This window comes from Pezoporus occidentalis, unplaced genomic scaffold, assembly GCF_034315485.1.
Source record: "Pezoporus occidentalis ecotype Australia unplaced genomic scaffold, CSIRO_AGI_Poc_V1 ctg127, whole genome shotgun sequence".
NCBI lineage: Eukaryota > Metazoa > Chordata > Aves > Psittaciformes > Psittacidae > Pezoporus > Pezoporus occidentalis.
This window is the reverse complement of record NW_026913071.1, coordinates 812052-943846: the sequence shown is the minus strand read 5'-3', so window position 1 is coordinate 943846 and position 131795 is coordinate 812052. Positions and strand designations below refer to the sequence as shown.

The 131795-nt window shown below is 40.7% G+C and overlaps 1 long non-coding RNA gene across 1 annotated transcript; it reads left to right on the top strand.

Annotated features, from left to right (window-relative positions):
• The first annotated feature begins 20638 nt into the window (after window positions 1–20638).
• Window positions 20639–84958, top strand: LOC134158176 (uncharacterized). The gene is made up of 3 exons (XR_009962628.1): window positions 20639–20710; window positions 84507–84617; window positions 84827–84958. It is a non-coding gene; the product is annotated as an uncharacterized LOC134158176 (long non-coding RNA).
• Window positions 84959–131795: the final 46837 nt, after the last annotated feature.

Sequence of the window (131795 nt, the reverse complement as noted above, 5' to 3'; positions counted from 1 at the left end):
GGAAATCAGATAATGTCTCTAATGCCATGCATGGATTCAGTGACACCTATGAGCCTATTCTTTTGCTCCTAATTTACATGTCACTTCTGATGCTGTCCTGTATTTTCATTAGCAAGTGATGGTAGTTTGAGGAAAGCTGCATCTGTACAAGCACTAAGGGGAATTTTTTTTCTCTCCTTAAAGCACCATTCACAGTCAGAATGGAAGAACTATGGAGTGGAATAATCACTATTAGTAGTGAACACAATTCCAGTAACATCTGTTCTGAGTCTCATCTGTTCAGTGTCTTCATTAGTGACCTGGGCAATGGAAGAGAGTTTGCTCTTTACATTTGTAGATAGCAAGATCTGGAAGAGCCAGGTTGTTGTAATCCCAGTGGTAATGATACATTTTGGAGAGAAGGCAAAAAGAAGACTAACCAGGGAAGCACAAGGTACCACAACAGAGAATTAAAACTAAATGCACAGGCACGGAAGAGGAAATAAACTGGCTGTGTAGCAATTCTTTGGAGAGAACTCCAATTTACTGGCAGATTACAAGCAGGGCATGAATCAAAAGTGGCATTCTGTTATGAAAAGGACAGACGTCATGCAAAGTGATGCCTTTTGCTTGCACATAATGACAAATACGGCAAAACTTAACAGTCCGTTCGGATTGATAAGGTGTCAGCTGGCATAAAATGTTCCTTTTGAGGAGCTCTGAAGGATGCTAAGGGCAAGATGCAAGGGGGGAAAAGAAGCTTTTTCTTTCACCTTGTGGAGAAGAATCTGTGTTATTCCCTGGATGTGGGACTCCTCAGGTTGGATAACAGCAGTGAATTTAGTTGCATTGAAAAGAGTCAGGTTAGATACTGTAAAATCTTCTTCTGAAAGTAAAGAGAAGCTCTGAGGTAGATGGCCTGGGCAGGGCTGTTGATATTTCCCTTGTTCTGGGTATTGGGTCCCTGTCCCTGCTGGTTGTGCCATGTTGAACAGGACGGATGTGAAGTGAAGCTTTGCTTTGCAGGTCTAGTCACCTTTTTAAGGCCAGGTTGGATGGAGCTTTGAGCAAGCTGGGCTAGTGGAAGGTGTCTGCTTATGGCAGAGTGTTGGAGGTGGATGAGCTTTAGGGTCCCTTCCAAACCAAACTGTTCTATGATTCTATGAAAATAGAAATGGGTTTGCGCAGAGACAGCTTGGTCAGGCTGCTTTCACTGGTGGTCTGGCTGGCTCTTTATCCCTCAGTCCCAAGATAAGGAGCAGCTCTCATATAGGTTATACCTCTTATTCCTATGATTGTTCAGGAATAAAATATAAGGGCTTTTTTAAGGTTGTTCTGTAGACATATTTGCTTAGTGTCTCTGATAGTCAAAAAGCACATGGACTGCCAGCAGTGACCAGGAAAGGAATAGAGAAGAAACCAGGTAACATCATGGCTCTGCGCTGAGTCTGGAGTGGGGTGTGATCATTTTCAGAGAGATGCGTAGGAGCATCCTCCCTCTGCCAGTAGTAAAACCCCTGCTGACTGGAAAATGGGTAAGGAATCCTGCCCCTGGCATTGTCACCTTTCAGACTGTTCCTGTCAGATTACAATAACAAATTACAAATTAACCCTGTAATCTGTTAGCAGATTGCAGTTTAGCTCTGGCCCTGGGTTGGAAATGCTGAAAGCCAAGGGGTATTTCCTGAGTTTTGGGTTTACCTCTGCCTTGACTATTGCCTTATCTCAGGAGTTCAGGCTCCAGCAATTGTATCTACCCAAAGAAAACATTTAAATGCCACAGAATTTCTTTGGAAATTCTTTGGAATTTCCAGGATTCCCCCCAAAATGCTTAGCTAGCTTCTTTAAGTGAACTCTGTACTGTGTGATGGCTGCTGTGTAATTGGTACTCAAGATGGCTTGTTAAGAGCTAGTAGGAGTGTGTCTATAAAACCAGTAATCTCACCTTTGATTTGTTGTCCTCCTTCAGATGAGGCTAAGGAAGGGCTGATGGATCAGGTTTGTTCCCCAGTTAAACATTTTGCATGTCTGTGGAAAGTTTTACAGGCTCACCTTGTGGCTGTGTTAATATAGATGTTCTCTAAATCGAGATGAAGCCTAATTTTAGCAGTAGTGCTAGACATCTGGTTGAATCAGCCTTCCTCTTGTCTCTGCAGGATGGAGAAGGCCAATTAAACTGCTAATTATCAGAAAGCTGTAAAAGCCCCTTTTCAGTGTTGATATTTCCCCTCCATTAAACTTAATTATGATAAATCAGCACCTTCAAATCTCTCCCGTTGTCTCTTTGGCTCACTGGCCATTTATAGCCTCCAGTCTCCCCGGTTCCTTCTTTTTGTGTGCTACAGGCTTAGAGCTTCATCATCCTTGTGACCATTCCTGTTCCCAGGTGCTTCTGATTGTCCTTAGCAGCAGCTCTTTTGTTGGGTGACTCAGCTTTCTCATTCAGAGCCCCCCAGAATATAAAAATAAGCTCCTTTAAAATCCAGACATGGTGATTAAAATTGATGATTTTTGTTTTCTTTTGGAAAATCCTGTTTGCTTATAATCAATGTGATAAAAAGCAGGTATGTTTCTTCCTGTACTTCCTTCTTTTGGCAAGGCATTTGCGAAAGAATTAAATCTGAAGAAGGACTTTGCATTGAAGTAGTGGCTTTGGTCAGTTTGGGGGCTTTGAAAGTGGAGGCAGAACAAACTTCTTCTCAAGAGTTTTCCATGAAAACATTCACCAAAGGAATTGGATTTGGAATGTTTGTGATGTTTCATTCAGCTGTCATTGAAATGTCTCCTCGTGTTCTTGGAGCGTAGCTTGATTAGTCCAGTAATACTTGTTTTCCTGAATAAATGCTAGTTGTCATTCTTATAATGGTCAGCCTGACTCAATGCGATTGATGCTATACTGCAGAATAACATCTTCTATTGCAAAGAAATGGTGTTTCGAGGAAACCATACTACAGGGCACATTCCGTGAAAGATATTTTTTTACATCTCCAAAAGATACCATGACATGAAATAAAGCCAATGTTTCCTGGTTTTAGGAGATGAGGAAGTTTAGACATGTCTTATGTTTACACTTTCACAGTACTTAGATATAATGTGCATTGATTCTTGTGCTATGTTTTAGAACTCTGTTCTCCCTTCAAAACTGCAGATTCTGTCCTTTTTAGTCCAAAATGTTTCTTTTTGTCCCAGAGTCTTGGAGAACTGGTTTAGAGAGGAGAATTCTATCCCTTTACCAGCTGTAACCATTAATTCAAGTTGTAGTTTAAGTAAGACTGAAATAAAGAAGTGTAGAAATACTAGAAGCTGATGGCTCTGGGTATACTCAAGAGAGTTAGCAGAGCAAACCAGGGCAGGAGGTTGTGTGTGTGTTTTTGTCTTTTAATTGGTTTATATGAAGTTATCCCTTTGCTGATGCAGAAGGCAGTAAAAATGAAAAGTGTTGGAACCAGTGACACATGTAGTTAATTTTCTAAACTAAGTAAATTAAATACAAATTGGCTATTAGTAATTCAAAGCAAACTGCTAGATAACAATTTGAAACAGCTTGTCTATCATTTTCCACCATTAAAAGATTAGTCTAGGCAAGGCAGTCTGAGGCTCCCTGATCTCTTATTAAAGCCTCACTTTTTCATTTAATAAAGAAGCAGATCTAAATGATGCAGCAGGCTTGAGACATTGCTGTTGTAACAGCCCACGTGTCATGCCGTGCTGCAGACTGGACTTAATCTAGAAGGTGGGTTTGGGGTAGGAAGGTTCAGGTATGTGGGATAGCATGGTCACTTCCTTGGGGGTTGGAACTAGATGATGTTAAGGTCCTTTCCAACCCTACCTGTTCACAGAATCCCAGAATCCCAAGGGTTGGAAGGGACCTCAAAGGATCATCTAGTCCAACCCCCCTGCAGGAGCAGGGTAACCTAGAGTACATCACACAGGAACTTGTCCAGGCGGGCCTTGAATATCTCCAATGTAGGAGACTCCACAAACCCCCTGGGCAACCTGTTCCAGTGCTCTGTCACTCTCACAGTAAAGAAGTTTTTCCTGATGTTCACATGGAACCTCCTATGCTCCAGTTTACACCCATTGCCCCTTGTCCTATCACTGGACATCACTGACAAAAACCTAGCTCCATCATCCTGAAACTTACCCTTTACATATTTGTAAACATTGTTGAGGTCACCCCTCAGTCTCCTCTTCTCCAAGCTCAAGAGTCCCAGCTCCCTCAGCCTCTCCTCATAAGGGAGATGTTCCATTCCCTTAATCATCTTTGCAGCTCTGCGCTGGACTCTTTCAAGCAATTCCCTGTCTTTCTTGAACTGAGGGGTCCAGAACTGGACACAATAATCCAGATGCGGCCTCACCAGGGCAGAGTAGAGGGGGAGGAGGACCTCTCTCGACCTACTAACCACAACCTTTCTAATGCACCCTAGGATGCCATTGGCCTTCTTGGCCACAAGGGCACATTGCTGGCTCATGGTCATCCTCCTGTCCACCAGGACCCCCAGGTCCCTTTCCCCTTCACTACTGCCCAGCAGGTCAGCCCCCAACCTGTACTGGTACATGGGGTTGTTCTTCCCCAGATGCAAGACTCTACACTTGCCCTTGTTGAATTTCATCAAGTTTCTCCCTGCCCAACTCTCCAGCCTGTCCAGGTCTCGCTGAATGGCAACACAGCCCTCTGGTGTGTCAGCCACTCCTCCCAGTTTAGTATCATCAGCAAACTTGCTGAGGGTACATTCAGTTCCCTCATCCAGGTCATTGATGAAAATATTAAACAGCACTGGTCCCAGCACCAACCCCTGAGGGACTCCACTAGTCACAGACCTCCAGCTAGATTCTGCCCCATTGACCACAGCTCTCTGCCTTCTTCCTTCCAACCAGTTCTTGATCCACCTCACTACCTGATCATCAAGCCCACACTTCCTTAGCTTATCTATGAGGATGCTGTGGGAGACAGTTTCAAATGCCTTACTGAAATCAAGGAAAACCACATCTACCACTCTACCATCATCCAGCCACCTAGTTACTTGCTCACAGAAGGCTATAAGGTTGGTCAAACATGACTTCCCCTTGGTAAAACCATGTTGGCTGCTCTTAATGACCCACTCATCCTTGATATGTCTAGATATGTCTGTTCTATGATTACTGTCAGTCGTGTGAAGAGGAGAAGAGATGGAGATCTTAAACCACAGCAGTTTGTTAGAAAGTCCTGCAGTGCCCAGGAGGTAATAGCATGATGCCCTGTGGTACACATGGAGCATGGCTGGAGGATGGACTGACACCTCTGTACTTCCACTGGTATTAACCTGCACAGTGCTATGCACTAATGTCCCACCAATCCCCATCATCTTGGTGCTGGGCATCTCTTCCCAATCCCTGCCCCTGAGCAGGACAAGCGGCACATGTTCAGCTACTGCACAGCAGAGATGGACCATGTTCCATGCACAGAGGGCTGATAACCTGCACAGGTCCTGGCCACCCAGCAGCAGCGCAGCAGGTATGGATAACTGACTGGGGAGACACAGTGAGACTCCTGGTCCCAGGGCTCAGGGTGATTTTCTTCCGTAATACAAAAAATTCAGTTCTCCCTGTTATTGCTATGTGACTACCGTGTAAGCCACATAAGGGTTTTCTGTTTAAATTGCCTAAGAAAACACTCTTTCCCCCACTGTTCTCCTGCTTTTGCATTCCGACTGCGCTTCGTGAAGAATTGCCTCTCAGATCTATCAGAGCTGCAGTAAAAGGAAATGAAAACAGATTTTCCAAAGGAGATAATGTAGTTGTCACTTATGTCCATAGGTAGAAAACCCTGGATGGCTGGAAAACAGGGGAATAAGGGCTTTGGTCCTAGAATTTTTAACTTTTTTTTCTTTAGAGGGTTTTTATAGTTTTGGTAATAGACAACCACGGATGAGCACAGCTCCATCTTCAGTGTGTCCAGCAGATGGTGGTGGAGTTTCACCTACAGCTGCGATTCCAGCTGAGGGCCCGGACACCACCGTTTCCATACCTCAGCCCTCAGGCTGTCCCTTAGAAACAAAACATCATTTCCTCAGCAGCCAGACGCGATATGTGCTTAACATGGAAAGTACTTCGTTCTGAGCTGATTTTTTCTGTTGCTGTGATTGATTTTTATAGTTGCAGGGTTCAGGCTGTGTTTGGCACCTCACACAAACACAAAGACCACCTTTAATGCCTGTGGCCACGGAGTGGTGCTTACCATGCTTCAAGAGAAAATTTGCATTAGAAGAGAGGCTCTTCACCTCTTCCTCCCTCTGCAGCCTTTGGTCCTGATGAGCGTTTTAAAGAGACAAAGCAAATCCAAGTCCAGACCTAAGCATGCTGCAAGTTTTGAATTGTCCCAGATGTGAGGGTTGCAGACCCATATCAGACCCCCCCCCACCTCTCCCACCCCATGCAAACCGATGCCCCTCCACAGCTGTGGAAGGCAGAGAACTGGATCTTCTGCAAGGTAGGTGGAAAAAAGAGTCTGTGCCATTGGGGTGCTTTGGAGAGCCTGGCAGTGCTGTCAGCTGAGCTTACCCCTCTTTAGATGTAAACCTTCCTCTGATGCTGGAGAGCAGTTCCAAGACTTTGGCTGAATATGGCTACAAGGTGAAGCATTAATTAATTTAGTTTTAGAATATTCTGCAGGCTTTTCCTTGTGAAGATAACCTTGAACCCAAGTGTCCCAGGTGAGCAGCCTAATTCATCGACACAGCGGTTCTTAAACAAAAAACTCCTCAAGCACCCACCAGTGCAAATCAGGTTTGAACCTGCCTTATAGAAAATCTGAGGAGTCCCCTGACTTTAAGAAATCCTTCAGGGTAGGGAGGGCAGTGCAGTTCACTCTGCTGCACAACGCGTAATTGTGGGGTCTGGACAGGGAGATAGCAAGTGCCCTGCTGAGCACCTCTGTCCCTGTAACCAGTGGGCTCTGTGGATCCCAGGAGATGTGGCTCATGTGCAATTCTTAACAGTGTTGATGGTGACAAATCTTGTCCTTTCCCTTCCCTGCTCGGTTCCTCCCCGATGCCTGTGTTCCCTGTTCCCAGGCAGCTGCTTTGAGGCTTTGCTGAATGAAATTCTGCAGCTTCTTCCTCTTCCATGTCCTCTTCTTCTGGACTATTTTTGAGGCTGATTGAAGTCCCAGTCCCCTGTCTGCAAAGCACCACTGGCCGTCAGCATGGCAGGGGGAGCCAAGCTGGTGACATGAACACATGATGGAGAAAGGTTTAAAGGAGGGCATGAATACCTTACACGAGTATTTCTGAGTCTCTTAACCATAAGGCTCTAAGTTTCTGTGGCAATTCAAGCAATTTCCAGCCAGCAAGGTGTGGGGAATGAATCCTTTGGTCCATTCACTCCTCCTGGGTGATGCGCAGGGCAGAACTCACAGCGAGGTCTGGGTCTGAGAGAAAAAAGCAATTGCCTTAGGGGGGGTTTAAAAGTGAGGAGGAGCATGGTTCTGGCTGCCAACCCAGAAATCATAAATCCAAAGGTGTGCTTTGCACTGGAAGGGGCTGCATTTACCTCCCTGTGCCCGTCCTCTGCAGCCTGGCCTGCTGGCTGTTCTAGTAGCAATGACACCGTTATTATTCTGTCACTAAACTGGGATCAGAATTTGGTTCCTTTAGTCAAAATGACAAGGAATCAATTCTTCAGACTTAAACACTGCTTGTGAGAGAAGTGGTCATTGTGACACAAGTAAAACTATAGGGATTTCTTCCACATCTGAAATATTAGCCTGGAGGGGATTTATAGATACTAACGCAGCCACTGGAGGGCAGACGTGAAACTCACATCTGCCTTGTATCACTAATTTTCTCCTGAAAATTTCACTTCAGGCTTATCTTTTGCAGCAAGCATTTCCCTTTTGCTTTACTACATTCCTTTTCTTCTCACTCCATTATTCCCAAATCCTGCATCTTTTCAAGCATGTAGGTTGGCAGCTTCCTCTGCTCACTTGCCAGTCATAGAATCATAGAATCATCTAGGATGGAAAAGACCTTTAAAATCATCAAGTCCAACCATTACTTCAGGACTGCTAAGACCACCACTAAATCATATCACTGAGGCCTTCATCTACTGATGCTACTGGCAACACCAGCTTGTGCAAATGGCTGTTCTTCTTGCCTGCTCAGTCTGTGCACCGAGTCTCCCTGCTGCCACTGCTAGAGGTGATTGTTCTGTAGCACAACAGGGCATTGAGCGTGATGGTAAACTTGGATATTCAGGATGAAAAGCATTTTACAACTCCTTCTTCTTCATTTACATTACAACTCCTTCATTTTACAACTTCTTCTCAGGGTGCTGGATGTGTCCCAGCAGCGAAAAGAAGGATGCAGACACTATGCACGCTGTGGTGAAGATCAGCTGCCGCATGCTTGAGCCTAGCAGGGGGTGCTGAATGGTGGCAGAGCTACCGTCAGCAGAGAAGGCTGGCTGGTGAGATCAGTAACCAACAGCAGGGTGATACTGGTGGTGGGGCAGGCAGGGATCTCAACTGATAGACAGCCTGTTTCTGTAGTCACGGCAGGGCAGCAGTGTTCTGGGGAGGCACACAGAAGAGGACAAGGGGATGGACTCAATGGCATGTGAAAACAAGCTCAGCAAAACAAACAGCAGAGATTTCTCTGGCAGCTCCCAGTGCCGAAATAGCCCAGTACTGGACTAGAAGTGTGCTGGAGTTGACACCAGGGGAGGAAAGGGAAGGCAAGATGGGCCCATAAGTGCTAGCACTGGCACAGGTTGCTCAGAGAAGTGGTGAATGCTCCATTCCTGGCAGTGTTCAAGGCCAGGTAGCACAGTCTTGGCTGACATGGCTTAGTGTGTGGTGTCCCTGCCCATGGCAACAGATTTGGAACTATGTGATCTTAAGGTCCTTTCCAACCCAAACCATTCTATGATTCTGTGGTGCTTCAGGGCCGCAGTTCAGAAGCTCAGTCCCAGCAATCCCTTGTTTTGATACAGAGCAAGGACACAATCAGTTGAATGTCTCCTGGATCAGCTGTAGGCATTGCACATTAAGAAATAAACCAACTTTCAGCTTTCTGTCTTAGGAACAGCTGCTTCACCGCCCCTCAGCTTTTCATGAGGGGTGGGAGCAGCATTTGGATCATGGAAGAGGAGGCTGGGGAGAGGTGGCATTCCCGAGGAGCCCTGCTTGTGAGGTGAGAGGGGATGACGGTACCGCACTGCTGAGCTGCTGCGGTAGATTGCCTCAGGTCACTTGCAGAATTACACCATATGCCATTAAATCATTCCACATTAGACAAATCTGTGCTCTGGATGATTTCCCTTTCCCAGCACGGCTGAGTGGAGATACAAACACACACAGGCGCTCTCTTTCTCCATAATTTTCCTCTGCGTGGCAGATGAGACCTGAAAAATCAACATGCGTGTTTCCCTATGGGCTATGATGTTCCTCTAACTGGTGCTTTTGTTTGCCAGCTGTAACGCATCCCTTCCAGTCCGGTGCCTTTGCTGTTGTCACTGTGATCCCTATTGCGTCTCTGGTAGTGCCCTGCGGCAGTGTGGGATGGTTTCCACTCTGCTCCAGCCTCAGTTAAGCAGGTTTTTATTTCTTCGCTGGCACCACCAGCTGTTCCCAAGCATGAGGCATAGGTAGAAACTAGATATCATCAAGAGGCCTCGAGAGCCCCAGTCCTGTCTGCTCTGCTTGGAGCTGTGCTTGTCCAGTTTAAGAAACGAGGCTCTTCAGACAGCTGGGATGTCTGTCTGCTTTTCCAGACAACCTCAAACAACTTGAAGAAGTCAGAGTGACTGCAGATGTAATAACAAGCTATATCATCATCATCACTATGCTGTTCAACTCCTTCAGTGTTTCAAGCAGTCGCACGGCTGAACAGCATACACCAGCTGACAGACCCCTTGGCCATTTCAGATCAGCTACTGCTTGTACCATCATGTGCACCGTGGGAGATGTAAGCTCTGTGGAAAGATGTATGACAAGACGGTGGTTAGAGGAGACAGGAACAAATCCACAGGAAATAACTTTAATTGGTTTTGCTGTTCATGGGGCACCATCCTTTACAAGTATAAGTTATCCTCTTTTTAAATTCCATGTGTTACTGGCTTCTGGGCTTTGACTGTTTCCACACAACCCCTAGGGGACAGAATTGCTGTAGGAAAATGAAGGGGAAAAGTAAGTCTTTAATTTGACCTGCAACATCAGAGAATTTGAGAAATCGTGAGTGTTTTTGTAGGGCTTTCATATCATCACCCTTTTCAACTGAACATCCTGAATGCTTTATACATATTAATTAAGTCTCATGTGGCTCCTCTGAATTACGTAAAGACAGAATTGCCTCATCCATCAGAAGAGAGAATCCAGAAGCTGCTTAACAATTTGAGGCAGCCATAAATGACACCATCTCAGTGAATGAGAACACAACACCCACTTGAAACTTCTGAGCTGGAGAAAAAATGATGCAATTGGACTAGATCTTTCCACCCTTGTGAAAAAGCAGTGTTGGATCATGAAGGACCTCTCTTCTCATACCCTCTTTCCGTCTCTTCTTTTGCTTGATGGGAAAATGTTGTCTCCCTGGATAAACTTGATCTAAGATTAGGGTTTCAGGAAGGACGCAACCTAAAGGGAAATGCTCATAAAATCCTCATCCTCTCTCCCAGTCCATTGTTGATGTCTGACAGATACTGAACTGGGAACTGCTGGAAGAGGAGGTTGGACCAGAAGGATGGAAATGCTGTGAGTGCAGAGTGGTTAAGGGAACTCCTTGGAGCAGCGTAGAGCTAGGAGGAGGGTGGTGAAGCTAAGCACAAGATGGAAACCTCATTAGACAACAGAGCAGAGTAATCTAAAGGGCTGTCAATGCAGTACTGGTATGTAGAGATGCTGCTTGTTTGGGAAGGAATTTCAAGATTATTCCTAGTTATTAGGATCACAGAGTCTCACCCAAAGGGATGAGCTAATTGCATATCAGGTGTTAGATTAATGATTTACCACCCCAGCTGAAGAATTTGGGTTTGGACTCCAGCTCATTAAAAGTTTAACTTGAAGTAGAGATTGGCACTTAATGAATGCAGGGAGGCATCAGTTGTTTACTCAAATTTCTCATCTCCCACAGAAATTATTCTCATTTTCTCTATCAAATGCCCAAGAAAGGCACTAGATTGATTGTTTCTCCAGCTGGACTTCTCTAGATCTGTCTTCTAATTCACTTTTGATTGATGATTTCTAATGATTTCTAGCAAGATTGACAACAGAGTAGGATAAAATATAAGTATAGTGGAAAAATTTGTTTGCGTTAGAAAATTCAAGGATTGGGTTTGGGGCTTTTTTTCGTATACCAGACACAACAGGGCACTCTTGGAATGTTCTAAAATTGCAGTGAGTACAGAAGACAGGTACTAACTGCCCTTTTATATAGAAATTGGTTATAGAAAAGAACCTGCCTGGCCTGGTGGGCATCATGCTCCTTATGCACCAACAATGCTTGTCTAGGCTGTAAAGGTCAACCTCACTGTAAGCTGCACTAGCTAGAACCTAGGTACTTCCTCCTATATGGAGCACTTAAAGGATGCGTCTGTAATAATGTCCCAAATTCTTCCCCTTGCCTTAATCCTCAAAATAAAGGCTTGCTCTGTCCTGCTCACAAAAAGCAACAGACACAAACTGGAACAAGGGAACTGCATGTCAGATACCTGGAAAAATTCCACAGGGAGGGCAATGAAACCCTTCAACAAGGGCTTAAAGGGGCTGGTAAGCCTCTGCCCTTGGAGGTGTCCAACTGGAAAAGCTGCTGAGCAACCTGTCCTTCTTCAAGGTGGTATGGGGTGGTACTGGACCTCATGACTTCAAGAGGTCCTTCCCATCCTAAATTATTCCCTTACTGTGTTCCCCTTGGGAACTGGAGCAGACCTGTGGAATCTTTATTTTTCAGTACTCTAGGCCCTACTTAGACAAATTAACAGGCATGAACAGCCTTTGAGACACTAAGGTTTGTGTTGCTGTAAGAATTATGATCATTGTAAGGTCATGATTGTTCTGCTTCTTTGAACAAAGCGTGGAACTGGTTTTCTTATTTTAGTTCCTGCCTTCACCACATACGAATTCACCCCTGCTGAGCTGTAATCTGCTGTGAATTTTCTGGCTTTGTTTCCAGCAGCACTTCTTTTGAAGAGCCCTTGTAAAGAAATGCATGGACTTTAAGTGGAAATGAAAGGTAATTCAAAACATAGATCTGTTAATCCTGAGAGTCTCAGTACTACCGCTTAATGTACCTCGGTAAAAAATGCAAAGTTAACAGCAATCAGTTACAGCATGGCTGCAATGAATCTGTTATTAGCTCACACAAAGGACACTACATGAGGATTGATGAAGGAAAAAGGAGGTAAAAGTGAATTTATTTTACCAGAACGGTCCCAGTTCAATGAATTCTTTGTGTTCTTGGCGCGATAACTCAATCAATAATTGGCTCTGTGGAATAAGAGGATTGACACTGTTTCAATGCATTTCATTTTACAGCAGTTGTTTTCCTATATTTATACAAGAAAACTAAAGATACTTGGCTAAGTAAGTGAAAATGAAGTTAATTATTAGGTAGATTTCTCTGTCTTCAGCCTCTGTAGAATCCGTGTACCTCGGGAAGGTTTTTTGCTGCTTTTCTGTGTGTATAGCAATACTACATAATTAGCGCCAAATAAACACCTATCTCTTACCCTTCCAGTCAGGATGTTTTATGAAGAAATTGGTGTTATATCTTTTTCTTTCAATAGTGTTCATATAGAGAAGCATATGAAAGCATCAAGTGAAATGACCCTGAGAGGAAACATATGGGAGCAAATTTCTTGTCATGTGGATAAGGAAGAGTGCTTGAGGTGAAGTTCCAGCCACCAGGACTTTATACCTGTCTGCTAAGGTTACTGACTGCTTCAAACCATATCCCAACTTTGCTCTTCTGGAGAATATTAAAACCATCTAATTGAATCATGTGAAAACTGTGTCCTCTAGTAAGGTGCTTGTGATTGCTGGCACCAATAATGTGAGAGCAGAGGTAAGATTACCCTTGAGAGGGACCACAGGGTTGTGGGGGAGGCATGGCACTGCTGAGCAGTGTTGGGCTTCAGAACTGTTCTTGCAGCGTTGTAATGCAGGAGCCCCTCAGTGAGTCTCTTTAGTGTGCCAGACTTTACAGCACTTCAGGAAGAGCTGCGGTATGGAGGAGTCATCTCTCTGCATCTACTATCGGCCTGACAGAAATACTATGGTCCCAGTAGTTTCCTGTAAAATCTCTTATGACTGATCTGGCAGCTCATATGACCTGGCTAATCCCCATCTCTAGAATAAGTTGAAATAAAATCTGAGGTTTGGACACTTATGCTTCTTGAATCATCACGATAAACATCTGAAGGTTAAGGTAGTGCCTTGGATGCACCATTAATAAAATATATGTGTGAAATTGTGCTGTCATTTGCTTCATTTCTAGTAACACTTTACTTGGTGGAAGTAAGTCAAGAGAGAGAATGGCCAAAAGTGATAAATGCTGTGCAAGTGAGTCCATAAACCTTAGCCAGAGAGCCCTTCTGCTTGTCATAAGCAAGTGATTTTTATTTCTTAGCTTCTGCCATCACATTTTGCACAGATTATCCTTCTTCATCCCACCTTAGAGCTGTCACCTGCAAGAGAGATCCCAGAAGTGATACAAAAATCACCTCTACAAACAGGACACGGGACTAACAATAAACCACAAAGAAAACTCACATACTCATTGCTTGTAGTAATCAGCTTTCTGCAGCAATAGCTGCAAATCAGTGCTTCTCCCCATGGCATTTCTTACCAAAAGCTTTCCTTGAAAGGAAATCTTAGGCATGGAAATGAGGGTAAAATGCTTGATAGTCCCTATGGCTTTGGAGCATTCAAGTCCTTCTAAAATTAATGGAATTTGGGCCTGTAAATCCCTCATGGAGCTTTGAGTATCCTGCTTGACTAATATTTAAACTGCTGAAGTTCTTTGCAAACCCCCAGGAGTGAGCGCTGGCAGGACCTCCTGGGTGTTGAGAATACCAGCAGCCAGCAAGAAGGAAGATGTGCTCCTTCACATGCATATGAATGCTTCAAGTTCAAAGCTGCGAAGGCACAACAGTTACAAATCTTCAGTGGCACTTGCAAGCCTTCAATTTCATATGTTCATATACTACTGAATTCTTCAATTAATTAATTAGGCAATGATCTTTCAATGACACTTTTCCCACCCATCAGCTGCTCTGGGTTACAAACATCCCTTTGGTTGTCAGCTGTGTGAATTTGAGGACCAAAGCTTAGAGACCTTCTTCATCCCTAGACCACCCTGTCTGCACTGCAGATAGAGTTTACACATAGCATAAAATGGATTTGATGGCAGTAACTGTGGTCTGCAAGGTCTAGTCCCAGATGGGGTAATTAGTTGTGTTAATGCCATAAGAAACAGTGGGTCAATTATTAAGGCCACATTTCAAGTAAACTTTGGAATGAGAACTCAGACTGGGAATATTTAAGTATCAGCTGTCAATCTTGTACTAGGATTTGTGAAACACACCTAAATTCCCGAACTACTGGTTAATATTGAGCACTTCAGCTTGTTCCAGGTGAAGTGGCAGTATGGCACGTTCATTGTGGTGCCTGCTTTGATGATGTGACTGAACAGATTGTGTCTCCTCCAGTTTCCACTGCTGGAGGATCCTGCAATAAGAAATATGATGTTCAGAACCACTCATTGTAGTATGATGGAAATAGCAGAAAAAAGTCTTGGAAACACTTGGCAAAAGTCATGGACTTTCATCTCCAAGCTGAAATGTATTTATTTCAATAGCTGGCCTGAGATGTGTACTTTGACCTCCTTCTTGAAAAAGGCTTGTATTACAAATGTGAAAGATTGTACTGTGGCAGATTGTATTGCTCTTCTGTCATTTGAGGTTTTAAAACCAGATTTTTTTCTCTTTGATACATGTAGAAAATCCAGATTTGCTACTTCCAGAAAATCCAGGAGCAGTAAAATGCAACGGCCCTTGGATGGATCATGCTACCAACTGTGTGCTCTAAATACGACTTTGTAAAACAGTGAGTTGATGGATCTGTGAAATCTGTCTCCTGATACCAGAGAGCATGTTCCTTGGAGCAGCTCTCTTTTAGGAAATCTTACTTAGGAAATCTTCCTCTTTCAGGGTATCTTACGCCCACAATGCCAGACATGACTTGTCTCCATTCAACATACTGATGAGCAGTTTAAAAGAAGCAAGCACACTGTGACAAACCGTAAAAAATTAGCCCAATAGCTGATAACTTTGCATTCTGCAGAAGAATCAGAGAATTAGACTAGAATAATAATATTTGTTATTTCTTTTGTATCTTTTATGCTTGGTTTGCAAACTGTCCTATAAGATTGTTGCATGCTTGTAATAAGTTGTTAAATATTTTTATTCTTCTGTGATGGGTAATGGAAAATGAAGTCAATGAATTCAGTCGTGAGAGAGGTCTGAGGATGCCTGGAAAGTCAGAGGCAGAGAATGGAAACTAGCTACTGCATTTTCTAACTCCAGACCCATACAGGTCTATCAGGACTAAATGGTGATATTTGTGTATGCCTGATGCTGACCAGAAACATTGTACATATTACCCTGTTCACAAAGTCTACATCTGGAAAATGCAAATTTGATATTTTTCATGTTAATTCACTAAAGCCTTTGCATTCTCAAGCATAGACTGTCTAGCACACATCAAAGGGATTTGCACAAGACAATCCAGCTTCGTAAATCTAAAAGAAATAAGATTTTGATTAAAAAACTGATATAGAAGAGGGGAAAAGAAAATTTACATAGTTTCAATTGATCTTCCAGTTTTAAGAGAAAACTTTAGAGGTGTCAGTGGTTTAATTGTGTCTTATTTACCTGTATAATGGGACACAGACACTTTGGAATATGTGTTTCATTCCAGTTAGGGGTCAGAAGTAGCCATGTAAACGATGCAAAACCAATAAAATATGATAAACCATTTCTGTGAGCCAGTTCTCTGATGTCTTACAATTAAGATCCAGAAATTAATGCACATTGATTCAAAAAGCTCCAAATACCCTGCAAGAGCTAATCAATCCAAAAGTACTTACAAGCAATAATTCAGTCAGCTAGCAAACAAAGCGCTAATGATGAGGGAGGAAGACTCCCTACATTTGTAAACTATTAGCAGGATCATCTAATCTGGTGCTAAAGGTACTTGTCTACCTATATATGAAAAAAGTGTGAAAATATGTAATCCTAGAAAGTGTTGGTATAGTTGAAAGGGGATCTCAGAAAACTGCTGAGATCGTAAAATTGAAAGTAATTTGTTGGCTTTTCCACTGGCATTAACATTTGCAAACGTAATCTTCCAAATGAAGGGATGGGTCACATTGGCAGGCCCCTGAGGGCACTCATGTCCCTGCCTAGCCTCCTCTGGAGCCTCCCCATTCCTGCAAATGGCCCCCTTCAACTCAGCCGGGGGCCAACAGTCCCTGTCTGTAGATGTGCCTGACTGCTGCCATATTCTAGACATCGGAGAAGTCCTCTAAACTCTGTCTCCAGTGCCTACTTGGATAGTTATCTGCTGCTGTCTGGTTTTCTCTTTTTGGGCTAAAATACTGAGGAATAGGTGCTCTTAAGTGCTGTGGAAGGAAACTCCACAGCCAACACTCAGAGCTCTCTATGGGTTTGTTACAGGCAGAAAATAAGGTCACTTGGTATGGAAAACAGTGTCTCAAGTGTAGACTAGGCTTAAGCAGGGGGTAGAAAGATATATTATCAAGAGTTTCCAAGCTCTGGGGACATAAATTGGTTGCTGAACAGTTCTAGCCAGTTTGTAGCAGACTCAGGTGATGGAACTGACCCATGAAACAGGTCTGTGAAGCACAGCTCTTGGGTGAAGGGGACCTTCTGGCCACCTCTTGCATCCCTTGGGGGGGGGGGTCCTGACACCCTGCAGCAAAGAACTGCTCAAACCAGATCATTCATGTTCTCCCTTTGAGATGAATGGTGGGTGCTTTTTTGAAGCCACTTCTGGATGGGATTTTACAAAATGTTTGGTAGTACTTGAATATTTAGCAGGGCTTTAGGGAGCTAATTTGTGTCAACAGAGGTCTCCTCAATCAGTTATTGGAAGATTTCCTTATTGAAGACATCTGTAGTACCTGCAATGAATAGGAAATGTAAAAAATATCTTAAGGAAGGAGAAGGAAATAATCAAACAAACATTTTATTCAGGAGCTTCAGCAGAGCAGCAAGTTAATTAAAAAGTGGCATTTCCACACACACACACACACACACAAAAGGTGATGTGTCTAGAAGCTGGGACAAAATGAAACAACTTCAAGAAGAATGAAAGGAAGGGGAAAAAATTGTGGTCTGGGTTTTTTTTTTCACACTAAAACTTCATTTAATTGTCAGTGAAACACTGCACATCAAAAATGCAGCTTTTTCTTCCGTGGTATAATTAATGCCGAAATACATCCATCAACGTGCCTGCTTGCCTAGCACCAGACAGTTGTTTGCATGGTTTTCCTGAAGCGTTGAAGAGCTTCTCTTCAGTCCAAACCCAGCTGATGGCCCCTGCATTAGTAGGGTGGAGAAAGACAAGTTTGCTTGCTGTTTGCCTGCAGCTATTGGAAGCATCTTTGCTTCATTCACCAATTTTCTTATTTTCCAAGAAAAGGAAGATTACAGGTTCAGGAGACTTAGACCCTGTATCTTTGTCACTACAGGCCATTTATTATCATTTCACAGCAAAGAAAGATTCTCTTTACCTTTAATATAATTACAGTAGATTCCCACATGATCTAATACCTCAACAGGGACTCACACTAAATCTCTGTGGTAATTTTCTATGCCCCTTTGGGCTCAAGACCTTTTGAAGATTTAGGTGATTTGTTTCAAAACCCATTCTCTTGTGGACTGCTAGGGGTTTTGCTATACTAATTCCTACTTGCTGCACAATGTGCTAATTACTTTTGAAAACAATTTCACACTTTTCTGGGAAAATAAAAAGGAAATTATTTTAGATACCATTTAGAAAATAGTGTGGACAGGAATGGTGACTGGAGATGTGTCCATGACATTTGAAGCATCAAACCAATCTTAGTGTTGCTTTAGTAGCAGCAGTGGCAAATACCACTGAAAGAGTAAAAAAACCCCAAACCCTCAACTTTGATGATTTATCATATGCTTATTTAGTACTTTCAGAATAAATTAGCTCTGTATCTGTGCATGCAGTCTGAGTTTGCACAGCCATACATCTTGTGATATTTGGGTCCCTGGCTCACATTGATCTTAAAAGTTGCTTTTGCTTCATTCTGGGGGGCAGACTTGTGAGTTTGAAAGGTGCACGGATCTTACAGGCAAAATCAGGCTCTTGTGACTGGTTTTGTTGTATAAATTCTTCAGTTTTCCTTACCCAGAGCTGAGTTTCAAGGTGCAGCAGAGCAGCAGTGATCAGAACTAACAGCTCTGGAGGAAGGCTGGCTCCAGAAAGCTGGTTTATGAAGCCAGAGGCAGGAGTGACTCCATGTAGACTTTGAGTGATCAAGACTAAGCAGAGGATTAATAATACACTTGTTGAAACTAGTTCCTCTTCAAGGCACAGAAGCATGGGAAAGGAAGCACAAGCTGCTATTGGAGCACAGAGGTTTTTTAGGCATGCTTAAAATGCCTGCTCTAAGCTATTTTATTTACAGCTGAGGGCACTGCAGTAGGCAAGTTTAAAGGTGATGAATATGTGGCCTATCTACATCCAACAGGAAAATGGTATTTGTTTGCCCATGTAGAACAAAGTGTTCATAATCACCAGCATGTGAAATATGACAGCCTATGCTCTGTGATGTTTTTCCTAGAAGCAGTGTCAGGCTGAAAGATTTTGGCCTTCAGCTGTATTTCAAACTCTGCAAGACTTAGGTACACTGAGGTCTGTTATTTATGGTTTGACCTGCTGCACCTAGAATAAGAATACACACAGAATTTAAATTTATCCATTGAATGCTAAATTATCTACATCAACTCAGGCAACATGTAGGCAACCTGATGTATTGCTATTATGTCATCAAACCGATGCACTGTATTTTAATTCTGCAGCTAAAAAAAGCCAAATTCCTCGAGTAATGCGTAGTGTGTCATGACTTTCCTTGTAACTGATGGCACTGGTGTTAGCTTTGCTACAACTTTAGCTAGTTTATATTAATTTTCAATTCTGTTTTTGTAGTTTTTAATTGAACTGCACATTTGCCAGATAATATCCAGAGCACAAAAAGCTACTTAGTAGAAAACAGCAGTAAAATTACTGTATAGCTTCCTCTGCACGTGTTTTAATTAATCAAAGAAAATACTGTATGTGGAACATAAACCAATTAATTCTGGTTAAGAGACAAAGATGAAATATGTAACTATTAGGTAATCATAACAGAAAGGAATAGGAAGCTGAGAGAAAGAGATAGGGGAAAGCTTCTCTGTCAGCACAAGCAAAACTTAAAGGGGAATCTAAATGAAAAAGAGAGTTGGATGGGTTGAGCCTAAAGATTTGTAAGGATATTTTGGGGGAGGGTTAGGGTTCTATTGTTATGGTGAGACCTTTTGTGCATAACATATGGAGATGGGTCTTAACCAAAACCAAGCTCAACCTAATAAGAGAATGCTTGGGTTATTCTTTACCATATAGACAAACTCATAAGTAAGTAAGAAAACATCTAGGTGGATACTAAGAAAAAGACCCACTATCACTCTAACAGGTAGAGAACTTGAACCTTAATTTCAGATCCCATTGTTGCATTGAGCTCATCGAAGTTGCCGGGTCCTAGAAGAGCTTTGAAACATTTTCAGAGGGGTTTTGGTTCCCAGAAGAGGTAAAGTAAAAGACAGCTTGGAAATTCTCATGGTTTATTTAGGACTAAGGCCCAGGAAAGTCTATTGAAGTGTTTGTGTGGTCTGTAATAGACTCAGAAGGACACCCAAAATACTTCTACAAAATACATTCAAGGCACCTAAAAAGAAAGCTTGCAGCTAACGTGGAGAATAAGGATTTACACAGGTGAGTTGCAGTGAACGCACTGCTTTGTCTCCTTTCTTTCATGCCTGGGCTTTAAGGACAAATGTATCATCAGATCACCCAACCTGTCCTCTGTCATTGAGCTATCCTTATTGAGCCTGTAAATTCCAGATGATTAGCCAGTATTGTCATATTGCTCGGATTTAGCTGCTAATTTTGTTCAAAGAATACCTTTCCTGAAGAAAATACAAAGCTTTTTTGTGTCAGTTTTTGAGAGGTCAGCTGGTCTGGGAACTTCTTTCCCTCTAGTTCAATACTATACCTCTTATGAAGGGCGTATCTATAACTCATACATCTTAAGTGCTACAGGTATTAACACTGGCTGACCCAGTCCTTTTCTCCTAAGGTCACCATCCAATGCACTTTATCCTTAGTTCTGTAAAAAGACTCTTATTTTATCAATGTTACATTGTCTACTTCCTATTGTTTGTGTGGCTTGGTCTCCCAGATTACCTCATTGCTCTCACCTGTAAGCAAAGTAACACCTGACCCATCTGCTCCAGGTGAGGCTGAGTTCTTAGCTTGATGAGCCAGTATGTAGAAGAAGATAAAATCTGAAGGAAGATATGGAGTTTTGGCTTGTAAATGGATTACTGCTTTTTCTTATGAGTCTTTGGGGGACGAAAGTGAACTTTGGACTGGGTCTAGTTGAAGGTAAGTGTTTTACAGGATCTTCTGGGATATGGATATGTACAATGTTAACTAAAATTGGTAGGCGGCTGTGGTTTAGATACTTAAGCACATTGCAAGTCTGAATGCTTTTAGTAGCTATGGATTTCTGTAGACATGCATAATGTGTTTGCCCAGTGTTGTTGAATGACATACATGTCACTATTGTGCCTCGGTTAGGTGATGGTAGTGACCTGCAGCAAACTCACCTTTAGTCCTGAGGAAGATTAGACGCTAGATTTTGCAAACCCTTTAAAGATTTGGTTTGGAAGATCTCATCTAGTGCTGAAAGAATAATTAGCAGAACTCTACACAATCATGTGTACTTTCTAACCTGCTGAAGATTGGAGATGTAATTCCTTTTTCTTCATTAAAGCAGTCATTCCTACAGAATTGGTCCTAATCAATTGACTGTAGTACCTGTTTTGGAGCCCCATTTGCTTTGGGTTGCATGTATTGGAGGCTAATCCTCCCTCACAGAGGGTGTTGATGCCTGTAACAGAGCTCTAGGCAGTCCTGAAAGGTAGACGTGGCAAAGCTTTCAAGCAGTGTGTGTAGCTTGCTTCTTAATATAGAACAGATTCTGTAACTAAAATCTATTTGTCTCCAGGTCTTCTTCATTGTCTACATAACATAAGCATTTTCTTGTTAAATTACTGCCTGCCTGTCTGCATAGCTCTAAAATAGTGACTAAAACCTGCAGTGACTCAGGGGTTCCCTAGGCTGTCCCCTGGAACAAAAAAAAATTACTCTAATAACAGTATTTATACCAAGATTCATTGGAGTAGGTCTGAGCCTCAGCAAAGTGCATCTTTGTTGGAGATGTGTTTTGGATAAAGCTCACACTGTGAGTTACCATCCAGCACTGTCTTTCAGATCCTCCTATTAGGGTGGTACCTCAGCGTTCCTGGAAGAAAACATGGATATGTCTTTTATTAAAGGCAATGAATCAAACTGTTAACCTATGAAACACGTACCAGGAATGTCATAGGAAGTTCTTGCTGTCCCACATTCTCTTATTCTCTCAGAATGGAAAATAAACTGTTACAGAACTTGTGCTAAAGATTTATTTTACCTGGGGCTTGTGATGGGAACTGCAGAAGTAGTGTTATCCGATGATGTAAACCTTACTTCCCTCTTCAGTAGACCTTGTTTTAATTGTTAGATTTGTACTTCAATTGTGATTTGAAACCTTTGCTTGGGAGTGATAAGATATTGGAAGATACAGGATGAACTCTGAGCTGGAGATTGACAAATGAACTGAGTTTTTACCTGTGTCCAATGAACCTGGGAGATTGAGACACATTCTAGTTTCAGAGTGGTAGCTGTAAGACTTAAACCAGGTCAAGCTTTATAGGACATGACAAGCAGAGAATATAGCAAACAACTTTTTAAAAGTGAAGGTAGAACTCAGCTGGTGAAAATCACTTAATTAATGATAGAGTGTCTGTTGTATGATATAGGAATTTCATGTTTTGTCTTGTTACTTGATTCCCCCCCTTTATATGCTACATGATGCTTTAATTTCTTGTCAGTGTATATATGAATTGTAGCTAAATAAACCCTTTGTTTTATCAGCATGTTAATTGTAGTAGTAGCCAGAGGATTTTGTTTAGGTATGTATTATGAGGAGCCAAAAATATATCCAAGTATTAGTTTAGTGAAATTTAATGGGCATCCTTCAGGTTGAAAATTCAGGTGTTTAATAGATGAAAGGTAGTATGTTAGTGGGGTACTGCAATATACAGCCAAGTCCTGTTATGGAGTTCTCTCCAGGTGCTGATAAATAGAGCACATTACCCAGTGGGGAGTGGGCTTTCTTCAAAGAGGAAGGACAATGTGAAATGAAGAAGGTGAAATAAGGCTGTTTTTTATGTGTATGTAGTAGGGCTGCTTTTAATCTGGTACATATCAAGTAGCTTCAAGAAGTAAATCATAGAAAATGTTAGCCTTATGCTACATCTCAGCAAAATGCTAAACTAAATAGGAAAAATGAGGTGTTGGAGGGGTGGGGCTGACTGAATGTAAGGACTTGATATGAATAATATGTTATTTTGGTTTCTAACAAACGCTGCTGTGTGAGTAATAGTCTTTGACTGGGTGAAGGACCCTTTTTCTGGAAGGGTTAGTTTTGACTTGCTGAAAGTATTTTTCTCTTGGTTTATAAATAAGAAATCCTCCTGCATGGGAAAAAACCCTATGTCTTTATTATCCTTGAATCTCAAATGTGAATTCTGAACATGTGCTTAATTGCCTATGCCTTTAAGAAATGTTTTAGCTGTTTTCTTTCCCTCTGACAAGGATTTGCTTTAATGTGGTCTCACTTTTCTGTTTTTTCTACCCAGAATTGTTCAGTAAACTTAAAGTGACTGCAGCAAAAAGTGCTCTGTTCGGTTATTGTTCATTGCCTAAACTATACCCGGGTGAGTGCCTCTCCTTTAGAAGTGTGTGTGGGGTGTGTGTGTATATTAATCAGTGACTCAAATTCTTCTAGAGCTGCAGGATGCTTGTACTGAATTTCTTGCCTTGTGTAGGTCTCCTAATAAACAAAGAATCAGCCTGTTAACTTGTTTCCTTTACTCTCTAATGGTACATGCCATCTCTGTAGCTTTGGCCATCTGATGTTCTTCAGGCTTTTTCACAAAGATGGAGGAGCAAAGCTTTTTATTCTTTCCAGTGTAGGTAAGAGCACGTTAAGGGATTTTAATACTCCTCCTTAAGTTCATTTCATATGCAGGTTCATACTTTATGCTCATTTAGCAATGGTGGCCCATGCAGCTTGGCTGAACAATGCAAAGGCATACGCTGCAAGAGCATCTCAACTCCCAGTCATGTGCTAGCTCTCAGTTTAACTGTAGTCACTGTTCCAATGCATCGATCACCTTGAGTTGTGACAAAATGATGTCCCAGTGATGGCCACCCTGTATGAATTTCTTGTGACTGGTAGGGAGGTTTAACTGTGTGTCCCCAATGTGTCATGACAGTTTGGGCAAAAGTTCTGCTCAAGTATGGTCAAATCTCAATTGTTAAATTCAACTTTTCTAAATTCACTGATCTGAATTGTCCTTAGTGCACACTTTCAAAGAAACCATCACTGAGGTGGTGTGTATTTCTGCAGGCATTCAGGCCATTCTAAAGAGAAGAGAAGCCTGCAAGTCTGGCTGGCATTGTGTAAACTCCCATGTCATCTTCATTGCTTTGCTGTTAGGAAATGTCAGTTCTCTGGTCTTTGAGAAATCCCAGGTGCAGCATTGCTATATAGGATTATTTCTATCTTGAACTGTTGTCCTTATTGTGGGAGGCTTCCTTTCCAAGGTGCTGGGAGCAAGGGTTACTGTTGCCTGCAAGCTGTTAGAGCCCTTGTGCTGATTAGCTATTACACATTTCTTGCCCCTTATAGAAAGGTGCTATATTATGGATGCATACCCTGCCAAAGACCATGGAGTGACCTGTCAGATAGCTCTGCTCTGCTGAGCTGTGAAACTTAGGGTGAAGAAAGGTAAGAACAGGCTTTAGAACAGGTTAATGTGTCCTGTAAAACTTTCATTTTCTTTTAAAATGGCAAGCGACCATTACTCTTCTTTTCCAAGTTGTAGGCCTTCCAGTACCTTGTATTTCTCATCTGGCTTTACTCTTTTATAACCTCAGGCCCCAAACAACAAATCAACAGAATCTTGAATTATTTTTTAGCCTTCAGTATGAGAAATAGGTTTTTCAGAGCATAATCCAATGGCTACTTTGGCTTTTCTTATTCTGACCTACCCCATGGGGAATTCAGGTACTTGTCTGTTGTGAACTAAACAGTGTAACTCAACATTAAGCAACTTAGTCAATGTTCTGTTTCAGCCTAATCTACAATGAGTAGACAACTGATGGGGATTCTTAATTTTGAAGAAAGTAATCATCATGAGAGGTAGCCCTTGCTACCTGGCTGAGGGGATTGGTCTTCATTGGCTTTCATCAAAACACTCAGGCTTTCTGAATAATGTCCCGAAGGAAATGGCTCTTGGTGAAAGAGTTCTTAATTACATTGTATTTCACATCTATTCTGCATCCTGATCTTTATAGCAAGCAAGTGTAATGGCTTACTTCTGAGAAACTAGCATTGTGGCTGGCCTCTTGGGGACTTCTGGTGAAGCACAGAGAATTACAGCTACTATTAAACCTCTTGCAGCACTTGCAAATTGAAAACACAAGAAGCCAGGAGAAGTCTTTCGGTTATCTTTGAGTCACAAACTTGCAGTGGTGCCTAATTCACTTCTAAATTAGAAAGGAAGTGTTCTGATGATGAAAAACATGCCTGCATATTTTAGCCATAAGATGAAGTGCTTAGATGTTTTTGATGTAGTGTCACAGTGTTGACTTGATCTGCATACAGTGTTTTAATTAGTACAAACAATAATTAGGTGACAATGGTGAAGTCTTTAGCAGGGATGAATTAGTAGTTATGTTTATACACCTTACTAGTCTCTTGCGTAGGAAATGATGCAGGGAATACTTAATCGCCTCTGAAGGAGAAAAAGCTGTCAGTTTACATATATGTACAAGGAAGGCTGGTGGTGGTGTGAATGTGGATAATAAGTATAAGAGCTTGTCTTGAACAACTCCTTTCTTGCTCTGCTGGTGGGAATAGTTTTTTTTCCTGGCAGCTGAATAACCAGCACTACGGTTATGCATTCCCCCTTTGAATGCTGCGGGCATGCCATAGCTGCATATAGTGTACAGAATGCTTTCAATGGTTCTGGAAATGGGCATCATCATCTTGTAAAACAGTTAGCTGGGGACAGTGGGAGCTTAAATTCCCTAGTAGGGGTCACCTGGGCTATTCCCAAATACAGCTCATTGCTTGGCAGGGGGTGGTGTATCTCAGGGGCTCCTCTTTGAGAAGTGCCTATGCAATAACAGTGACCTTAGCAAAGGGCAGGTAACAGAGGCATGATGGTGAGAGCTCTGTCTTTGGGATATCAGATAGTTTAAGGGCACCAGCTCATGCTGCCTATGGTCTTTGCAGCGTGAGAGCTCCTGTTTGGTGGGCTTGGACTTGTGTTGTGGAATCTTCAGAGCTTGGAGGCCTTGGCTGTGTTAGCTCTAAGCTGTGGTGCAGGGTGACAAGCACAGATCTGCTACTGACTAGAGCCGCTGAGGCTTAGGGTGTGGGGCTGCTGGTTGATGGGGATGCCAGAAAACAGGATAGACACAATGTAATTCAAAGTAACTCCAAAATGATAATGCCAGCACCTCTGTTTTTGCCTAAAGTGATGTGAAGCCATTACCCCTCATGGGAGGGTTTCCTGTTTGTGCCTATCTGGAAAGACCACTGTTTCTTCTTGTTGGGCCTGGGTTGTCACCATAGAACAGTAGAATTCACCAGATAATTTCTTATACATGTGTGGCTTCTATGAAGGTTTCCCATACAAAAAATGGCTTTTGCTAAGCGCATACTGCCTGGGTGAAATAGTGCATAGACTCCATAGAGCTGAAATCGGATAGAGTGCAACTCCTTTATTGTTAGCCCATGACCTGTCTGAAGCTTTGATGCTGATCTTTGTGCTCCATCTCTACCTGAAGCTAATATTTTTTAGGGTAACCTTCCTCTGAAATTGGTCAATCTGGTAAATTGCTAAGATGTGGGAAAAAAAATAACCCTGTAGTGTGCACAAAGCAGTGTGAATGAAAGCTCATGGGATGCTCAGGGACACTGTAAGGAGGCTTGCTTTGGAAATGGCCACTGAATTAGGTAAATTGGTGCATTTGCTGATAACTGCAGTGCAAGAATTACTAATGCCTTTTGTAAGTTACTCCTCAAGAGTATTGGATTTATTCCTCAAGGGCGGCAGGGGAGAACCCTAAACCCACTAGGAATAATAACCATTACCAGTTCATTGGTTGATGGCTCATTTTGAGCCTGAATTTTGATTATATAAAACAATACCTGAAATCTTTAGCTATACTTTGGGAGGCATCTGTCTATTAGAGCCATTTAAAATAGAAGAAATAGTAATTAATGCTTTTGCCCTTTAAGAAAAGCTCTGCATTCCCATTAACTAATTAATTTCCTGCCTGCTGATATTAAACATAATGCTGAAACATTGAATTTATACACACAGTTGTCACTTTTGTCTATAAATAATTTTAATTATGCACACAGAAAACTGTAAGGCACTTGCATTGTGCATTGAGTACTGAGATTTAATTATTTGATTGCATGTAAAGAAGGGGCTTGGGGTAAATAACTCTGAAAACCTTGATCGAAGTGTATAATGGTGCTTCTACAAAACAAGTGTTTTCGTATCTCCAGAGGTTTCAGTCAGGCTGTGACACTTAATTATTTTATTTACTCTTTCCACTTTGACTGTTTTTCCAGTTAAAAATTCAAGCTGTGTTTTCTGCTAGAATTTTCCTACTGAAAAGAACTAAAATAAGCTCTGCTGATCCCTGAGCAACCCGAGGCTGTTTTCTACGATGTCTAATAAGATACTAATTCCTTTCTGAAGCTTTTCTCATAACTCTCTTACTTGTATTCTTTCTCCTGTGTAGACTCCAGAGTCCTTCACCAGAAGACTCTGTAATATTTGCATAATCCCAAAATGCAGTTCACCTCACCTCCGATAAAAAGCCCTATCCCCTTTGAGGCAATAACCCCCATCAGCATGCAGAACTTTTAATGGGAAGCATCTTTGCTTGGTTCATCCTTGTGGGTTTCACCCGATGGCATCAGTCAAATAATTTCCTTTGTTTTTGGAGAAACTGTATGCTTCTTGATGTGCTCCAGCTCTTATGATGAAGTTATTAGGCTTCTTCTGGTTCACTGTGATAGGCCTTTACTCATGTAGCCCAGCAGCCTTGGGTCTAAAGTCGTTATTAGTCATATGGAAGGGAGATTCATGGGGCTTCACTTAAATCCCTCAGACATGGGGTCCTAAGCTCTTAAGATAAAATGACATTAGAAAGAAGATTTCTGTGAGAGCATCAGCTTCTGTAAGCTCATCACTGATCTTGGCTGGTGAAGTGACACCAGGTTTGTCTATGCTCCAGGGCTTTTCAGGTGGATAAGTTCAGGCTAATGTCACTGAGTGGCTTCAGATGCATTGTGCCAGGCCCTGATTAATAATGTCCATGTTAAGGGTTCCTCTAGTTCTGTATTCTGACTCCAGCAGAGACCTAAGTTAATGCTTAGGGAAGGGTAATGATACACCTTTGAGTGATCTCCTGTACTGTTTTTCAGGCCAAGCACCTCCTGAGCTGGGAATGGTTTCTATCTTTTTATATTTACATTATGCAGTGAATTCCACTTTACACAATTTCTAGAGGAAACTTGGTAACTTCAACGATCTGTTATCCATGGAACAATATTGTGCTTCCTAAACCTCATCATCCCTTGGCTTGTTTGGCTGAATTAATTGAATTTATCCAAAAAACCCCAACCAAAACCAAACTTTATTTTCCCCATCCTGTCACGACTGCAGAGTTGGAGGCTAGGCAAATACCCTGCTTCCAAGAATTGACTAGCAGAGGTAGATGCTTGCTAACATGGTTATTGAGAAAACTGGGAGCAGGAGTGCTTCTGTACAGCACAGAAGACCATGGGAGTCTGTAGAGCAGGTATCATAAAGGCTGTTTTTCTTTCCAGGTATTTTCCATTTTCTTAAAATGAAACCACTTTTTAACCGGAGCTGTCAGAAGCAGGAAGAGAAGCAAGGCTGTGGCTAGGCCTTGGAGCCAACTTGGGAAGGCACATCCACTTATCCCAGCATGAGACAAATGGGGACTGACACACACAGAAAGTATTGTAAAAAATCCCAGAAGTGATACTGATGGTGAGGTACTTTTCACTTAAGACACCTCAGGTTTAAAAAGAGAGAAAAATGTGTTGGGAAAAATTGAGTCTGGTATAGTGCAGCAGAATTCTTGTTTTAAAGAACAAGAAGAGACACAAATTGACAAAATGTTCTCGTGTCAAATCAGTGCTGTGTAGTGTTACAATGTCCTGGAGGATGAAATAGTCTCATCTATTGTGATATAAGAAGTGCCTCCAGAGCAATGTTGCTAACTTTTGAAATTGTACCTGGGATTTATATCCCCACCATGCAGTATGTCAGCCCAAACGATGTGAGTCTAGGCCACTAGTATCTAGCCTCTAGCATTATGACTTTGAAATATCTTCATTTCCCTGTGCTCTCAGGGACATCTATATCTTGCTCCTTAGGATTTGGCTGTGTCTGTGATGATTAGCACTTATCTCTTGGCATATTGAAGAACCTGCATTTGGCTCTGCTGCGACAGACATTCTTCTTCCTGTGTCTTGCAACCCAGTGGTTTCTACTTTGCACTTTCCAAATGGCCTCTGGTCCTCCAGATGTACTCTGTGTGTTTCCTTTCCTACATCCAATGCTTCTGGCTGCTCCGTTTTGATCCCTTTGGCCACCCAAGCACCCACCTCCCTGTTTTAGCTGTAAGAAGGCTGCTGCTGGTACAAACCTTGACAGGGCTGGGTGAATGCCCTGAAGGGAGAAGGGAACCCTGGAGCTGTCCCTTCTTTCTTACCCTCTCTGTGAAAACAGCAGCAAGTTACAAGAAGAGTCTACAGCGTGCTTTAATATTACCCTATGAGGCAGGCAAATTGAGCAAGCAGGTATTCCTTCAGAAGGCATAAACAGAACCATGCCTGTGCTAATGCCTCAGATCTTAATGTCTGGTTTGGTCTCAGTCAGTGGTATAACTCACAAGTATGTTAGGAGCTGACAGCAAGCACAGAGCTCTCCCTGCTGCCATACTTGAACTATTGTTGGGGTTCTGGGAAAAGTTAAGAAATTAAAGAAATTTAAAGGAATGATTTTAAGAAACACAAATGAGTGTTTTCCCTTATTTAATAGGAGAAAAATGGTTCTTCTGTTCTCCATCCTCAGTAAAATTGTTATTGGAGCAGAACTGGAGGGGATGAAATCTGAATCTCTACTCTCTTCAGTTTACTACTGACTGCTTTCAAATGTGTTGATCCCAAGTATCCTAGGAAGAACTAGGTTATTCTTCATTTCTTTCCTAGTACTCTTGAAAATAGTGAGTTTTCTTAAGAGATGTGTAACCAAGTTCCTGTGGGCTTCAAATGGGAGATTTGTAGGCAGACACATATAGATGTGGCTGCATGTTTTTTTCTGTTTGTGACAAATTGCTTTAATGTCATAATGCTAAAATAGAAATTGTGTTTAAGTACCTTTAGAAATAAATATTGAAGTTCTCCTGGCTCCCATGCTGTCAATTGGCTTTCTGCGCACAGAAAGTGCCTGCTTGTTTTGGAGGAATAGCTATAGACTTTTGGTACTGAACTCCAGAGCATAGTTTCAAAGTTAGTGATTCTGTGCTCAAAGCTGCTGCAACTGTAATATGGTGAAATGTCTCAGGATTATCATTACTGGTCAGTGTGAGTTTTCAAGCAATGTCAGTGACCTAAGGTATATCTGTAACCGCAGATGCCTGCGGGTAACCATTAGGATGTGACTTCGCTAGACTTTATTCAATATAAGCTTGGGCTGCTCCCCTGCTATGTTCCAATCCCATGCATCAGAAACAAATGTGTCCTTGGGGAGGTTCAGACAGCTAGCTGATCTAATAACTAGTTTTTTGGGATTAGATTTGTCTGGTCAGTACCTAATATGGTCAGCTTTGCATCCACAGGCTCCTTATGTTCAGCACAAAGAGATGGAAACATGCAGGTAGGGACAGAATTGCTTTTCCGGCAGGCCCTCTCTCATTAATCTGCATCATTTGTCATGTAAAAAATGTATTTCTACATAAAAAAAAGCATTGGCATTTATTTTGACTCAGCTACCTGTTTTGGCCCATTTGTTGCATTGGAAGAGCTTTCTCTGGTGTTGCATAATGAAATGGGGCTTTGATTTTGGTAAAAGCAAGAGTTTCAGCCCTTAGAAATGCGTGGTGTCTTGGGCTGGTATCCTGAGCCCTGAGGGGTGATGTGAGCTGGAAGGAAGCTGAGTTGAAGTTAGAACAGTGGAGCTGAGCCCTGAATAGTGGCACAAACTGCATCTACTTGGCACTTAGTGCCACAAGTTGTGTTATGGCCTTATTACTCTAGACAGTAAAGATTTCCCTACTAACTCTATAAAATGGTTAGGGTTGGAAAGGATCTTAAGATCATCTAATTCCAACTTTCCCTGCCCCTCCCTCCTTTGAGGAGTCATGGAGTGGGGGGGTTCATGAAGTTGATCAAAGCAATGACTGTCACGCAGCAGAACTTTCTGCAATGGAAAACAAGGGGAAATATTTCCTAGGAGACCCTGTGAAAAGCTCTGATAGCTTGTCAGTCCACTGTGTGCGCTCCCCAGGAGACGCTGTGTCTTGGAGAAATCAAACCTGGTAAATGCTGCTGTTGTCATAGTGACAATCCTTTTTTTCAATAGCAGTAAATAGCTGTACAACTGATCAGCTCATTAGCTGCTGCTGCAGAGGATCTAACTTACCTCTGTTGCCCTGCACACTGAAAAGCCTCAAGACTACTGGGCAAGAACAGTCTTGTGGCCATGTTTCTTGTAGTACATAAAGGCAGAAACTGGTTGAGTTTTAAAACTGGGTCCTCTTGCTCACTTACATGGTGTAAAAATGAAGTAAACGTTTAGTGGAGAATTTTGTAGGGCAAGATCAATGTGACAGAAGTCATCACTGGCAGTTGTAGCCAGGTCTGAGGACCACCTCTCTGCAGTATGGGCGGACTTGTGAGGCACTATGCACCAGAAAGAGTGTCCTCTTCCCCTGGAATTGCTTCCTGTCCTTATTTTCCTCCTTCTGCCTATCAAGGGAAAACAAGAGATGACAGTGCAGGGAAGGTCCTGGCATCTCATGACTGCCAACATTAAAATCACAGCTGAGATTGTGGCTTAGGGCACCTGAGTGCTGCCTGGGCTTCTAACAGTTATGCTCTAAGGTGGGTTAACTTGTTTTTGATGCCTATTTCTACCCTGTCTCTTCCAGAGGAAATTCAGGTCGGTGTACAACATTTGCATGTGGTATTTCCTGTGGGGAAATAGGAGCATTACCCTAGCCTATAAACAAAAGGCTGGAGAAAAGAAATACCTTAGGTCTGCCCAGTGCTCTCACTGGTGTAAGAACTGAATCCAGATCTGCTATGGATTGGACTGGAATAGAGCTCTGTGGCCCAGAAGCTTATGCTGAACTGAATAAATCATCCAGTGCTGAGAGGCAGGTTCTGCTATAACTATTTTTTTAAATTAAGTTGGAAAGCCAGATGCAGGATCCAAGATCTAAAGGCTTGAAACTGTGCCCTCTGTTTTACTAACGCTTCTCACAGTGGTTTCTCAGGAGCTCTTGTGCCTTCCACAGGGAAGCAGCTAATGTTGTATATGAGCTTGCATGCTTCATTAACAAATGTTATTTCTTCTAAGCGGTGAAGGATATATGACCTGGGGAAAAGCATCATAGAGAACCCAGAGGGAATCTTTCACCTGGGTTGTCTGAGAATGCAGCTACAGTTTGTTACTGCTGACTGAATTACATCTTGTGGCTTGTTTTGCAAACCAAAACCTTTCTAGCATGTATGCTTCTTGCTTTTATTTATCAGTGTCTTGGCAATGTTTCCAGCTGTGTCTTGGGGTACATACTGCGGTTCCCTTCAGACCCACCAAGATGTGAGCCAAGCTGAGAAAATGTGCATACATTTTCACAAAATTTCCATGATAACAATTTGGAGAGGCCCTTATGCTAAGAAAATTCACCCTCTTGATCCCTTTCCTAATGTTTTGACATTAGGATAATGCACTATCTCTCTTAGTTATATCTTTCCTATTGAAACCACTTTTTCCACTTAGCTGACTTCCCTCTCTATTTTACATAGTGACTTAGTTCAGTCAGAAACCTTCTTCACTTCTTTAGACTGGGAATCCCCCAGATTCTAATGAAGCAACTGCCTCTGGAGTTGGTGGGATTTTATCTCTGTATGTAAATCTAGAGTGCAAAATTTGAATACAGGCCTTAGGCTTTAACTGGTAAGGAATAAATTGGAAAGGGAGATTGTGGCTGCTTCTCGAGTCTTAGGCTCCCACAGCTATCCCCATGAACTTTGCCACCTGATGCCACAGCAAAAATACTGCTGCAGGCCTTGCTTAACATTGGGAGTTTTTGTTGTTACTTCTTAGTTATGGTTCAAGTGAAAGAAACACTTGGGATAGAACAAAATGTGATTGGAGAGGAGATGAGGAATTGCTCATTGATTTCCTTAGAGATGACTTCTGCAAGCATCTCTTCTTTCTTGTCTTCCCCATTTTCTCCTCTTTCTTGCCCCCTTGAAAGTGGGACTACATGAGAAGGGAGGCTTGCATTTGTCTTGAGTGAGGAGAAAATTCCTTAGCAGGAAAAAAGAAAAGTCAAGTGACTCAATAAAAGTTGAAGTGTTGAGCCCATGTTAAGTACTGAAATAGAGGAAAATACAGAAAAATTAGGGGTGGTATCTAAGGAATGAAACCTCCTTTTATCTTAGTATAAATGCCATATAATAGCTAATACCTGCCTTAGGGAACCAGACAAAACACCAGTTTGGTTATTTCTCCCTGTTCCTGAGCTGGATGTAGTGCTGCCCTTCCCCTTGTGGGATACCCACTACCATGCACGTAGAGATGGCTGTGGGGCTCACTAGCTGCCATTGCTTCACAATAAACTATGGGAAAGAAATAGTGATGTTATCTTCCATATAAACCCTGGCCTGCCTTCTCTACTGACAGCCATGCACACAGGTGAGAATCAGAATTATTTATTTTTGTGAGGAAAGTTTAGGTCTCTCGAATTGTCTAACACATCATGAACTGGCACAAGGCAGTATTCTTAAAAAACAAAACAAAATTTTGGGTGGTTTGGGTTTATTTTGCAAAATGGAACAACTGAACAATCAGATTTGAAACTTCATCACTATCTTTGTGGCCAAATTCATCATTAAGCCTGAAGTGAGCTTTTAAAAAATATTTTGTTAATCGAACATTATCGAAACAAGGTATTTTTCTGCTGCTTCACTCCAATATATAGATTTCAAAGGGTTTTTGTTTGTGTTTTGTCTTTCTCCTCTTGCTCTTTGAAGAAATTGCAGTCTGCCAGTATGAAGTGTATGGTGAGGTAGGGAAAGTGAGGAGATAGTAAGCCTCTGGAGACTGGATTCTATTCAGAAAATGGATGTCTCTTGTTCTCTGCCATTATTTATGATTTAAGAAGCAGGCAGAAAGGACTTTTTTCTCCTTCCAGACTCCCCTCAACCTGCCCCAATTTCCTTGATGGACCATGCAAGTCAGACCCTGAGAAAACAAGTTGTCTAGGTGATACGTGGTATAATAGGTTTACAAACTTATTCCGGTCCATCAGTAATGACTTTTCTAAGGCTTCAGGGTTTCCTAACAAGAGAGATGGAAAAACCTAATGCCAAGCTTTCCCTGACTGAAGTAAGAATTGTCCTGGCTGCTCTGTCTGCTAAAGTTAATTTCTTCCCTGATGTTTGTGGCAGGAGGGAACAGAGCAGGCAGAGAATAATGTCTTCACCATGTGCTTCAGGCTGGGAGTGTCAGGAGCAGTGTGGGCTCAAGGATTAGGTTTTATTGGGGAAAAATTATTTACCCTGGTTAATTTGATGCATAGAGAATGAGCAGAGAAACCTGAGAGCATGCAGATATTTAGTCAGGGTTGTGTGTGTTCTGTGGGTGGCTTATCTAGCCTTGATTTCACAAAGTCTAAAATTAAGTACAGATACGGTCCATTGCTTACATTGTACTTGGCTTTCAAATAGTGATAATCATGTGCTTTATCTTGCTGAATGAAGGCCCAGGTAAGTGGGCTGACAAATAGCTCCGTGAATCAGGCTGCTGAGAACAAGCAGGGAACAAACTGTACAATGAGACCTAGTCACTAAGTAGGTTGTACTCTCTCTCGTTTCACCTGCGCTACTGCCTTGCTTGAGAGACATAGTTCTACCTCTTAGACCTGAACAGAAAAGACGTATGGACAGAACCGGGTCTCTGTGGGATGAAGAACTTGGCTCCAGTGTGTAATTCTAAATAGTCTTTGTAGGGTTTTGCAATGTTGCCCATATTGCTGCCTCCTCTAGCTCATTCTAAGGCAAAAATTGGCATTACAGACGTTCTAGGCTTGGCTTTGCCTGAGATTTCATCCGCAGGCTGGAGTTCAGATTCTTTCAGTTGCCTGACTCTTTAAGCAAAAAGGGAAAATAGCTGAGCAGTCTCTTGCTTGCAGGTAGCTATTTGAGAGGATCTTGTTGCTTCAAGCTCCGCTCTTTCTACATTGATCTATATCAGCAAGGATTGTCATAGGAGATGAGATCTGTAGTAGAAATTGTGAAAAACAGATTAGAAAATGGTCCTGCACACTCATCCTGTGAACTCTCCTGAGCCTCTGAAGCTGCCGCTGGGTTTGCCAATACAGCTCACTTCTGCAGCTGTCGGGGATGATGTCAGTGTTCCACAAATTTCAACTAAAATGTCAGAAAGGAACAACTTTCTGTGACTTCTGGAGCTCTTGCCTCTGATCAGGGGAGCAGCTTGCTCTGGTAAAGGCAAGTAATTAAGCAGTACTTGTGGATGCCTAGTGAGTTCCTCATGGAGTCTTGCAGTGGTGACAAAACAAAAGGCAAAAATAGAAGTAATAACCTAGAATAAGTGACTGAGCTGTCTCTATTCCTGGTATTCAAGCTTGTGCTGAAACAACCGCATGAAGAAACAGATGCTGGGTTAAAACGTCCTGGCCTGCAGTGTAGGGATGCTGGATTGAATACTGTGCTCTGCTAGTGAATTCTCATGTGCTCTTGGTTAAGGCTGTTCCTGACCACAGAGTCCAGAAGTTGTATTATAGCTGGAATAGATGTGAACTGGTCTCAAACTGCTTCACTGAAGAGTTTTGATAATGCAGCTGCAGCAGCATGGCAGTCATTCTGTGGTGAATGCTGTGCTTCCACAGCTACCATGCATGGTGTATGTTCAGAGCTGGCTTTCTGGTGTGCTTCAGCTGTAGTGCAGGTCAGTGTCAGCCACTGAACTTCATTGTGACGGCTTCTACATCTGCAAATAGGGCATAATGCGTCTTTCCTTTCTCTCACGGCTCTCCAGGGCAAGGATTGTTTTTTCTTCAGGTGCATGCACATATGTGTAGAGACAGTGGCACATTATGAGAACCAAATTTCCTCCAAGCACCTTAGTAATGTGTAATAACTCCAAAATAAGAATAATAGTTATGTTTAAGGGAAAACTCTTTACTTTGAAAACTGCTAACTCAAAAATTGCCGTTTCTCTAACAGGCAGATGTATTTCATCTGCCTGTAATATGCTATTAGAAACAATTAGCCAATGCTGATGGAGTAGATCTTGTAATTTGTCTGATATAAGTAATGTTCCTTCAAAAGGTTCTCTTGTGAATTAATGGGGGAAATGTCTCAAACAGATAAAGTTATTGACAAAGAGGTACCAGCAAGGAGCATACCTTCTAGTATAGGAACAGATTAAGTATATTTTCTATTTACTCTTCCCATGCTACAAGTATCTTCCTGTAGGCAGTTGTTCATCCTTTTGATGTACTACACATACTGATTGCCAGTTTATATATAAGAGCTTATCAGGTTGAGCTCAGGCTCTCTCGCTTCACTTACACAGCCACAATAATTGTGTTCTACTCCTTAACCTTCCTAACAGCATTTCAGTGTAGAGAAGAGATTGCTTGTGTCAAATAACTTAGAAAAATGAGGAATTTAGCTGGGCTTTTCAAAAGCTTCAGATTGGAGATGGTCCAGCTCTGAGGCATGAGTTGATGGCAGTGTTGCAAACTACAGAAACTGTGCTCCAAACTTGAAAAGTGAGCTGGAAAAGATCAATATACTTTGTCTGAATGTTTCTTTTGCTGTATCTGGAAATGTATTACAAGGAATATAAGAAACTATAAAAGCCTGTGTAGAAAAGAAGGTGATATGAACCTGGAATACCAGGGTCTATCTTCTGACTAAAAACTTTTATAAAAGCCAGTCTTGCAAAGCCTAATTGTGTTCAGCAGAGCAGGAGGCTTAACTAGCAATCACAAAATCAAACTTCTATACTAAAATCTTGCTATTAACTTTTCTAGCAGTAGCTAGCAGTAGTAATCCTGGAACTTCAGGGCATTTTCTGTCAAATTGTTACTAATGGGACTGTAAGAGCATAACCTGGTCAGCGTAAGTCCTTAGGAATCATTCTTCCAGATGGCTTCACTCCAGCAATGACAGAAAAAGTTGTTGTAACTTTCAGCAGTAGTCCATTTTAACTTTCTAGTAGCCCACTTTCAAGTGACCTTTGAGCAAGAGTTGTGCTTTCCAGAGCATTCCCTTTTGAGTGCTACACTTTTAAATGCAGTTATTTGCAATCATGTTCATGCTCTTGCTTGTCACTGGTAGCAGTAGCTCAACCCGAGTTTGAAGGGTTTTATTCTCAAACTCAGTACTCCTTCACACCACAACCGAATTCTTGCTACCAGGTTTGTACGTACATCCCCTGTATAAATAAGAACTGAAGTATTTTGCTGCTCTGTAGCTTAGTCTGGGGACTACCGTGTGGTGGTGTTGACAAATACAACCTGGGAAAGTAAAAAAGAGGACTGGAAGGGAAAAAAGCAGAGATATTCCTTGGTAGAACACAGAAAATAAGGTAATTAATGGTGACATGCAAGGTGAAGCGAAAGGGCAGGGTGACTAGCAAATAGAGCTAAGTAGCACTAAGGATATGCTATTCCCTGGGGACTAAACATACCTTTTAGACAATAAGAACATTTTAAAAAAAGGCAGGAGGAAGAGGGAGAAAAGGGTCATACAGACTAGCATGAGGTGTTTCTCTTTGAAATTAAGTGTGCTTCAACTGAGTGACTTGAGCAGGTCAAAATCTATTTACTTCTGTAGGGTTAAAGAGTTAAGCTGGAGTTTGCTGTTTATCAGGCTGAAACTAATGCTCCTCAGAGATGAACATAAACAGCTGGTACTAGCAGGAGTGTCCTGCTATCATCAGGATAGAGATCTTAAATAACATGTGACTGGAAGTTCTTGAAACTCTTCCAGCATGAAAAAGAGCAAGGAGCCACCTTGTATGCAGAGCAGGATGTGCAGGAGAAAAATGGGGTCACAGGAAAGTGGCTTGGCCACCAAGTTTGTCTATTTTAGGTTTACTGACTGGTTAAATCTCAAATAAGAAGGGACACAGGAAGTGGAAGATTTGACGCATTGCCTACACTCCATATTTGCACGTGACAAAGCTGAGGGCTTAGTTAAATGTCTATCACTTGACTTAACTGGGTTGTGAAAGAAAATCTGAAGTTAATTGTTTAGTATATAGGAGAAAAACAGATCGACTAAGGTTTATTTAAATACTTTTTAAAGCAGCTAGTGGTTAACGGTGTTATGTAGAGGTCTTCAACTGAATTGAGTCATCAGTCTGTACAGAATGTGACTCTTCTACTGGGAGAGGTGAAAATTGTCAACTTTTAGAAAATATATATGTTGACTTTCAATCCCTGCGAGGGAAGCTCTTGCTATGCAAGTTTATAGCACTGAGACTTGAGCACTCTACTACCTATAACCTGGAAGAGTTGTGCTTATTAGTGGATCATTTTGTTCTGACTAGTACGAGGATGGGGAATTGACTTCAAAAAGCAACAATTCAAGCTGTGCCTTGATTCCATATTTCAGCAGGAAAAAAGTAATCACTGCCTTATTTATCAGAACTGACAAGTACATGGGCCTGCGATAACTCAGGGAAGCAAGGCAGATTGCTTTTCTGTACCCATTAATAGCTTAGCTGGAAGATATGAAGGTTTTGGAAAATATGTGTAAAACCCCTAATCTGGTAAAGGAAAGGAGAATGTTCATTTTCATGTTCTAGGAGGTTATTGGACTGACTGAGCCTTGTAGGCAATGGAGAGTTGTAAGCGGCCATTCTGACTTTGGTAGAAATTGCATCAATTTAAGTGACTAGACAACTGTAAGATATAGAGTGCCTGACAAATTAGACTATTAATAGAAGGCCCTGAAGCATTTACTGAAGCTGTTTTCAAACAAAGATGACATGGGATTAACACACTTTTAACTTACATTGTTGGTAAATTAATAGTGTGAAACTGCAGTAGACACTCATGCAAAGTGAAATGTTGGCACTTTCACTGGTGAACTTAAAATTTCAGTTGAATATAAATGTTTTACCACTAACATTTCTTATATGGCACTGAAATGAGATGAAGTTACTGTTACTGGAGTCCTGGGTGTTATTTCTTTATGAGGAATGAGATTAATTGTCCCAATTTCGTTGAAAGGGTCCTTTTAAAATTATTTTGTATGGTGTACTGCAAGTTCTCCAGCTAATATCTGTATGCCAGATTCTAAAGAGGCAAGAATCTGAAAGTCACATTAACAAATAAAGATTTGTGTGGTTTTTGATCATGTCCAGGTGTATTTTGAGCACATCGGAGGTTTGCAGAAGACAGTTGCATAACTTGCAGGGTCCTCTGGGCTTGAGGCATTTCCTTCTCCCTGACATGTGTATGCAATTCGCAAAGCCTACACACAGAAATGGAGATTCTACTTTGCCCTGGTGAGACTGCATCTGGAATATTGTGTCCAGTTCTGGGCCCCTCAGTTCAAGAAGGACAGGGAGCTGCTGGAGAGAGTCCAGCGCAGGGCAACTAAGATGATTAAGGGAGTGGAGCATCTCCCTTATGAGGAAAGACTGAGGGAGCTGGGTCTCTATAGTTTGGAGGAGACTGAGGGGTGACCTTATTAGTGTATATAAATATACAAAGGGGGAGTGTCACGAGGATGGAGCCAGGCTCTACTCAGTGGCAAACAATGATAGGACAAGGGGTAATGGGTACAAACTGGAACACAAGAGGTTCCACTTAAACTTGAGAAGAAACTTCTTCTCAGTGAGGGTGACGGAACACTGGAACAGGCTGCCCAGGGAGGTTGTGGAGTCTCCTTCCCTGGAGACATTCAAAACCCGCCTGGACACATTCCTGTGTAACATTATCTAGGTGTTCCTGCTCCGGCAGGGGGATTGGACTAGATCTTTCGAGGTCCCTTCCAATCTCTAGCATACTGTGATACTGTGATCTATAACACAGGCACTTTCTTTAGCTGGAGTCCATCATTTGCTTAAAGTTTTGAGCAACAATGTAAAAAATCAAAAGTAGATGTGAATGTAGCAAGGTAAGCAAGCCAATATAAGCCAAGTACCTAAGCAACGCTGAGATATCAAGCAGTGCACATTCAGACAACAGTCTTGTGCTAATAGTAAAACATCAGGTGGTAAAATGTGTAATGTTTTACGCGTGTTTTGAGACTGTCTGGCATGGGGTTCATGCAGTGGTAGGTGTAGTCCCATGAATTCTTGTGTAGTGTGCTTTAGAGGCTAGGGCCAGGCCCTGAAAACCTGTATTCATCCCACTTGATCCTCACAGGTGCGAGTGATGTCTTGTAGGATTGAGGCCTTGAATGAGGGTACTGGAGTCAACAGCACAAAATAATACAGACTTGAGGCTCCAGAGAAGACTGTGTCAAGCTTCCAGATCAGAGTACACTTAAAGCAGACAAAGATTCGAGCAAAACTGCACAACTGAGACTTGTATCTGTGTTACTGTAGTGTCCTCTTAAGATCAGTGTCTTCTCCTTGAATGTTTTTGAGTTTATTTGATAGTGACAGCCTGAAATGAGTGAAATGAATTGAGCTTGATTTGGATGAAAAGGCTTGTGATTAATTTTATATTCATTTTAATTGTCTACGGAGGGGTTGGAAGGAAGCTGAAAACATCTTTACTGACTACAGAGCATAATGATGTCTTTGTATAGGAACCTGCATTCTCAGAACACTTCAGGCAATACTAAATATTTGCATTCCTGTAGCTTTCTGTCTGCAGAACTTGTCAATCTGGATAACTGTTCTGTTCATGGATGCCAAACCTATCGGAAGTCAATTCTTTTAAAGAAAAACAAAAACCCCAAACCAAAACCACCAAACAAGAAAACAACCACAACCTTTTTAAGGCATGTTTGTGTGGATAAGGTGTTGCCTGTGGCAGTTGTTTCTTGTTGTGAAATTATGCATGCTGCAATGATTGTGACAAGATATACATGAAAGGGGCTGGACAACAGCTCCATGATGAAATGGAATCTGTTCAGCACCGTAAGTCTCTGGTTTGAGACTAAAGGACTTGCCCTGTTGTGTAAATAATTGGAGCATAACATTGTCCTTGATAAAGATTAACTTTGTGCTGGGGCTTGACAGTTCCTTTATCTCCACTGAACTAGAGGCAGATTCCCAGTAATACTTAGGGAGAGTTGAATTTTGGTGTCCAGAATTAGCATCCTGGAGCTGTTTACTGCTTGTAATAACAGTAACAGGACTAAACCCAGGATGTTTTAACTCTTACTGGAGCAGAGTTATGCAGGATTCTCTGAAAAGCTTTCTGTTGCTCTGCTTCCCAGTGAAGTACAGTCAGTTTCTTGAACTGACACCCTGAAACTGTTCTACCTGTACTGCTGATTTCACTGGTAGGAGTGAAAATGTGAGTGAAGCCTTTTACAAGGTCTCTATCACAGCAGGTGTATTGGGGTGGAAAGGTGAACTTGGCTGAGAAAGCAGCTCCTAAATGGCCATTACAGATTAGGATGTCTTATACCTTTGTAGTGGCTCCTATTGCAAGGAGGAAAAGGATGCTGTTGGGATATGTGAAGATTAGCATCTTTCCAACCTTTACTAATCTGAAGATGAAACCTTGCAAATATTTTCTTTGTCCGAACTTGATCTTCATTAAATCTTGCTTAATTAAAAAAGTTTTGCAAAATGCATTATCCTCCCTTCTTTCAGGAAAACCTTTCTCTGAATTATTAGGAAAGAAAAAAAATCAAACACAAACCGGATGCTGCTGATATCGCAAGGAGCGAGCTGGATTTATTTAAATGTAATGGGGCCTTTTCCTGTTGTTGAGCCACAAAGTATTTGACCAAGCAGACCACTTTGACTCCACTTTAACTCAACAAACCTATGCTCATGCAACACTGAGGCTAAGGCAAAGGGCAGGAGGGAGGATTTGTAAAGGTCCCATGCATTAATCCATCTGTGGAAGGCTCTGTATACTCTGCTCACTCTGAGGTTGCCCTCCCCACCCCAAACACTTCAGAAATATATGAACAGTGTTGTGACTTGAAGTGTTAACGGAGGTAATGAACTCTTCCTTTCCTTGTGAAACTCTTGCAGCCCATAACCAGAACCTGCTGTTTGGCCTCATGCTCTGGGGAAGTGAGCTGCCATCCTCCTCTCTGAAGAGAGATATCCTTTGTGAGCCGTTTGGTGCTTCACAGCCTATGCTTTGAGAAATGCTGCTTTAGTTGGAGCAGTTCTACTATACTTGCACAACTCTGCTTCAAGGTCTTATGCTTTGAATATTGCTATGCTTTTTTGAGCTCTTGAAAGGAACAAATCTTCATCTTGTTTAAAGGCTTCATTGGGAAGGTTTGTCTTGTGGCAATGGTACTTCTGTGGCTCTATGGTTGAAAAATGCAGTGAAGAGAACTATACGAATAGCCAACAGCAACCCCAAAGAAAACCATAATCATTATCCCATAATTGTTACTGTACTCCTTCATCTAGCAATGACTTGTGTTGTATTCCAGAGCTGCAGGAAATGAAGCTTTCATTAGCTCCCTCTGTTTTGGACTTTCTTTTGAGATGACAAAGTAATTTCTGTCATTTCTGCAAAATGTATTTTAATGCTTTTAGATAGAGCTACTATTCTACTGTAAGCTGGCATTCTGGGGGTGTCTTCTCCCTGAGTTCCTTAAAAGAAAGCTGCTCTGAATCTATTCCAGTTATTGTGTCTGGTGGAGTTTAGTCTTTACTTGTTCTACTTGTCTCTCTGCAGCCACTATCCTGCAGAAGCAAATAAGACTACCTCTTCTTTCTTGCCTCCAAAGTACTCCTCCCCTTCCTGCAGCTCCAGTAACTCTTTCTGCAACAATCTTTTAAAGTTCTGAAGTGACAACTCTTACTTGTAGTAAAATTCTAGTCTCTGATAACAAAACCTTTTACCTTGGACCTGTGTTTCTATTTCCCAATGGCCAATGCTCTCTAATATTTTGTTGCTTTTGGCTGTGGTGCTTTTACTTGGGGATGCTATCTATAAGCAACTCTTTTTTGTTGAAAGATCATGTAAGCTAATTCAATCTTCCCTTGATTAGACCAAGTCTGGTTGTGTCTGCTGTTTAACGCATACTTTAAAGTGGGGAAAAATGCAGGGTCCCTGGATAACTTAAAGTAAAACCTGAGAAATTGCTTCAGATATTATCTCATACTGATCTTTTGTTCTCTGAGAGAGCTTTTCCCTGCCTCTTACATGTGGAAATAAGAGTATGAAAATAAGTCCAGGTACTTGATGTCAATTATAGTGATACTATTTAAATGCAAATTTTGTTTTGGCCAGGCTGATCCAATAAGATGAATAGAGGGCATTTATGTAAATAAGCATATTGTAATAAGACAATGAAGTATTTGTAATTTTGGTTGTTAGCATTTTCCTTTCTCCCTAAGGATGAATTGGCTGGGTTTTTAGGAACACAGGGAGGGATGGGAGTGGCACTTGACATTCAGTGTTGTGGGATAAATTTATATAGAGCTGTAGGCTGCAGACTGAAACAGATCAGGCTCATTAGATGCCAAACAAAAGAGAGGACTTGCAATTTTTCATTAGCAGCATGTTAATAGGAAACTGTAGGGGCGCAATCTAGGGTCAACCTTTGGAGACATGATTTTTAGATCATTCAGAGCGTTTCACTTTTTAGAGGTTTGGCCTCCATCTTGTCACCCCCTTTGGAGATTTATGAGCATTGTCATATGAATGAAAACCTTTCTTATACCTGTTGTCTGTGTATACTAAGCGGCTCATTTTCATACTGGTAGCTAAAATTAGTTAGAAGAAATTGCATCACTAATGTAAGTATCAATTAACTTCAAATGTTGAAATCTCTTATTTAGACAAAGCCTAGGCTATGCTTTTAGGTGCTCTCTGTAGTTAATGGCGGCTAGGTGACACCACCAGAAAGACTGAGAATGGAACAAATTGCTCTTTAGGTGTGTTTTCTCTTTCCGTATGTTATGAAAAGAATCTGGGCAAGTTTAGATGCCTATCAAATTAATCTAGGCAGATTTATTGAATCCTAAAGGACTGAATAGTATTACTGGTAGCTCTGAAAGTCAACATGCACTGACTTGGGATACAAAGACTCCTATGGTAGAATTCCCTTTGAAATTATAGTTAGGGACCTGTTCAGTGGAAATAAGGCTATTTTATGCTTTATCTTGCTCTAAGGTATGCATATCCTGAAAACAAGATATTTGCTTTCTAATTTAAAAGAAATAGTGAGATTTTGAGATGACCACCGAGCCATCTTCATCTTGTTTAGAAGACACTCCAGGTAAGAGCATGGCCTCAGTTCCTCTGAAAGCGGCTTGTGTGTAGTCTGTGGCCTGAACACTCCCAGTGAGCTTTCTGTCCCAATCTTCCTGCATGGAGAGCTGTGGCAATCTAGGAAAAGGATTTACACCCAGCAGTGGGTATCTCAGGATAGAGGTATGAGTCCAGGTCATGACAGCTGGCTGTTTATCAGTGGCATAGAATAAGTATCATGTTCCTATGTCTGGTTTAGCAGTGCCACTGCATAATTTATCTAGCTGAGGATACCATTGCATTCTAGATCACTAGCAATATTACTTAATATATCTTAGTGCATTTGTGGTGATTGATGAATAACTGGTAGAGATTAGACTTATTTCTTAATGATCATGTACAATAGCTGTTAGACAATTGAAACAGTAAGGTAGAACTTATATTGACTATATGTTTAAAAGGAAATTGTCAGGCAATCTATCTCCCTCATAGGAAGGGTTTCCTTTATCTTAGGACTGTGATCTTTTAAAGATTCTAGATGATATACAGCAGTGACTCTAAGACCCCTGTGTTCTATATGAAGTGGAACTTTGGCTTCAGAAATGATGTCTGAAGGTACAAGGCAACGCATGAAAATGAAAAATGTCTGTTCATTTAGGAAACTGATGGATTTGATGTAATTCTTATTGTTAGGTTTAGATGCACCATGTGGCTATGCCAGCATGAAATACCTCTGTCTTGTCTCATTTGCTTAGCAGGTAAAGGTCAGGCTTTTAAAAAAGCTGTACTTAGAATTTTCTTTAAAGGGCTAGAAAGAAAAATACATTTTGTTCTCACTCTAAGACCTGAATAAGCTTTAAAATTCTAAATCTTCCTATTACTTTCTTTTGAAGGGGACTGTCTGATAGAATTTGCTAGAGAAGTAAAAAGTAAATTTTCCCTTAAGTCGGTTATAAAGGCATGTGGATGCTTCAGTAGAGCTACAAAAGGGAAGTAATGTCTTCTAAACTATACAGAGATTTAGACTAATTGTTTCGCAGTCCTATTGTGTTACATTCTATCTGAATTTTCTGTAATGGTGTGCTGAACAAATAACTTGCAGAAAATAATCCATCTGGCAGTCCTGGCTCTCTACTTCTGTTCCTGGAACATCTACAGTTATGTCACAACTTTTAAAAACTAATTACCAGAGCTGCACCATGAATTTTTATAGGTAATTGAGAGTATTATAGACACAGGGGTATTCTAGTTATTTCATCTTACTGATACTTGTAATGTGCCCTGTAAGTCTCAATTGCAGAAAAACCTATGAAAAAGAACATCAGGAAGATGACCATGCTCCTGTCTAAGAACCAATGGATTTAGAAAGCCCACAAGTGTTTTAAAGAAGCTTTTATTGATGTTCAACAGCTGCTTCCCCTGGGTAACATACAGAACGGAATCATCCCTCAAGGATCAATGACAAGAGTTCTTGCTGAACAAAATCTGATTTTATGATTCTGAGTTCTTCACCTTCCAAAGGAATGTAGAGGGATTTGTTTAATTAATTATTTGTTAATAATGTGAAAATGTGGATTATTTAATTAACATAGGTATTCAGGAGTACAGTCATGATACAGGTAGACTATTTTTCTGCAGCTGAAATACATTATGTAACTTCCATATTAACTTAGTTCTAGCACAGTTTGACGTGTCCATTCTTTTCCTAAGACATTTTTAGAGGGTTTGAGCTTAGTTTTGGTATTTCTTTCTCTTTCTGACTTCTTAATATGTAATTTAGAACTATATGTGCCACATGGTTCTTATTTTATTGGTAGCAGCAAACTTGGGAGGGAGTTTGGGGGGGGGGGGGGGGTATTTTTAATATTGGGCCTGAAATGTACACTTTCATTTGAGGTGACTGGAATGTGGTGAACACAAACATTTTGAAAAATCTTTGTCAGGAAAATGCATGCTTTTGTTGTAAGGAGCAATTCTAATTAAGCCAGGAGATGTAAAGAGGACCCTTGAGAGCATTGTTTCAGTGGAGGACAAATTGATGCAAGTGTCTTTGGATGAAGAGATGTACGAGTTGGGATATTAAAAATAGAATAAATGATGGCTAGCTATTCAAAACTCTGCAACTTTCTTATTCTGAAGCATGTCAAAAGGCATAGTTCTTGAATGGTTCAAACCCAATTTGTTGAAAAGTAATAAAGTATCTCTACCAATGGTCTTGGAGCAATTACCATCTCCATAGCTAGTAGGACTCACTGAGGACTGGATAGGGCAAAGCCAGCTAATTTATCTCAAACCACTGTCAGCAGCAGTATTTAGTTAGTTGTAATGACAAGGACTAGGAAAACTTTTAATGAGCATCAGTGTGGTTTAAATGGAAGGGAGGGATGGTCTGCAGATGGTGTATGGTAATGGTAGCCTGCCAAATTGTTTCTCTGGCATTGGTGAAATGATACCCATATGTTCCCTCTGCAGTCTGGCACCAGCACTAGCCTGATGATTCCTATTTTGGATTCAGGTCAACTAGAGTTAGCCTAGGGTTCTCTGCATGAGCTTAAACTTGGAAGGCCCTTCCTCTCCCATGTGGGGCTTTCACTACTTGCTTTTGTCATATTTTAATAAGCTAAGGGCTATGTCACCACTGGGTTGTATGTTGTCCCCCTGGAACCTTGGCTGCCCATGTCCTCGCTCTGTTCCATTAGCTATTACAGTAAATGTTTAGAACATGTGCAGAAGCTGACATGAATAGCAATGAGAAGAAACCCAGTGAACCTACATCCTATACCAGGCAAAGATGCATGACTACAGTCCAGTTGAAACAGCAATGCTAAATAGGACTCCTCCTCTTCTCTGGAAGTTATACCTGAGTGTGTGCTACAGGGGTGGCACATGCCTGTACCTATAGATCCTGGCCCCTATACCACTGAGTGGAGCAGGTGTACCCAGCTCTGACTAAAGTTCCATTTTTTGCACTGCTCTTGCAATCTGCCTTTTTTTGATATCTACTCTAATGCTATGTACACTTGAAATTGAGAAATTAACATTTTAATGGTCTGATCTATAATAACTTAAACTATGAACACATGTACTTAATTTTGATGACCAACTGTCACAAGCAGCTGAATTTTGAGCAGGTGAAAATGCTTCCTTGGTATCTAGGTATGCTAAAGTCCAATCCAACTTGTTGGAATTCATTTTTGTGGTTTATTTCTAGTTTACCTTTGACTTTATTGTGTGTAGGCGGTGCCATCCTTTGCAGCTACTTGAGCTGCAGGCTTAGTGGAAAACAATCAATTTGTGATCTTTATTTTTTAGTAAGTGTTCTTGGTAAGCCATTGCTTATCCTTATTCATGTTCATATCAAATCATTGTGGGAAAACAGAAGTTAAATCTGTACTGCAACTATCTTCTGAATCACCAGACTTCAGTAGTGGGGAATCTTGATATGGAAACCAGTTCATGGTTGAATTGGTTTTAAATGTGGAAGCTTTGAAAATGCAGTTTCAACAAAGTTTCTGAGGTGATCAAGGTTTGCGGGAAGTTGGCTTATTCAGGAGATCCAGTGGTTGTTTCTCTTAAGAGTTTAATGTAATGTAGAAGTTTGGTGCTGTGGAGCAAATAGATTCCCAACTGTAGAAGAAGACGTAACTGTGTGATAGACCAGAGACAGGAATAAAACCAACACCACCGTTAGTCCTTCTCAATCAAGTTTTGTAGGAAGAAAATGGCAATGAATCTCTTCACTCAGTTTGTCTCCCCCTGAGTTAGAAACAGCTGTGGAATGTTTGTCTTCAGAAGTGGTTCAGAGGAACATGTGCCTTTTATGCATCACAAGTGTTCAGAGCCAGATAAAGTTTTATCAAACAGAACATGTAACTTGCAGAGCACTAAAGGTCTCAAAACGGACAAGAGTAGGTGGCATGAGAATCATCTAACTTTAGTTTCTGTGCTGGCATTGGAGTTCTGAAAGTGGAATATGCTCAGGCTTAGTGAAAGCCCTGTGAGCTGTCTACACCCGCTCTATCTCAAAGTTTTGCACCTCTGACCATGAGCTGAGGATCTTAATTCCACCAGCAGTCTCCATAAGGCAGATGATGTGTGGGATGTCCTGGATGTTTCTGAAACTGGAAAGTTTCAACTTAAGCTCTTGCAGCTTTTTAGGGCTGCAGATGAAGCTTGTACTGCTTCATCCTATTGGAGCTGTCAGCCCATGCTGCACCTCTTGGTTGATGCCGTGAATGTGCTGTGTGGTGACTGCTGGATGATGTTGAGCTGCTCAGTTCTTGTTGAGGTGACACAAATGCTTTAGCATAACCCTTTCACTCTCTGGACTCATAGGACACAGTTGCTGTAAGGTTATATTGCTGTAAAGTCTAACTGTATTTCTCCCTGAGCTGTTAAAATGGATGCCTCACCCTGAAGCCTTTTCTCCCACACATAGTAGCTTTAAGGAAAAGATGATTGTAGTTTTAATCATGATGAGAAGAAGACTGTAGTTTTAATCATGATGATAAGAGAAATGTAAAGGAAAACTTAAGTGGTATTAGAAGCAAAATACTCTTTACAGAGGACATCTGCATTCAGTTCCTAGTTCCTGTTACTTACAACCACTTCAGTAGTTCTGTGGCTTTTTTTGCAAAACGATATATTTTCAGTAACTGATGTGTTTTGAGGCTGCAGTAAAAAGAAAAAGGAAGAAACTTGTAGTTGGCTCAGTAACAGATGTAAGTAGTGAATAACATATGGCCAAAACACTGCTCTTTTTGCTTCAGGGAGGCAAAGGCTGAATTGTTTGGTGTGAAGGTGAAACTAGATGTAGGGAAAACTCCAAGAGTTCAACAGCCAGCAACAGGATCTTGCAGAAATGAGCTCTTACAAGTTCATCCATCTTATCAGCAGTTTGCATGCTCATAGCTTAATACTACTCTGCATCTAGTGAGAACAGCCAGGAACTACTCCAGTGCTCCTTCAGCTGAAAGCTGCAGACAACACGTGCACTAGTCTCTGTCTGAAATGCCCTCTTATATCAGAAAGTCCCAACTTAATGATATTATTCAGTGTTTCCTTCCTGAAGCAGCATTTTTTTGGTGGGTAAAAATGAAAAAGTGAAAAAAAAACCAAACAAAAACCCAGCCTGTTTTGTTTGTTTGTTTGTTTACCAGTACTGGATCTCTCTAACTCACACTTCACAGATTGCTTGCTTATCTGACAGTGAATAAGACTTTTTCACAGCAATGGTTCAAAAAACTTGTCAGAAAACACAGAACTCTTAAAAGTGAGACTTGGACTCTGCAGACAAAGACTGAAAATCTCCCTGTGAAAATCCCCATCAATACATAGCTGTACCCTTAGGAACAGAATGCCTTTGGAATTCAAACTATGATGATAAGGACTTTACCAGGAGAAGGATCATTAATTCCAAAGTGGATTTTGTTTGCTTCTAGCATGTGGCCCAACCAGAGAATAGGGGTTTCTACATACGGAAGATTTTGGTGAGGTTATTGAAGTCAAATGGAACTGGAACTGCTGGTAATGTGAGTTAGAATGGGAATTTTTGTTTGCTTTTGATCAGTTTTCAGTCATGATCTGAGAAACTTTCTGCTTGGTTCTGTCACCTTGTGAGATGCAAAGATATTTCAAAGCTTGAGGTACCTGGAAGTGTTTTTAGGTAAGTGTCCCACTACAAGGATTAAAACGCCTTCACACATCTGACCTGTTGAAGTTTGGGAGGAAGATGTTAATGAGTAATTGCTCCTGAGGCTTATAAAGAAACTAGAGATTTGGTCACAGTATTGAAATGTTCCTTGTGTTTTAAGGGACAGTTCTGGCAGCAAACAGCTTGCACAGTCCCCTGAAAAAAGCCAAATTATTAAAGATCATGAGGGGTTACCTCTGTGAAGAACACACTGGTCTAAAACCCCACAGAGGCTATGCTTCAGAGTAAGACATTTACTGACGGCTTGCTGTGCCTCCCAGGGCACATGCTACTTGTGCTGACACTGTGGCCTTGCTGCCAAACAGAAATCACGAGGTGATATGAAATTAATGGGGTAATATAGAAATTACTTGTTGCCTTCATGTCAGCATGCTGAAAGTTTCTGATAAGGGCATGTAATTCTAGTAGTAGTTATTGAGTAGCTGTAGTAACATTGCAAATTAGCTTGGAGCTTCCTCATTCTTCTGGTGTTTTTAAAAATGAGCACATAGCAAGCCTATTGCTAGCAAAAACATATTGCAGCTCTAGCCGGGCACAAGAAAAGCATGTTTCTAATGTATTAGATGGTTAACGGGCTGTGTCAGGCTTGTGGGGATAGCAGTGTACAGAACAGAGCTCATACATTAGTTGAACTCAGAGTCCTGAAAAGATGCTCTTGAGTAGATTTCTGTGGCATGATTAAAATGTTTACAAGCAGAATTCCTTATATGCTTTTTGACATTTTTCTGCAGTTCAGAGCTTTTACTTCAGGCTATGTTTTCCAAAGCTGTTTCTTGGCAAAGTATCTGGGTGCTTCATTGATCCTGGGCTTCTCAGTCTGCAGAGAAGCTACTGGAAGATGTTCAGGCAGATTTCTGCAGTCTTGTGCTGCTAAACCTCCTGTCTTGTGGATCCTGGGGGAAACGAAGGAAGTCCTCAAGAATTTCCAGTGTTTATTCCTACAAAAGAGTGCTGGCTGACTGAAAAGCTACTGGAACTGTGGAGTACCTGCCCAGCCTGTGGCTGTGCTGACAGCTGGACCTTATGGGAAAATCATTTACCTGCTGGCATTGGAAAAGAAATCCTGAAGCATAAGTTAGATGGAAGCTCTTGGAGAGAGGGAATTTGTGTTGGCAATTGCCATTCTGAGGAAAAAGAAGCACAGATAAACATGTGTTTGGTGTTCTTCCATTTGGGAAAGAGTCAAACTTTTTTTCCTCTAAAATTATTTTTTTTTTAATAATATTTGAACAAAACATTTTGGTCTTATCAAAATGCGATTTCCTAATTCACTTCAGTTTTAAGCATTTCAAGATGCTTTAAAAGGCAACAAAAATGGAAGTGTAGAACCTATGCAAACCATTTTCTTAGGAAAAAAATGCCACTTTTATTCCTGTAACTCTACCTGCAGTAAATGATGAGCCTTTTCTGTTCTGTAACCCATAGGTGCTATGGAGTGTGAAAATTCACATAGGAATTAAGTTTCCAGCTCTTTGCTGCAGTATTTGTGTGATAATGGTGCACACCACTATTGATATCACTCTAAGACTGTAGATTAGAACCTATCCCCACACTGATATGGCAATTTCTAGCAAGCACAATCTATGGGTATGAATGCACATACTTGCTTTGCTGAGCACTATGAGTTATCATAGATGGAAACTAGCATTTCACTCCTGATCTGAGCCTGAATACTCATACTGTTTAATAAACTAAATCTCATTTAATTGAGTTTTTTGGTTATGAAGTCTCCTATGATTTTTTTCTTTCTGGTGGACACACCTACAGTGTCCTGGGGTAACAACCAGGTAGGTGGCAGGAATCTTGGGGTTGGGGAGCAGAATAAAAAGCTCTTTCCCCTGCTTTATCTATCCTAATGAGAGTAGGAAACAACATGGCTTCATCACTCTTATTCCTTTGTAAAAGCTTCAAAAAGTGTATACAACACAGGTCAGTAGGTGGGAAAGGGCTAGGTAAGCATGTGTTCATTGCAATTTGCTTCTAAATAAATTCTGTATACTCACAGGGTAATGCAGTTCCTGAAATACTGTTATTGGTCTAATAATTTCTTGTGAAAACATGAGAAACAAGCTCATTTGTAAGTTCTGCTCTCTGAGTAGTTACCTTTTCCCTTTTGTCTTTGCCTCGTGTCAAGTATATCGTGCTCTTTTCAGAGTAGGTTCTATCTTTTGTATTTGTACATTACTGAGTGACAGCTCTGCCTTCTCTGAACAGCCTCCTCTTGCTTCTGCCAGATAAAATGTTATAGAAAATTATATTCTTCATGATACAAGATGGAAATGAATACTTCTCAAAATTCCCTTATTTCTGAGGTTATTATCTTCAAAAGAGTAGACGTGCCTGACTCTTATACAAGCTCTGGTTGCAGACCAGAGTTTGTAACCCTCATTTTTCTAAACCCTGTGTCGTTTTACTGAAGCTAAACTTGATAGCTGTTGGCTTACATTTAGTATATTAGTATTAAGCAGCATGCTATAACATCCCCAGGGATGAGCTGAAATCTTATAATTTCTAAACTACTTCCAATGATTTCAGAATTGCTAAAAAAGCAAACATTAAAGGAAACAAGGCCTCCTGACCTAGCAAACCAAAGCAAGCGTCCATCACGAACTGGATCACATTCTCTCCACATCCTTGGTTTTACTGGTTGGCCAGTAAAGGTCTTGCCAGGCCTTCTCTTGTTGCTTCTAGACAGAAGAAGCTTGCACAAAGATGTGTAGCACACTGCAGGCAACACGTCAGATCTTTTTTATTCTGATCCTTTGGAGACCACAAGCAATGAAGCTTTGATATGTGCTACAGAAAGAATGCATGGACAGGCGAGGGACTGGCCAGGAATACCACTCTCCTGTTTAATGGCAGCACTGTTGTGAAGTACTTTGTATGTGTCTTGATGAGAAGCACCCGAGGTGGTGACATCAAGCAAGATTATCTGCTTGTGGAAGACATTGGTGAAATGGCTTAAGTGTAAAATCCCTCTTCTGGATTGGATTTTTTTACAGCAGCTGGGAAGGATAAATGGAAGCATTGTGCTTATGCTGCTTACTCTAATCTCAAGTGGACAACTTGTGTCATTTTCTAGCTGTATCTTTTTGTTTTCAGGTCACTGAAGTAGTAATCCACATGCTTGGATCCTCCTCAAGCCAAGAGGAGGGCTCAAACCTCAAACTGCAGGTAGAAGTCGGTGCATTTCTCCCATTACTTGTCATCTATGGCAAGCTAATGTTGGATGCCTACACATTCTTTGTAGGGTGACTGCTCCAAGAAGACTAACAGAAGGTGTAAAACATGGACTTGGAGCTTTCTAGGAAGTGGCAGTTGTGTTTTGGGGAACACTTTGAGGTTCTGCCATATGCATTTTCCATGCAGTGAACCCCAAATCCTCTCAATTTTTATTCTTCTAAAATCTGAATGATTCCCAGCATGGTTTTCGTCAAGTCTTTGACCAAGGGAGGGTGAGCCTTCTGAGCAGAGTTCAGTAGCCAACAGAAGCATGGTAACTTGATCAACAATCCTATTTACCACAGCTGTTTTAACTGCAGATTGATGGGAGTTAATTAGAATTCAAACAGAACATCTGTGGGCTGTGAAACGAGGCGGGAGTGTGTGGCTTCCTAATGAAACTGTGGTATCCATCACGGGTGAAGGAAAGCAACTGCTCAGCAGACAGCAATTTGCTGCTTCATGGACTCTGTAAACTGCTACTCATCTGTGACTTTCCTGCTGCTGTGGTTAATTTTGCTCAGGTGCATCTGCCTCAACTCAGTAGCATTTCAGATATGTGTGAATTGACACAAACATAGGACAGCAGGGCAGGGCTTGCAGAAATGAGCAATGTCAAACGAGGCTTTGGATGATAAGGAACTTGTGCTTTGCAAGGCATCTATATCACCCTGAAACCTTGTGCACTTGACCTACTTGGTCTCCTTTTAGATGAAGGTCAGAAAGGCTCAGCTCGGTGTCAGTGCAGCTGCTCTTTATCCTGAAGCTGGAGAGACATCACTAGGAAGAGCCAAATAAGGCTAAATAAACATCAGTTGTGTGTTCCCCTAGGAAATATGAGCCCACTGAAAAATTATGGTGTAAAAATTATTACAGCTGAGAATAAAAGGAGACCTATGGTACACTGGAACAAGTTTCCTAAAGAGGTGGCCAGTGCCCCAAGTGTTAAAGTGGTGTTTGGACAATGACCTTAATAATGTTTAGCTTCTTGTCAGCCCCAATTTGATCAGGCATTTGAATAAATGGGTGCTGTAAGTCCCTTACAACTGATATATTCTATTTTATTTTAGATTTTTTTTACTTTTTTAAAAGTTAAAAGCATCTTCTCTCTACTCAACTCTAAACCCCTTGTACCTGGAATTTGATTGTGTAAATATGAAAACAGGCAGAAGTTGACCTGTTATGATCTGATAGGACTTGCTTATATACATGTTGGGGAGGCTGTTCCCCTGAATAAAGAGTACAGGTGAAGCTTTGAGCCATGTGATACTTGCTGCATACAATGTCTTTCCCTGTATTATGAAGAATCTGATGTAGTTAGAGCTAACTAAAATGGTACTGATATGAAGTCTTCCTAGGTTTCTCTCCAGCATATTACAGAAGGGGTGGTTTATGGTGGGAACTTCAAGGTTTGGGGTGGTCTAAGCAAATGGTAAAGCTTCAGTGGCTGTTGAAGCATCCCAGCAGCTGTCCGTACTTGATTTATAAATTCTTGAGATATGGAAGAATGTTTCAACAAATAACTGGTAATTCAGACCAAACACTTTCCCCCAAACAGTTCTTGAACTGTCATTGGAAAATGACAGTTTACTGTTATCTTTGAGAGCATGGATTTCCTCAGCTTGGTGCATGTACTAAGAGTGTGAAAGTTAAAGGTGTGCAGTATGCAAGTGCTGTCTGAGCAGTCAGCACTTGTCCAGCCATTGGCAGTAGCAGCAAATACCAGAGATGCATAGTTTTCAAAGCTTGGTTGTAGATTTAGTAGGCATATAACTGCTGTTTGTCTGCTTCACTGAAATGTTGACAGTGAAATGTGTGCGTGTCTACATTCCTGAAATAATTATATCATTAGAGTTTCTAACCTTCCCACTGAAAGTGGAATGCCTGAAATCAAGCTAGGTAGCATCCTTAAAGGACAGAAGATACCAAAACCTCTGAGTTGAAGTTGTCTGTCTGCACAGCTGGTTAGGCAGCTGGGTAGAGGTTAAAACTGAAACAGGACATGAAAGATAACAGGATTCAAATTTTATATCGGGTGCGTCATTGAAACTCACTCATCTAAAACCTGTGGAGGCCCTACTTCTTTAGGGAAGGGTTGCCTTATGCGGTTCTTAACATTGCTTCTTTCTTCCTGGTTGAAGGTTATTTTAATGTCACTATTTCCAGCGGAAGATGATTTTTAAAGTAGGATGTCCCCGACAGGAGCACCTTTGAAAGCAGTGGAGGATGTGTTTATGCCTGTCCTTGCTCTGAAGTTTCTATCAATGCTGAATTAAGGCTGGTGTTTTGTTTTGTTGGGGTTTCTTTTATTTTTGGGGGGAAGGGGGGAAAGGGGAATGCAAAAAATGATGAAATAACACCTCTTCCTCCTTTATATGTAATGTGTATTACTTGCATCATGTAATTCACTAGTTGGAAGTTTCTTTAATGAAGGCAATAACCCATAAAGAAGAGGAGGTATCTGCTTGACTGGAATTGGCTCGGCTTTCTGCTTCTGAGTGGCAAAACACTTCAGTAGTTTTTCTCCACTCATGTAAGAAATTATTTGGGGATTGCATGGCATTGACTTCCTAACCAAAGCCACACTGAAAACTTAAAGCATTGTCTCTTTGTAGATTTAATAGCAGATTGAGTCAAGTATCTAGACCGTGCTGTGTCAGAAGATACCTTCCCATCTGGAAGCACGTAGCTGTGCCTGTCTGAGAAATCACAGCTTTCTCCTAGGATCCCACAGGCATCACTTGGACTCTGCCAACTCCAAGAATTTTGACTGTTGCACCTTATAGTGCCTCTTATGGGATCAGAGCTTGAAGCTGAGCTTTACTTTTATTAGAGCAGTTCACTGGGAGAGAAACACCGTGCATCTGTGGAGTGCTGTAGCATTCATCTTTTCAACTTAACTGTGATGGGAGTGCCATCCAGGAAAAAGAAAAGCACAAAAATACTCTTGTGTTCAATACAATATCTAATCAATACCATAGTACTAAGAACATTTCAGCTTTTTTTTCTGGGTGCTTCATTAGCTTTCTATCTCTTCAATTCAGATCATATGATAAACCTGAGTCTCCATTGCGCTGCATCTTAATTTCTCTCTTTGGTAATAGCATCATGCCTCAGTGCCTTAATTGATTCATCATGCAGTGTCTTACTGTGTTTAATAGGCTACTTGCTGGTCCACATGAGCTAATACTTCTGCAGTAGCGATCGCAAGACATGCTTCAGACCATAAAACTATATCCTACTGTAATTTTATGCATTATATAAAGGGATGACTTTCAGTAAGAGACAGTCAAACACAAGTAAGTAGAACCAATATTATATTCATTCATGATAAACCTGGTTTTGGTTTCTTTAGAAAAGCTGAAAAATCAGTTACTTTCAAGCATATCTGTTCTTATGGAAAAGCCCAGTAGGAGCTCAGAAGAGTTGGTAAAATATGTTAATTTACAGCAAGTTTCATGCTGTCATGTAAAATCTAGCAGGCAGTCTACTGCCAACACTGAAAATCTCCTGAGATAAAACTATTTCCTCAGTTCTACTTGGTGGTTTAAGGGAAAGTTGTAGAAAAAAGATTACATTATCTACAAGTTCTGCAGGTTATAACTGTTCCTTTAAGACCCGTTATGCTTCTGTAGTGCCTATTTGTTTTATGCATATTGTAATTTGGACAGCTTTTCTGGGGAAAAGTGAAAATACCTGCTTTAAACAACCTACGCTTCTAGGTCTTATTCTACCTAATACTTGCATGAAACACATTTTTGAATGCCACTGAAAGTTGCTACTCTATTTCTAGCCATTGTATTTGTGCCTGTGAAGGCCTATGTATGAAACAGCATGGCAGGTGGAACTCGACTAGCTTATTTTCATTGTCTGAACTAAAAGAGAGAAATAACAGATATGCAGTGAAAAGAAGGCCTGTGCTTAAATACTAAACTTCCTTGTGCTCATACAAGGGTTTTGCTTTAACCCAGTGCTGCTTGTGAGGAAGCTTTGGAAGTATGATAAGCAATCCGATGCTTAGGTGAGATGAAGCTGACCCAAACACTAGTGCATTAAAGTTATATGGGGGGACCTGATTTTGGAGATGCACTTTATATGTGGTCAAAGTAATCTAGATGGCATGGTTAAACTGTTTGACTTTCAGAGGTGAAATGGATTCTACCCTGCCTTTTTCCATGCACATTAAATCAGCTGAGGAATAGCAAGTATACTATGAGTTTGGGTGTCTCTCATTCCAGTGATAAGCCCTATGTAATAGTGTCTTGAGTGAAATAAAATAGTCATCCCTACTAACTGATGTCTACTGCAAACAAGGTTGATATTGGCAGACTACATCAGTGTTAAAAATGCAGTGTTTTGTCTGTGCTAGGATTTGACATTAAGGTAGGTGCCTCTGTGCTGAAAACTCCAAGTCTTGGTTATACAGCATGGTTTTACATTCACTGGAGTTTCCAGAGTTGAAAGTACAGAGGGGGACTTACTCTAGTTCTAGGGGAGCTATGTTGGGTACTGCAAACAGTATAGTTGCTTCTGCTTGGTTCATTGCATGGGATAACTTTCTCTGTCACTAATATTGCAAAACTACTTGGGCTTTAATGGCAGCTCTTTTATGCCTGTTCACTGCATTGTTTCATGTACATATGAAATAAGTAGTTTTCAGTTAGGCTAGTCTTAAAAGATTACCAGTCATGTTCCAGGTGATACACCTTTGCTGCAGAGTAACTTGAAATGGTCTGTGGTTTAGACCTGGCCTTTTGAGGGCCCAAAGTGTTCTGTGTGATCAGAAAAACAGTTGTGAGGTGACATTCAAATGCAGGACTTTAACATTGCCGTTAGCTAAGAGGTTTAATGCACTGGAGTGTCATAGCATTTTCCAAAGGGAATGCTAATGTAAGCTAAAACATGTCTGATACAGGCTACAATGAATGACTTTGCAATGGTTAGCATCGCAAGGCTGTTGCAACATTGATTAGGATGATATATTTAACACAATACTAGGGCATTACCCAATAATGACTGCAGACTTCATTAGCCACTTTTTTTGTGCTCTATAGGTAAACTAGGGGTTATTTATGAATTTATTTTTATGAATGGCTTCATAAAATGGAATTAATTATTAATTGCTGATTTCTTGTAATGTGAATTAATCCTTCTTCTGCTTGCAGCACCACGTTTACTGTGTTGTTTCTTTCAGTACCTTACAACTCTAAGCTTTAAAACTTTCAGGGAGATGATAAACATGATCAAGGACAGGTTAACTCAGTGACAAACTGACCAGGTTCAGTGTTCAGAGACAGTAGCTTCCTAGGCTGGGCTTACACTACCAACAGGGAAAAACACTGCCTGAAGTGTCCAGCTGAAAGGACGATTTTCAATGGCATTTAAAAGGCAGATAAACACATGATTTGGTGGCTGCAAAGAAGAGATAGAAGAGCAGAAGCTTCAAGAGGTACAAGGTAAAAGACCTTACAAAAAGGCAAGAAGTGAGGAAGCCTTAGCAACAATAGGCTGAAGAGCAAATGGGGCTGTAGGCAGCTAGAGGGAACTTCAAGGTTGCAAGGTCAGGGCTGGACATGGCTACCACAGTGACTTTCCCTCCATGTCTGAAAGATGAGGCAGCTACCAGGCAAGTATCATAATGCATCTTCTTGCTTGCCATCTGAAAAAGCTGCCCTCAAGCCCTGCACCCTACAAATCCTGCTTTAAGGGCAGGGTGGATGGGAATTAGAGACATTGATTCTTAAGCAGCTCATGCAGGTAGGCTGTTGCGGCATCACAAACCCTCTGTTCAGGCTAGCTGGAATCCTGACTGCGGATTAGGTGTAAATAGTGTTAGGGGCTGTCTTTAGCCCTTGTGGGAATATGGTACAGGGGCAGACAAGCTTGTCATTAAATTCAATACCGATCCAGCTGAAAGACCTCAAAAAGTGATTTCGAACAGATTGGTTTTTGTTTGTTTGTTTTTTTTCCCACAAAGGTTGCATACAGTTCATAAACAGCTGCAGAATTTATGTTAATGCATTAGCTATTAAGATCTAGGGCCATGAAGTCTTAATGCTTGTGCATTTTGCATTTTTTTAAATCATAGTAGAAAGTCAACAAAAAGCTAGGAACAAACTTTGGAATTATGTATCTGGGTGTAGCTTTGATATTTTCATGTTTGTTTATAAATGCATCTTCAGAGTACTGTTTAGTATGGGTAACTTACTGGTCAGTGCTTGGTACAATGGGCAGTTAAATTTCTAAATCATTTTTTGAGCTTAAAAAGTTCTTTTATAAGATTAAGGGAAACCTAGAGGTCAAACGTGAGATAGGACTATGCTGGATTTTGTGCAGGAGATGGTTCCTTTTCAGATTTGTTCAGCTGAAGTTCAGATAATGTGGAAGCCTTGAAAGCTCTAGAAGGAGAGCTAACATCTTGAAAGATGTCAGAGTCTAATGCTTGCTGAATTGAGTTAGATGGCATGGTTTTAAACAGAATTCAGCCTATGTTGTGTTCTTTAAATGTGTTTGACGAATAACTGAGCATGTGTTTGGGTGGAAGTTGGGACTGTGTAGGTCTGTTTCTACATGAAGAAATTAGTGTGCACTCAGCAGAGTACTGAGAAAAGTACTGCTTTTCCTGGTACTGCTTGCAAGTAGCTTTATTAACACATTTGTGTCGAGTGTTAAGAGGGAACAGGGACTGAAAATCTGACTCAAAGGGTAAAGCTGTTGTTACTCTGTGCCAGTGTTTGCTAAAACTGCAGGAATCTGTGGTGAGGATGGATGAGTGCAGTATTTCCTTGCTGGAGAAACAAAGAGGTTGGGACAAGGTGGGGTTGGATGATTAAATGGAGCAAGGAAGAGAGAAGTCAATCCCTATGGCAGTGTAGGGAAGAAAGAGGAAAAGAGGGAGAAAAAGTGGAAAAATAGCTGCGAATTAACAATACAATTCAGACTGGAGTAGAGCACAGGAATGTAGATGCAGCTTTTATAAAGCTCCTATTGACATCTTTGTTATTTTTAAGTGATTGCTTAAAGTAGGGCAGGGACATGAGAGTTGAAAGGGAAATAAAAACCCAAGGTGAATCTGTAAGACCACCTGTGTGTTTAAGCTATTTCTTACATGGAGTTGTTAGGAGTAAGCTGTGTAACACAGGTGTTCATCAGGCACAGAGAAGTTGGCCACTACCTACCTGTGAAGCGGAGAGTCCTCACCCATATGAGAAGGACCATGAAGCTGCAGAGATTTTCTTTTCGTGGACCTCTGGGCTAAGGGGGCCGTTCTTTCTGTATTTGGGTATGATGATACTTTCAGAGCATTAATCTGGTAATAGGAAGGTCAACAGTGCAGATGAGAGCCCTCTCATGTCACAGAAGAATGGAAAGTGCACAAACAAATTGTAACTAATTTCACTTTTCTTGTTGGTTTATGCTGCATGGAAAAGCTGCTTTTCCCAAAACATTTCAAAATGTTTATGTTCACTTCTTCCATAAAGTTGACTTTTATAATCATGTATCTCTTGATCTTAACTTTTAGAAATACACAGATTTTGCAATATCGAACCCAACAAAAGCTGTAGGAGTCCTGACTATATCTGGCACAGCTAGATGTTAATGTTAAGGATTACAAAACAACAAAGAAGCTTGACTGAAAACCCCTCTCAAGTTTTAATTTAGTCTGAGAAATCAGAAGTGATAGGACTGTCAGCTGTAGTCTGACCTTTCTTATATTCTGCAAAGTGTTATATTTGTACCAAGAAACTCATGGGGAAGGGAAGACTTAATTCTCCAGCTGTGTAGATGTAACCCCAAAGGTCTTGCCCTGGGTGGTGATCCTGGTGTATGAGAGGGCTTTGGAAATGAGTTAAATGGTGAGAAGCTGCCGATTGTGTCGGTGAGCAAAACTGCTTCCCCTTAGATTAGAGAAGGGTTTGGATCAGGGGAGGTGTCCACCCACTGCATTTGCTGGCCTTGCTTCCTGTGCCAGCACCCTGAAACAGAAGCAGAGCAGATCAAGCAAGAGCTGCTTTAGGTTAAGGCTGGCCAGGCCACCAGTCCCATAGATGAAGCAGCAACAGTTTCCAGCAGTGAGCAACAGCACAGAGTGGTCAGGCTCTACTGGAAGCATTTGTAGCTGCACCTTTCCTTTGCATTGCTGTTGTGCTCATCTGATGCATGCTGGGTTCACAGATGAAAAGGGTAAATCCCCGACATCTCTGCTTGAACTGCTCTCCACTGACAGTAGGTTCAAAAACCTTTCTGCAGCAGTTGACATAGAAAGGAACTGCTTAGCTTAGCTGCTGATTTCAGTGGATTTTCCTCCTCAAGGGGATTTGTCTGACCCTTGGTGGTATTTGGCTGATAAATACACAAATCTGGGTGTTGCCTGCACAGAACTACCTTCTTTGAATGCAAATCTCCCTGTTAGTATGGGAGAAAATGTGATTATTTTAATGTTCTGGGACCAAACACTTACTTTCCATCCCATTCCCCCCTTGCCTTCAAACACTTTTGCATAGTAACACTTAACATTGAAAGACTCATTTTTCTGGCAATTATAGCTTCATAGACTGAATCTGCTGAAATTATAATAAAAAGAATAAGAAATAATGATGAGGATATCCATTATTTTCCTGTTGCATCTCCACTGAATGGGAAACGTGCCAGTGAATATGGCTATTGCTTCTTGGCTCCCAAATTGAAGGCTGACTTTCTGAGACTGTTTTTTGCTGGGCAATTGTTTTGAAGAGGTGGTTTTGAGATAAAACTAAATTATTTTAATATATATTTGAACAAGAGGCATTCATTGCAACTTCTGTAAAAAGGAAAAAAGGAAATTTCTGATCTTTCCTAGAGAGTTGTGCAAGTCTTGGGTTTCCGGTTCATACCTTTTGGCATCTATTATTCATCTGATGTGTCCTACATTCATCCGTCCTCCAAACTGTGTTCGTTCTTTTCACATGTGCTGCATTACAAATTTGACTTTTCTTTTTCTTGAGATACTACAGTACTGTATGCAGTATTTCGGACAGCTAGAAAAATTTTAGGAACATGATTGACCTTTATGAATCTTCTAAAGAAAAACCAAAGAAAGCCAAACCCAAGTAGAGAAAAATGGGAAAGAAATATAGCCCTGTTGCAGAGTGATTGAGGAGATCTTGCCTAGTGTTTATTCGTTATCTATTTCTTGGATAGAATCCACCTCTGCTGAGCAGCAGCTCTCTGGGCTGCTCACATCTGTTCTCTTCTGCATGTTCTATGAGCTTGGGGAAATCACATTATCACTCGGTGATGAGCCCCTCAGGTCTGTACTGGGACCAGTACCATTTACTATCTTATCTTCGCAAATGATGTAGACAGTGGTACTGAGGGCATCCTTGGCAAATTTGGATGAGCTTGAGAAGTGCGCCATGTGAATGGACCTCACATGGTTCAACAAGGTCAAGCGCAAGGTCCTGCACCTGGGTTGATGCTACTGCCAGTATCAATACAGGCTGGGGGGTTAGTGGATAGAGGCAAGACCCTATTGGGAAGGATTTAAGGAATGTGATGTATGTAAATGGATGTAATGGATGTAAAGCTGGACATGAGTTGGCAGCTTCTGCTTGCACCCCAGGAAGTCAACCGTATCCTGGGCTGCGTAAGAACTGTGACCAGCTGCCCCTCTACTTCATGCTGTTGAGGCCCCACCTGGAGTACTGCATCCTGCTCTGGAGTCCTTCATACAGGAATGACATGAACCTGTTGGAGCAGGTACAGAGGATGGTCACAAAAATGGTTAGAGGGATGGAACTCCTCTTCTATGAGGAGAGGGCGAGATGGTTGGGATTATTTAACCTGGAGAAGAGAAGGCTTCAGGGAGGCCTTATTGCAGACTTTCAGTACCTAGAGGATCCTGCCGGTAAGCCGGAGAGGGACTTTTCATAAGGGCATGTAGGGATAGGAAGAGCAGAAATGGTTTTAAGCTAAAGGAGGGTAGATTCACATTAGATGTAAGGAAGAAGATAGCAAAACGCTAGAACAGGTTGCCCAGGGGTGCCTCATTCTTGGAAACATGTGAAGTCAGGTTGGGAGGGGCTCTGAGCAACCTGCTCTAATTGAAGATGTCCTTGCTTATTGCAGCAGGGGGAGTTGAGCTAGATGACCTTTAAAGTTTCCTTCCAACCCAAACTACTCTATTATTATTCTATTTGTAGCTGAATTTTTGATGATATTTGGGAAATAGAAAAACATCATTGAAACAATAGATGTTACGATCACTGAAGCAGTATTCTTCATTATCTCTGACATAAATGCATTTCCTGGCTTCCCAGAGTATTTGCAAGGGCTGTGTTCTTGGGCTTTTTTTAAGAACTAAGTAACAATGTCTGAAATTAGCCCTTTGGACATGATATCAGGAGTACAGACCCTTGATTTATACTGCTTGGCTGGCCCCATCTTGTTGCCTTGAATGTGTTCCAAAATACAAAGAGGTGCCGAGTTCAGCTGCTCTCAGCTCAGCGCTGTCTGGTGATGGAAGGCATTGATGTGTGCATGTGTGCAGGTCCCCAGCAAAAAAGCAGGGATCCTCACAATCTGGTGGGTGTTCCCTGTCATTAGTGCTGCTTTTGCTGCTTCCAAGACCAGAAATATCATAGAATCATAGAATAATTAGGGTTGGAAAGGACCTTAAGATCATCTAGTTCCTTAGATGCCCAACATACCTATATTTTTTCCTGAATTTTAGGTTCAGTCTTAAATATCTTATTGCAGCCTGTGTCTATAGCAAATGACTGTGTGCTACAAGTCATTTTAATGCCTATTATTAATGGTTTTTGTGATATTTATCTTAATGCTCTGGATATTTTTATTTTGTAGGCTCTCTCCTGAACCATTGGCACACTCTGATTTGGTAAGATGTAATACATGCTTTCCTCTGACTGATTATTGTTGTCACTCAGTACAGGTTTGCAGTTTCTTCAAAGGCACAGAGCCCTGATATCTGCCAGGCAATGCCTTAAGGTTCTAGCTGCCAGCTTCCAACTTCCATCAGTAATGACCAGGGAGAAAGCTGCCCTTTCGCAAATCACTTTACATGCACTCTTACTGCTTATGTAATTTGTTTCTCTTAAGTGTTCATCTTTGGTGGTTACAGAGCTGGAAGCCTGTACTGCTCACTTCAGTTACTGTTCTGTTCCAGAGCACTCCTGAAGTAAACACACAACAAATCCCAAAGATTGCCTTTCACTTCTTTGCCTTTCTCTTTTACATAGCTACACTCAGAGTTAACTAACCCATCTTTCTGAAGAGAAAGGAGATTTAGCTATACTTACGCTAATCTAAATCCAGAAATGTTTACAGATGTCTGCATTTCAGTGGTTTTAACAATTATAGTCCAGATTTCTGTCTACTGCTGGAGTTGAATAGCTGTATTTTTCCCACCTAAAACCCATCAGCTACCCTTGTTGGGGAAAAACATCACCACACCACCTCCTTGCTCCTTCCAAAGTCAACCCTGAACAAGCTTGTGTGGGCTTGCTTTGTTTTTATTTGTTTGGGGTTTTTTATGACTTAATAGCCAATCATCAACCTGTAAAAGAAAGATTATCTCAAAGCCCTTATGGTATGTATGCATTCAGATTATCTTCGAATAACAGAATTAGTACTTTTAAAGGAATGGTGTAGAAGGTAGGTAAACAGACAGCAGTGACCAGGCTCAGACCTCAGGTTCTAGATTTGCCCCATTTACAATTGTCATCCAGCTAATTACAACAGAGCAATGACTTTAGTCTTGCCCATAACACAGATCTATAACAATAGCTTTGTTAATTTCAAGGATTAATCTGCTTAATTAAAAATTGTATTTGCATTTGGTGGACAGCCATTAAGGATTGTACCTAGGGAGCAACTTCCTAGTTTTATTTGTCTTTTCCTATATGCTACACTATTATCCTTGGGAACATTTCTGTGTTAGTAATAGGTTTCACCTTCTCTGTGTCACATATAGCATCCTGTTTCCTTTTGAGGGGATCCCAGATGTTGTCAATGGGTGAACCAGTTTCTGATGCCAACAGCACCCTATCAACCTTGACTAAGAATTGTTGCTTTTCAAATAGCTTGGTCATGGTTTTACAAGTTTAGCCAAACAGTGGAAAACAAAAAATAAAGTAATATGAAATGAGAGGAAAAAGAAACATAACCAGTGATATCAGCACAAATCTGTGTCCACATATGTTAATAAGCTTAACGGTATTAGGGTCTTTCTCTGTGACAGTAGCAGTGCTAAATCTTCCTGCTGAAGCCTAGCAGCTGGAGCTGAGCTGGATGCTTGCACTGCTGGGGTTAGAGGTTGACTCTGTTTAAAACTCTTTATCTTCATTATGAGTGATGCAAGAACGTGATGGTATATTTATTTTCCAATTATTTTTTTTTTCCTGTAAATACTGTGGAGCCCACCAGTCCTTTCTGCAATAGTGCAAGTATCGGAGCCAAAGCTAGCCCAAGAAAATCCATCAGAAACCCCCAATCCCCAGCGGATGTCTATCTAAAGCTTGTCAAAAGTCAGCATCAAAGTACAAGGAAGTAATTTAAACTTGTGTTGCTTTTCTAAGCCATGCATCCTTAGCCATTTTTAATTTACTGCGTCCTCTGCTTATTTTTGCTGTTTTCTCTCCCTCACTGATTTTTTTGTAATTTGAGAAAGAACAATCTGTTCTTACTGCAACTGGAAAAAAACAAGTCCCTTTTACTGGAAAAGAGAGGTAAAAGAAGGCCTGTTCCTCTCTTCCCAAAAGGGAACCAATAAAGTTCTAAAAAGAAAGTGAGTGGTAAGTGCCTGTATCAGGGTTGCTTGATCAAGGTTTCAAAAAGGAAAGAAATTGCAAAATTGAGCTACTGACTGTTGTGTTTAAAAACACAAACCAGTGCAAAGAGCTGCTACTTGCTGTCAAAATATGCATCTGTTGATTTTTAATGTGTTGCTCTGGGGAGAAGTTACAACTCTTAAGTATGGCATAAGCCAATGAATGTGCGAAGCAAAATGGTTGGGATATTGGGGTACAACCAGCTTCCTAAAAATAAGTTTTTTGGTTAGTTTCAGCCAGAGGTTCCTGTAGTAACTGAGCTGGTGCTCATGTTTGTGTAAGTGGCATGCTGTAAAAAATGAATTAAAAATCACTTTGTGCAATGGGGGAAGCTGTGTGTTCTTAATGATATGGAAAAGGGGTAAATGAAAAGAGAATTGAGACTTGATACAAAAGAAGATAAAACTGTTGCTGAAGGATTTCACAATCCCAAATACCTGAACAAAACCATGGCAAAATAATTCTCTGTTAGTAAAAGCAGAGTAACGAACACTGGGAAGAATATTCCCATAGCTGTGCGTGCACAGTGATGGACTTAGAATTAAATATTGTCATTCACGAAAGAGATCTGTGGATTATCTTTTTGGCCAGGACAAGAACTTGAAGGCCAAATGAAATAATGCAGAAGGTCTGAATGCAAATAACTTTGATGGCATCATTAGCAGTATAATGATGTGCTGCAATAAATGTTTTGAAGGCCAGAGATGTAGATGGTTTCAAAAGGCAGATGGTCATGGAAGTTCATTCATTCAAGAGTTCATAAACAGAGGATGGCAATACGAGCTCCAGCTCTCAGATTTTTCCAAATGAGGTTTGCTGGGAGTATAGAACATATACCCAGAGATATAGTGCTATGTCTGCTTTATGCATGCATCGCCTGCCCCTGGGAGTCTGATACTCAACAAAACACTCTAACCAAAAGCTTGAGCCTCCAGTTTTTTTTCAAAAATCTAGCCAAATTTAATTTCCTCATGCAGGGGGGCTTTGGGAAATGTGAAACATCCTGTGGGGTTTTTATTTTTTACAAGCAGAAATGTAAAAATCCTCTGGCAAGATCAGTGTTACCAAGGAAGGACAAATATTAAAGTAACTCCTTCACCTAATGGCTTGTTTAATGAGCTTTGCTATGCCCATTAAGTTAGCACCTTTTCAGTGTCATCAGGGAAGGGCTGCTTTCAGTTCCCAATGGCACCTAGCACAGACTAGCAGGTTTTTCTTGGTGTACTTCTGTACAGAGGATAGTATAGGAAGGCATTAACATCTCAGGCTAGAGTGATTTAAATTTTTCTAGTTTGTCACCACTGAAGTACCGTATAATAGCAGTAGAAGGGGTGGAAATAAGTCTTGACTCCTAATCTTCTGAAGAAAGCAATCCTAGAAAAGAACAGCGCTTCTGTTATATGAAGGTGTTTTGAGCAAAAACCTTTTTAGTTTTGAACTGAAAGAGGGAAGCTTGGGGGAGGGAAAGGGAGCCCTTGTGTAAGGCAGGAAAAAGAGGATGCAGTTAAAAAGTGGTCAATGAGCTATTAACATGAAAAGCCTCTGAATAAGAGGATTTTTAAGGGCATTATTAAGGTAGAAAGAAAGTGGTTTTCTAGTTCAATATTCTTTTCCTTTTCCTAGAAAACAAACATTTGAACTGAAGTGATTGATACTATGAAATATATCATGGATAAAGAACTTTGCAGTTTGAAAGTCCAGAGCTGAAGTACTGAAGTAACTAATTTCATGAAGAACTTTTCTCAGACTCTGTCACTTTGATGCAGAAAGTTAACAGATGTCTTTCTGGACAAGAAAGAATGACATGAAAGTTTCATGAATCCCAAGATAAATGGAGATTTGGAGGGAATCTTGTTAGTAAGAGATGAAGAGAAACAACTGAGAGAGGTTATCTATAAATGATGAATATTCTTTGTGAGGAGTAAAAGAAGAACTCTACATTACTGTGGAAATGATAATGGAAAATGGCTTGCTGAGTGACAGAAAGGTATTGTCTGCAAAGGAATAGGAAAGACATTTACTGGCTCTTCCTTTGCTCATAAAACTATCTCTTCTGTCAAATATCAGTAGAAAGCACTTTTCACAGAATGGTCAGTTAAGGAAAAGTGATCAACATGATAAAACAGAAGGTTGTTTTTTGTTTGGTTGTGCTTTTTCCTGTGTGTAGAGTATTTCTCAATTCCTATTTTTAAATCACTGAAGACTGTTACACTGTTCCACCCTTTTCTGGACTTCTCCCCACTCCCCTCCCACAGCTTTCTGTGGTCCAGAGTTCAAGGCTGTCTGAATTGCCTGAGCCATATGACTTAAGGACTTTCCAAGTACCGATTCCTTCTTGAATCAGCTTCCTATTTGATGGGAAAAATGTCTGTCCTGATTCTAAATATATTCTTTGGTGTGGAAATGACTGTAGATGTTGAAACTATTCAACCAAGATTAATCATTGGGCTTGCTGGTGGAAATAAAAATATACTTTTATTTTTAGTCTGAATAAATTTTACTGGTAATGAAAACATCTGAAAACATGGACTCAATATTAGGGGAATGTTCTTACATTTCTTGATTGTGTAAGAAGCTTCCCATTTAAGTCCAATTCCTTCAGCTCCCTATTTCTCATTCACTCCTCTGATGTTGAGATGACATTGCCAATGCCCTTCCTGCCTGTTCTGTTGCAAAGCAGCATGAAAAGTACTGTTCTGTGTAACCAGCTTACTGCCATTACCTACAGTTGGCCAAGGATTATTTCCTCTTATTCTCTAAATGAAAGTTGAGTGATGAGCACTGTCCTTACCTCTCTGCCTGCTCAGGGCCTAGGATATATCTGGAGTGGGAGTCCAAGCACTGTCCTTGGTTGCTTTCCAAATAACCAAAATATGGAAATACAGCAGTTGTAGGTTGTGTAAATAGACAATGAAAGGTGTTTTTCAGAGTTTGAGCTAGGGTCTAAGAAAGTCATTGCTTCAAATTGTGGTCAGGTTTGGTGGATTATGCTGCCTCCATCCTGCAAAGAACAGAAAGGACTATTGCTCACTGTGTGCCTTTAGGTTCAAGAAAGAGTTATTTAACTAGCAAGCTAGGTTAAATGTAAAATGTATTTAGTCATTTGTAGATGTTGGGCATGTTAAAAACTGGGAATCCAGTCTCCATAAGAGCTGCTTAGAATTTCTAGAATAATAAATTTCTTTTTTTTCATGGAACAAAGTTTTCTTTGAAAATACTTAAACACAAGCATTTTAGTAATATGGGGTGTATCACTGTGCCACTAGAACATTAGAGAAGATACTGTGCTTTCTATATCTTAGAATGAAGGCAAAGTGTAAATCTGTACCAGAAAAACCTTATTGCTCATCTGTAATGAAATATTTCAACTAATTTTTGAAGGAATTTCAGAAACTTCTGTACAATGCTTTAACTTGTTTGTTATTTTTTGAAGCAGGGGTGAGAGGGAAGGGAATCTTTGTTGAAACTAAACCTTTCTACTGGAAGGTTTCAGCTAACAGTCTATCTCAAGCTCTTTGGCCAGGGCAGAAGTCACGATTTCCCATCCTAATCTTCTCTTGATGAATAAAGTTCTAAATGATGTTCATTTTGGCTACAAATCATGATGTTCATTTTGGCTACAATGGCTACAAATCTCTTCCTATTTAAGCTTATCTGGTGTTTTTCCTAGAAGCTGCTTGATCCTTCAAACCCTTTGGTCATCTCCTGTGTTCTCCCTTATTTCAGAGAGAAAGGGTTTTAAAAAGTCAGTGACCCATTGTGCTGGCACATTGCTGACTTGCTTTAAAGTAGGCTTGGAATTCTATCTTCATTTAACAATCCAAAGTACCTTGCTACGGTTTAGGTTATCCTGAGCAATACCGTTAGACTTCTGTGAGGTTTGCTGGAGAGACTGAAGCCAGATAGAGAGGAGGTTTGTTTTCTTAAAGCAACTACCCTACCTTGTAAAACCATCCTGCGTTCTGGCGCAGACAGTAATGCTGTCAACAAGAAACTCTAGAAGTAACTTATTCTGCTGTAACACAGCAAAATAAGTCCTGTAAGCGGAATAAGTCCCCTTCCCAGCAGGGTCTCAGCATACCTACCTGGACATGTATCTCATGCCCTGATAACTTTAATGATAGCTGAAATTCTATCCTGCTCAGGAACTGACCTTTCACAAATCAAAATTGAAAGTACAGTAAAAAATTGTGAAAGCCACTAAGCAAAGCTGTGAATTAAAAACTAAAAGCCTTGGATAATCCTGAGGATTATATTTTATCAGATTTCTCAAACTGATATGTTCAGTAACTATAAGCTGCAGTAGTAGTACTCCTGCTAATAGGCAGCACTGTATTCTTGAGTTGTGAATATTTTAGTTGCAATGTTTAGGCTTTTGTCTGTAATCAACAAGGCCAGAAAGGCTTAAGACTTTCTGTGTATTCTGAAGTTAATATTTACTCTACTCCATTGATCACTTTTAATTTCTTCATTTGAATAGTGTAGAATTACATTTTCTAATTTCATATGATTTGGGATTCTGAAGATGATTAAGATTATATTTTAATAGAAAAAACCTGACCTGTGGTGACTGGGTATCTTTTCCTGGACAGTTAATATTGCAATAAACCCTCTCAAATTCTGTTCCTTTGAATTTTATCTCTTACTTGACCATAGGCCTGAGATATGTGTGCAGTATGCTTATTGTTGCTAGCTGTGTATAAAGAATCAAAGAGCTGTAGGTGAGATTTTGGTGAAAGAGACAACATTCTGTCACTCAAAGACATATATTTGCCTTCTAGTTGACAGTTGAATATAAATTATTCTTTACACAATTGTGTTTTCTTGCCTTGGAAATGGTGCAGGGACTGCGAGAGAGGACCAATGTGTGCTGGCAGAGATACAATGCACTGCTCCAACAGCCTCTGCTGAGATTAGGCAGAGATTGTGATGTGTTTCTTGAGGAGCCAAAATTTTGATTTCAGACTGTGGACAACCAAAGATAAGTGAAGCTGAGCAGACCTCGGGGCCCTTTCAGGTTTGTAGCCAGCCTCCTGGAAGGAGATCTGAAAAAGCCACTGGGTATGACTGGGATGGACTTTGGTGCCAGTACACAGCACAGATGTTGGAGTGTGGGAAGGTGAATCCCATGCTGCAGACATAAGACTGTAGCTCTTTGAGTTGGTGGCTGACAACTGGCCTGGCAGTCAGCAACAATGTGTGCTGGGCAGGGGTGGGTCACTCACAGTCGTAAAAGCTCCTCTTTCAGCAACATCAATAGGGGTGGTGATATCTCTGCTCGGTCTCCTGACTCCTGAGCACTTATTGCTTGTTGCCCTTGCCCAGGGCTTCGTGGTCATCTGGTTTCCAGCAAGCTGAAAGTTTAACTGGAAATGACTTTAAGTTGTTGTCGGAAAGATTAAGAAAACATTAGCATGTTTGATACCTCTTTTTTTCTTAATCAAATGCATTTATAAGGACAATTTTCTTTGTGATATAAGATGGCAATGTTGACTTGCTTTGGACAGATACTTGGATAAAGTTTAGGTAAATTTTTCCCGTGTTTAATAAAAGCTTACAAATAAGTAGTAAATAGAAAAAAAAAAACAGCCTCTTCTTGTCAGGCTTTCTGTTTTGCTGAAAGAAGAAACAACGCCTCGGTGTGGACCATTATTTTTCCCTTTTGTTGGGCATTTGAAGGAAAGAATATATTTGTATTAACCATCCAGTTACACTACTGCTAACTTACATGGTCATTTTCTTGGGTAAAAAAAGGTAATGAATGCATGGTATATGCTTAAAAGCTATTCTCAGTAGCAGCATGTTCTCTCTTCCTCCCCCCTACCCCACTGCATACATGGGGATGGTCACACATACAGGCAAGCAGAAAGACCCTCCTGCTCTGTTGCCTAGGTTATTCTATAGGCTACCAAGCAATCTGCGTGGTATCTGGTAATTATATGGCAAGCTAAACCGCAAAGGAAAAAAACCCATAGTGGTCTAAATGCCAGGAGTACCCCTGACTACACTGTGGGCTGAATTTTGCTTTCTGCCAGTGGTTGGTGGTGGGAGTGAAATGACGGTCTCTGAACTGAACAGCAGCGCAAAGTGCTAATTGCCAAGCCTGGCAATTGCCTCTTCCTGTGACAGAGAAACTATTTCACTCGTGAGCAATGAGGATGCACTTTTTGTGTGTTTTGATTCAGATTTCTTTTTGATTTATTATTTCATTCTGCTTTTCTGGTAAATTACTATGACAGTCCATAGTGCCTCCTAAACTTTAAGAGTATGTATGAATCAAACTGCTGGAGCTAGATTAGATCAAGCTCTTGGAGAGTGCGTGGGGGAGGAATAACAAGGGAAAAGCTGGTTTGTTTGGAGTCCTGCTAGTGGATCCATGGAAGTGGCCTGCATCCTTGCGATTTGCCCTCCCAGGTGGCCTTATTTGCTGAGAAGGGCTCTGCTACCCTTTCCTTTGCTGTGCTGTGTGGCTGTAGAAAAGACTGTTGGATATCTCTTCCCAGAGAGCAAGAGGGAGGAACTGCAAAGGGAGAGAGTTGTTTTTCTGTCTAGAGGTGGAGGGACACGTGTGGGGCAGAATATCAAGTAGTTGTCAGTCTGTCACAACCAGGAGCAATCACAGGCACTTTGCCTAGCCGCTGCTTGCATTATTTATTCTCAAAAGTCATCTGTGATGGATATTTAATTCCCTCTCTGCCAATAGTTTAATTTCCATGTTCAGTACGGCTTCTTATTAGCGGTCCTTGCTACTAGCACATTTTTCCTATGTGCCTCCAGGTCTGTGCTTTCTGTGTCATATTGCTTCATATGTGGCCTAGAGTGCTGCATTTTGACCAGGGAGAGGGCTGTGAACACCTGAACAGACACTCTCCTTAAAGGAAAAGTGGTCAATATTGCCTGTGTTGGTCCAACTCCCTTTTCAGTTGTGTTGTACTGCTGTGTGTGTAAATCATTAAATACAATAAGGAATATCTTTGACTAGACTGTAGCTCTAATACACAAAAACTGGTTTCAACCTCCCAGAGGCAGGTGGGAAAAGAAGGTTAGATGCTTACAGGCTAGTAAATCAACAAGAATAAGATCTAATTAAGATCTAACAGTAATGCTAATATATGTTACAGTCTACAGAGACCCAAGAAGTTGCTTTTTATCACAACTTTGAAACAGCTAGAACACTGTCCTATTAGACTGGGTAATAGGGGTCATGTATAAGGTTGGAGAGCAAAGCTCAGATTTCCCAGTATTTACCAGTTTTGACTAGGAAAGCTTGCAAAATTGAGGTAAGATGGGTAGAAATCTCAAAGGGTATTCCTCAGCCTTCCAAACCAGGTTTTCTGTCTAATTCTAATTGTCCAGTTATTGGACTATTAACCTATCCACTGAGTGGAATAACAGTCGGGAATGTCAGTCTATTTTGTTGCAGCAAATCCTTGAATTTCTTTGCAGAGCTGTACATGACCTAACTCCCTTTAATAATAAATAAAAAAAACTAAAGCCACCCAGAAAACAAAAACAAAAAAAAACAACACCCAAACCTTCTAGCACTAGAGCTCTGAAGGGAAACTGTCTGGCTAATTTAACACCTATGTTTGCTCCATGCAGTTGCACGGTATCCTTATCAATAGGAAGCAATCCTTGTCAACCTTATTTTCTCAACAGAGAAAAAGGAGGTGAATTTTGGCCTGTTGTTTTCCCAGAAGAGGTGCACCCCCAAGGACATGGTAACCCTTCTGCAACACAGCTGCCAACACTCAGCTGTTCTCTGGGGCTTGAGGAAGAGCTGGAAGGGGAAAGCAGTGATTTAAACCTGCAGCTCCTGGGGTGGGATGTGCAGGTTCTATTTTCCTCCCATGAATGCACAGTTTTGGCTTATGGTGATGTAAAGAGCTAAAACAGCAGCCTTTGCTCCTTTAGGTCATCATTTTTTCTGTCTTGTATAGCAATAGCAGCCTATGTGTGTTCAGACCTAAATATGTGTGAATGTGGGATGTAAGTATACCTGGACTGAAAAAATAATTGGACATACATGTTACCTTTTTCTACCCTGGACACAGTCAGTGGGAGTCTAATGACTCGTTTAGGAGATTGCAGGAGACAATTGCTAAAGCAATCAGCAAATATGATTATAATGTCTCAGTTCAGTAGACTTTGTACCTTAAGTGGATTTGGAAGTGAAACATCTAATTCAAAAAGCAGCATAAGAGGAAAAGAGCATCTTTCATAAATTGAAAATAGTCAGTTATTCCACTGTCAGTTTTTCAGTATTTCACTTTTTAATATTTACATTTTTGTCTTTCAGCTGTAGCTAAGAAGCTTTTGAATTAAAGAAAAAGGGGCCAAAAAGGGGACATGAAACATGTGCCTTGGTTTGAGTGAGAATTCTTGGATGTAAATAATGTATGAGAGAGATTTCAGCAGAAGAATGAAGGATTTCAGAGCCTTCAGATTTGGTCCCCTTTCATATCATTAATAAAAAATGAACCACTACAACAGCCAAAGTGCTTTGTATAGTCACAGCAGGGTAATTCAGTAAGTGAAGCCTTGCTTTAGACAAGTAAGTTTTTTTTATTGTTATTATTTTATTAGATTGGTTACTAGTTGTGCACCGGGTTCATGTGGGTCCAGAGGTAAGCCAGTGCCTCTGGATTTGTGTATGCGGACCACAGCTGTGTGATTGCCTCTTGCTGCATATTTGTCACCCTCCGAGTTTTAGCCTGCAAATACTCAGTCCCAGTTATAAATGAAAAACATTTGTGATGGAAACAAGCATGTTCTTATTAAAGAGTTGAAAGTGGATGGAAGAACAAGTGTGGCCTTTGCTATAGACATAGAAATGTGAATGCTGAAAGCACACAGGGCTGCTCGAGCCCCTGTGGGGCTGTTCAGGTGGAGACACCACAGTCCCTCTAGCAAGCAGTGGGATGGTGACGCATGAATAGTATGGCATCCTGTCCTTCCTGATCAGAGAAGGCTGGTCATGCACTGACAAGCAGCAGGGACACTGGGCGCTACCTGCTCTATTGCCTTTGTGCTGCAGACAGAGTGATGGCAGTCCTGTCCTATAAAAAGCCTTCCATGCCTGTAACAAGTGAAGGCTGAACTTGTCTGGCCATGTGGCAGGAAACTGACTTTTCCATTCAGGTTTCATTTTTGCAGGCAGCTAGGGTAAGATGGGAGAAGGGTCTTGTTTGACCTGCCTTCAGCTCACACAGCTGCAGAGCCTGGTGGTTAGTTTAGTGACCTCTCTCGAATCAGGGAGAGCAGATTTAATACCTGTTTAGGTTAAACTTTAAATGATTGCTGTGTAAATGATAGTTGGTTTTAAGGAAGACTTTTTACTCTATCTTAAAATATCAGTCAGGTGTTAGGAGCAAGCTGGCTGCACGGGTGAACAAGCAAAGAAGGCAGTAAGCATCCAAAGGTATGGACATTGCCATGGCTGCTTTGTTACCAGACCAGGCAATTTCTCCCTGTTGGTAACTCCAGCAGGAGATGCAAGAAATTCATTCATCCCCCTTGCTGTGGGGTTGTAACTTCCTCAGTGGCTCACTTCGGGCACTACAATTTAACCCTCTTGGAGGGCATTTATTGTCTCCTTATTTATCTACTCTTCCCTTGCACCCTCATCCTGCTTCTGCCGAAGGCTGTCATACTGATATCTGCTTCTTGTTATCCTGTCAAGCCCAGATTTTCACTCACTGCTGTGGCATCAGAATCCTGCAGAAAGCAGCTGACTCTTCTCGAAAGTTTATGTCAGTTCTTTATCAAAACCTTGTTGTTTTTTAGAGCATCAGCCTGTAATGAATATAGTGTATTGGAGGCCATGGAAATAACCTCATTGCTTCGATACATTTCTAATGTACTTCTAGGTTTGTTTTTTTTTTTGGTGTTTTAACACCTATCTTGAAGTGTTTTTACAGCTGTAGGAGCTTCGACAGCTCCTGTTCTTTTTGTGGGTTTTTTTGTTTGTTTTGGGGGTTTGTTTTCTTTTCCTGATCTTCTGTACTGGTTATGGTCTTATCTAACTACTCTGTAAAGTGCCTAGATTTACTTCTGCATTAGCCTTTTGCCTTGCATCAGGAGAACATTCCAAAGTGACTTGTGGTGCTCTCTCCACACAACATTTGCACCTTAGAGCCACATGAAGGCTGTGACTTGTCTTCTGTTTCTGTGATGTTAAAGTAGCAGATATACTCTGGGGAGTGTCTTGTGTAATAGAACTGGCAGTGGTAGTCTAGTATGCATGACCAGACTAGATCTAGTCCAGACTTAGAACTTGGCTGTCAAATGCCAGAAAGGGGGATGCTGAGACCTCATTGTCAGCTCTTCACTGTGGTGACTCACTTTGAGATGCTAATATATCCAAAAAATCGTTGGTCATTATATATAGAATCATAGAATAGTTAGGGTTAAAAAGGGCCTTAAGATCATCAAGTTCCAACCCCCCTGCCATGGACAGGGACACCTCACACTAAACCATGTCACCCAAGGCCTCGTCCAATCTGGTCTTGAACACTGCCAGGGATGGAGCATTCACAACCTCCCTGGGCAGCCCATTCCAGTGCCTCACCAACCTAACAGTAAAGAATTTCTTCTTTATACCCAATCTAAACTTCCCCTGTTTAAGTTTTAACCCATTACCCCTTGTCCTGTCACTACAGTCCCTAATGAAGAGTCCCTCCCCAGCATCCTTGTAGGCCCCCTTCAGATACTGGAAGGCTGCTATGAGGTCTCCACGCAGCCTTCTCTTCTCCAGGCTGAACAGCTCCAACTTTCTCAGCCTGTCTTCATACAGGAGGTGCTCCAGTCCGCTGATCATCCTTGTGGCCCTCCTCTGGACTTGTTCCAACAGTTCCATGTCCTTTTTATGTTGAGGACACCAACACAACAATACTCCAGGTGAGGTCTCACAAGAGCAGAGTAAAGGGGCAGGATCACCTCCTTTGACCTGCTGGTCACGCTCCTTTTGATGCAGCCCAGGATACGGTTGGCTTTCTGGGCTGTGAGCACACACTGAAGCTGACTCATGTTCATTTTCTCACCAACCAACACCCCCAAGTCCTTCTCCACAGGGCTGCTCTGAATCTCTTCTCTGCCCAACCTGTAGCTGTGCCTGGGATTGCCCCGACCCAGGTGTAGGACCTTGCACTTGGCATGGTTAAACTCCATGAGGTTGGCATCAGCCCACCTCACAAGTGTGTCCAGGTCCCTCTGGATGGCATTCCTTCCCTCCAGGGTATCAACTGCTCCACACAGCTTGGTGTCATTGGCAAACTTGCTGAGGGCGTGCTCAATCCCACTGTCCATGTCAGTGACAAAGATGTCGAACAAGACCGGTCCCAACACCGATCCCTGAGGGACACCACTTGTTACTGGTCTCGAGCCGGACATTGAGCCATTGACCACAACTCTTTGTGTGCAGCCATCCAGCCAGTTCTTTATCCACCGAGTGGTCCATCCATCAAATTGATGTCTCTCCAATTTAGAGACAAGGATGTCGTGTGGGACAGTGTCGAACGCTTTACACAAGTCCAGGTAGATGACATCAGCTGCTCTACCCCTGTCCATCAGTTCTGTAGCCCCATTATAGAAGGCCACCAAACTGGTCAGGCAGGATTTCCCCTTTGTGAAGCCATGCTGGCTGTCACCAAGCCCCTTGTTGTTTTTCATGTGCCTTAGCATGCCTTCCAGGAGAATCTGCTCCAAGATTTTGCCAAGTATAGAGGTGAGACTGACTGGTCTGTAATTCCCCGGGTCATCCATTTTCCCCTTCTTGAACATGGGGGTTATATTTCTTTTTTTCCAGTTGTCGGAAACTTCACCTGACTGCCATGATTTTTCAAGCATGATGGACAGTGGCTTAGTAACTCCATTTGCCAGCTCCTTCGGGACCCGCAAATGGATTTCATCAGGTCCCATGGACCTGTGCACATTCAGGTTCTTAAGATGGTCTTAAACTAAATCCTCTCCTACAGTGGTCCCAAGGTCTTTATTCTCACAGTCCCTGCGTCTGCCTTCCAAGACTTGGGTGGTGTGGTCAGAGCATTTGCCAGTGAAGACGGGCGCAAAGAAGTCATTAGGACGTCAGCCTATGCTCTCTTTGTCCCAACGTGCTTGAACTACCGAAGTTTTTCAGTACCAGGTTGTTTTTGGGTTCTTATTTGACCTTTTGAAACATATCATTTTATAAACACATCATGGTAAGCAACTAGCTTAAGGTGTAGCTTCATTGTTTAAATGTATATTTATATGCACTGAAGTATAAGCACTTCTGATATAACAGTTGGCTTCTTTAATATGGCAGTTCAGAAGGGAAGAAGGATGTAACACATCTGTGAAACTGCAGAAGGTACTTTATGCTCCCCAGTTTACATCTGGTGATACAATCCAAAAGTCTTTGTTCTGGAAACTGAAAACTCTCCCTGGTTGGGGCCAACATCTTTCCCCCACCTCAGAAGTTTGTTTTCTTGTGGAAAAATCTCTGTAAAACTTTTTACCCTGACACATGTTCCTTTGCATTTGGTTGCAGCAGGCCACTGGGCTCCAGTGTTGCTACCCAAGTCACTAGAAATAATGCAGAAATGTAAAATTACCTGTTGTCCAAGTCAAAAGGTCTTTGGCGTGGAAACGGAAAGCTGTGTTTGCTGGACAGAGATCTAAGGGAGAAAGTTTAAGAAGGAGAAACTATTTAGAAAAACAGTTGTGAAAGGTTTGAAGATGACTGGCATGGAGAAAAGGGGTCTATGTGAGGAATAAAAGATAACAAATAGTATAAGAGAATACTAAGTAGCAGATGCTTTGGCTACTCCATGCTCTTGGTCTTCCTTGGATGCTTCCTTTTCTCAGTGGTACTGGGTCAGGACAATGGGGATAAAACTCTTTTGCTTTCTTCAACAACTTGGTACTATGTGCAAGCTTTAGCTTTACCCTGCCAGCAGTTTTCTTATGCTCAGTCAGGACTGTCAAATTTCTATTGTTTTAATCTTAAGGCAAAGTTCTGTTATATACTCTATGAAGAAAATAAGCAATAAAAGTGAAAATGACTTGAGAATACAACAAAAGTCTATATTGCATGAAGTACTGCATCCCAAAACTCTTCCTTGGGGTTTATGTTGAGTGATTACTAGAAAACTCCCATGAAACATTTTGTCAATGGAAAAGATTTCTTCAATAGGAAGACAAGTGCAAGTGTTTTTCATTTCTCTGGGGTTGGCTGGCTGCCCTTTCAACCATCAAGGTGATTTTGGCTCTGGGCAGGTGCCTTCTTTTAGCTGCAGCTGAGCTGGGCAAAGAGATGCAAGAGTAGCTGCATCCGCCATCCCAGTTCTGTTAGTATGACCTGAGCTGGGTAAAAAGAAACTAAGAAAAACCCCTGAAATGTGAGAACTTCTAAATGTATTTAGCAAATAAACATTAGGGATTAACTGTGTGTGCAGGTATAGACAGAGACTGTCCTCTTCTCTCTTCTATTCCCTTCACTGATGAGTGGGTCACAAGCCCTGATTGTCAGGGTGCACACATTTGATTACCATCTTACGGCAGCTGTATAGTTGCTCTTAGCTGTATATTGCTGAAACCCTGTCTAAGAAATGGTCTTGTAGAGTCAAATCCACATCACAAAAGCACAGTTTCCAAGTGATCAGGAGGTTTCCACCTGTTTTGTGCTACCGGATCAATGCAAATCATACAAAGTAATCATCCTGCAAAGCTGATCATCAAATGGATGTTCTAGTATACTAATCTTACTAGTGAGTTCAAAAATACAGCAGCATAAAAGAAGAATAAAAAATTATGTGAAGTATCAGGAGCATTGTGTATCCCTTAATCAAGAGACTGTAAAGGAGATAACAAATTTAAACAAGCTAAATAATAGACAAAAACCTACGTACAAGCTGTTGACCATGATGTCTTTCCAATAAAGTACTCTGCTTCTGTTAAGATGCAAGTTTTGACTCACCACCTGGGAGAGTTGTGAATGCAAGAGAAAACACCAGAGGCAACTATACGTATCCAGTTCATTAAAATACATCCTCTTCTAATAAAAAGTACCACTGTCTCAGGAGGGTAGTATATTTCAGCTTGCTCCTCTGAAGAAAGATATGCTGAGAGCTGCTAGCTATATCAAAGGAAAGGGGAGGAAGATTTGCAGATCTTACACAAGCATAGATCTTTTAGGACTTACATAATATTTCATGTACTATCCCACTTTTACTGCAGTACATATCCTAGGGAGTGACTTTTAGAAAGTTATTTCAATTCGCAAAATAAATGTTATTTATGTAAATGTTTGCTATTGTCAAAAATGGACTTTGAAAGAAGCTTTCTTAAACTTAAAATCCCCCAAACTCTAATACTGAAAATCAGATCTGCATAGAACAAATTTTCCCCAGAAAATTCTAGTGTATTTAGCGCACGCACACACATATGCATATACTTAGAGAAAATTGTAGTTCAGCAAAGTAAATCTTTTGGATTTTAAGATGTTTTCAATAAATGAAAATATTAGGATTTTGGCTAAAAATAGTCTTTTAAATAAAAGCCATAAAACTTAAAAAGACAGCATCCAAGTTAGTCCCTCAAATACTCTAACATTTTAATGAAAAAAAAGTCAAATAGTTGGTGAGGTTGAATGCATACTATGGGCCTTCCTCAATGGAGAGGTAAATGGTGCTTGGTTACTGTGCCATGTTAATAATGAAATGCAAGAGTATTACCTATTCTATGTATATATGCAGTGCATTACAAAATGTATTTATTGGAACTAAGTAGTTTTCACATCTTATGACTGATTACATCTCCATTATTCCTTGTTGAAGGGCCTTAGTTCAAAATACACTGATCTTTCTAAAAAAAAACAACAAAAAACCCCCACAATTATATCTTTTTAAAACTGCTTCTTCCCTGTTAGCTTTGCCCCTCAGCTGTGACATTACATGGCTTGAAAAAGTAGCTGTCAGAGATGCGTACCTAGTGCATTAGTTCTTTATATTGCCCCTACTAGGGGACAAAATCAGTTCTCAGTGCTATCTCTGAAACAACCAAAAGGCTACAATAAAATATAAATGAAGAGAGATTGACGTAGCAATATCCCTTGATGTGCTTGTTCCTCATCCAATCCCTGTAAGTAATTACCTGTCTGAAGTTGTGCAAGCACTTCAGTTTGGCTGGAGACAGCTATTGATTTAGAAATCAGATGTTCTTGGGCTGGGTTGGAAAAAAACTTTTTAAATTAATTTTTTTTCTCAGCCTGCTGTGGCCATGAATAAGCATCATTCATTTTATGCAATTTCCATTTGAAACATTTTTGTATTGGGAATTTGTTTACCACTTGTGGCTTGCTAGTCTGAAATTAGTTTTCTAACCATGCCTCCTAACCAAGCATCTGAAATGCTCCATTAAATTTTGTAGAGTTTTTTTTTTTTGTCTCTATTGGTTATGGGAATGTTGTCTGTCTTTATGTACAGAGTAATATGATTTATTTTGGAAGACGCAAAGGCCTGGATTTTCATGATCTTAGAGTGTTTATTTTGATTATTTAGATTATTTTTAAAAGACTGAACTGCTGTAAAACCCACGACGTTGAGACTTGAAGAATGCTGTTCATTGTAAAACTTATTCAAGAAATAAATATGCTTCTTTCCTTTCACCCCTAGGTCTTACCTTTAGATCTAATTAAGCAGAAACCTAAGCCTAAGTACTTGAAAATGTTTTCTTTAGGAAATGCATATTTAGATGTTGAATGTAATTTTTAAGATGAAAATCATGGGCCAAAATAGAAGGTGTCTTACTGACGTTACCAGAACAGGTAAAGCATTGTGAGTTTGGCTAAAATCTGGAAGCAAATTGTGCACATTCCACATTGTAAACGCCATTAGTGAGCGCATGGGTTTTTCGACAATCTCTTCCTCATAGGAATAGGAAGGCCACAGCCTGATCACAAAACGATGCTTAAAGAAATGTCTGAACACTTTTAATGCCTTTTGTGTTTAAAAGTAGGAAATGTGGGATAGTATGATGCTGACTTCTAGTGTCAGCTGTGTCTCATACCTGCCAGGAACCAGGTGCTGAAGTTGATGACACTCATTTGAACTGATGACATACATCAGTCATTTTCAGACTGCAGTCTGGATTTTCCAGAAAATGCATGGGTTTTTTGGGGTGTTTTGCTTTATTTTTTCCTGTGAATTAGGCAAGCACTGATGGCAACTCATTGTAAGCAACGTTTTACCCTGGTGGTTTACATGCTTCTGTGCATGGGGAGTGTTACTGGAGCCTGCAAGTTAACTCCTCAGTGGTCACACAAATGCAGCTAATTTAGAGTATGGATATGAGATGGGTGGGATCAGACATAAAGGACTTCTGTACCTCTCTGACCTAAGCAGCTGTAATAGGATATCTTTTTTAATTCTTCTTTCCCCATTTATTGGTTAAGTTTTTCCAGACCTTGGTTCTCAGAAATGTGTGTGAAAACTGTTGTTTTGCAATACCTCTATAAATAAACTTTATCCCAGTCATCAAACCTTAAAGTTTGTGCTAGGAGAAAACTGAAAATCTGAATATTTTTCAGCAATTTATATTAATTGAGGCTTCCTTTAATACAAAGAGATTCATAAATGTATCAAGAAGTCATACTGAATTAAAAGCTATTTGCCTTGCTGTTTCAAGGCTTCTGTCTAGAGAAGAGCAATTACTAAAATATACTCCTGAATTAAGCATGGAAGTCAGAAAACACCTAAAAAGCATTCAGAGGGCAAACAAAGACACAGGGGTAAAAGAGCGCAGGGAAGCCTCATGCAGACTCTGAGCTGGGTGAGGAGGGACAGCTTCCCAAATGTGTCCCCTTGTGCCCAGGTGCCAAATAAGAAGAGCAGGTTCCTCCTAGCAAATCATGTAGGGCAGGGTCAGGGGAAGAGAGCTCCTCTGTTTCACATCACAGATTTCATCCAGATGAATGTTTACAGCTGCTCAGACACATGTATGCTGCTGCAAGCCGGAAAGCATGAATTGGCCATAGACCTGCCTCTGCCTTGTAACCACAGCACTTCCTTCTGCTTTCTGGGCTGTTTAGAAGGTATAATGAGACCTTTTGGGATAGTGCTTCTGGCTCTGATGTTTCCAACACTGATCCCATCAGTCTCTGGAGTTCAAGGATTGCTTATATTGGGTGCTGAACTTCTGGGCATTTATTCCTTTAGCAATTGTTGCACCTGCAACCTGAACTACTGCAACAGACGTAAAAATAATAGCAGAAGTATAAAAAAAAAAATTTCCTGAAAGGTTTCTTATCGTCTAATTCTTATTTTTTCCAGACTGAAATGAAAATGTTGTACTAGACATGCAAATGTCAACAAACTTGATATTTGGGTTTAGTGAGACTTCTGGAGTACCTATTGCTATTGTACTGAGCAGAAGTGTGGGAGTTTCATTAATTTAACTGCAAAATAGGATTTATTATTTTCAATAAAATCCAGTAAGAAATGCAATGAACTTTTGTTTTCCAAAACTAAAAGGGAAAAAAGCAGTACCTGCTGCTGTAATTTTATTTTTCTGATCCAATTCTGTATTTATTTAAATTACAGTTTTTACTCCTGAGCATTGAGTTGATTGACACACTATCATATTTTTATTGTTTTTCTGGTTTTATGCAATATCTGTGTTTTCTTTTTGTGTTAAAGTACTTGGGAACAGAAAATTCTATTATGGAGAATCTGATCTCAAGCTGTTAAATGCAAGGCCATCTAACATGATTTGCTATTTTTTTATGAGAGAATCCCAACCAAATCAATAAAATTCAAAAGGTTCATGGGTAAAACCATCACATTGAGAGCTTTGAACTGCTCAGAGGTCTTATTTCTCTGCCATGTTTGGTGCTTGTATGGAGGTATGCGTCCCAACACACTGTTACTGCCTCTGCACATCTTCATTTACTACCCACGTTCTTTTTCCCATAGGAGGCTTTGTAATTCATGGAGAAGAAAGAAATGGATAGTCATATTCTCAGTTTCTTAACATCAGAGCATCCTGGGAGAGATGGTTTAGAGCAGATATTTACACACTTAAAAATCTGGCTGTAGTGTGGGTCATCACACATAGCATGTGAGCCTCAAAGCTTTTAAACTAGTAAGGGGAAACGGATTCTGTACTCTGACTTCAAGGAAAAAAAAAAGGAAGTGGGAAATTGCATCTTATTTCATCTATGTGAGCTGATGCCTTTGTTCCTGAAGTTCAACATAATTTCAAGAATCTTGTGTTGAACATTTAAAAGCTCACAGCTACTACTGTATCTGCTGTGCCAGAGCATGAGATCAGAAAGCCAATATACCATGATGGTATACAGCTGTAGAAATTGTCTAGTGTTGCTTCTTGTTCACATCTTGTTGATATGTATTCTGAACCTCTCCAAGGAACTGCATTATGAGCTCCAAAATGACTTAAGCTTGCCAAAACTAGATTTCCCAGGACTTTTTGGCCTGAAGGAGAAGAACTCGGAGTTAGAAGTCAGTCAGGGAAATACCTAGAAAAACTCATCTCCAGGAGCAGAGGACATTCTTATGCTAAGGGGGAGAAAGAAGGGAGGGATGTTTATAAACTCCACGAATACTCCAGTACCAGGCTGGAAGGAGTCATGAGATGGCAGAGCAAAGTTTGCAAACACTTCAGTTCACAGCAGGTAAGAGAGTGGGCTGACCTGGCAAGCAGCCATAGCTGCTGCATCTCCTGTTTGTCAGAAATGAAAGTACTTGCGAATAGTGTGATTTTAAACCAAATTACTTTGTTCTGTAGCAGCGTTACAGGCTTTAATTTTTAATTTTTTTTCCCTGGATGGCTTGTTATTTAAAAAAACCCAACCAACATCTGTATATCCTTGCTCTCTTTTAGTTTTAAAAGGCTGCTGAGATGATTGGCCATCAATTTGCTGTGGCAGAGCAGTGGGAGAAGTGGATTACTGGCAGTAGATGACTGTCTGCCATCTGGATAGATTTTGCTGATAAAATGTATAATTTGGACACAGACATGTGTGCTTGATCTCATTCCAGTGCAGCAGCTTATAGATAGAGTAGTGGAGAGATAGCCCTTGGGTCAAGGGGAGTGCAAACAGCTGCAGAAAGAGGAGTTGGTCTCATTACCTTACTTTTCAGGGAGCAAGGGATGGGTAGAGACTATGCTTTGGAATGGTCTTTGAGGTTATTAAGTTATTTAGTCAGATTCCCAAATAGTTGGAATTATTTTCTTCCTCAGAGAATAGCATAAATCTCTCAGCCTTTCCTTGTTCTTCATTCCTCCTAGTGCTGCCTAGAACTCGGCTCTCAGTAGGGCATTTCTGTGTCCAAAACTCTCCTCAGGTGCTTTCTCAACCCTTGGTTTCTAAGTCCTGTCCAGGCTTTTTGAGGAAGTCTCCTGCTTGTCATCCAGTTCCTCTGTCTAACTAGTTTCTTCTTTTATTGAGAACCATGCTGAAGGCTTTGCCTGTAACAGGGGATACATTACTCTGATTTCACTGAAGCATGTCTGATAGGCCTTTTCCACTCTCTGGAAACTCTGTGGAACCCAGGGCTTTCACCATGTCAAAGGCTCCTTTTGATACCACTATGTAAAAGCCATGTTCCTCTGGATCGTAGTTATGATCTTTTGCTCTATGGGAAGTTAGTGTTTCATCATGTTCAAGGCCAGGTTGGACAAAGCCTTGGATGTCATGGTTTAGTGCGAGGTGTTCCTGCCCATGGCAGGGGGGGTTGGAACTTGGTGATATTAATGTCCTGTCCAGCCCTAACTATTCTATGATTCTGTGTTATCTCTGTCCTGCTTTGTCTATGTGCAGCCAAGTTGCTTGTTTCAGCTGTCTGATAATGCACTGTAGCAGCAGAAGTACACAGAACCTTTTTCTTTGACTTTGTAAATATCTGCCTTCATGTTTAATGTGAAGCATCTTATTTTCCTGTAGAAGGGGAGAGTTTTAAGCAAACACAAGTGGGCCATGGAGCTGTCCACAGTTACTCGGTCAGGAAGAGGGGAAGGATTTCTAACATTGTCAAGAAATGCATCAACCTTCAACCAGAAGGATTCTGTGTACGCAAATAATAAGCCAGTGTAGGCTTTTTGACAATTCACCTGCTTACCAGCCTCACCTACTCATTCTTCTGCACAAAGGGCATTTTGTTTTCAGGATCTTGTCAGGGATATATTTTTTGCAAATCATCTGTTTTAGCTCATCTATATTTTTGACTCCTATGAGGCCTTTCAAATGACTAGTTACTGTTGAATATTCAATGCAAAGTCAGTCTAATAAGTCCCACAGCTCTTGTGGACCTGACAAGGGAAACAGTGTTATGCAAATCTTCTGTTGCTGAAGAAACCGTTTCCAACAGGTTGAATGTTGATAGATGTTGTATTCTTTTTGACTGACAATGGAAAAAACTTGTTTTTCTTAGTCTTGGGAAAAGAAAAAACAGTAGTAATCAGCATAGTTAGGTGCGGTTCTCTACAGCCCACTGTTCTATGTAGCATAGGATGATGTTAGTGTAGGTTGTTGAGTTTTTTTTCCTTCAGCTCCTCATGATGTTACATGGTCCTACCCATGTGTGTGTATGCACACAATCCTTCAGCTATGAAAGACCAGGAGGAGAAAGAGATAGGTCTTTCTTTGCTGTACCAGAAACAGTGTTCCCTGTTTTTAAGGAAGGGCTGGTTTAATCCTTCCTAGGGAGGTGGGGGGTGGTTTTTTGGTACTTGATATACTTCATTCCCTTGAAAAGATTAAGGGGAAAAAAACAAATTATGCCCCTTTGCAACCTTGTGTATTTAAGTTTATGAAATAATTCTCCTAATACATTTTCAAAGAATTGCTTCACCTGAACAAGAGCTGACAAGGTGCATGGTTTGGCCATAGTGGCTGAGTAAATGTACATGGTATAGTTTTTATGTTCTTTAAGTTTCTCCAAAACTGACATAAAAATCTAACCAAAACAGGTTTTCTCATGCTTCTCTATTTCTGCTCAAAGTGGAAAAATCCCTGTAAAACTTCCTTTTCAACTGACACCAAAGGAAAACATGCCTAGCTATTCTGTGAGGCATCCTCCCTTTCCATAAAACATGCAAGTTAATTGAAGCCAGGAAGTGATCTACTTTATGATTAACCATTTTCAAAGATTGCCTTTATTTATTATTTTAACCAAGTCCCTGACATAGGGAACACAACTTTTGGTTCTATGCTAGCAAGAGGTATTTATGCCTTGGCAGATAACATAGTGAACACTATATTTCTCTGCAATGTGTTATGCTAATAGAAAAGGCTACAGAATGCCTGAGGAGTACTATATACCAAGGTTCATCCAGAGATATTAGCGATTGCCAGTATGAAAGCTCTGCTGTACATTAAAGGAAAATATTACAGAAAAGAAGCTAGGTTCAGAGAAAAATCCCCTCATCTCTCTAGACTCGTCATGTCATTACTGATTCTTGCCCTTCCTGTAATTTCTGAAGTAGCCTCTGACAGTATTTGTTTTGGCCTTCATCCAGGTTTTCTTGCTCTAATATTTGTTTTTGCAGTGGTAATGCCTCATAATTTCAATTTTCCATCAGTGAAGAGCTGTGGTCCTGGATTCCGTTTCCTAAAAGGTCTGCTTGTTCAGCTTTCACAGCAGATACATATAATTATGAGCTCCAGGACAAGATAGGTCAGTTTTCAAAATGTGCTTTTAGGGATTGAGCAGTGAGAAATCAGAGCTATTTGGCTGTAGTCTGTGATTCTGGTACCTGGCAGTGAGGCTTGGCAGATATATTTGATTTGGCTAGACAGAGACTCTTCACCTTCGAGAGGCATATGTAGTCTTCTGGATGTAAAGTTCTTATTTCTGGGCAAACTTTTACATTTATATATCTTGATCTTTCCTATGTGGGAAACTGAACTAGAAGATTTTTGAGGGAGAGACACGAAATAAGAAGTTACTTAAAGTAGCCACCAAAGTCTCTTTCTGGAAATGTCTGTCCTCTCCCTGTCTTCTGGGAGAGAGTTGAGTATCTCCCGTGTGGCTAGAGCTAAAGCAGTCAGTGGTTAACCATATGACAGATGGCATGAGCATATGTAGGGATCAAAGTTTGTGGTTTTCTATTGTCACTTGTGAGCTTTGACAGTCTGAGTTCAACTCCAGCATTTCCTGAATGTGGGAAGTGGTGAACCAGTCTACCAATAAGCTCCGGTGCTCCAGATCTCAGAATTCCAGTATTTCACATCACTTCCAGGAGCCAGCACTCCAGGTTAAAGAATTTATACATTTTGAAATGGATCTATTAGTGGGAATTTTATTGCTTTTAGTTATGGCTCTTCCCTTGTCAGTGACCCACCCTCACAAGCGACCGATATTAAAGAGGTGATGTGGATGAGCTGGACATTTGAGTGCTCATTGAAAACAAGGTCCCTAAGTCAGTCAATAGTGACATAAATATTTCTCCTTGTGTCCAAAAAATAAAAGGGTTGAGAGGTTATCAGTCTTCTTGGTCACAGCTTCTTGTAAGGTTAAGTGTACAGTAAGCCATCTCAATAGGTACACCTATGCAGTTTTAGACTTCTACTAATTGCCTTTTCCTTCATTTTATTTTGTTCATAAGGACCAGCTATGTCAGGAAGAAAGTGGGACTGAAACAGAGCTGTTTCCCTCTACTGCTGTGGGAAGCCCAAAGAAAATCTCTCCCTGTGGGTGTAGCAAAACCATGCCTCTGGCTCCAATGGAGTAGCTGGCTGCACCATCAGCAACTCGTAATGGCAATCTTTCCACTCCAGCCCTCTTTTATTTCTTTTTACTGGAAGGAAAGCAATTGAAGAGAGTCGTCAAGCTCTACCAAAAGCTCCCTTTTTCCCTGATTGCCTCAGAGTCAGAATGGATGGGGCAGTTGGTACAGGTGTCTGAGTGGCCAGGCACTTAGAGGATCATGACTAGCTGAAGTGAAATGGAGCACTTGGTGTGGAAAATAGGTGCAGAACTGGTCTTCCTTCCAATACATGAGTTTGCATTTTTAACTGCATCTGCTTAAGGTACTCCTGTTTTGTGCTTTATTTTCCGTACTCTTATGATGAATTAATCAATCCCTGTCATCCAGAGTACACTTCCCCCAAACTTGTTCTCGCACACCACACTCTAAGTCATCTCTGAAGACTTGTGTTTTTATGAGTCAGTCCAGTCTCAACAAAAGATAAGAATGCAACACAAACACATGTAAGGAGAATAAGCATAAAGTACACTTTAGCCAACAGGCATGGCGCTTTGGTCCTAGAACTGGCGAACAGCAACAGGGCTTGCAATGCACGCAAAAGGTAGACAAAATTCAGTTACATTTGCAAAGGCACATTATTTGGGTGGTTTTGGTTTGTTTTTTTATGGTACTTATGGCATGATTCAGCTTTTCACAGCTAGACCTGGATGGCATTTTCCCAAAGAACAGTAACCTTGTCACATAGGAAAAAGGGGGGGAAGGCAGTATCATAAGAACTAGAAGTACCTGGGAAGCTGAGTCACATATGAGCTGCTTCAGACATTATATAAATAAATGGTGATGACTCTTTAAACATTAAAACATTTCATTTGATATTTAAAAAAAAAAATTTTTTTTTTGTAATGCTGATACATTTCAGTTTATGATGTTTTGAAATGGATTTTTAGAATTTGGGTTTCATGCTCCTCACTTCTTTAAAATCATACCTTTTACAAAAAATTTTGAAATAAATAAAATGAGCTGACATGAAATAGTCCTTTCAACATTGAGCTTTTTTTTTAAAAAAAAAAAAGAAAAATAAGGAAAATCCTATTTAACTCGAGCTCATATTGGCAATTGGAGGAACTGAAGCTTAGGAAAATACCTTTGGGTATATTTTCTAGCTTAAGTAAAGCTTGAATTCTGAGCTCCCAAATTTCAGTCAAATATTTAAAACGGCCATTTTCCTCTGTGGTATCAATAAAGTAGGATAAATATTAGGAAACCATAACACAGTGACATAATTTAAAACTCCAGTCTGTTTCTGCCAGGGTTGTAGTTCAAGTCTTAAAGGATTGTATTGGGTAATCTGGGTTTTAGCTATAAATTAAATGCAGTTTTTGTTTAGCTGGCAACCTAGCCCCTAGTGGAGAAAAGAATTGGGATTAACAAACACAGAGATACCTTTCCTATCAAAGCCTACAGGGCATGTAAGTATTTAAAACATCTAAAGATTCAGACTAGCACTTGCTGGGACTTTCTTAAGCACCTGTATTTCTCTTTAGATCCATCAACATCCTGAAAATCCATGTGGAGGTTTTGTGTTAGATCATGCTGGAAAGTGTTACTCCATTATGTATGCCTGCTTATATTACTGCAGGATTTTCTGTGAGACTTGGCTGCACAGTGCATATTTGATTAATCCTTCATAGCCACTTTCTAGCTTACTATGTCTTGCTACATCTGCCCACCATGTTTAGCACATACCATAAGTAGTCCTTCTTCCAAAGCTGAATTTATCCAGTCTCTATACCAGAGCAATCAGTACATTTGTCTCTCTTTGCATTTTGTCTCTCTTTGCATTTTGTCTCTTTGCATTTTGTCTCTCTTTGCATTTTTCCTTTCCTATCCTATTCTGCCTTACGTGGATAAGCTGGCTTTTTATCCAGAAAGAAGTGTTTTCCCTAGGGCAGGTAAGGAAAGCAAATCAGTGAAGAAATTGTTTACAAATACACCAGTCTAAAGCATTAAAACCAGGTTATTATCCTGGGCTGTTCTCAGCTATCTTGTGTTCTGCTTGAGGGATGTAGGAAGAGGGTTGAATCCATGCAGTCTGAAATGCTCTAAGTTCTGTTCCTCACTTTGTTTACTAAACCATGGTAAGATCTGAACATGCTGGCAGAAAGAAGAGCACTTCTCACTAAGTGATGTATTATTTTGTGCTCTATACACGCCTTTTCTTAATAGATCCTCAAAAGCTCTACTGCTCTAGAATAAAAATCACATCATTAGATTGCTAGCATCTTTCCTTCACCTGCAATGAGCTTTTGAGTCTTGCATCATGAGGCCTGCTGTTGAACAATGAGAGATCATGTATTCTATATAGTTCAGTCTAGTGGGAGCATTACTGGTATAAAGGATGTCTTTGCTCCAGCACAAAATAAGACTTTTGGCACCTGAGGAGGGGCCAGACATCACCTGGTCTCTAAAATTTCTTGGCAGTGCTATTGAGCTATCCCATGGTGCACTACAGAATTCCCAGGTTTTGCTCCTTCACTCTATAGAGCATCTAATTGTTTCCGAGTGGAGGGGAGGCTGTCTTTGACCCTTCTATCAGTGTCTGTTTCCTTCCTCTTCACAACTCCCGTGTTAGTAAAAAGATTTTTAGGTAAGATGGAGTTTCAGGTACCGATGCCGTGGGAGCAGATGCCTTGCAGAAAGCCAGCAGAGGATGACTTATTAAAAAGATTAAGAATAATGGTGCAGAAAGGCAGCAAGAAACAGAAATTTGTTTCTAACCTGACACTTGATGCACAGGAGAAAAGAACACCTTGCAAAACCTTTCCTAAAAATAAATAAATAAAATTGGTCTTTTTATAAAGAAAGTTTTTAAGAGTAAACCAAATAATTTTGTCTGTGGAATGAGAAAGGAGCGGATGCTATGCCAAACTCCACAGTCCTAAAATGCAGCTTCCCTTTATGCCCAGGAATGTGGAGTTTCTGCAGGAGATGAGCAATTAAGGGACCACCCTGCTGGGAAGGAGAATGGACTTGCAAGCACAGCAACCTCTCTCTGCTTCCAGGGCCTGATTGTCAGCTTGAATCAAGAAGACCAGAGTACTTTCTTTTCCTTCTTTTCTTTCCTTCTACTTTCAGTTTTGCAAATAAAGATATTCTCAGATCTCATTTAAGTGTGAGGGAGCAGGTTGTAGCTCACTGATCTGAAGTGGCATGGGGCATAGAAAGATCATTAAGTGTAGATATAGGAACTTCATCTTTAGAGTAGCTAGGCTACTGGGACTTGCATACGGTCAGCTGGTTTAGTACTTGCAGGAATCCAGCCCCAGTGTTCCTAGAGAATTATTCTTTTGCCTGTTCATTAATGCTCCTGTGTAAGGTACCACAAATAACAACCTAAAATGTTACCTAGCTGCATTAATAGTAGCTGGTCAGAGGAAAATTGTGGATCAAGTGGGAAAGTCAGTAAATTCAGCAAAACTTACTTCCAGAAATCCTCTTAATATTGAATAAAGCTTTTGATTCGGCCATTCAGTTTTGTTAGCCTGTTTCCAGAAAATTGCCTGCTTTAGCCATACTTTTGTCTCCTGTTATAATACCTATGAGCCTTCAGTTAGTTAATATGTGGTGGTTTTTGGTACAGATTCAGAGACAAACATGATGTGCTCAATCTGAGAGAGAATTCAGTTGTGTTGGGGTTTTAGATGAATGCACAGAACAATTAACAGTCTTTTTATTTTTATATTTTCCCCTAAATCTGTGAATAATGTTTGGGCTAGGTTTAGTGGGAAATATTTTTTGATTTCTTTTGCTTTGTTGTGGTTGAAATTTCTGTTACTTGTTTTGTCTTTTTTATCATTTTTTTTTAATCTACCTTCTTCCTGTACTTAATTATTGCTAGCTTAAAAGCAGATTAATTCTGTACTAGCAAAACATGTGTTATGTGAAAGATTTTCAATTAACCAAACAATCATGGCTGCAACACTACCACGCAGCACCAAGCTCTGAAACTTTGTAGACCACGCAAAAACATTCACATCTAGTGTGGGGAAGCAGACTTGATATGCTGTTGATCCTGGGCTCATAGGCTGGCAGGAGGGACAGGGCTGAATAATTAGCATCCGCTGCCAAATGAAAATACCTATAATGCTTCTGAACCTGAGCTATTGAGGGTGCATCACAAATACAGACTTCAGTCACTTGGTTTTCCAGCAGTTCTCTCTTTTTCACTATTGTTTCCCATGATGAAATATCAACTAATAGAAGAGATTTTGGGTCTAGTCAGTAAATGTGTAAGCATGTACATTCTGTATCTCATTGTGTTTCTATTGCAGTTCACAGATTTGTTTAGATTTTGCCTGCTGTTTAGTTCTTTTTCTGTATTGATTTGCTGCTTGTCTTTGTAACACAGCACTTTTTACAATGTGCAGCTTATTGCTCAAAGTCATAATTTGAGAAACACAGTCTTTCTCCAAATTGCTCTTTCTCTTTTAGAAAGAAACTGGCTTTATCCTTTTTTTTTCCAGTAAAAAAGATATTTAATATTTTTTTGTATTAATATATTAAAATATTATATATGCTGTATAATTCTTTCATAAAAATAAGGAAAGTCTCAGTATAGCAAATCATCTATATCGGTGCTGAACATGTCTGCATGTTTTAGAAGTCCAGCCTCCTGTTGTAAGGGAGTTGTTGTTGTTTCAATTTGCTTGAAACAGTTCCAGTTTCTTTATGGTATAATTCTGTGTTTATATTCCCTGTAGTAGTTGGATCAATCCAGAAAAAAGAAATATTAACAATGAAAAAGCAACTACAGGTGTGTAGGGAAAAAAATCAATTAAATGAATTAAGACTTCTTATAAATAATTCCATCTAAAACTGCAGGCATCACTGTAGGAAAATTCAGTAATAATCTGTAAAGCTGTACATAAATGTTTTAGTTCCTTGTGTACCAAAGTGTACATGAACACTAGTGAACAAAAATGAAGTAAAAATGTACACAGCCTTGGGTAAAATAAATTGTCTCTTCTGCATGTTCTGATCTGTTTACTTTCTTAGGCTCTAGACATCTTCCTGTTGATTTGACTGCACTTTAAATCAGAACTTGAAAGTGATTTGATATTTTCAAAACCACCACAATGGTTTATTTTAGTGGATGTTAAGCAATCAAACCTACTATTCAGTTTTGACAGTTTCAGCATGCCTGTTTTTCCCCAAAATGCTTTCCCTTCATTTGTTTCCTTTGTATTCATTAATCTTCTGCCATTTTATGCTCAATGTGTTTTATTGACTCTACTATACAGGTATTGACTATAGTATGGAGGTAAGACTGGATGCATAAAAGACTGTTTTGATTGTTTCACATTTGCCTGTCAGAGCAAAACAGAGCAGTGACAGGGTTGCTGGATTCAATCAGCAGGCAGCATCTATGTCCTGGAGCACTGGTCCTCAGCCTATGAAGTCTGGAAATGTCTCCTGCTCACTCAGTTAGATGCAGTCATGAAAACAGCAGTGTCTTCAGTGCTGTTTCTAAAAGCTGGATTCAACTTCTGGATTCCCAATAGATTTCTGAACATTGTAAGTTTTGGTACCATTTTTCTATCTCTTGATGCTGGTATTCAACAAGTTCAGGCACGACAAAGCAAGATTTAAACAAGCCAAAATGAAGCTGTTCTAAAGCTGTAAGAAGCTGTCACTTCCTGTTGAGGTACCTATGATCAGTAAAAAATGGGTTAAGTTCTGGAAACTTGGTTTTTGATTTTTTAATCCCTCCCCTCTCTCCGTCCCCAGTTCTCTTGTTATTGCCAAAAGAGTTATTCTAATAGTTATTCTAAGTTTTTGCTGCAAAGCTTCAGGTCCCATTCTCCTCTCACCTAGAAAATGCAATGTGTCAGGAGGTGTTCTATTGTTAGTGGGGATGACATTTTAATGCTTTGCAGGATGACAGATGGTTGAGAGGTCAGATAACAAACAGCAGGAGAAAGTTCTTGAGATGATGGGAGATGAACCTGTTTGCACATGTGTCTCTGTCAAAAATACTGGTGTAACTTAGCATACTCTGAAAGATATCACCTTCAGTCCTATATCTCACTGTCGTGGTTTAAACCCAGTCAGGTAATTCGTTTGCTCACTTCCAGTGAGTGGTGCCGAGCTGACAACAATCGAGGTCCGTGTCCGTCTCCCCCCCTGCCTCCCCGCAGAAAAACAGTCCAGCAACAAATCACCACCGCTACTATCAGCTACAACAATGATAAGGGAAAATAACAAGGGAAGAGAATTTACCACCGGCAAAACGAGCTCCACCCGCAAAACCCCTGTCCTTCCGGGTCACTCCCAGTTACCCCTCACCCCGGGCATGACGTGCTGTGGTAAATCTCTGCTTCCTCACAGCCTCCCCTCCTCCCTGGCAGAGCATGAGCCTCACAGAGTCCTTGGTCAGGGTAAACATCACTTAGCAACAACCGAGAACATCGGCTTCACCAACACTGTTCTCAAACTGGAAGTCAAAACACAGCACTGTACCAGTTAACACAAAGGAAAAACATGACTGCTACTGCGGAACCCAGGACACTCACAAAGAGCAACTTCTCCTCATAGATTCTACTTAATACTGTAATTTGTATTTTTTTTTTTTGATAGAAAACTAGATGAGAGCAACATGCTGCATTGTGTTTGTACATGACTAGTGTGTTTGTTCCTGGACATTACTCTAAGCTTTTTCCTGGCCAAGTCCCACTTTCCTACATATGCACCTTAGAGCAAATATGTATATATTCCAGTGAAACAGGGATGCTTCATGTCTTTAGAGACGTGTGTTGCTCTGCCAAGCATATGGACTCACCACCTCCAAAAGGTTTTTCGGGAATAGAGCTAATTCTTTGGGAGTTTCTTGGGCTGACTGTGACATGATATAACTGTTTGGTTTTGGTTTTTTTGTTTATTTTCTTTTTTCCCTTCCTTCCAGCCCACATTCATGTGAATAAGAACAAACATAGAATAGTTTTTAAATGGCATGTTACAAAAATCTGAGCTGTCAAGTAAAAGTCAATGGAGTAAAATAATGCACTCCATTTTTAGTTATCTGACTGAGCTACCTCAAGGGTATAACAAGGCTGTAACATCTGTATGTACTCTGAAGTGGTTGCCCATCTACTAGGACTTGAGGAAATTGCTGCTCAGATGAATACTACTCCAGCAATTTGCATATGGGATGGATCAAATAAGGAAAACCATGTTTAGAAGCAAAAGTCCATGAAAGGCATGTCCATAAATACAATTATTTCTACAGTTACTGTGCTCAGAAAAGTTCTCACCGCATTGACCTGTTTCTGCTCTGATGGTCTAGGAAGAAATTCAGCAGTATTTAAGGCAGGATTCCTGTGATTGAAATCCTTAATGATCTGTTAAAGTTTTTTGTCTTGGAACTTTCTGAAAAATGAAGAATTATTCCTCTTCCTGTGAGTCATTTGCTGCTGCCCTCTGGCTGGTGGTGCTGGGTGGAGGATTGTTTTTGAGTCCTCAGAACGGGATGCTAATTCTATCCTATTAAATGGATGACCTTGTGTCATTTTCTGTTCCTCAAATATTCAGAAGGTATTTTCTAAACGACACCCCCTAGAGTTCTTAAAATTCACTAGTGGCATAAAATAATTAACTGAAGGTCAGAGACAGTTCCCGCTACATCTAATTTGTAAGCAACTGTTGAGAGGAAGCTGCACGTAGCATACATGCTAATGAAGATCCCAATTTCCTATCATAAGTATTATAAAAGTCCTTGGGGATGAAAGTGGCAGAAATTCAAACATTATGGAAATTGTAAATACAGGCAGCCTTCAATTCAGGTAGGTGCCTCTGCCAGTGTGCTTAATGTAACAGTTGTGGTTATAGCCACTAAAGATATTCAGTCCTGCACTCGAATGTAAGCAGATGTCAAGTTCCATTCAAATCAGAAGCTGCCAGTTCAAACATTCCTCTGCAGTTTCAGGATGTGGCTGGCTGCAGAAGATCATCACTTTATAAGCACCAATAGAATGCATTTTCTTTCAGGAGGAATGGAAGGGTCCCATCCATAGCTGGAAATCCCCCCACTACAGCCAGAGGATGCCACCTCTGCATTGACCAGTTATGCATAGCTTCTAACCAAAATTCCTCAAAAATGTGGTATAAATAAAAATAGATTATGGCACACAACATATAGGGATGTTATGCTGACGGGACCTCTCATCAATCAGCATGATTCCAATGAGTTTGTTCGGATATGTTGTCACACCCCCCCCCCCCCATTTAGGTGTCTTAAAATGCCCATTGAGAAGCAAAATCTGAAAGAAAATATAACCAAGAACATTGTGTCCTATAATTTCAAGAGAAGCTAGACAGCAGGACTTTTGTAAGACTCAATCATTTTTTTGTAAATGAAAAATGGCTTATTCATGCCACATTATAGAATCATAGAATATTTAAGGATGGAAAGGACCTTAAGATCATCCAGTTCCACCCCCCCCCACCATGGGCAGGGTCACCTCACATTAAACCATGTCACCCAAGGCCTCGTCCAATCTGGTCTTGAACACTGCCAGAGATGGAGCATTCACAACCTCCCTGGGAAACCCATTCCAGTGCCTCACCACCCTAACACGAAAGAACTTCTGCCTTATATCCAATCTAAACTTCCCCTGTTTAAGTTTTAACCCGTTACCCCTTGTCCTATCACTACAGTCCCTAATGAAGAGTCCCTCCCCAGCATCCTTGTAGGCCCCCTTCAGATACTGGAAGGCTGCTATGAGGTCTCCACGCAGCCTTCTCTTCTCCAGGCTGAACAGCCCCAACTTTCTCAGCCTGTCTTCATACAGGAGGTGCTCCAGTCCCCTGATCATCCTCGTGGCCCTTCTCTGGACTTGTTCCAACAGTTCCATGTCCTTTTTATGTTGAGGACACCAGAACTGCACACAATACTCCAGGTGAGGTCTCACGAGAGCAGAGTAGAGGGGCAGGATCACCTCCTTCGACCTGCTGGTCACGCTCCTTTTGATGCAGCCAGGGATACGGTTGGCTTTCTGGGTTGCGAGCTCACACTGAAGCTGACTCATGTTCATTTTCTCATCAACCAACACCCCCAAGTCCTTCTCCTCAGGGCTGCTCTGAATCTCTTCCCTGCCCAACCTGTAGCTGTGCCTGGGATTGCTCCAACCCAGGTGTAGGACCTTGCACTTCTCATGGTTAAACTTCATGAGGCTGGCAAAAATACAAAGGAAAACTAAGAGACTTCCGCAGTCTCAAAATAGACCAGCTCATGAACGGAGCAAAGCCATTGAGTCAGCGATGCTGCAGCTTGCCGAGTCACAGAAAGAGGATGTGCAGAGGCAGAACTGAACTCTCATGCAGAGAGCCATGGGTTAGGAGCACTGTGTCTCTATATGGGCGCTGCTGTAAGTTGGCACAACACTGGTCCCAGGCCTTAGGCTCAAATTCCATTTGAATGCCAAGTCTGAATTGAAAATATTTTGCTCTAAGGCAGGCTAGAATTATGACAGCTGGGGAAGGTGGTCAGCATCAGCTCCCTGCCTCCTCAACACACACCCTAAGCTAAGTGTGGCTCATAAAACAACCAAACATACATGTGGCGTGTCGGCAACAGATAAAAGCTTATTTGTGCTCTCTAAATAGTCTGAATGTTATAGAACACATCACTGAACAATGAATTTGCTCAAGATTTTAATTAATTAAAAATGAATGAATTGTTGTTCTGGTTAATATCTTACCTAGTATAGTAGTCAGTAGGATTCTTTTGATTTCAGATAGGAAGTCTTTGGTGAGGATACACAATTCAGCCTTGCTTTCTCTTGTCTTGGTGCTGTCAAATGCTTTTGATGTATTATTAGTCTGCAAGGGAATTTTTCTGGAATTCAGTATTATTACATTTCTTTATATGACAGTATCTTTTCAAGGCAAACAAATTCCCTACACATTTTAATTAATTGAAAGATTTAGGTGAAACAACAATAATAAGCCATTAGACTGATATATTTTAGATAATACTCCCCTGACTTTTCATCTCTGATTCTCTTAAGAGAAAGTGGATTCCACACAGGAGCTGAATTCTACCCTTTTCTGAAAAAGAAACATGAAGATGATGACAAAAGAGATAGTTGTGATACCAGGCATTCTAGTTCAGCCTAATATTGGACTGTTCACCTGAAAAACAAATAGAGTGGTAGACAAAGATGGTTTTCCATTGTTTGAGTGCTTGCTTACGTGTGATAACTCCTCTATTGTGCCCAGCACACAGCAAACAGTAAACAGCTGAATATCTCACAAGTAACATTACCTAAAGAGTTTTGCCAGGCAAGCAGCCTCTGCATGTGCTAATCCTGAGCTGGTTTGCTCAGAGACACAAATCACCAGTGAGGTTGTTTGGAGATGTGCAGCTCACGGGGAACACAGCATATTGCTCCCTTGTCTCCAGATGGGGCTGGTGCTCCCAGGTGGAAAAGAATAAGGGGAGACAATGTGAAATTCCTCCTTATCAATTGTAAGTGTTCAGGAAACAGGTGTGTTTTTCATGGGATAATTGATAAGGAGAGGAAAGGACAGAGTTCTCTGAAGCAGAGCCAGGTAGAAAAGAAAGAGGGCGACCTCTGCTTGCCTCATTAGCCAAAATAAAGATCTTACTCAGAAACTGACTTAGGTTTTCCATGGGCCTTTCAGCTCTAAACAACCGACCAGAAGGAAAGCAAGAGAGATGGATTGGCTTCGTACTTGACTCTGTGTAGTTAACATTTGAACAGCTAAAGTTTACATGGTTTAATCTAAGCCACACAGGTTTTCTACCTACCTGTAGGAATTGATCTTATTCCTATTGGTATGAAAAATAAAAGGGGGGGAGAACATAAGTCCCTTTCATTATCACCTTTTTGGTTTGTTTCCTTGCCCCAGATGTGACAGGAAGATGAAGTGAGTGGAGATGAAAGTGCAGGAGCTTCAGATGGGTCAAAGAAGACATTATGCTTTTTAACAAGATAATAAAAGTGTATGTGAGGTTGTTAGTCTTTTCTTTCCTTTTGTGAAACCTAATCTGAAGTGAAGGCACAAGCCAGGGCAAGGTCACTGCCATGTCTTTAGAAATTTGTGCACTGTCTACAAAATAAGGTAAAGAAGTGAAATGTTTCCCTATCTGAAGTGAAAAACAAGTCACCGTTGAATTCCATCCAAAAGAGGTCCTTTTAAACAACAGGGAGGCTTGTAAAGAAATTAAGGCTATCCAAGGAGGAGAGCAGAGCTGTGATTCACCACACACTTGGGAGCTTGCCACCCAGCTGTTGCAGCAAGATTATAAACTAATGTTTGATACCCATTTCTGTAAAACCTGCGCAATAGCGCAGATGAGCTCTGGCTGAGAGCCCTGTTGCCTGGCATAAGTGGGATAAGGTCTAACAACACTGGTGAATATGAAAAGTAGGAGATTCAAAAATGAATCCTGGTTTAACTAATAAATGTATATCATTTACATATATAATTATGTAAACTAATAAACAGATTAAGGCATAGGGAATAAAGATAAAGGTCTTTAAACTTCCCTGCCTAAAAGAATTTCACAGGCAAAGTTTGTTCCCTATGTGCCAATGCTACCTTACTTTGAGAAAAAGTTTCTTGTGCTGGTTCTTTGTTTTTTCTAGTTCTTGTGCAGTAGAGTTGAAAGAACAAACACTGCTTCACACTGATGGAAATGAAAGGAGTGTGAACTGCATCAGTTAGTCCAGAGCAGTTATCTTCTCCATTGAAGGAATTATTTATATTTAGTCCATAAAGCTGGTGTGGTATTGCTGCTGGATTTGTCTTGGTCAGCTGTGATGATATCTCTGACTAGCTGGCAGATGACTTCATTGAACCTTACTCAGCCCAAATGGAGGAGCTGTCAGCTCTCTGATACCACCTCTAAAAACGGTAACAATCAATACATATGGCAATTGCTTGTCATGTATGTCTGAGAGATATTTAGCAATATACAAATTATAGCTTCAATATATATGATGAAGGCATGAGGACTTACAAAGGGTAGCTTGTTTGTTAAAAGACCTGAGTTTCAAGCTGAAGTTCCTGAAAGGAAATGAATGGTTTCACTCAGCTTTCTCCAAAGAACCAAGTTGGTGTTACCCATTTGTTGTAGGTTTTTGTTCATTATTAATTATCATGCTTGAATACTAAAAGCAGCACAGTACAGTGATGATCCACTGAAGGTCTTTAGGAAGTTGGGTAAACAGCTCAGTTTTAGAGAGCAGAAAATAGGGCTATCCCTGATCCCAGATTTTCAAAGACAGCTGAAAAGGATTTTACACTGAAATTCCTTTGAAAACCAAGGGTAATGAGTACTTATTTCTACAACAGCTTTTGAGAATTACACCTTAACAATTTGTGCAAGATTCTTCTAAGATGATAGTCAGTAAGAGACTGACCAGTCTCAGGACTCCTGCAGGCTTTACAAGTATTTCACTATGCTCACAAGTTTCCCTACTTTCTCTTCTATAGAACTCGAGCAGCAGGTGCGCAAGCAATTTCCCATCTTAACCCTTCTCTCTGTTAAATGTCTTATCTGTCAACTGGATTTCTCTCTCTTTGTAACTGTATGGAAGAAACTGAGGGTTTAAGCAAATGATGGAAGAAATAAAAGGTTTTAATGCATCTCTTTAGATCTCTAGTATTCAGTTATCTTAGTAAGTTCCTTATTAGGGAAAGTATACAGTGCATTAGGCGTCAAAGGGTGCACAGTTAAATGGAGGTAATGCTGCCACTAGCAGCACTGGGAGAGCAATGTTTCCCACCATTTAAATACAGTTTGAAGTCATGTTTCACAGCATGAGAGGGGTAATGTAATCCCGGCTCCTACTGACAAATATCAAAAGAGTAATCACAAATCCTACCACAATGCAATGAATAATCATGATGAATTATGTAGGCTGCTGGAGATGTCACATTATAAACAACTGGGTACAGCACCAAGACAAGCAGAGAAACTTTAGCATCTGGTTCTGTATTACCTCTAACAGAGACCTTCACGGTCTACCCTGCAGAGCTACCAGGTGGAACAGAGACATTTATGAGACATCCACCCTCCATAAGTCTCATAGTTTTACTGTGCATCTATTATATTGGTAGAAGTAGTAAAGCAACTGGCTGGAGGCAAAATCTCTGGGGGAGAAAAAACAGGGAGAGGTGTGTAGGTCTGAGAGGGACAAGAAGGCAGAAAACTAGAGGAAAATGGAGGAGGAGGTAGCGGGCTTCAGTACTTTTCTGTTCCCTAGGGAACAGCTGATGGATGACAAAGAGAGTGAAGACAGGAGAACTGTACTTGCAAGATGCTAGTCAGGGCTAATGACATACATCAGGCAACACCTGGGGACTTTCAGGGATCCTACTCTGATGGTAATGCAAAGGAATTCAGGGTGGAACTGGAGCAGAATTTCTCCATGAATAAATCAACACTTACCTATTGCTGCTCCCCAGGAGCAAGATGATGCAGTATGATAGGGAACGTCCTGTACTGTGCTCTCACCTCATATGAAGGAATTTAATAGTCCTAGACCCAGCCAAACTTGCAGCCTGCCAGTTAATAATCAGATCTAATATTTAGTTCCAGTTTTCTAAAAAGGACTTTAAAGGAATACAGCAATTGTTGTTTCAGTTTATTGCTGAAGTCTAGCTAGCCACTTACCTGTAGCTATGTTGATTATTTTTGAGTGCTGTGGAAAAGAATAAGAAACTCTTCAGATGATGAATAGCCTGATGAAGTCAGTGGAAGCTGCATAATTAAACAAGGGTAGGGAAAAATCATAGCTACTTTGGAAGAATTCTAAGTAACTTTAACAAGGTCAAGTTTTTACCTCAGGTCTTCATAAAATAGTTTGCCACCAAAGAGTTGTTTTTTTTCGTAGCCCTGAAGGATGAAGGCTTATTGCCTTAATTTTATTTACTCTTTTTTTTGTAACCATGAATGCTCTCATTAGCCGTATAAATGTCTAATACTCTTTTGAATGCTGGTAAACCCAGCTCAAGGGCAAAATAATTCTTTTCACCAATGCTACAGACTTATAAAGTTTGAGCCTCATAACATTTTTATCTCAGGTGGGCCAGGAATATGCTTAATTCACTCTCTCATAGTTAGAACTTTATTACTGAATAGTTTCAGAAGTTTAGCTACTGGAAAACATTTGCATTGACTTCTCTGGAACTTTTTCACAGGAGAAATAGTTGCAAATAGTCATTGAGATCAACTTGATGAGGGGGTTTCTGGCATACATTTCAAATTTTCTCCATTTTAAAGAATATCACATTTCTGTGCAACAGATTTACCTCCATTCCACACAGATCCAATCTCCCTCACTTTGATTGCTGAAAACTATTCCCACTGTGAATTTAAAAAATGATGTGGTAGGGTTTCCACACCAGAGGAAATGCTTTTATGTTTCTCCATGACTTTTATTTTTCAGTGTTTCATTTGGAGTTTTCATTGCATCTGTTTTTTCACATTTAGCCTTTGGCAGGTTGGGATGTGTGATTTATGATATAGCCACCATATTTTGACCACACTCTAGCTCATCAAGAAGCAGCTATTTTTAACTGGAAAGATGGCCAAATAAAGCAAAAGCAATGTACTCACAAAAAATTGAAATCAGTTTGAGGGTAAGGGTAACAGCTTTCTTCAGACACTGTTGCGTGAGGGTTCTCAGTAAACAGCTCTATCACCGAAAGGTTACGTGATAACAGGCAAATGTCTGTCCTGCAGACACTGTTTTTCCTAATCCCTCTCATGTCTTCCTTATTAGTACTGACATGTTCAGGAGCAACAAGGGCTATTTGTTCTTACAGTGCCTGCAGAGAGGCTGGGGATGTGGATCCAGGAGATAGCTGAGCTGGTCACAGCTTGCTGACACTGAAAAGCAAGATCTGTCTACTTGCTTCCTCTGTTCTGGCACTCACCTGTTTGCACAGAGAGACAATTCACTTCTCTAACCCAACTGAAGGCTTTGCTTTTCTGCCAAGGTAATTTTCTGCTGGTTTAGTAAATGGAATTGATGCACCATGGGATCAGAGCTGGCTCAAGGTAAAGCTTTGAGAGTGCATGGCATGGGAATTAGGGAAAAAAACAAAAGAGGGCTGGATGGCAAGCTGTTGATTTGGTCCAAAACCTGCTGTAATCTGTGTGGTGATGGGCGTTTGTTGCAGTTCTCTGCCACAGTACATAGTTCCATCGTGAGCTTGGTTGAGTAATGCCATCCTCTTCTGCCTGAGATCCTTGTTTACTACAACAGAGTAATAACAGGCAGGCTTTGAAGTTAATGCTGTGGTTGTAAGCTGTTTGTTGAAAGTCAAAAGAATTGGTTGCTATACCAATATAAAACAGTGTTTTCATAAATACTTTCTTTAATTTCCTTAAATTCAGACTTAAAGGCTAAACTTCCAAGTATTCAGCTGTCATTTTTTCATGTTCCTATCCCTCACTAACTTTGTTAGGGCTTATAGGTGATGGATAACTCTGATTTCAGGCTGTTTCCATGTGTGGGTCAGATTATATGGATTTTGAAGTGTTGCATTGGGCCAGTAGGTTCAACAAACCAGGCCACTGTTTTATTTTTCTCTCAGTATGGTCTGGGCTGAAACTCAATGCTTGTCACAGGGATGCTCCTCAGCAGTCTCAAAAAGGGTCTGAAAGCTGTGAAATAAGAAACAGCAGTACCAAATCTCTGCATGTGCCAATACGACTGAAGACTAGGACATGGTGTTTTGACATCAAGCATTTCTGTCTCCCTTCACAGTGATACACTCTTGGCTTTGTCTCCTCTCCTCACTCTCTATACGTACAGATGGCCATGCCTGGATGCTGTGACAAAGAGGGATGTGTAGACAAGAAAAGTTGTGTTAACCAATGTACATTCTATTTGCTGCCGTTCTTTGCAAATGTTTACCCTCTGCCCTTCCCAGTGAGCACAATGAGATTTCCTTGTCTTTCCAACACCCAAAGCAGTAGCATATCTGCGACCAAAACTTATGTGGTGCGCCAGAACATCCAGGGCAGAGGCTTACTGATTAAAGACACTTTTGAAAATGTACAGCTGTTGTCAAATGTGTCTTATGCACATTTCAGAGTGATTGTATGCTGTGGATAGACATTCTTTACTGATTTTGGCTGTTCCATCTGGAACAGAAGTGCCTCTGCCTCTTCTTCATCAGTTAGTGGTTGTTGGGTCACTATTCTCACCATGCTGCTATTAAAGGAAATAAGATAAAGTTCTCCCTGTCGCACTTTAGGAGAATCATCTGGGCTAGCACAAGCTCTTTGGCCGTTTAGAAACTCAGCTGAATGTGTTCAAAGTGAATTCAGGGATGCTCATTCAAAGAGTGGCCACAGCAGGAAGCACTAGGAGATGGTGGGGGAAGACCTCTCCCCAAAACCCACTACCATTTTCTTCAAGGCAAATGATCACTAGCTGTTTCAGGACTCCTCACTTCTTAATTGAGCTGTATCTGGTTTAGTCTTTTAAGCTTGGAGAGCTCATGGAACTGGACCCAAGGGTCTCAATCCAGTACTGATATTCACTGACCGTCATCCAACATTCCTATTTTTTCTTTCCTGGTAAAGGCTACTGCGCCCAAGAGACAATTTCCTCTTTAAATAGAAGATCATTATTATCATTTTTTCCTGCAATATATATTTCAGTTCACAAAGGCGTACCGCAGATATATTGGCCATTATGGTTCCCCTGAGTTTTCCTCCATTAACCATAACAAAATGTCATTAACTATTTAGGAAGTGCAGCCCCTAAATACACTTTCAGTTTCACAAGTTTTTGTTTGTTTACATCCTGTAATGTAAAGGATAGAGACAAATGGTTATTAAAAGAATAGCTTTGAGGTAACACATTACTGAAGTAATTTCCAGTGATCTGAAGGAGTCATTTGGAATGACAGCTTTTATTATTTCCTCTGCCAGTAAATTAAAGAGAGGGTATAAATTGCAAGTGATTGAACTGAAGCAAATAAATATGTTTCCAGGTGTTTGCAGACCATGCTTGACCTCGTGCTCACCAACAGGGAAGGGCTCGTTGGAAATGTGACTCTCCAGGGCAGCCTTGGATGCAGCGATCATGAAATGCTCGAATTTGAGATCCTCAGGACAGTGAGAAGAGCGTGCAGCAAGCTCACTGCCCTGGACTTCAAGAGAGCAGACTTTGGCCCCTTCAGGAACCTGCTTCGGAAGGTTCCATGGGATACAGCCTTAGAGGGCAGAGGGGCCCAAGGCTCTTGGTTGATATTCAAGGATCACCTGCTACAAGCTCAGGAGTGTTGCATCCCAACTAGAAGGAAGTGCAGCAGGAGGGCCAGGAGACCTCCTTGGATGGATAAGGAGCTGCTGAGGAAAATTCAAATGAAAAAAGAGGCTTATAATAAGTGGAAGCAAGGACAGGCGGCCTGGGAAGAATATAGGGATGTGGTCCAGGAAACTAGGGACCAGGTTAGGAAAGCTAAAGCCCAGTTAGAATTAAACTTAGCTAGAGGTATTAAAGATAACAGGAAGGAACTCTACAAATACATAGCAAATAAAAAACAGACTAGGGAGAACATAGGCCCCCTCAGGAAGCTCTCAGGAGAGCTAGCTACACAGGATTTGGAGAAGGCTGAGGTTCTGAATGACTTCTTTGCCTCGGTCCTCACTGGCAAAGGCTCTGACCACACCACCCAAGCCTCGGAAGGCAGATGCAGGGACTGTGAGAATGAAGACCTTGGGACCACTGTAGGAGAGGAACTGGTTTGAGACCATCTTAAAAATCTGAATGTGCACAAGTCCATGGGACCTGATGAGATCCATCCATGGGTCCTGAAGGAGCTGGCAAATGAAGTTGCGAAGCCGCTGGACATCATATTTGAGAAATCATGGCAGTCAGGTGAGGTTCCTGACAACTGGAAAAAGGGAAATGTAACCCCCATTTTCAAGAAGGGGCAAATGGATGACCCTGGGAATTACAGACCAGTCAGTCTCACCTCTATACTTGGCAAAATCTTGGAGCAGATTCTCCTGGAAGGCATGCTAAGGCACATGAAAATCAACAAGGTGCTTGGTGACAGCCAGCATGGCTTCACTAAGGGGAAATCCTGCCTGACCAATGTGGTGGCCTTCTATGATGGGGCTACAGAACTGATGGACAGCGGTAGAGCAGCTGATGTCATCTACCTGGACTTGTGTAAAGCGTTCGACACTGTCCCACATGACATCCTTGTCTCTAAATTGGAGAGACATCAATTTGATGGATGGACCACTCGGTGGATAAAGAACTGGCTGGATGGCCGCACACAAAGAGTTGTGGTCAATGGCTCAATGTCCAGCTGGAGACCAGTAACAAGTGATGTCCCTCAGGCATCGGTGTTGGGACCGGTCTTGTTCGACATCTTTGTCGCTGACATGGACAGTGGGATTGAGTGCGCCCTCAGCAAGTTTGCCGATGACACCAAGCTGTGTGGTTCGGTTGATACCCTGGAGGGAAGGAATGCCATCCAGAGGGACCTGGACACACTTGTGAGGTGGGCTGATGCCAACCTCATGAAGTTTAACCAAGCTAAGTGCAAGGTCCTACACCTGGGTCGGGGCAATCCCAGGCACAGCTACAGGTTGGGCAGAGAAGAGATTCAGAGCAGCCCTGTGGAGAAGGACTTGGGGGTGTTGGTTGATGAGAAAATGAACATGAGTCAGCTTCAGTGTGCACTCACAGCCCAGAAAGCCAACCGTATCCTGGGCTGCATCAAGAGGAGCGTAACCAGCAAGTGAAAGGATGTGATCCTGCCCCTCTACTCTGCTCTTGTGAGACCTCACCTGGAGTATTGTGTGCAGTTCTGGCGTCCTCAACATAAAAAGGACATGGAACTGTTGGAACAAGTCCAGAGGAGGGCCATGAGGATGATCAGGGGACTGGAGCACCTCCAGTATGAAGACGGGCTGAGAAAGTTGGGGCTGTTCAGCCTGGAGAAGAGAAAGCTGCATGGAGACCTCATAGCAGCCTTCCAGTATCTGAAGGGGGCCTATAGGGATGCTGGGGAGGGACTCTTCACGAGGGACTGTAGTGATAGGACAAGGTGTAACAGGTTCAAACTTAAACAGGGGAAGTTCAGATTGGATATAAGGCAGAAGTTCTTTCGTGTTAGGGTGGTGAGGCACTGGAATGGGTTTCCCAGGGAGGTTGTGAATGCTCCATCCCTGGCAGTGTTCAAGACCAGATTGGACGAGGCCTTGGGTGAGATGGTTTAGTGTGAGGTGTCCCTGCCCATGGCAGGGGGGTTGGAACTAGATGTTCATAAGGTCCTTTCCAACCCTAACTATTCTGTGATTCTATGTTCTAAATAATTTAGTAGCTGGGAGCAGTGTATTATGCAGTCATCCAGTAGAAAGATAAATAATGAGGGTGTGCAATTCCACCAGCTATTGTTCTGGTCTTACTGTTTACATCAGCATTGAAGTAGAGTAGCACAGAGATGAATCTGGCCAGTGTATTCGGTATTTCATAAGAGTATGCATTTCCGACACCCTTAGGTGTCTCTCTACTCTCTGTTGCTGTGATTTTATTTTGTTTTTTTGCATAATTACAAGTTCTTCCAAATGATTAGCTATATATACATGTATATATATGCAACTTTGATTTTATGTCCTTTACTTCCTAAAGGCCTTGTTTTATTGAGTATGGGGTATTTGGTTTGTACTCCTTAACATCTACTTTTATCTCTTAACTGCTATTTACTATAACTTGTTTCTTGTTCCTAGACTATACTGTAACAACTTTTTTAAGAGCTACAGCTATGAGCATGTGAGGGTGAGGTAGCAGCTAGCAGAGATGTTCATTGGCATCATTGTCATCAGGAAATAATACTGTCAGTGCAGTTTGAGTGCATGTTCTAGCCTGGCATGGACACAATAGCTCATGGCTGTAGAGACTCATATTAATTCAAAACAGTTTATTTAATGAAGGTAATAGAGACCTTTGTTCATTTTAAATAGGAAATAGTGGTATTGATGCAGACAACAAGTGGGTAAATAATTTTCATGTGTATGTGCAAATTGCTAACCCACTCCTTGCTCGAGCGGCTGTGTAGTTCATTTCATTTTGATCCTCTTTCTCGAAAAACAATCTGCAAATACAATATGTGCGTCTCCAATATAAATGTCAGTTGTCGTTATTGGTCAGATAGGTCATCTGAGAATGAGTCTGCAAATGGTTTGTGAGCACTTTGTTATGAATAGAGTTGTTATGAAAAGTTTAATTCATGGAAATGTGGATGTTTTTCTTGGGGGAAACAAAAGTTTTTTTTGGTTAAGGAAGCAAAAATTGGATTTTACTTAGGGTCAGCTTCAGAGAATCTAAAATACTGATGTGACTGGGGCACTGGACTCTGAAAATAAACTTTGTTGTTGAAAAACTTTGGAAATTTCCAGTTTCATATCCTGGTGGTTTCCTGTAGCAGTTGGACAGTTTATCAAGAGAAGCTGTATTATCTCCAGTCATGGAGATTTTCAAGATGGTCTTATTTGAAATGGTTAACTGGACTTCAGAGGTTACTTCTAAGCAATGTTTCTGTAGCTTTGTGACTGTAAAGCATTTGGAGTTATCTTGGTCAACTATCGGTTCTTCAGGATTTGAAATTCAGAGTTTTCTTCTCCAGATGTTACCTACTGTGATGTAATGTTGCAAACTCCACAAAAGAGAAAATCCAAACTTTTTTGGTCTTACTGTATGTCTCTTTACAGCTTGCCTGATTGCATAGATAAGCCCATAGATAAGAATGATGGAATGGTTTGGATTGGAAGAGGCCTTAAAAATCATTTAGTTCCAACCCCTGCCATGGGCAGGGACACCTTCCACTAGACCAAGTTGTTCAGAGCTCCATCCAGCCTGGCTTTGAACACTTCCAGGGGTGCATTTATATGATGTATATACAGCCATAAGAAAGTTTGGCACAAGAATTTAGAAAGGTCAGGAGCATGGCAGTTTTTAGGAGGGAACTAGGTAGTTGTAGAGGTTTTGAATCATTGATAGTTTATATGAAATAGCAGAAAATACTGGAGAAATCCAGGTTTCTTTGTATCATTGTAAATGTTTGAAAATCATGATCCCTGGTCAATAAATCACAAGGAAGGAGCTAAAAATTTTTTTCTTTCTTTTTTTTCTGTGTTAATTTGGAGTTTCTGAAGTTCATTTCCAGCTCTCCTTTCCCCTCTGCCCACCTCCCAGTTTTTTAGTACTTTCAGTAATGGTATTCCACTACAGAAATGAGGTTACATTACTTCTACCCCCTCCGCTTTCCACCCCCTCACAGTGTGAATCATTTCCTGTGAAGCAAATATGTAGTCATTGTTTTGGTAGTCACTCTGTATTTTATAAGTTCAGCTCAGTACATGTTTATTGGTTTAGGTATGTCGCATTATGGATATACATGTATGGGTATGTCATGGAAAATTACACTGCATCTCACGGTCTGTTCCATCTATATGTACTGGTGTTTATTGTCAGCTTAAACACACAATAAAATTCCAGTGCTTGGAATAAGCAGCAGTCCCAGTCTTCCCCCTTCCAGTACTGTAAACTGCATTTGAGGCCCATAGGTTGCATAAATGACTGTTTTCCCATCTCTAGAGCATCTCGCTTCTGACCTCAGTGTTGATAAGGTTTCCTGATCCCTGCTGCTGCTGGTATCCCTGAGGCTTTGAGCGCTGCTCTTTGAGTGGTAGGCACTGAATTTGCATTGAGTACTTCGAAGCTCATGGAAAACGCTAATTGAAAAGTTGTTCTGTTTGGAAAACAGCTGAAATAAAATCAGCCTTGGTATTTGTGCATTCATATGAAATATGTTATTTTCCTTAAAGGTAAGGAATTACTTGGACTGATACTTTCAAAGGCACCAGGGTGATTATCAAGCAGAAGTTTCAAAACATAAGACTTGAATTATATACAGTTCCAAGCAACTATTGCATTCTCTCCTCCCATCTATGTTTTGTTAAGCATACATTCATGTTTGAGAGCTGTTTGGAGAGAAAAAGACTCCTATTCTGGGAAGTGAATTTGGACAACATTCACCTAAAAGACCTTCTTTCTAAACCAGCTGTAGAAAGAAATCATGATAATACGTGTGGAAAAGGAATACTGAGGCTCATCTTACTCTGGTTGTATGCAGATCAGCACAGTAATTGTCTTTCTGTCTGCCTCCTGCCCTTCTAGTCTGCTCTTGTGAGACCCTGCTTGGACTACTGAATACAGTTCTGGTGTCCTCAATGTAAGAAGGATATGAAGTTGTTGGAACAAGTCCAGAGGAGGGCTGTGAGGGTGATCAGGGGGCTGGAGCACCTCCCATACAAACACAAGCTGGGAAAGTTGGGGCTCTTCAGCCTGGAGAAGAGAAGGCTGCGTGGAGACCTCATAGCAGCCTTCCAGTACCTGAAGGGGGCCTATAAGGATTCCGGGGAGGGACTCTTCATCAGGGACTGTAGCAATAGGACAAGGGGTAATGGCTTTAACCTGAAACACATGAAGCTCAGGATAGATATAGGGAAGAAGTTCTTTATCGTGAGGGCGGTGAGGCACTGAAACAGGCTGCCCAAAGAAGTGGTAAATGCTCCATCCCCAGCAGTGTTCAAGGCCAGGTTGGACAGTGCATTGAGCGACATGGTCTAGTGTGTGGTGTCCCTACCCATGGCAAGGGGTTTGGAACTAGACAACCTTAAGGTCCTTTCCAGCCCTAACTATTCTATGACTCTATGGTAATCTGTCACTTATTTGATAAAATCTGGTCTCAGGTCTAGCAGGAAAACTGAAGTCCCTCTTTGCATTTTTAGTTTGTTGATGAGTCAGAGACTCATAATTTTAGGCAAGTATGGTTTCCTTCCCCTGTTTTAGGGCTCTATTGTGGACACCAACCACATTTCTGAGTGTAACGAGAGCAGTGAAAGCTGCTTTCCTTTAAAATTATAGAAGCCCTTTTGCATACAAACTGCACCTATGTGCTTGAGTTTGCTGTTTACATTTCCTTTCATGCCTTTTACAAGAACTTTTAAAGTCAAGTTGTGACATGTGTTGGTAACAGCAGCATGTTGAAAAACACTTGAAACACAAGAAGTCTTTGCTCTGCAGAAAAGTCAGGCTCTGAAGTAACTTCTGAATGATGTAAAGTACCTGTGAGTGGAGGGATTCTGCTTCTGATCTACATAGCCCTAGCGCCCTCTTCTTTTGCCCCTGCCCTGTAATTCTATCTGCTTTATTTTTGATGTTTATTTTTCTTATGGTTCAGTAGTTTTCAAATGTGGGTGTCTGACAGACTTCTTCAGACAAGTCCTTACTACTCCTTGATAAAATGTGGGAGGAGATGAGTACAGTACAGCAGTGAGAGTAAGACTAAGGAGATAGAGTGAATGCGAAAAAGGGGGCTGGTTTACAGACTAGTTATTGCTGGCGTGTGTGTTAGAGAGAGGAGATCTTCTGATAAAGATAATGTATTGAACTTCATGTATACAGTATATAATCTGGTATCCAGGCATACACATTTGATAAATTTAAACACAGAGATATGGAGAACTTATATATATGTGTGTGTGTGTATATCTATCTATCTATCTATCTGTGGGTTTATCAGGAGGCAGGCTGATGCTTTATATCAAGGGACCGTCATATGGTTTTGCATCAGAACTAACCTGGTATTGCAGAAACTCAGATCCTTATTGATTACAGACCTTTCAGGGCTGCAATTAAATATTTGAAGAACATTTGTTACTTTTTATACAACCAAAGAAGTTTCCGTATATATATGTCTTTGGTTAGAAAGAAAATCTGTATTACCACAGGTCACATTATTCTGGAAGGTGTTTGCTTAGTGTTCTTAAAAGTAATGCGTAACAAACGCTGATGTTCTTGTGCTCATATAGGTTGACTTTGAGTTAGGTTTTTCCAAAGGTTAAAGTCTCATCATTGACCTAAACTTACTATTAGCTGCAGGGGTAACAGCAATAGTACTTACCGTATGCAAGCAAAACATGATATCAACCTGAAATTTGTATGTTAGAGTCAAAAACATTTGGTAAAAGCTTAAAATATGCTATTAGTTTAACTAAGAAGAAACATACTAAAATGGAAGAGGTAATAAAACCTGTGAGGTACTTCAGAATAATTTAGGGAATGGTACAATTGTATTAGCATAAAAATAATGGGGGAGGGAGGAGGAAATTGAAATTAGAAGAAGAAAGAATTATATCTAAGGGATGAAAACATAAAGTGAATGGACATGAATTAAACTTTTCTACCTGAAACATTTTCAGTTCACAGGTTAGGAGAGGACTGGAAACATTGGAAACCCTGGCATCTATGTTTTCTCAATACTGCTGTCACACAACTTTTCACACACTTTCAGTATTGTTATGTTCCAATATCTCATATGATAGGTGAGAAACTGTTATCTACCATGACAAATACTGCCCTTTAAATATCATCTTTAATGTACATAAACTGTTTCCATGAGTGACACTCAGTGCTTGTGTGAACTGCTTGTGGTTTTTCCAGTAGCGAGTAATATATAGCACTGGCACTTCAGGTGTTTGATTTATGTTTCCAGTTCTGGTACTGAAGTTTAGTAAAACCTCACAACTTCCTTTACATTTTCCTTTGCTTTGCATCCTCTATCCGTTTAGATTTGGGAGGTTTTATACCTTAAGTGTAATGGCTTATTTCTTACTTAAAAGTGCTTATAAAATGGGTCTTGGTTTCAGGGAATTACTTCAGAGGGTCTCATAATACAAGTGTATGATAATGACTTTATAAACAAGAAATGTGACACCCACCAATATCTATTTTAACACCCTTGAGGAAAACATGTTTCTTCCTGGCTCTGCTGTCTGGGCTACAACTTCGTTCTTTCATTTCTGTTATGCTGAAAGGAATCTCAAAGTTGCATCTGAAATGTGAGAACAGGAGGTAAAAGCAGGTGTAAAAGAGGTGATGAAGAAAGGGCAAATTCATTAATGTTTTAGAAACTACATCTGACTCTCTGGACCTCTGTGTGCTAAATCTGCGCCTCTTGATTTTCATACCAGTCTTGTCTTCAATTTACAAACTTTGATGTTCTCCTTCACTGTGAAGAAGAAAAAAATGTGCAAATAATTTCATTACAGGCTTTTTAATTTCCCTGCCAGCTCTGGCCTAATCATGCTGAGACATTCAGATGAGTTCCTGTCTCTTCCCTGCACTGGATCTCTTTGAGGATACATGCATAGGAACGTACCTTGTTATGAGAGTTGCAGCTGAAGCTTTTTCCTTCTTTTCCTGCTTGTTGTTGATGAATCTTCAACCTCATTCACTTCCCCCCTCCCTGGACAATTTTCCAGACAGATTGGTTTCCCAATATGGTTCCCATTTCACCATATCTACAGTGTGACTAGGACGATGAGGGGGAATATTGCCAGCAAGTTTTGCCACCAGTAGCAATCTGACAATGATGTCAGATGACGGTACCTCTTTCCTTCCTACCTCATCACAAAACCTGTAAGTTTTCTTTCTCTATTATGAAGCTCAACATTGATCTGCCACGTTACTGCAACACTTACAATCATTCTTGTCATAATCAGATATACTATAAAATCATTAGATTAATTAGAATAACCCTACAGTTATAAACCAGCCATGTGCCAGGTGTGCCTTCTACTTCATGTTGTAGAAACACAGAGCACCTAGACACCCTCTCCTGTCAAAGCTGGTGCTCCTTGTCAAGATTGGCAAAGCAGACAGCTGGAGACAATAAATTCTTTCCAGGATGCTGCTCTACTAGCTGTTTTACATTTCAGTTGCTTGTATTGTATTGTTATCGTCTTTGCTGTATTCTGTACTTACAGGGTTTAAATTGAGGCTTGTTGAAGCACATCCTCCAAATAGCTGAAACCCAGCCTGTCTCCTGCCTTAGCCATTCTTGTGAAAGGAGGCATAAGGACTCACCAAGAATGTTTCCTATAGCTGCTTGCATGACACTGGTCTAGGGACAGAAGGGCTGGATGGAAGCAACCAGGACAGGCATGGAGTACTAGTGTTAGTTTAGGCTGCTTGTGAGTGTGCTCAGGGATAAAGTTTGCGAGTACAGATGGGTTTACCTTCAGCTTGGTCTTAATAGCAAAGTTGCCTTGCAGCCATATGGGCAAGTGGTAAATCAGGCTCTGAGGCTACTCCTGAACATAGTAAGGCAATGATTTTTAGCCCAAGGCACAGTCCTGCAGGGCTCTGCAAAACAAGTTTCCAGCCTATGCAGGGTATTTTGAGGATGGAGTCTTAATTGCCTCAAATGGTCCAGCAGTTATCCAACCATTAAGACCACAAGACAATTAAAACTAATTTAAATGAATATTAAAATCAGAAATGCTGAATCACTGAGAACCAGTCTGGGGAGAAATTATATATCCTGTTTAAAATGCAGCACTATTAATAATTTTTGTCCTAAACCTGAAAAGTGATATAGATGAATGAGCCATTTCTGCAAGGAACGACCCAGAACCATGAGAGGATGCAGAATTTCTCAGTTTACGAGTCAACTGTAACATAGAGTTATTCTTCTTAGAGTCGGTAAGGGTGTGTGACTGTAAATTACTCTTGGGAGTCAAGTCTACAAAATATGTGTGGACTAAGGGATGCATCACAGCAATTTTTGCCATCTTATATTTCTAGCAAAATTCTGAATACTTAGTTTAGCTTTCTTTTTCTTTTCAGCACCTGTAATGAGTAATAGCTAAGTCTTCCCCATCAGTATTCCTCCCTGTGCCACTGTAACTGGAAAAACTAGTAAAGGCTCAATCAGTAATACAGGCATGTTAGGATGACCACCCACATTGAAGACATCTTAGCATCTAAACAATAAAGCATTAAGATGTCTTTGGGTGACCTGTGCAACATTCCTGCTATGCCGCAGTGTTGGGTGGTAGGGAAAATCAGGATGTTTTCAGAGAAATGTTGATCCGGTGAGCCTGGAGAACAACTAACGCAAAGGATATTTTGTGGAAGGGTTCAGTCATTAAAGGAGCTTTCCACACCAGTTGCATGGTTCCTAACAAGGATTATCACAATTTTGAAGATGTATGGCTTTCAGTTTGTATTTTGTTACTTGACAGTGCAAAGTTGTGTTAGCTGGATGGGAGCATAAAGTGACTGGGGTCGTTGTCACCTTGTTTTGCTTGTGTAATTTGTATTTGGTTCTTACTGAAGATGTTAGTTTCCTGCACTGTTTCAGCATTATTAAGAAATTATTATTCTAAGCACAGGACTAACTTTCTCTGGAAGGAAGAGCATCTTTAGGGGTGGCTATATAAATACAACATAGAAATAACCTCGAGAGCAAAGAAATTGAGCACTGTTAGCATGCAGAGAGTATACTCTCTAGTTCAGAAAATTGTGTGTTATTTTGCTTGATGCTTTTAATGCCCCAACATACTTATTTTTCACCTTTGTGAGAACAATTGGGCAGATCTGAAAGAATCAATGAGAAAACCTTTTGCCCTGTTAAATAGCATTATGTATATATCCATTGGGAAAGTGGATAGTGGTCTTTCAGACAGGTAGAATTGTATGAGTTCATAGGAAGCAATAGAAGTTCATCTGTATAGTTGTGTCTATTACCGACTTGCACTTCCATTTCCTGAAGTGAACGGTAATACCTCATTTTCCACTGTACTGCACCTCTGCCATCATTGGTTATCTGGAAGTTTGGGGAAATCGTGGCCTGTGCCAACTTCTATCTAGTACTGAGCTAGGTTTTGCCTAGTCTTTATGTATTCACACTTATCATATCATGGAAGGTAAAATATCTCTCTGCTTTTCCAACTGTTCTCTCCTCCCATTTCTTATAAGCTAGGTGTCGTGGTTTAAAACCAGGCAGAGCTCCTTCACTCACTCCCCCCCCCCCCTTGCTTTCCCCCTACTCCCGGAGGGACGGAGAGGAGAATCGAAAAGAATGCAACTCCCACGGGTTGAGATAAGAACAGTTTAGTAACTAAGGTATAACACAAATCACTACTGCTACCACCAATAATAACAATGATAAAGGAAATAACAAGGCAAGAGAATACAACACCTCAGCACCAGCCGACCAATAACTCACCCCCCCACCCCAGCCCAACCAAGCTCTGACCGATACCTCCTCCAACCCCGCAGTCTCCCAGCCCTTCCGGGTAACTCCCAGTTACCTCCTGGGCATGACGTGCTGTGGTATGGAATACCTCTTTGGTCAGTTTGGGTCAGGTGTCCTGTCTCTGCTTCCTCCTGGCTTCCCCTCCTCCCTGGCAGAGCATGAGGCTCACAAAGTCCTTGGCCAAACCAAAACATCCTTGTTATCAGCTCTGTTCCTGAGCCAAAAGTCAAAACACTGCACTGCACCAGCTACCAAGAAGGAGAAACATGACTGCTACTGCTGAACCCAGGACATTAGGAAAAAAGCCTGAAGAGGCAATATAGCAAGCCAGAAATGAAAGAAATGAGTTTATGTTCCAGCAATGCAAAAGCATTTTGTTGTCTCTGTGCTGCCTGATGATTTGTTTGTTAGGGCCTTTTTGGGGATTTTTGACTTGTAAATAAGTGCATTCTGGACCTCACTGTACTGGCAAGGCACTAAAGAAATAAATCAGTAAAAGGAAATGAAACAAGAAGAGTACTGTCCACCAAGTAACTGCAAAATGGGGCCTCCACTACACTACTGTAGGTGTAGAGGTGGGTCTCTCATTCTAAAAGAAACAACAAAAAAAAAAGTGTGCATGAAACACAGCAGAACAACTTTTAAAGATTAAAAGCCAGTGAGCAAAAGCAATAGAGTTGCCAAAAGTCAGTATAAGAAATTAAGCCAACTTTTTTTATGTTAAACTTTAGATATCGGAAGTTCCTTGGGTCTAATTCCCTGTACTTCACTAAAGCGTTTGAGACAACAGCACAAAGACAGTTATTAAAACTGCAAAAGGCAGAAAACAGTTATGGCTGAAAGAGGGTTAATCTGGAAAGGAAGCTGTTAGACTGTAGTGAGATTACTATTGAATTCCTCAAGCACAGGTCTTGCCTAGTACTTCCATTAATAAACTTGGCACAAAGTGTAGAAGCATTTTAAATAAATTTGTTGACCTCAAAGTTGGAGGCATTGTCAATACAGAGGAAGAATGAAATACAGTTCTAGAAGAACTGGATGACCTTAAGGACTGAAGTAATAGAAATGAGATGAAATTTAATAGAGCAAAGCACAGGGTCATGCACAGAGAGATTCATGAGCAGATCTCCCGCTACTAGTTCAGGTGGCATCAAGTGGAGATGACAGCCAGAGGGAAAACCTAGGTGTGCTCATTGAACATCATTTGACTGGGAGCCACCAGTATGTCAGAGCAAATGCAAAGAGCGCTGGGAGGATGAATCAGCCAAATGAAGATCATATCATACACAAAAAGAGTGATGGCACTTAATGTCTGCTCTGACAAAATGAAGTCTGAGAAAGGATGTGAGTATTCTTTGGGGTAAACAAGAGGGAAGTAAATTAAGGCATAGAGAGGCTGGAACAATTGACTATAAATGGATCAGGAATAAGCTGACAGTTGAGAATTTCAGTCATCCTGGAAGTGATATAAGGGTCAGCCTCTTATCAGAAACAACAGGTCTTAAGGAACATTATGATTTGATACACAGTTTAGAAAATATATGAATGCAGTTATATGATAGGGCTGATGCTTACAATAGCAAGGAGTTAGACTTTGTGTTATCTTGAATTTGTACTTAAGTACCTTATCTAGTAAAATTAAAGCCATCAGAATCAAAGCAAAATGAAATCTGTCTTGAGTCATCCTGAACACTTAATACATTACCTTTCCCAAATTAATGAACTGGAAATAATGATTGTACAATTTCTGCATGATTGCAAGATGGAGTAGAGTTCATATTATGACTTATTAATTATTATGTTTCCATTTTCCTTCTGCATTGTGTTATTTTGAGAAGTTGACATACCTTTTCTGCAAGCGGCTTTGACACTAAACATTGCAACAGATCCCTCTGTCATGTCTGCCTGCGTAATGTAGTCAACTTCAGTACAGTTATATAAACCAAGGTTCTGGCTTTCAGGCCCTTTTGAATTGTCTGTCAGGAGTCATTTTTACCACTCTACATTTGTACAAAAGACAAATAAAGGTTAAAAAATGTCAGAAAAAGCTAGGTGGACATATTCCTGCTCTATCCCTGAGGAAGACTTTTAGGACTCCTGGTTTAATTAACGCCCTCCTAAAAAGGTGTAATTTTGCTGCTGATGTGTTGTTGGAAGAAATATGAGATCATGAGTGACCAGTGTGAATACTTATCACAGGAGCAAAGTCATCAGCTGGTGTTAATCAGCCTTATTTTCCAGATATCAGTGAACCTATACTGATTTTATACCCCTGATCCACAATAAAAAACTGCCTGTGCATAGCATCTAATACAGCCCCAATTTTCTTGTTGTCAGGGTCATATTATCACTGTCAGCTTCTCTGGCAGAATATTTATAATTTACAGATACAGTTGAAGCTTATTCAGCTTCTTAATTCGATCAGATATTTGCAGAAAGCCATGCAAGATACTTACAAGCCATATACTATCTCTAAACACAATTATATAATGTAGCTGCTGCTATGATTTCCTTGTCATTTTAAACCACATTTGCAATAAAGAACTGATGAAAACCTCATTGAAATCAATGAAGGCCAATGAGGTTTACTTCAGCTTTTAACATGCTTAATGTAGCAAGAAGTGTATTACTACATTGGCCTCACTGTTCACTGCTGATGCTTTTCTCCTTTTCTGTTTATTTTTCTTATTTTCCTTATAATTTTATTCTCTAAATTTGGTAGGATTTGAGCAGAACTCCAGCAGGAAACTGTCCTGAGACAGGTCAGCAATTTCCAAGTACTGCTTAGCAGAGATATGTGGGATGCTATCCCCTTCCCCTTTTCACACCTATCAAGGGGGAGCTTCCAGGAATTACTTTGCAAGGCTTCATTTCATATGGCAGTGGGTTAATGCTGCTGCTCTTTCCCTGGAGTCTCAATTGTAAACACCATTTCTCATTGCTACAAAACAACTCCAACATCACTCTCACTGGGTTGCAGTGAAATCCTTCATCTTTTTAAAGAATTATTTCTGACCAAGCACTTATTCACTGACAAACTACAGCATGAACTGACTTTCTGGAATAAGAAAAGATCTATAAATTACCATTTATTTGTGCATTATATTATCCCTTGTTCTCTCAAAACACAGAGGGCTGGCATTTCTGTATGGCTTCAAACCTACTGACCTGCTGCTTGCAATGGTCATAAATCACTTGTCTAAATAGATGTTGTCAAGTTTCTCTTGCCAGCTTGCATCTGCTGATCACCAGCCTGTTTCGTGCTAGGGTCAGGTAGAGCTCCTGCAGTGCTCTCATATAGCGCTGCAGACTAAGGTGTCATCTTCTCTGAGGTGATGGAACACAGAGTCTTGTTTTGGGTTCATGTTTAAAGTGAGAATTTCAAAACATTTTCATAAAAGTAGAATTCCTAATCTGCAGCTGTACTGTTTGCCCAGATGACTGCAGAGAGTGGCTGGTGCTCAGACCTCCAGCTGGACCCAGCTTTGCTCATTTCTTCACTGACTTTCAAAGCTTTCACGTGCCATTTTTGCTCATACTCTGTCTGCCATGGTGAGTAATTTCAAAATGAGCTCATTTATTTATGGCACAGCAAGAGATAAGCATTTGAATGGAAAGTAGTAAAACCTTCCCCATTTCTTTTCCTTGTTTCTTAACCTCAAGTTGATGGAGCAGTGTCGGCTCTGGCAGGTAGGAAGAAGCAGCTACAACTAGCTTGCCCTCCTCTTTCTGCCCAATAAAAGGCAGGCAGGGTTTTGGGTAGGAGAGAGAAGAGATTCTCAAATCCTCAGAATTTGGATTATTGAGCAGTGTTTTCTTTTAACTGTTTTAACATCAAATGATCCAAACAAGTAGCCGAACAGTCACCTCTGGTGATAATGGCTGATGGCGTTGGTCCTGGGAGCCTGGACAGTGATATAGCTCCTGTCCAGCACCCACCTCTCTGGCCTGAGCAAGTGAGCAGATGGCTGGTCAGTCCTGATTTCTCAGGAAGAAGCAATATCCTCACGCAGCATAAAAAACAGGCCAATCCTTTCTGTGCCTTGGAAACATCTTGGCTTCGTGCTCTTTTTGTTTTCCAATGATTTGAACCTTGTCACCTTCTCTACCTCTCCTATTTCTCTTCACATCCAGGTGCTTTACTTTTCATATCCTTTGTTTCCTTTACAGCAGGGCAAGCCTACGCATTACTTTTGATAAAGCAGCATACAAAGCACAGGATACATGCTGTGGTGAAAGAGAATGAATCTTGTAGCTTCAGGAAATAAAGTTTTATAGGCAAAACTGATTTGTCAAGATACACAATAAACTGACGAGGACTTTTGTGTCCATAGAAATCTATCTGTCAAACTACCAGCTTAAGAATACTTTTTGTTGCCTTTATGACTTTTCAGTTTGTTGGGCACGTATCACTTTCCACTGCCATAAACAGGCACTACTGAGAAAATATTGAGATATATTAAAAAATTTTTGAAATGTGTTTTAAAAAAATGTTATTTATGCACATGACAGTTCAATAAAACAGGGCATTTTGTTCGGCATAACAAGCCCATAAGGTAAAAGCCCAAGAACAGAGAAATGTCATGTGATCACATGCAGTTATGATTTTATGCATCCACTATAAAACTGTGTCATTATATGAAGCTCTTGCTAGCAGTATTACTCATTGCTGGATATAATCAATGCCACTTGATACACGTGGATGTTGTCAGAGCAAGGCTGCACTGTCCAACACAGGTATGAACCAGCCCATGGCCAGTTCACGCTGATGAGCAGTGGAGAGGGACCAGCATCCCTTCTTCATGGGACTGGCCCGGTGCAGTTGTAGTTGTTTCTTGTGAGTTTGTAGATTTCTGTCATTCTGCTGCTTGCATGAGAAGTCTATGTAGTTGCAGGTCAGGAATACTGTTGATGTAATCTTGTTGGGATTGGGGGTTTTGTGTTGCTTGGGTTTTGTTTAGGTTTTTTTGGTCAAAAATATTTTCCTGGATACATTAGACATTGAAAACAGCAGGTAGTTCCCTTGTTCATAAATCTCCTAAGTCTCATTTCTGGCAAGTCCTTTGCACCGTCTCGGAGTAATGGTTGTTACCGCTTTCTTAGTTTGCAATTAATGTTCTTATGGCTTTGTAATCAAGAGAAAAATTTAGCTGCCACCCTGGAGAGAAAGCAACATCCCAAGCCTACAGACTTTTTGATAGCATCATATTCACCTATTATTTCACTCATTTGTTTTAACGTGGTGTTACTTCTGGATGTAAAGTCTCTCACCTCGTAACTAGTAATTTTTTCCTTCATCTCAGCTTTGAGGTCTTACAGTACTTGCAGACTGGGAGTTACCATAGATGAACTAAGAGAAGAATAGTCAAGACCCACTTGCCACATCTAAGCTTTGCTGATTCAATACAGCTACAGCAGATTAAATGCCATATGGAAAAGACTCTATTCTTCAAATTACAGAACCAGACAGGACATTTGCTTAAAGGGATTCCCTGGTCATTTATTAACAAAATGATGTTTTCTTTTGAATTGCCTTCTGCATCTTGGTCCTGAAGCACCACATTCAGGACAAAAAGGCTGTAAGACTTTCGTGTTTGGACCTTGAGTGAAATACATCTGGGAAACAGAATAAGGGTCTCACTGGTGATCAAAGCAAAAAAACTCCAGGACCTTGTTGTGTTGGTAAAGGGGGATTAAGAGCTTTGCTGCCATCACCTAATATCGCTATTTCTTCCTAAAGTTCTCTCAAACATTTCATTTTAGAGCATGCTTAAGGCCAATTTCAGTATTCCTTTCTACAGGAAGCACTGTATCTTTAGAATCTGAGCAAATGTTTCCCAGTTAATATATTTTCTTGAGCGACTCTAATTCTATATGTGTCGTGCTTTTATGTTCACTCCAAATGTGCACAAGTACATATCCCCTATGAGAAGTCCACTGATACATGGATGTGTGTGTATTCATCTTCTTCTGTCTTTCCAGACACAGCTCTGTACATTTGTCTATTAGAACTATCTATCATTCTTGTGTTAGTGTATTTCTTTCATTTTATCCCCATGCTCCTTTGTATTTCTCTAGCTGCCAGAAAAGCAGTTCCTTGGTAGTCCAACTTTTTTCCTGTCAACTGTACAGTAATGGGCGGATAGATTTTTCTGGAAGAAAAAGATTTTACATGCTCAGGTTCTTATGCTTCTCTGTTTTATAATTGTGGGGTCTTAGATACTGGGCATAACATTCCATCAAGGCTATAACTGTTTTCTGCCCCATACCAATATCTTCTGTTTCCTTTTCGCCATCTAAGCATCCTTTTTGGGAGAACTACTAGTATGGGAGTGCTCCACTGCCCAGTTGTCCTCTGTACTTCTACCATGGGAATTACATCCCCACTGCTAATGGCCCACGTGTGCTAGCTCACAGATGTTTTCTGGCTTTCACAACAGCTTCTCACTTCTGTGTAATCCCTGATTGTTTCCGTAACTTCTCTTTCTTTTCCATCTATCCTTATAACTTTCTGAAGCTCATCAGAGCATCATTGAGGGTTACTGAGAAAAAAGATCTTAATTTGAAGCAAATTGATGTTATTTTCTTTGCATATGGCATAATAAATGTTCTCTTTTCTGTATATGGTACTTGTGAGGAAAGCAGTGGCAAAGTGGAGGTAAGTTCCTCTAAGAGTCCAGTGAGTTTGCACAGCTTCAGTGATAGCAGTGATTTTAGATGTGGAAAAAGCACCTTATGAAGGAGAGATGAAAAGGCTTGAGGTCTTCGGGTTATTTGGAAGAGAATTAAGAGGTGACTTTAACAACCTCTAAAAAAAAGCTATATAGAGAGAACATGTATGATAGAATGAGGTAAAGATGTAAAATAATTTAGTGGCTGGAATTTGAAGCTACACTTAATCTAGAAATAAAGTGCAAATGGTTGCTAGGGCAACTTACAAGTATGGCAAGTTTTTTATCACTTCATGGCCTTAAAGAAGGCAAGATGTCGTTTTTGAAAAATCAGATTAATCAGAAATAATGGGCTTTCCTTGGAAGAATGATGAAGTCAAGTTATGGTAGTAGTCCTTCCTCTCACTAAATTATACCCTGTTCCTCTGCACATTATTTTCTTGAAAATAGGAATATCTGGCCAAGACTTTGCATATTTGACTTAACACTGGAAAGGGAATTTTGAACTGCTGTGTTCATCTCCATGCGTAGTAAGAGAAAACCATGAAATGGCTTTGTGATGTGTCCTCATTATTGCACTGCCTCAAAAGGAACAACTTTGAACCATGGCATAATACCCACTGATGAAACCACTACATTGTAACATAACAATCCATCTGAGTTGTTGAATCTCTTTAAGTATTCAATGATGATTCTTAAAACATTCATCAGGACTAGGATATTTTCCATGAACTGATGAGTCTGAAGTTACTGCAATGATAAATTTTTAGGTCAGGAATTATTTTTATTTTTCTAGAAGTGACAAGCGCCAAATGTCCTACAGATCCACTCAACAAAAATTATGTAAGTCTTTCTATAATAAGTCTTCAAATGCACCAAAAGACTAAAAATCTTACTTGGAAACCTATTGTGTGTTGAAAGTACTAACACTGGACAATAACTTTTTCTAAAACTCTATAACATACTTTGCAAAGTATGCATTCATAGTTTCTAAGGATGAATAAAATGCATTGTAATGATTTCTAGTTCAGAAGAAAGCGGATCTTCTCAATAATAATGAGTGACATTGAATATCCCATAGTAATGAGTATTAGCTGAGTGCAGCCACTTCCAGAAAACAGAGCCGTGTGATTGAGGCAAGGCAGGAATTATGAGAAGTTTCAAGGGCTGCGAGTCCAGAGAACTAGGAACTTAAAGTACCCAAAAGCCATTCTCAAACTACTCATGATTTATAACACAGTACATTTAGCGTGTAGAATTACAAATTTGTCACGTATCATATAAAAAATCTAAACCAGAAACATTTCAGAGTAGATTTTTAAATTACTTCTTATGGTTTTCAGCAGTACATCTGCAAATACTTTTGAGTTGAGCACTTAGATCTAATAACAATAGAACATTTAGATGATCCAGGTAGTGGCCAAATACTGCCATTTTCTCTGTGACTGGGTACTGTTCTTAAAATAGAACCTTTAAAAAAACAAAATAAAACTAGTAATCTTATTAGGGCTTGGCTACAAATTTATTAAAATGATAATGCGTGTCTTGAGCTAGGCTGAAATTAGCTCTGTCATTGTCTTTAATTTCTTTTTCTAAAAAGAAAAGAAGTCACAATATTGGCAAGGTAACTTTCAGTTTGTTTTTAAGCAGTGGGCAATAGCCAGTGAGTAACTGGTGAAAGCTTTTACACCAACTGAACAGAGTCTGTACATTTTTAGGGTGCATTGGTTCCCAGCAGTTACTATAAATTGCAACCAGATCGAGTTTCTATTAATAACCTCAACTGAGAATTAAAATTCATGATACCTATTGGTATATCACTTAAATGGCTATATCCATCTGTGGCTTAATTTCATAACAGATCATGAATCACAGTCACATTGTGACTGATCTGATCAATACTCAGATCCTCAGTGCTTGTAAGTTCATTAATTTACGCAGCCGTGGTAGTTACTGTCCTGTAGGATGCCACTTCTAGGTTTTGCCCTTATAGAACCATTGAATGGTTTGGTTTGGAAGGGACCTTAAAGTTCATCTAGTTCCAAGCTGATTCCAAGGACAGAGATACCTCCCACTAGACTATGCTGTTCAAAGCCCTGTCTAGCTTGGCCTTGAACACTGCCAGGGATGGGGCAACCACAGCTTCTCTACACAACCAGAGAACAATAAAGAATGTTTTCCTAATGTCTAATCTAAATTTACCCTCAAAAAGACTTGGACTGAGGATTTGTCTGAAAAATCTGAGTATTTATCTGAATCTTTACCAAACGATGCACTTGTGAGATCTGCAGTGAAGCCAAACAAAGCTCAGTAGTATTCCTAGCAACCTGTTCATTTCTTCCTAATTCTTTCTAGGTGAAAGGAATGTCATCTTACTGAGTCCCCTCCCCAGTTTCTATTTCAGTGATTATGCTATTCTGTAGTGTGTGGGTAGGCTACAATTTTAAGGACTCCAGAGTTTTACTACCAGCTCTCAGCAATGTACTCTGCTGGAAAATCTGTTCAACGTGAGAAATCCTATCATGTGAAGGATTTTGAATGTTGTTTTAGTCCTGTTCAGAATTAATCCTGAATTCCAGTGGAGAGATAGAAATCTGTGAAAGGTAAGTATTGCATTTTAAGTATCCTGGAAGTGAATACTTCGTATTATGCTTCTTAATATATTCTTTATTAGTACAGAGAAAGTGGAAAAAATAGAGCAAATACTGTGATTCATTTGGGGCTGTTTGGATGCATTCCCTTTTCCCTCCATCTATAAATACTTTTTTAGCTAAATCAGTTTTTCCCCAAAGTTTTTTCTTCTGGTTTTGATAGAGCTGCTTTTCCCCTAGGAAATAGTTAAAATGTTCCAAACCAGTTCTTTGTTAGTATGCTGTGGACTTTGATTTCAAAGCTGTAGACTTGGATCATTACTTATCATAATTTCAAACCAAAATCATCTACCTGAGATTGGTTAAATTCACCCTTTGATCTGATGTATGTTCTAAAATTATAAGATCATATTCCATAATGCATCTGTTGTTCAGAGTAGCCTAGAGAGCAAGAACATAATGTACCTTGAGTTACTACCTATGTTATAACGTTGCCATTATTGTCATCCAGTTGTTATTTCTGTATTAGGTGGTGACTGTTCTCAAATTCTCCATTCATCTGTGTTAGAAAAAAGTGAGTGGGCAGAAAATTTAGCAGAATCATTTCCAACAAAATATATATAGCCAGGCATATTAGGTCGGGTTAAATTAGAATATATTAGAATATATTGTGAGTAAAGATGAGAGGTGATTTCACATGGTAGCAGATTGGTCCCTTTTCAGGTAACTTTCAGTTAGACGTAATTTTCAGAATTTTTGCAAAATCTTCCCCTAAGCCATCTTCCTTTCTTTTCTTCTTTCTATGCAACTAATTTGCTTTGGAAGAACTTTTTTTTCTTGGTACACTTTTTTTTCTATATCTGAGAAAGATTACTCATTAAAACTGCAGCCTCTCACTCCCTTATCCTCATAATATCTGAAAAATGGTATCAGAGAATCTATTTTTAAGAATACATTCAGGACACAAGCCATTATAATATCTTCACAGGAAGTAATAGAATCATAGAATAGTTTGGATTGGAAAGGACTTCAAGATCATCAAGTTCCAACCTCCCTGCCATGGGCCAGGATGCCTCTCACTAGTCCATGTCGCCCAAGGTTCTGTTCAACCTGGCCTTGAGCACTGCCAGGGATGGAGCATTCACAACCTCCCTGGGCAACCCATTCCAGTGCCTCACCACCCTAACAAAAAAGAATTTCCTCCTTATATCCAATCTAAACTTCCCCTGTTTAAGTTTTAACCCATTACCCCTTGTCCTATCACTACAGTCCCTAATGAAGAGTCCCTCCCCAGCATCCCTATAGGCCCCCTTCAGATACTGGAAGGCTGCTATGAGGTCTCCACGCAGCTTCTCTTCTCCGGGCTGAACAGCCCCAACTTTCTCAGCCTGTCTTCATATGGGAGGTGCTCCAGTCCCCTGATCATCCTCGTGGCCCTCCTCTGGACTTGTTCCAAGAGCTCCATGTCCTTCTTATATTGAGGACACCAGAACTGTACACACTACTCCAAGTAGAGTCTCATGAGAGCAGAGTAGAGGAGCAAAATAAGGGGAATGGATTTAAATGTTTTAGTTTGTGAAGACAATGATGCAGATAGAGCTCTGCCTTGGAGCAGGACTAACATCCTGAACATTCAGCTATATGCTATGTACAAAGGAAAGACATTTTTAACGTTTGTGTGAGGTATTTAATTTGGTTGTCATATACCTCCACGCTTTTCCAGTGAGAAGCAGGTCATTGCAGACTACGCTGGAAATACTTTCTTTTTGAGAAGACATTTGCAGAGGGGTTGGAACTTAGATGACCTTATAGTCCTTTCCAACCCTAACTATTATATGATCCCATAATTAAAATTTTCTCTAAAATACTGCATGCAACAAAGAATGAGGCTGAATATTGCTGGCTAATCATGATCTGTGATGCACTAGTGATGCACTGCCTTGTTTAACTATCAGTTATTATATTAGAATATGCATCAGAAAAATTCTTTTCATACTCTAATCTTTGTCTTGCTTAAGTTCAGCTTGAAATGTTAGGCAAGTGCCTTATCTTGGCCAGCATTAGCCTAAGAATAAAAAAAAAAGAAGGTAGAACAAAATTACATAGATACACAACTGGATGGCAGTTATAAAAATAGTCATTATTAAGAATCCATCTGTGATTGATAGGAAAGAAGTCTGAAACTGTATACTTGTAGTGCAGGTTACATCTTTAGGTTTGCTACAAACAAAATAAATACAAGAGGCTAGTAGCATAACAGTAAAATACTAAGTGTGTGTGAGTTTGTGCCCAGAATAATTATAGCACAGTAATTAATTAATACCAAGAGCTGCCACTGTTATGTGTCTAGCCTGAAAGTTTAGCTTTGCTCTTATTCCCAGTTTTCTGTGAGATCTGATGCAGTCACCAGTTGACAGTTTATTATTGCTAGAGATTTGCCAGAACGCTAAAAGTGCCACCCTGTTATCCTGGAAAGGGTAGTGAGATAAAGATTCCTTTGGAAATGTGAGTTAGTCTGTTTCAGGTGAAGATTCGCAGGTCGGTGTAGGCAATCCACTGTAGCATGGATTACTAAACCTGAGAACTGAGTACTTTGTCCTTTGGAGCAGTAATGTACCTTGTCTGTGACACTTGCTTCCATGTAGTTTTATATTGTCTGAGTAGTAAGTTAAATATGTGGGTCTGGAGCTCTTGTTGATTCCCATCTACCTGTTGCAATAAAAATAGAGATAGCAAAAGAAGCTTTTCTAAATCTTCTGGTTTCTTCTTCCATTCACCCGAAGAAAGAAACAGAGAAAGATCATATTCTTCTACTTCTGAGCCTATCTGAATTTTATTTTGGCTTAGTAACTTCAATTATGAACCTAATTAATTATTTTCCTGATCCTTGAACTTGTTGCATGCATTGACTTGCAAGCTGGATTTATTCAACCAAGAATTAAATGCTAGCTAAACCCAGCTGCTCATGCCAGAAGCCACCTATGCCCTCCAGTTTATCAGAGCTTCTAGTTACTCATTTAGGTGGTTGGATGGTGTGACTGAAAAATCACAGGTCTGGTAATCTGGTAATGATGGGAGGTCAGGGATGATAGGGGAAGGGTGAGCACAGCAGGTGCCTTAAAGAAAGAGTTGTTAGGGTAATTGTAAATCCTTCTATTTAATCACTGCATAAATTATGGAATAAATAATCATGGAAGCAACACATAAGAATGTGAGCACAAGAACAGACTTAGAAAGCAATGCAGATGAATAACAGCTACCTGGATTTGTGAAGAACAAGCCATGTCAGGTCACTGTAATTAGTTTTCCGGTCCATATGTTTTAATAGGTCAATCTGGCATCCAAAAAGTGGCTTATTACATTGAGCACCAGCTCTTCTGTGAGAAGGGAAAAGATGGAGGGGTGAGATTTGGCAAGGGTGCAGACATATTTGAGACATAGGAGAATTGCAGGCTGCGAGCAGTTTGGCAGCAAAATGATTTGGAAAGAGAGGTGGGTCCTTGAAAGGTAGGAGAAATCAGGAGATGCTCAGAGGAAGACTGCAACAGGAGTGGGTAGGCTGTGAGATGGGAATCCTGGAACTATACACTGGGACGTGGGGACACTCTGTGGAAGTAGAAACAGTTTTGGACGAATGAGATATTCTGTGATCTAAAAGACTGTGCTTTCTAGTCCTGTAGCAGGACTTTAATATGGGACTAAAACATTTGCTGCTTCCTTTGCAGTGTGTTTGTTTTGCTTTGCCAAGCCCTAGCAGCATGATGAAGCTACAGCAGCTTTGAATAAGACAGTCTAGAGCATTCTCATTGCATAAGTTTTCTATAGCATCCCAGGAAGACAGTGCTCCTTTTTTACCTTTCATGATATAGATTTATCTGTTGTATTTATCCTGTTTTAAGGGTAATGAAAAAAACTGCATTATTTTTCAACTGGAAGATGTTTTCCTTGAGCAGAAGCATGCATTGTTTTTTAAATTGTTTCTTGCCTTATGAAATGCTGCTTTTTTAAAGCAAGAATTTATGGAAAACATTAAATAAAAATCATGTGTTCTCTTGGTTAAGAATTACCATTTCACACTCAGGCCCTTAGAGATGTTATTGAAGAGGTAAACTCAGAAGTCAGCATGCAAGCACAGAACTTCACAAGGTGCTGCCCACTTGCAGGGTAGAAGTCACTGGAAGTGAATGTAAATGCTACAGTGACCAGGAGGAAGAAATTTGTCTTTGATCTTTCTCTTAACAGAACTCTAACCCTGTGGGAGCATTAGTCACAGTAAAACTAACGTCAGGGTGTGTAAAACAGAGCTGAGAGAATTGCATTGGGCAGACTTGAGCTGCAATGTCTTACAGTTTTAAACACTGCAGACTTTCTGAATAATACAAGTAGTCAGTCCTTATTAACTACTGTCAGCCCAGCTTTTCCAAACATCATGCCCCAGATACCTCCAATAAGAGTACATTCTCATTTTTAGTGATTCCTATGGTCAGCCATTCCAAGTAGTGGGCTTGACATAATGTTCAAGGCCAGGTCGGACAGAGCCTTGGTCAGCATGGTCCCATGTGAGTTATCCCTCCCCATGGCAGGGGGTTGGAACTAGATGATCTTAAGGTCCTTTGCAACCCTAACAAGTCTATTATTCTGGTTTCTTCTGCTCCATGCCTGTGTTCACCACTCTCATAGAATCACAGAATAGTTAGGGTTGGAAAGGACCTTAAGATCATCAAGTTCCAACCCCCCTCCTATGGGCAGGGACACCTCACACTAAACCATGTCACTCGAGGCCTCATCCAACCTGGTCTTGGACACTGCCAGGGATGGAGCATTCACAACCTCCCTGGGCAACCCATTCCAGTGCCTCACCACCCTAACAGGAAAGAATTTCCTCCTTATATCCACTCTAAACTTTCCTGTTTAAGTTTGAACCCATTACCCCTTGTCCTATCACTGCAGTCCCTCATGAAGAGTCCCTCCCCAGCATCCCTGTAGGCCCCCCTCAGATACTGGAAGGCTGCTATGAGGTCTCCACACAACCTTCTCTTCTCCAGGCTGAACAGCCCTAACTTCCTCAGCCTGTCTTCATACGGGAGGTGCTCCAGTCCCCTGATCATCCTCGTGGCCCTTCTCTGGACTTGTTCCAACATCTCCATGTCCTTTTTATGTTGAGGACACCAGAACTGCACACAATACTCCAGGTGAGGTCTCAGGAGAGCAGAGTAAAGGGGCAGGATCATCTCCTTTGACCTCCTGGTCATGCTCCTTTTGATGCAGCCTAGGATACGGTTGGCTTTCACTCTTATTGTTCCTTTTAGTCTGCTAGGGAAGTGTAGCTATAAGGTAAGAGCAAACTTTTGTTAAAGTTTCCAATAGCTCATTTTCTAAGAACGGTTACATTTTTGTTTTTTAACAGAAAAACAAGCCAATAAATTCCCTCAAGAAAATTGGAAGCAGAGTTAATGTCATAAAATATAATTATATTGAAAAATCTGTAGTGTATTAGAGTTCTGTTGTGTTCTCAGTTCATCTCCATGTATTTTATTGTTCTGTTAGATGACATCCCATGGGACACAAAATAAAATTCCATTTCTGAAAGGTTTACAAAACGTGTCAGGAATTCCTGATATTACAGGCACATTTTTGAGAAATATACTCATTCCCTTTTTATCTTGTGACATTCCTATGTCCTATGGTGGACCTACAGGTCCTCTG